The sequence below is a fragment of the Sinohyriopsis cumingii genome, chromosome 17 (genome assembly GCF_028554795.1).
Source record: "Sinohyriopsis cumingii isolate HCF-2022 chromosome 17, ASM2855479v2, whole genome shotgun sequence".
Taxonomy (NCBI): domain Eukaryota; kingdom Metazoa; phylum Mollusca; class Bivalvia; order Unionida; family Unionidae; genus Sinohyriopsis; species Sinohyriopsis cumingii.
The window spans coordinates 104,926,207-105,065,178 of record NC_142977.1 but is presented as its reverse complement, the minus strand read 5'-3'; the positions used below and the strand labels follow the sequence as shown (position 1 = coordinate 105,065,178).

Genomic DNA, 138,972 nt, shown 5'->3' with positions numbered 1-138,972 from the left:
TATGCTCACGTGTCCAACGAACAGTCCGCACATAACGTTTCGTTAACAACGCAGCATGGCTCCGAGATATTAGTTGCCTGGATACACCTGTAACAGCCGCTGGAATGTGAGCAGTCAACGTGCTTAGATACATTTAAACACGTCTGCGACAGCTGTTGAATATTTAGATGTCAATGGCTTGACTTCCGTGTGTTCATGCATCGTTTGATAATCGATCTGGCGATTCTTTTACATAGTATAGGATTAGTCGTATCCACGTCATCGATGAGATCTACATTGGCATGCTGACGCTCACGCATATACTTGATGCTTTGTTATCAAGATCATGTTGGTAACATACAGCATCGACGCGGTTTACATATTCTTCTCTGGGTGTTGGTTGATTATCATAAGTCGTATGTGTAACCGTTTTCCAGGCCCTTAGTAACTGCATCGAATGATATCTTTTTCACCGCGATACTTGATTCAAGGTACTCAAGATAGCTTTGTTAAAGCAGCATAATGTAACCGCCTGATTTGTTTGTTTTTTTACTTTATCCCTGAAGGTCCGGAACCGGGAGCTTCCCATAACAGTAAACGTTTATGTCCAACATCGGGGACAAGTTTCAGCGATTGCAGGTCGCTAATAACGCATTGGAACCCGAGTTGGATTGCCAGTATGAGTTTTGATGCCTCATCGCACACATTATCAAGGCATGATGATAAGTTACACTACGGTTGACATTCAACATGGCATCGCAAACGATAAAAGATTTGAAAACCTTCGCTCTCACAGTTATTGACTTCTTTGCCTCGCCAAAGCCACAACCACCCAAGCAGCATGGTTCTGATGGAAATAGAAGTTCGTTGTTTTCCATCTCGGTTCGCGCGCTGTTTTTGTCCCGACCGTATATCGGAAAACCCAGATGTTGCTGAACCTAATCGTACAATTGTTAACAAGGGATTGGTTGTACATGATTGCTCCATCCGTGGACGATCATCCATGTTATGAGGCAATTAGGGATTTCATGGAGGCGATTGCATCGTCTATGACGTCTTCATCGTCCACCACTGATTTCATTTCCGCGATTGATGAAGCCCTTACGATTGATGATATGGACCCGGATCACAATATCATGTAATGTAGTAAAATATACTCGGTGGCTACCGAAGATAAACGATCACCATGGCGGAGTTTGAGACGGTATTTGTTGAAGCAGAAAACCACCGACGACTCCGCGAACAGATATTTAACAGGAGCGCTAGTGACCCAACAAATAGAAAACTGATTTACATTCAGTCAGAATCGAGTAAACTTGTCGCTGAAACATAATTTGTCTCAGCAAGTAGTTACATAATGGGCATGTACTACGCTTATTTATAACGGCTCCTCAGTTCCTGAATCCCTAAGGTGGACTTAACAAACCCGTCACGCGGATGTACACGTGTGCAAAACATTTTCTCTCTCTTTGTATATATATATATATATATATATATATATATATATATATATATATATATATATATATATATATATATACATACATACTGGTAAAGTATATATAAACGCTAACATCTACATAGTGTTGTTAATATATACCTTGGTACTTATTAGCGAAATAGTTTTCATCTTTTTAAATTCCATATTTTTACCTTTGAAAAAAAAAACATGTTTTCACAGGTGAAAATAAAAGATTATCCACCATACCATACGACACATAAAATTATACACGCAGCAAGAAAAATAGCATTTTGTGAACTAGGACAAACGAATGTAACTGCATTATCTTTCAGACATGGAGATTATTTTATGTTGAAGAAATGTGACTAGACGTCGTTTGCGTCTCTTTGTATGTATGTATGTATGTATGCATGTGCCTGATTTAACATTTGAGTCTGCAGAATGGTTTACATTTGAGTCTACATAATGGTTTACATTTGAGTCTACAGAACGGTTTAAGTACTTACCACGCTTTTAATTATAGCAGACAGCGCAATGCTTAAATATTATCCAGTGGTAGGATAATCTAACATGTTTAGTAAAATGAGCCACTATTTCTAGTAACCATATTGGCTTCTATAATTTATTAGAATTCGGCGGGCTGACTGGTCCAAATATATCCAGGAAATATACAATCAATAGTATCAAAAGATTGTGTGTTGATTATGTAGTGTGCCACTTTGGTTTTAGACATGATCCAGGTGTTCATGTGAAGCATATCGATGTAAATGGAAATGACTCTGCATGATCGGGTACATCTTTCGGTTCATTCTTTGTATCTTCGTAAATGAAAAAAAAAAGTCATAAATTTTCTATAACTTATATGTGAATGCTATTTTTTTGTGCAGTGTAAGGAAAGTGAACAATTGTAACTCAGATATTTAAGTTTAGCAAGTGTACATAATGTTGATAAATTTGTTTTTTCACCTTTATAAAACTACCTTGATCGTCGCTCAAAGCTACACCTAATAACATATTAATGGCTATCTGCCAACTATTATACTAATGTAGCACACAGCGAACAGAGATCCTTTTTTAATTGCTGTCATTTCAATGCTGTTATGTATATCAATATTGTGTATTTGATTTTTGTCTATGATTGTAATGATCATTTATAAACAATATACTATATAAATAATTTTTTTGTCAATGAATGTAGATTCTATTTTAAGATAATAAGTTATAAATTAGCCTTTTCATTTGGGTTCGGGTTCAGTATAATAGACCTGTTTACAGTGTTGGGATATTTTCCATTGGATGATTAAGTCAGGTGGGTTGTATTGCAACATAAGTCACGTGGGAGGTATTGCAACGTAGAGTCGTAATTGAGTTTTGGGAATTAATATAAGAAGTGAACAATTATTCTCTCCTAGTTTTATTGCTGTTCGTGTACAACATTTTAATTTACCCTGATACAAAACGTATATTTCCGGTATCGTGCATGTTGGAACCAATATCATGTGAATGCAATGCGTTACGTATCATATTGAGAGCTACGAGGTAAATTCTTAAAATATTCTAAGACACTATAAAACCATTTAAAGTTTTTTTTTATACGTAATCCTGCTATAAAAGTACATCACAAATAAGGGAACACAATTTTTTATGCTTGAAACTAACAGTGTAAGATCAGAAATGTATTATTTTTAAATTATATTGCTTGTACTGTACTAATACTACATTACACGAACATTAGTAGGTAGGGTTGGTTCTTTGACAGAAGTAGTCTTTTGTAGATGAGCAATGTTTACTCTTTCCCTTCGTTTATTCCTCGAACTCCTCTCAGCCACTAAACAGATTAGATACATTCGGATCAAATCTGCCGGGTACATTCGAAAGGCATGCAATGTCATTCGCTCTGTCTGCGGATTTCTTAACCGTGATGGCTTATATTACCGCAAGTTTTTTTATTTATTGTTTTGATTGTTTGCAAAACATGTTCATAATGTCTCCTCTGACAAATACTTTCGAAATCTGAAGAGAGAAAAAAATAGCCTTTATGAATAACACGGTGTACGGAACGACATGGTTTCCTTGACATATAATACTGTTTCAAAATGTTCGTACAAGTTTTCAATGAAGATTGCAGATTTGGACTCGTGACCGGTACCCAGTGGGTTATACGGTACTCGTGCATTTGTTATCTTTCCGCCAAGCTCTCCGTGTTCACAGAAAAAGCGTATACTGACGTTCCTTCAAGTATAGTGATGGACTATTTCATATTCTATCCCCAAAATACCGCTTCTGTATTCTTCATTGGTTGAAATTCCGCACGGTAAAAAATGAATTGCTTCTTTCTTGAAATTTACAACAGCATCACGTAAAAGAAGACATCTTTATAATGCAAACATAATTTAACTTAACATCCAGATAAGATAATTGCATTCACCTTTCATTGTTTTAGTTTTAGTCGGCATTATATTTAGTTTCATTGCAGGGGACACGACTATTTTCTTACGGTTGTTTTTAACCGTCTAATGAAATAGTTCTGACTTATCACTCCGCCATTTGCTGTCCACAGGCCGGAACTTTATTGCACTGGGTGCACTTGTACTGCTATATATACTGTATGGTCTTGTTTAACCATATTTTCATGTTCTTGTTCAACCTTTCTTTTCTTCAAGGGCAGTTAGCTTTCTGGGATGCTCTCGGTCGATATGTTTTCCGTCTTAGAGGATATGTTCTGGTCACCATCACTCAGTGGCGTCGCTGGGGGGGGGGGGGGGTGCGGGGGGTACGGACCGCACCGGGTGACACCATCTCAGAGGGGTGACATCAAAATGAAAAATTGCAAATTTTACAGAGCACACACTGCTCGGTCTAGTCGGATTTCATAAGCGGATAACCGATCATTGTTAAATACATGACTAGCAGGCACAGCAGTGGCGTCGCTAGGGGGATGCGGGGGGTGCGGACTGCACCGGGTGACACCATCAAAGGGGGTGACACCAAAATGACATTACTAAGGATTCTGTATGGTCTGTTACGGAAGGAGGACCATGGGGGTGACACCATGAGCTACCGCACTGGGTGACGCCAACCCGAGTGACGCCACTGCCATCACTTCCTTGCTGTTTGTATAGTTTCAACCTATATCATGTATTAAGGTCTATATACATTGCAAAACTAATGTCCCCATGTTTCTTATCGAGGTTATTGTTAACAGCCCAGTCTAGTTAGTCGTCAACTTGCCCCCACCCTTCCGTGATGCTTTTCTTTAATTGTATTATAACCCTTTGTCGTCAACTATGAAGACCTCTCTTTTTGCATCGTGGTATTTTTTTAAATCTATGCAATATTTTGTGCCTAGTTTGATTAAAATATACACCTTTTATTTATATATATCACAATTATGGTTTGATGCTAATCAGAGTTAGATTTTTCAAAATAAGCATCTTCCAATGAGGTCATATTCTGATGAAACATAAGGAAGGTACGAGTGAGCGCTTCCAAAAGTAGATGACATCACTTCCATTTTCCAGTTGTTCGACTGAATAACTGTTCTCCTGGAGGACTTTGAAGAGCTTACAAAAATGAAACAGTTGCAGGTAGAAGAATTAAACTTGTCCGACTAAAAATGGCTTCGATCAACTCAAACCAGCAAAAATGTTTAACTACTGAGGGTGATTTAAAAGGAATATTGTTCAAATGCGTTAGTTTTATTTGTAAAGAATTTCAATCATTCTGAAAAAAAATAATTTAGAAATTATTTTCCTACATTTCTGGTAACAAAAATGCTGCTTTTGTGACTGTTATCTTCATTCAGCAGCACAATTTTGTTAACAGTTTGCGAGAAATACACTTGATAACTCAAAGGTCAGTATAATAAGGTATTATACTGGCCATAGTATCTCAAATAAAAATTACATTTGATTTTGTTTAAATAGAATTTTTGAATGGTATTGAAAAGTATCTATTCAAAACTCTATTGCACATAAACTCAGTTCGATTAGTAAGTAGGTTTCACGTGAACTTTTGCTTCTTGAGACGCTGGAGAGCACCCGCGTATTAAGTTGGGATAGGGGCACCTTTAAAATTATTGGAGCATGACGTGTTTAAAATTATTGGAGCATGACGTGTTTAAAATTATTGGAGCATGACGTGTTTGCGATACCTTTACCTCCCAAAAGTCGAATAAAACTGTACTGCCATTCATTCCTTTTGAAATAAGTGGAAACCCCATTTTGACAAAAGTAAGTGGAAAGGGAGCATAAGAGCAAAAACGACATAAACCCTCATCTTCGAATGTAAGGGCATAAAAAAAATTATAGTGCACACAATAAGCGTCTATGAATGGTACGTATTTGCTTTGTTCCGGTATCGTCTTTACATTTATGTATTATGACATCAGAACCGATCTAGTGTGCGTCAACGGAAGTACTATTTAACGTCACTGACATTCACATATCTGATGAAATTATAACCTGTCTGCATTACAAGAAGTCATCAGCCTTAAGTAACGCGCAGGTTGATAACTTTTCCTGTCAGTACTATTTGAAATTACAATTAAGATCGCATGATTATGCCGGTTCCATTATTTTCTCTTCATAACGCTTGAATAAACTTTAAAATGAAAGTGTATTTGTCTTTAACGTTCCTCCGACATAATAAAACATATCGAATTTGTAATTACCTTTTTCTGTCTCTTCTAAGGGTCCAACAATGTCCATTCCAATTCGACGAAATGTTATGGATTAAACTGGGAGCGGTTTAAGGGGTTTCTTGGATTTTTGAAGCGACGCCTTTCTCTGATATTGGTCACATCGAGTCGCACGTTCCTTAACGTCACTGAATCAGCCTCTCTAATAATATATGTTTAGAATGGTAGATAGACTGGCGTGCGATAACGCTACTGATGTGACCTAAGGAAACGCGTTTGTCAAATTATATATATATTAACATGGCATTTAAAGTTTTGGCATAAAGCATACTGATATACCAATTATATTGGTATATCAAATTGTGATCCGCCCATGGCGCAATAATACAAATATATAAACATTCTTTCAACTGCAGGCCTATAGATCAATGATGAATTTCTACTCATTCATTAATCATAAATACATATGAAAATAACGATAAAAAGTATTAACATTCCTTGTTTCCTAAATGAAATTAAAATGGTACACAATTTCAAAGGAATCCTTTCTTTTTTCCATTCCCCTCTCCCCTCTCGTGCGTAAGGGAAAAAATAAGCAAAAATCTGGAGTGAGAGAGTAAAACATATTGCGCTGGACGAAAACATTAAAACTGAACTAGTACCAAGTAACCTACAGCAATCTGTTTCGTCGTAACGGTATGATTACGCTTTCTTTAGGATCTATCTACAGTGTTCACAATATCAATGATAAATAGTTGCAATAGCCAGTCGACACTAGGTCTATATGTTAACTTTGTCGGTTACGATGCACACATACTGTAGCTTATTTAATGCTTTGTTATTGTTGTTTCTTATACCTATTATAATGTTCTAAAAATCGATTATTATTAAATATAAAAATTTCCAAATGACTGCCCCCCCCCCGGATTATCGTAGCTAGATGTTTCTGGACCTATAAATGATGATTAAGTTTAGTCAAACCGTCCAAAGGGGGAGGGGGAGAGAGAGAGAGAGAATTGTATAGTGTTTAGAAATGTTAATTAAAGCAGAATAATGACTTAGATGAACTGTCTTTATTTAAAATAGTTTCATTACCTCCTGTTGTTTCATCATTTCGCTTAGTTTCTATTCCACACTAATTTACATACACCAGTACGTGAATGCCTGACAGTTCAGGTTCAGTGTACAAGCAGTTAACCGTATTTGTAGTACACTACTTTCTTCATAAAAACCATATTTCATGTTTAAATCATGAATGTTTCTTTTATTGATGTAATAAATGTGAATAAAAATAGAAGCTCAAAAAGAAAACAATCAACTTATCAATTTGCATATGTGAACAACAACAAAAAAATAATCGTAGAACTACATTTTTTGCGGATACAATCGCATGGATGTGAGGGGTTTATTCACTCTGCCAATACACAGTAGCCCGGAGCATATCGTAACTCCATTCAAAGTGCAAATGTGTGTATCTGTGTTTGATATAAAATAAAATATATGTATTGTGTGTACGCTGTATCAATGATATACCACTTGTTGTATGAATTTGTCATTACAAAGAAACTCGGCAAGCCTCGTTTCCTATTAACGAAAACTTTATACGTCTCGTGGTATATCATTGATACAGCGTACACACACACACACGTGTGTGTGTGTGTGTGTGTGTGCATTTGATTCTGAACTAAGTACACAAACAAATTTAATAGCTATAGAATGACAAACTAGGTGTCACTGGATAATATTATCATATAAGGAGGGACATTTTCTAAGATCAAGGCAAATTACCAGTGTGAAAGATATCTTCGAAGAAAATGGATGTAAATGAAAAGATTTTTAAGAGACTGTATGTCTCATTAACTCTTAGTAATGCTGTTTCCCATGACCAGATAGAGAGAGAGATAGATGAAGAAGAAGTTCAAGCTCTCTTAAAAGAGGTGTCACTTATGACGGCGTAGATATGGCTACATCTGAGGAATATGGCAAGCGGAGGTGTGGGATTCTGTAACGATACAAGCTCCTGTGATATTCCGACGAACGGACTCATTTTATTGAAATACTCAACATATACAATTATATTGCAATATCAATCTACATAAACTTAAATTACGAATATAACAGATACATATAAAACTACGATAATTAAATATCGAATAAATGCGCGATAGCTAAAGTATCTAAAATTCAATATTTCAGACTAATACCGCAAGCATTTAATAGAAATATATTTTACTGAATTTAACCTAAAATGTCAATATATTAAACTCTATTATTTAAAGAGTATTGTATTTCTGAATTAACTATTATTGAGTATGAAGTTGGTAGCGAACGTCGTTTTTTTTATATACTATAATCAATAATATAATTACAAGTAAATATAAGTTCTTCAAACAATTAACTTTCCAATACATTATATTAAGGAAGAGTAAAGAATTAAAATAATACAATGTTGCAACGTACCGATGTTAGATTAACATCTTAACACTAAAACTCCCTTTAATAAATAAGAAAAAATCGTAAGCAGACGGTATCTTACCTGTAAACGATACAAGCCCCTTTGAGATTCCGACGAACGGACTAATTCGTCAACAGATCTCCTCGCTTTAATACACTTTTTCTTAGGACGCAGCCAAATATGGTCATACGTCTAGTTCTTGAGCCGCGCCAGAATCTCAAAGTGAGGCTTCATCGTTTCTTACAGACTATCGTCTGGGTCTATGCATGTCATTATACAGACATGATGCATGCATGCAATCTGTTGAATAAAGGCTGCTTTCTGCCCCGTTTTTATGAAAAAGTAAATATTGTTACAATTTTTGTCTTTTTGTCTGATTGTGTTATTCAAGATACAAATTAAACTCTTCTACATTCTTTATATTTATAGAGTTCTATTTTGTGCTGAAAAACGACCCTCATACATGGGGTGGTATTGGAAATGCAGAATAAATTCTGCACTTGGCGACTTCATAATACAAATTATAAATGAGCGAAGTCGACCTCCACGAAGAAATTTCAGCAGACTGTGCATTTTTGATGAACAAACTTTTTGTTAACATTATCGTCGTAGAGCAAGGTGGCGCTGATACCTAAAAATCAAATTTCACGAGTTTTACGGTCCAGGTAACGTTAGAAATTTCTGTTGCACTGTTGGTACTGCAGTTTCCACGGTATTTTATTTTATTCTCACCAGACATTTTTCATGAGAAACAGCAGAAAGGTATTTTAAACAATCTTATTAATTTCTTTTTTTCATTTTTATCCTTTAAAAGTTTTAGTTTATCGTACCTGGTTATTGCCAGTTTATCGCATAATGTGTGCAGTAAGTAACAGGAAATTAAATAGAATATTGTTGCTAACAAATGAAGTATAACAAAAGGATCTAATATTTTATATTCAGTTACGTTATCAGACAGCCCATCATCTGGGGAATTAAATAGCATATGGTTGACTGCTGCAGTGAATTTTTTCACACATATGCCACCCCACCCCCGAAAATTATAGGCTGCTATTATCAACAGAGTAAGGTGAAAGCCAAAATACATTGGTGGACTTGTGGTTAGAGCGTCAGCCTCGTATGCAGGAGATCGCGAGTTCGAACCCTGGCCGAGTCATACCAAAGACTTATAAAAAGGTACTAACAGCTACATCGCTAGGCGCTCAGCATTAAGAGGTTAGTGTTAGGACTGGTTGGTCTGGTGCCAGGATGTGACTGGGTGGGACTTCATGCTACATGTCTACCGCATGATGCTCCAGTGCTGGACATCACTATAAATTGCCACACTGCAGACATCGTAGCGATATGACAGAAAAAAATTGTTAAAGCAAGACAGCGTAAGACAAAATATCCGCTGAACCTAAACTTCGGTAAATTTTTCGACTGCCACATGGTAGAACAAGGTTCGAAGTTTGGAAGGCCATTTTTTTTCTTTCATATTTATTGTACTAACCTTTTGAATTAGACAAATGCTAGAGAATAGTAATACCGATGTTTTTAAAGGCACTTTTAGCATATTTTTGGCTATATTGAACCCGCGACACCCGCCCTAACTAGTCTCTGTGTGTCCATTTAGCTCCCTTTTTCCGTCATGATAAAGCCAATAATGTGTTACAGGTTCCGCTAAAAGCAACAACTGCAAAAGACTCACTTCATCTTCATTACAACGGCAATTCTTTACATGTCATGAAGACACTGTATCTAATAGAGGATTTTTATCATCAAGAAACGGTAAACTGAACCTGTCATGATATTTACGTGCATGTGCATGAATAAAATAAGTATAACTCATTTTCGATAATGTATCTTTAATAAATATCGCTATTTCAGCTTTCCAACAGTCATGGGAAAGATACGTTACAGTAAACGCAATCATAGAAGCAGTTATGTTTTTTAAGCTTCGTCTGGGGGGGGGGGGGGGCCCGAATGGCCGAGTGGTCTAAAGCTCTCACCATTACAGATCACAACAGTCTCACCTTTGTCTGCGTGGGTTCGAGTCTCGGGCTCGGCCAATGTGGGTACGTGAGAAAGCTTGCCTGTAGCTTCTCGTGGGTCAGTGGTTCTTTCTGATGTTTTCCCGGGTTCTTCCTCCACCATTTATACTGACCGCCATGAATAGCCTATCGTATGAAGAAAAATGGCGTTAAACCCGACAACAACAACAACAGCAACGGTTCGTCAAGACATTTAAGAATGCTTGAATAGTGTTGACAGCATGAAATGAGTGTGGGATTGGGTATATATAGGTAATGTTATGTGAGTGGGATTAGATATCGGTAGTGTTATACACCCTGCACATTAGAATGGAGGTTTGGACCTGTTTAGTTATGATCAGACCTCATAAGTACCTTCTTCCTGCAATCCAACACTACTCTCACGTGAAAGATTACAATTGGATCATTAGTGTACCGTATTGATCTGTCAAGTAATATAGATATCGTATTTCGGTTCTGAAATATAACATGTATAGATTTTTGAGCCCCATACATATAGGGGTATACAACCTTTTTCGGCGATTGGCAAGATTGCATTTTCTATGACCACTCGAGGGCCGCAAACACGACGCTACTTTTTCTATATAACAGCGCCTTGGTAAACGAAATTAGCGTTAATAAATATTGTAATAAACTACTGCTTGACATGAAGGTTTTATATATAAAAAATTTTAGTAGCCCAATGGATTTTTTAATTTCTTTAAAATAATGACTGTTCACGGACCAGATTTCTGTGTTGTTTTAATTTGACCTGAGGGCCGGAGAGAACACGTTCGCGGGCCGGATCCGGCCCGAGGGGTTCGGGTTGTGTACCCCTGCTATAGAGTGTCCTATTTCTCTTCAGGTTCTATCGATTAATATGTGCAATGCTTTACTGTTCCACTAAACCAAGCTTTTTGAGATAAGGGTATATAACATTATACAGTATGGTAAACCTATGTATTCAAAAGTTATATTTGCAAACGATATTGAAAGTAAACCCAGTGTATGTTTTTTTCTTTTCTTTTTGTGCGAATACTTTATAAGGCTAGAAAAGATTTGCGGTGCACAAGGATCTTCCGTACGAGATGACATTAATTCCTGAGCAAGTAAGGGCGATTTATGAAATCGATAAATATGTATTTTATCAATACCCGAATTAAAACTAGACAAGTATAGATAACGTTTGGACTAAGAATACAAAACCATCAACATGACTCAACCCGTTTTGGATTGTACAAAGGCTCTGGTCTTGTTTTAGTATGTGTGTATGGGGTGGGGGTGGGGTGGGGTGGCGTGCGTGTTGCCAAGAAATTAAGGAAAACTTGTGCAAAAGAACATCTTTCATTTTCAGGAAGAATATTTTCGGTGAATAACATATTTCAGATGCTTCTAGGCCTCGAAATCGATCATATCAGTCATCATTACTGAACAAAGTGTCACTGTTTTCGATGTTATCATCGATCATATCAGTCATCATTACTGAACAAAGTGTCACTGTTTTCGATGTTATCATCGATCATATCAGTCATCATTACTGAACAAAGTGTCACTGTTTTCGATGTTATCATCGATCATATCAGTCATCATTACTGAACAAAGTGTCACTGTTTTCGATGTTATCATCGATCATATCAGTCATCATTACTGAACAAAGTGTCACTGTTTTTGATGTTATCATCGATCATATCAGTCATCATTACTGAACAAAGTGTCACTGTTTTTGATGTTATCATCGATCATATCAGTCATCATTACTGAACAAAGTGTCACTGTTTTTGATGTTATCATCGGTCATATCAGTCATCATTACTGAACAAAGTGTCACTGTTTTTGATGTTATCATCGATCGTCTTATTTTACAACGGAACTTGAAACTGTTGTAAGTTAGATTTGTTCTACATACTTTACTCGGGTTTATTTCTTGTCATTTTTTTAAAAACAAGTTAAACTTTGTTTAATGCAACTTAATACCTGAAAAATAATTAAAATAAATAATGTCATTTAAAATTTTATGAATAGTTTACGGGTAGACAGTATCAATGAGAAATACATGGAAAAAAATGAAAAAATGTAAATCTGCATTGATATTTTCTTAATACGCAGTTTCAATAGCAACCAACACGTCAACATAAAACTAATGTCAGAAATTAAATTACACAACATCATGCTTATAATATGTATCATACATAGAAATTTGGCCCTTATTCAATATAGTCATCTATTTTGGAAATAATTCTGAATTGTAATGTTACATTGAAATAAAATCCCGAAAGTTAACAACAGCCCGGTTATCCCCAATGGTAGGGTGCCAGACTCGTGAGCCAGAGGTTGGAGTTCTTTTCACAGACAGACCAATTATTTCTTTTTCTTCAGATAGTAACATTATATAGAAAAGTGAAGTCAGCGGAATGAAGTGGGTCTTACATACAGATAAAACCACCCCATAGCACGCGATAGATAACTTGAAAACTGTAAAGGAAATCGCATTACCGTTACTACGTCGGTGACCGATACAATTAAAGCTTCCATGCCAGCTTTATGTCCCTTGTCCACACTAGTTTAAAAAGGTGCAGTATGATGATTTTTATCATGTATTGAAGTTTTTATGACTTGTGTCAGTTTTTAAATGAAAGTTTCGAAGTGACCTTCATCAGATTCTTCTGAAAACTATAATGTACATTTATTACCTCCATTTTGTTCATTAAAAAAAATATAGTAACATGGATAATTTAAACCGCTGATTTGCCTGTGTTCAAACCATAACATAACCTTGATTAGGTACTCTAGTTTAATTTCTCTAGATGTGAAAAACATAAAATATTGGGTGGCCAGTTTATAACTATCTTTTTTGTGTTGTATTTTATGTATTTAGACACATGATTGATATTCATTTGGAACATAAGTTAAAAATAAACTTTTAGCAGGTTATGAGAATGTATTATTATTAGAAGAAAAAAAAAAGGCAAAAACAAAATCCCCAACCCACCCACCCCAGCAGTACGAGTTAGATACAACGTTCCTGTAGAACTCAGCGCCGTAATAAACACGGCAATCCTTTTCATGTATACAAATAATTAAAATTTGCAACCGAGGGTATTTGTCTATAAAGTTTCGATGTGTTAACGTTTGAATATAATAATGTCTTGATTATTGTGTAAGACCAAGGTTAAAATAGTGCTCAACAATAATGCAAAGAATGTGAACTTAAAGGTGTCTGCTTCGCTTCGCGTTTACACGTGAGATTGTTTTGTTTTGACAATGGTGTAGTTAGAGTTTTTCTTGCATATACAGTATAAACAATTTTGCCACTAACATATATTATTTTTGTTACAACAGTCATTGAATGCTGTGTGTGTGTGTGTGTGTGTGTGTGTGTGTGATTTGGATATTTAAAGTCGCTTAATGAATTTTTCAGTCACATCATTACGATATCTGCAGTGTGGCAGTTTACAGTGATGTCTCGGGCATCATGCCGCAGACATGAAGCATGATGTCCCACCAGGTCACATTATCGTGACACCATGCCGACCAGTCGTAATATAAACCTGAGCGCCAAGCGAGGCAGCTGTTAGTACAATTTTTATAAGTCTTTGGTGTGACTCGGCCGGGGTTCAAACCCGCGACCTCCCGCATCCGAGGCGGACACTCAGCCACTAGGCCACCAGAGCGGTCCGTGTGTGAGGAAAGAGGGGGTGACAATATTCAACTTTACTATACTTTTTACAATGGATACTTGGGGAGGGGGCAATATTTAAGTGAGGTCGGGTTGAAAAAGTCCAGACATTACAAAGACTCTAATCTGATAGATAAAATAAAACTAAACAGCACTAGCATCCAAATACATGTAGTTTTATCAAGTCCAGGCCAGGTTGACATAGTTGCCAGGTGACAAAGTAACGATACAGTTAAAAAATATCAATAATTTACTTCAGAACCGAAATACGTAATCTATATTACTGGAGAGATCAATACCATACATCAAGGATCCAGTTGTAGTCTTTCACGTGCGGGTAGTGTCGGTTTACAGGAAGAAGGTGCCTTGAGGTCTGACCATAACTAAACATCGTAAAAACCGGGTAAGTTTCAGTCTTAACAATATTCAGTTCGATATTATGTATAAAAATCACAACAAATTAATCATGTTGATATATGAATTCCCTTCTTCAAACCAGTATTGCATGTATGATCGTGACGTCTCTAAACTTAGAAATCAGCGGTTGGTTTCATACAAATCTTAATCCTGGTGTAAAACAGTTATTTGGCCATAATGATATACCTAAAAATGCTTGTCTTTAAATATTTAAACAAAAAATTAACTGGAAAACCTTCAATGCATAAGAAAATAGCAATATTTATATCGAAGATTGTTTGAGAAATATGTTGGAAATATGACTTCAGATCAATATTGGTCCTAAGTTATTTTATGTAACGGTATTTTTATGTTCATAAATTTAAATCTTAAAACTCTACTTGACGTCTTATTGATACCAAGATATCCGCCGTGCTCGGGGAAGTGAATGCTTTCCAATACTGTTCTCTTCTGTTTTGTAGTACGTTACGTGTTTAGGCTCGAATAAACAGTAACACAAGAAAGAGTGAAAACAACAAGCTTTTAAAAATATAACAAATAATTTATTTCCCTGGAAAAATACTGTAAAAATGAATAAATGTGAGAACTTACCGTTTGCAGAATCAAATCCAAAAATAATACAAGAATAATCCACGAATAAAATGTTTAAGTCCTAATAGTGAAAATGATCTAATGATTCCAAGTTCGAGTCCAAGATGGAAGGCGATGACGTATGTTGTAGCCTGTACTGTGTTAACGTCTACAGTTCCTTGTACAAACAATAATTTATCCTTCGGTTTTGGAAATCCAAATACAATTTTCAAGAAATGTCCTTGTTCAAGAATTCTTTATGAATACAATAATATTTCCAGAGAAACGAATTAATCTTTTAGAGTCCAAGTAATTAGAAGAAGAATTAACATATAACTCAAAAAGTTAAAAATTTCAATGCTTTAATACTGGTCACAACAAAAGAAAACAACCTAACATCAAGTGTTTAAAAGCCTCTCTGGGATCTCTCTCTCTCTCTGTCTCTCTCTCCACATCACTATTAATACTAAGTATTTCGCAATTTCGGAAATGCCTAATTGCGAAATAGAGGATGACGTGATCATGTTTACATGTAAAAGTCGCCTAACTCCTGTATGTCCCTGATAAGAACCAATCATTTTACTCCAAGAAAACGTTGTTTACTTGACCCTCAATCAAGACCAAAAACTATGTAAAAAAAGAAAAGAAAAGGAAACAGTTGTTTCTATTATTAGGTATTTATAGAATGTGTGTGTGTGTGATTTGGATTTTTAACGTAGCTTTAACATTTTCAGTCATATCGCTACGATGTCTGCTGTGTGACAGTCTATAGTGATGTCTAGCACTAGGGCATCATGCTGCAGACATGTAGCATGATGTCCCACCCAGTCACATTATCCTGACACCAGGCCGACCAGTCTAACACTAACCTCTTGATGCTGAGCGCCAAGTGAGACAGCTGTTAGTACCATTTTTGTAAGTCTTTGGTATGACTCGGCTGGGGATCGAACCCACGACCTCCTGCATCCGAGGCGGGCGCTCTAACCACTAGTAAATAAAATTGCATTATAATTGACATGTAAAGATAATAAAAAGACTCTCAAACCCACAGACAATCAAATCAAATCAAACACAAATGAAATTAAATATATATTAAATAAAATATATGTAACAAGTAAGTACTCGTAGTCCTTGTGTCTTATGACAGAATGAAAACATCATTCTTTGTAACTGAACATTTCTTGCATTTTCTCCGGGAAGCCTAGAGTTTCATACGTACTTTGAATATTCCTTGTTTAAAACATAATACCTCATTTCACTAAACTCTAACTGGTCCATTGTTACGCTTTATTTCACCACGTGCACGAAAGAACGTCTCATGATTCGCGCACTTCGTCTGATGTTATACTTTATCTGGTCTTAGATGTCGCCGAAGGCCAGATTCCCGCCCAATGTCGCTAAGATCAAAGAATTTAACTGATAGTGATCAGTTTACTCCCAAAAAAGCTAACACGTGACCGTTTAGCGAAGTAAAATATGCCATCAACAAATCACTGTACCAGACTACATTTTCATAATTTTAAAGAAAGTTAAATATTTTATAAATAAAAAGTAAAGCTCATTAAGAAAGAAAATAAAAAAGCAAGCAATATTACGTATATATGTTTAACGCTTGAAAAGGGTAGTTTAAAAAAATTGTTTTAAATTCATGTATCAAAAGTGCGACAAAAGTGTTCTGATCAGCTTTGATCGGTATCGACTCTGTTAAGTCTTTAACGCACAAAACCCACAACATTGCATATGCATTTCAAAGCCGTTAGAGCGTTAAAAATATTATTTCATCAATGGTGATTAATAACCATGCTTGAACACCGAGAATGTGAATATATCTGTCCCTGTGTGTGTGTGTGTGTGTGTGTGTGTGTGTGTTCGTGTCTAAGATTCATTCAAATCTGAATTGTTCAAATTGATAAAGAAGAAAGTACCAGAACTAGAGCAAATTCTACATTGCCTTCTAAGTATCTAAGTAGGTCAAGGTCAGATAGTCCGGTCATTACAAAGTAGTCTATATGCACAGAATACACAATAATGTGAATCTTTAAATGGAACAAATGGAATAAGGCATTATAACCACAACCCGAAAAATATCAGGCAGGTCATCTTTTCAACGGGTATAAATTTCAACGTCTCTAACACGTTGAAAATGAAGCCCCACGAAAACGTATAAATGTCAGAACCCTATTCAAATTTAGTATATTTAGGGGCCATCCATTTAGTACGTAAGCAGAAATCTGGTAAAGCTTGCCCCCCCACCCCCGGTACACATGCGTACTTTTTTTTACACCCCCCACCTGCGTACGTACGCTTGACGCACCCCACCCCCCAATTCTTTAGAACGGCCTATATTTAATCCATGCAGAAAAGACGAAGGATTAATAATATCAACGTGTTTAATAACACATATAGTCCACCGACGTTGAATGTCTGGCTGCATCAAAGACACAAGCTGCGTCAATTTAAAAAGTTTGTTTAGTGTCCGCTAAAATTCAAACGCCGACTGAACCCAGTCGAACAGGTAACGCTTTAGACAAATTATTTCACCCTCTCCGTTTCCTATGCGTACGTATATTATCAGTTGACCCCCCCCCCCCGTACGCAAGCGTATGCATTTGGGTTAATCCCCCTCCCCCTCCATGCGAACGTACTAAATGGACGGCCCCTTATCATCCAATGTTAACAACAAATTATATTAATATGTTCACATATCACCATTTGACAGACCTTCGGTATACCAATGACCATACGACACCAAATCAAAAGTAAACTTACATAATGTATCATAAAAAATAAATATACATAATGTATAAAAAAAAAGTAAACTTACATAATGTATCAGTTCTGGATTGCATAAAAAGCTTATTCAAGGTAAACCTTTGTAAATGAATGTAAACACGAAGTACTATAAATTGCGTCAAAATATGTTTCATTAACAATGCTTATTCTGAGTAACATCATTATGTGAATATAATATGTTTGATTGCCAAAACTATTGTGTGAATATAACACGTTTGATTGCCAAAACTATTGTGTGAATATAACACGTTTGATTGCCAAAACTATTGTGTGAATATAACACGTTTGATTGCCAAAACTATATGAAAACAAAAGTTCTGGAATGTTCATAAGGAATTATAAAAAAAAAAAAACCTACAGCATTTATGGTCTGGTGGGTGCATGGGCATGGGCACACTTCAGACATTGGGTGCCAGTGATGTTATTCTCCATTACAGTCTGTCAAGATGGCATCACATCATGGTATTTGTGAATCGTTAAAGTCCATTAGACAATTTTCATATTTTAATGTTTCGGAATGTTGAAATGCTCCTGAGCTATGCCATTTACAAACAATATCCCATGATATAATATAATGTTGACTGACAAAGGCCAAAATGGTGTGCAACAAGTGACATTGAATCTTTTATGAAGTAGAAAATCATTTGATCAGACTTGGTGAATGATGGTTGCCCACGGCAAACTGCTGAGGCTGGGTGATGGTGAGGGTTATAATCTTCATATTTCGAGTTAGTATCATCAGACTTTAATCTACTCATTCCCAAAATGAGTTAAGGGTTACAGTATGTGAGTAGTTGATGGCATTTGCAGAGAAGACATACAGAACATGTCGGATTACACATTCTCGTATAGCACCGAATGTTCTGGCGCGTCTATGGATCTCAACGATAATAGTTCTTTTATTTACGAGTATAATGTAGTAGTTCATATTATCTTGTTAACAAAGACTATGCGGATGTGTCACTGAATTCGACACATGGGATATATGGGATTGGAGAGCAAGGTATGTGCTGATATGTCAGGGAATTACATCAATTAGACTTTTCAGGAAGTCTTGATGGTCTGGAAAGGAAAGTGGAACACTTGACTAGGTATCTTATTTGTTTTGTTTTTGATAGGTATTTCTCCTAAACAGTTCCTCGTATCAAATGGGATTTTCATTACAAGGCTTTTTATGATATCTAAATAAAAATAACCAGATATCCCAAAAGATCAAAATGGCCATCTTCCAAATCTTGTCATGATCAATCATTCTGAATGACTGGTTGAATCAAAGTGGGGTTTCATCAAAGGCTTTTCTTATAATGTCAGCATGGTCCTAAAAGAGTATGATGTGCCAATAAATTACATCCAATCCACTTGTTAGTCAAAAGTTCATGTAGGGAGCCTAGAATGTGATGGTATGCAAAAAAACAAATAAAGTGCCTTTTACATCTTCTGATAGTTGAAGTGTTAATATAGTCTAGAATGTGCTGATATATAAATGAATTCAATCCAATTCACATCAAATGGTAATATATATATATATATATATATATATATATATATATATATATATATATATATATATATATATATATATATATATATACTTTAAACAAATCTTATTTTATATCTTATTGTATAGTACACATTCAAATTTGTTTCTCTATGTGTTGCGGGAAAAACGCGACGACCTGTCAGTGCCATTTCCTGCATATCCACATCTGTATGGCTGACACAACACGTGCAAGCTTTACATTCACTGTAATCACAGTCCTCTCATGTATTCATCTGAAGAGTGGCTAAGGGGCCTAGGAAAAGGCATAACATACCCCAAGCCCTCTGACCCGTCCCAATCAGATCTTCTAAATTTCTTCCAGTAGGGCAGACCTGAATTTTTAACAACAACTACACCATCTACACCTCAATTCCTATTCCAAAGGCAGCCATAGTTAAATGAACACGGATGTAACCTTCTGATTGCACCAAATCTTCCAGAATTCTATCCACACGTGCCTTATTGGTCCTGCTATGGAACATATCAACAAAACGATTATCATAAGCTGACTGTTTATCCTTGTTTGCATTCTCTGTGAAGTCTTCCATGAGCCACATAAAAATGTTCTGGCAAACCCTCATACTTGGGCAATAGACCACTATATTTTAGGACTTCTCAATCCTGGCCATGACATGTTGTAACAATACACCACTATATTTTAGGACTTCTCAATCCTGGCCATGACATGTTGTAACAATAGATCACTATATTTTAGGACTTCTATATCTTGGCCATGACATGTTGTGGCTATAGGCCACCATCTTTAGGGACTTTTCATTCTTGGCCATGACATCTTTTGGCAATAGACCAACATCTTTCGGGACTTTTCAACCCTGGCCATGACATGCTTTGACAGCCATGCAAGTACTTCTTCATACTTCTCTATGCATCTCTCAATATGTAGGTAGACATTAGGTCAGAAAGTCGATGTAGGGTTTTAACACCATTTTTCAGCACAAGATAGGCTATACATGGCGGCCAGTATTAATGGTGGAGGAAGATCATGGAAAAATCCTGGAAAGAACACCGACCCACGAGAAGCTACTGGAAAGCTTTCTCACAAAACCACATTTGCCGAACCGGAGACTCGAACCCACGCAGACAGAGGGGAGATGGCAGTGGTCCGTAACGGTGAGCACTTTAGACCACTCGGCCACTCTGGGCCCCAGGTCAGAAAAAACAATTAATTCTAGTGTTACATTGTGTAAGAAAGAAATACAAGTCAGTATATTTTTTTTTCACCTTACATCTATCTTATTGCATAAATTTGCTGTTTAAATGTAACTTATTTATCTGACAATAAGCCTAAGCACAAAGACGAGCCTATTACTCGCCGTTTTTAAATTGTTGTGTTCTTCACAAGGAAACTGTACACTTTACTGCATACAGTCCAAACACTTTAAACAGACAGAAAAGGGAGGCGGCAATGAGGTAAGGTACATATATAAAATGAAGAGAGTGAAATTTGTACCTGGCTGAATTATAGATTGTCACTAGTAGGGAAGGGTGTTTGTGTCACCATTATAAGAGTATGCACTGAATATTGTAGAACTTGCACTAGAATGACGTAAGTTTTCCCGGTTTGTTCCAAACAAGATCAAACTTGAATCCAATTAAAGTGATACCCCTATGTGTTCTTCTCTTTATGTACCCTTTGATTCCTGCAATCTAACCACCACTAACAGTTGTAGTTTATATCATTATGTCAGTTCTTTACCAATATAAATAAAAACTGTGTTTGTGGGGTTGTTTATTTTCAACGTAACTTTAACTATTTTTCAGTCATATCGCTATGATGTCTGCAGTGTGTCAGTTTATAGTGATGTCTAGCACTGGGGCATTATGCCGCAGTCATGTACCATAATGTCCCAACCCAGTCACATTATCCTGACACCAGGCCAACCAGTCCTAACACTAACCTCTTAATGCTGAGCGCCTAGCGAGGCAGCTGTTAGTACCATACTTATAAGTCTTCGGCATGACTCGGCGTGGATTCGAACCCGCGACCTACCTCATCCGAAGCGGAGGCTGTGATCATTAGGCCACCGGAGCGGTCAATACATATTGTAATAGCATGTAAATAGGTCAATGAGATGAGTGAACTGTATATATATATATATATATATATATATATATATATATATATATATATATATATATATATATATATATATGCCTGTACTCTGTATTGACATTAATGTAATGAGAGATGTTAAATTTGAAGGAAAGGGAATGTATATAAACAGCAATTCCATCAGGTGCAGGATTCTTAGAACAGATTAAATATAATCAAATTAGAAAGAATGTGGTGCCGATCCCGAATTCTGGCGATGGTATATATACACACCCCCCCCCCCCCCCCCCACCTTGCAGGAAGTGTGAGCAAAGTGCTCAACTCGATTCTGCACCTTTTCTGTTTCTGTGGCCGTAAGGAGCGATGAAATGTGCTGGAAATGAGTAACCAACTCAGTCACTTTTCGGTATTCTTGTCTAAAGTCAAGTTAAGGAATAATTAATCTTGCTAGACATATTGCACTGGATTTGAAGGAAATGGCCCGAAGCATTATGCGTTACACGAGTAAACGCAATTTTTATATGATTCATAATCAGATTTTTGTTTCCAGCATTATTGTTTTCATACAAGTATGACGAAAGTTAAGAGAGGTGTGTTGTCTGGTTTGCAGTACAGAAGAGAAGATCTTAGTCGTTATGTAACAGAATTTTATTGCACGGAGACAGGGTCAATCTTGTATTTATTTCTTGTACAAAAAATACGGACTCGGTGCCAGTTGTTACACTACATACTAGAATGGTTGTACATTGCTTTCTTTTTACATGAAATTTGATATAAAGAATATAATAGTCAACATTGAGAAATGCAGTGAGACTCATCAAAAGCAGAGATAGGACCAGAAAGATTCTCGATGCATAGTCTGTAACTATTCATCCTGGCCGAGTTTCCTTTCAATGACAAACTTATACGAGTGGTATATCAAAGATACAGCTTACATACTAACATGTATTTTATTTTTATTATATGCTCATTTTTTTCTCTGTTAACTTTACATTGTCAGAATCGTTCAGTATTTTATGCTATTGCACACCTTCATATTGCATTCACGTGCATAAAGGAACTACATTCTATTGTAAACAAACAATGGACGCAGACGCCAGCACTTTTGATTTGTAAACAAATCATGTACACTCGCGTAGTAGGCGCTTTACGTTTTGGTTGATGAAATTTGTTTCTGAATGAACTAAAGCAGATGTTTCGTGGACTGCCACATACCGGCTGCTTTTGGCACATTCCGCGTTAACTTTTTTGATACAATGTTTCGGATTTAGGCTAGCTATACAGTAAACGCCAGACAGGGTCCTTACAAATAACATGCAAGTGACAAGGCATAAACTTGTCTTCTTTAGCTGGTAATAAGAATAGCAAAAATATACTTACAGTTTTACATCCGGAATTTCCTCAAAATGTACGTTCTTAGTTCTGCGAATCCGAATTACATGAGCCATGTTATGAGTTTTCAAGCTTGTTTACACATTTCGAAATTGTACTGTAATTTCGACTATATTCCAAGTGCAATTACATCCACCTTGCTGCACTCAAAATGAAATAAACATTAAATTCAATAGCGTCTTTTTGATAATTGCAATTGAAAGACTTCATATTTTTCCCACCTTATGATTTAAAATAGTGAATGTCAGAACAAACACACTTGCAGATGTCAACACGCTTATCCCGCGCTGCTTCAATCCGATGTATTTCATGTTCAATTTGCACAGATGAATCCAGTCCAAAAATCACGAAATTTTGTAGAATCGACAAAAATACCAAAATCTATTCATTCCAGATCAAATGGAAAAGTTGTTGCAATGCGCATTCATTCACAAAATGACTCCAAATTTCAATTTTAAGTAGACAAAAACGTCATTTTCTTTCGAAACTTATGTCTAGCGCGCGACAAGTTCAAATTTATTGGGCGGATTTATGTGCGCCAAAATAATGTTATTGTTGTGTAATGATGGGTCTGCGCTTGTGTATTTAGTTTGGAATGCGGCATACATTCAGTTACTTTGTTTCTTGTAGTGCATTTTGTTTATATAATTAAGCCTTAGGTAGAATAAGAAAAATGAGCATATAATAAAAAGGATACTGCATTTGTATGGGAAAATATGAACTCGTTTTGTCGGATGGATATACTGCACTCCCAAGGTCGTGCAGTATTCCATCCGAAAAACTTGTTCATATTTTCTCATACAAATGCAGTAACCTATAAATATCACATACAAATACACATGCTAGCATTTCCAACACAGATTGAATACAAGCAACTGCGTTATTGATGGAGTGATTAAACTGTCCAGTGCGTCCACTATAAAATCTAGTTCTTTTCCTTTTTACGAGTAATCGCAATCTTGCAGATTAATAAGTTGCTTCTTGTATTTTTTTTTACTTCTATTTTCATTCATGTTGATTAAACAGATATAATACACACTAATAATTTAAACAGGAAGGATGGTTTAAATGACGAAAGTATGAAGAAAGCAGAGCACTATTAACAAAGCATGGTTAACTCTTTGAACATTGAACACGTATTCATACACCGCCGAATATACTGAAGCGAGTCGGAAATACAAACTAAAATAAGCGAAACGAGGAACCAGCATGAGGTAATTCAAACATTTAAATGTATTTACAGTTCATCTGAATCATTATTATGATTTCATTAACATTGCTACCAACCGTTATAATTGTTTCTATCCTCCATTTCAAACTTTCCCCGTTCCGTTAATTCATGTTATTACATTTTGCCATCATTCATGGGTCCAGATATATCGTCGCATGATATGCGAAAATCCGCCACGCTAGTTTTTCACGGATTTTGCTGCTACGATAGTCCATAGTCCAGAGAGAGAGAGAGAGAGAGAGAGAGATGTGGTAGTGGGTTGGGGAGAGTTACCATAAAGGTATTCATTTACTGATCATCGCTTTGTTTCGTTATTGGTCGATCACTGCAACTTTAACAATCAACACAATGAGAGAGAAAGGCTGGGGAGTAGGGTAGAAAGACCTTTGGACATTTTAATATTAAATAATCTGTTTTTATATCCTTATTAATAGGTTTTATAAAATAGGAAGAAAGAAAGTATGAAATATATTACAGTATGTGTCTTTCTTCTAACTAATACCAAACAATATTGACAGGCTATTGCAACTTTGTATCATTGGTATTGTGAACAGTGTATTAAATCCAATGGAACGTGTACATCTAAACATTGCGAAGTTCCAGGTTCTTGTAGGTTGCTTGGTGCAAGTTCAGTTTTATTTTTCTCTCACTCTACAAACTTCCCCGTACTCTCGATAGCCTGCTGTTGAATTAACCTAATGTTGAAACAATATTTATATATTCATATTCATGCGCCAGGGGCGGATCACAATTTGATATACCAACAGTATTGGTATATAAAATGAAATTGCTTTATACTAACACTGTGTGTGTGTGTGTGTGTGTGTGTGTGTGTGTGTGTGTGTGTGTGTGTAAGAAAGTTCACTTTGATTGCTATCCCTTTCCTACATGAACAGTGTTTACGTTGTTATTGTTTTATGGCATTCTTCTAGATCTGGTGTTTGCAAAAGAATTATGAATAACAAAATTTAAGAGTATGTGATGTTTAAGATAAATAAAGATTTGATTGAAGAAAACTACTTCTTGCATGAATATAACGTAGGGTTTTTCAAGTAAAAAGGTTTTCTACTATTACTCTATCATCACAATATTCCATACTAAATATAACAGCTGATTTCTTTATTTCATGAAAATATTGTTCTTAAACCTTCATTTGTATGTAATATTGACAATAATAGAAATCAACATCACCACAAATTTCTTAGCATATTTGATTTTTGTGTGTGGGAATTTATTGATTTCTTTGCATACATTTATGTCATAAATTTTAATCAACTATTTTTTTTCTTCATATATTGTATTGTATAAGCATAACTGTCACTAGAAAAATTAAATGGATACATTCCTTTGTCATGTCTTTTATAATGCACTGGGCTTTGATGTTGTACATCATCGTTATGACCTGCTGGTCTAACATCAAGGCCAATAATGGTGATATAACCAGCACTCATTGGGGCTTACTGGTCAGCTGAAGATCGCAAGAACGGAAAAGAAAAAAAAAACATTCTTTCATGTAATTTGTTTAAAATGTATTTTCCAAAGTGCACTTGCAAATTTTAAATACTATGTCGAATTTAATATTTTTGGCTTCCATGTGCCAGTAGCAACCTAATCTTAGTGACAGTAATATAATAGCATTGTCATAGTGATAAAATGAATACACAGACAATTGTTGTTGTTGTTGTTGTTGTATGGTTTAACGCCATTTTTCAGCACACGATAGGCTATACATGGCGGCCAGTATTAATGGTGGAGGAAGAACCCAGAAAAGCCCGGAAAGAACCACCGACCCACAAGAAGCTACTGGCAAGCTTTCTCACATAGCCACATTAGCCGAATCCGAGACTCGAACCCACGCAGACAGAGGTGAGATGGCAGTGATCCGTAACGGAGAGCGCTTTAGACCACTCGGCCACTCGGGGCCCCCACAGACAATTGTATACGCTCATTGTTATTTATTGTTATGTGCGCTCACTGAATGTAGACATGTCTATAATATTTAATTTTTTCATTACAAAAACATATATTTGAATTATTTAGCATATTCTGATATTTATCGCATTAGAAAAAAGTAAACGGAATACTTTGAAGTAATTATGCAGACTGATGAAGAATTTTAATGAATACTGAACTAATTAAGTTTTAACAATTTAGACAGGCATTCACAATTTATATGCATCTAAACATCCCATATTAGGTCTTCATGAGATTTACATAAAGCCAGTTTTGATTCTTTCTTACATACCATAAGTCTGTGTCTTCATTAAACAATTTCCAATGATCATTGGCAAGATTATAATACCAAAAGTATAAAAAGAACTTAGAAAATTAATATAACTTAGAAAATTAATATAATAATAATAGTGTTTATTTTTAATACATTCCACTGGCCCATGATGCATATCCATACATCATGCGGTACCAAAAAGGTATTTAGCGCGTAACAAAAGAAACATCGCATCTATTTTAAGTGACATACTCACCATGTCGGCTAATCCTGCGCGTCGGGTAATTCTACGCAACGACACGGCATTCCTATAAATATTGGATCACGTGTTGTTTTTGGTCGAATATCCAATTTGTATCAATAAAGAACGATCGTCCTTTTTTATTCGTAAAGTGTACAAAAATATGCCACATTTTTACCCTAACTGCACATGAAAATGTGATTTCTAAATGTCAACATGAAGACCCACTCCATGACCTTCTTGAACTTGTAACCCAGAAAATCCTATTTACTATGTATCTTTTAGAATCATATAAATACATTATGTAAAAGATGCAAATGTATAACTTAAAACAATCCTGCATTTTAATCCAAGTCTCCAAGTTTGCAAGAAGCTGTCCCAAACGTACAAAATCGTCTGATATCCAAATGTCAACTTGCCGCTAGAACGGGATTCTCAAGAAATTACCTGGCGTATAGTTTATTTCTAAATTCTTCAGTAATTTTCTTTCCATAAACGATACGTTGTAAACACATTACATCACATTCATTGTTGGTTTTCTTCAACATATTAGCTTTTTCTGTTTTTTTAAATATGAACTTTACTAAATTTTTTACTAGATCAGTTTAGTTTGCTTAATATCTCTTGCCATTTATTGGCATTGTTACGTTGAATTTTGTAAAACCATCTATAAATCTGACCTAATTGCACGACGAAGTGCAGACAGAAACAGTCCAAAATAATGTATTTCATTTCCTGAGCCTGATCAATAAAACTACATCTTTTCAAAGCTCTGCACAGAATAGGCCGACATATCGTGAGTCAAGAAAACAGGGGTGGTATCATTTGTGTCCAAAATTAATATTATGTTGAACAGAATATTCTGGTGACAATTGCCTTTTTTCAAATGGTAAGCATTGCAGTGTTTTATTTTCGTCAATCGGTCGAATTCGGTATGCGTTTTGCTTCATTATTGATGAACGGAAACCTTAGGTGCGCAGAAATGCCCGACAGCATTGTACATGAAAGTAATCATTATTGCATTTTTCGAATTAAGTCAGATACAAGTGTATATTACACAGTAATCACACAAACGAATTTAAAGGAACCCTAAAACCTGCATGGAGCAGGTTTTGTGATATCGATCTCGAGTCTTATGTAGCAGGAGTCGTTGATAAAACGATTTCTCTAACCTTTAAGGCTTTTATACTAAACATTGCTAATAAACATCAGAGCTTTACTCGTATCATTTTGTATAAAAGACCTAATTTTTCTAAAGCTTGATTTTTTTATATACATAGGTGTATATAGATTTTTATATACATATTTTCTTTGTATTTCTCCATATAGCGGGCAAGCAGTAATAAAATGGAATTAATTTTCTATGTTAATGTTACAAATTTTACACAATATTTTCTTGTAGCAAACACTTTCATATCTTCCTGTGGCAAGTTCCCCACTCTAAGCACAGTGGTCATATAACAAAAATCGCCATCTCCCAACAATTCGAGATATTTTTGACAAGTAAATTCTCCTCCCAATGACCAATAGAAACGCAATCTTCCCATCGACTTAATCTCATCCTGCAGCTTTTGCCCAAAAATATCTTAATATCTCTGGCTGAACAACCTACGATTTGCGATTTGGATTTTTAACGTAGCTTTAGCAATTTTTCAGTCATATCGTTATGATGTCTGCAGTGTGGCAGTTTTATAGTGATGTCTAGCATTGGGGCATCATGCCGCAGACATGTAGCATGATGTCCCACCCAGTTACATTATCCTGACACCAGGCCGACCAGTCCTAACACTAACCTCTCAATGCTGAGCGCCTAGCGAGGCAGCTGTTAGTATCATTTTTATAAGTCTTTGGTATGACTCGGTTGGGGTTTCGAACCAGCGACCTCCCGCATCCGAGGCGGTCTCATTAACCACTAAGCCACCGGAGTGGTCCCAGAATAATATAAAAAATGTATTTATATCATTTACGCCCTGAGTACACCACACATTGCCAAATCCAAATGTAAATAGAAGCTTGTTAACAATGTTAGCCAAACAATCTCAGTACCCCTCCCCCATGTTAACTGATAAATGTAGCACTGTTTAGGATCTCTTCTGACATTTGTATAATTTTTTTTAACCAAGATTTCAAAATATGTTTATATCTTATACTTCCTAATTCGTTATATACGAATGCCTTTGGAGTAGACCTAGATGTACAAAGAATATATTTACAATATGCCAAATGAGCTTTTTCAATATAATTGGCATCGTAAAACCTCCAAACTGCAGCTCCATAGTTAAGGATGGACAGACGAAGGAATCCTGTTACGGGTAATCTGTCAAATTTTGAAAGACTTTGCTTCAATAGATGCATAACCTTCAGCGCCTGCAATGATATAGTTTTCTGGCACATAGACCAAGAGTTTTTTTTTATGAAACTGTGCACCCGTAATACTTACAATGTGATTTAATCTTTACCTCCGTGTGGCCATGATACGACTTTTCGTAAGTTCTGAGATAGCCACCTCTGCGAAATACAATCACTCTAATTTTTGTCCATATTCACTTTTAATTTCCACTTTAAGCGATATGTATGCGGCTTATTAAGCATAATTTGCAACTGTTGCACAGTGTCAGCAGAGACAATGAAATCGTCTGCATACAACAGTAAAAGTAGTTCTAAGGTTTCTACCGACACTCCCATGTTTCCTTCGGATAAAAAGGATGTAAAATCATTAAAAAGTAAAGAAAAGAGTAAAGGCGATAGAACACAACTTTGGCGTACGCCCAACTGGCAATTAAACACACCAGTGATACGATTGTTGGAATTAACACATGCCTTTATATCATTATAAATTGCCCTAATGATTATTAAAATCTTTCCACTATTTTCACTAACTAGCTTTTGGTACAGTAAAAATCACTCTATCCTATCAAAGGCTTTTTGATATTCAATAAATTCTGCATGGATCTACCCCTACGTTTTCTTAAATATTTACAAATTAATGTATATAATATAATTATATTGTCTGCTTCAGAATATCCCGCTATAAATACTGCTTGCTCCTTGCTCAGTAATTCGTTTTCCTCCACCCATTAATTTATCCTATTATTGAAAATCACTTTGCTTAATACAGGTAGTATGCCTCTGTAATTGGTGGGTTCATTTACATCCCTTTTCTTCAAGACTGGTATGATGATAATCGTTGACCAATAAATTGGATAATATCCAGCATAGAATAGTTTATTAAATAATATTGTTAATATGGGTGCTATTATGTCGTCTGTGCATATAAAGAAGTCGCTGGATAAAGTTGCCGCCTCTTCAGTGATTGTTCTATCTAAAGTCTCATGAATTAGTTGCATCTTTTCATTTTCCTGTATCTGGTCAACAGAACTGAAAAAAAAAATAATTCTGAAAAAATATTCATCCAGAATTGCAGACTTGATACTGCTTTGGATACCAGTACTTGGGTTCTTTACAAAGCGCCAGAAAAGTTGTGTATTTTTAGAGTATAATGCAGATAAAAGGCTATTTTTGTTTTAACTCATATTACCTTTGTTTGCTTCTTGTAAGAGATTTATACATATTTCTATAAAATTTATAACCTTCAAGTGATTGACTTGAGCCTTTTTGATCTCACTGTCTTACAGATCATAAAGCTTTACTTTTGATCGCTTCGGTGGCCTAGTGGTTAGAGCGTCCGCCTCAGATGCGGGAGATCGCGTGTTAGAGCCCCGGCCGAGTCATACCAAAGACTTATAAAAATGGTACTAACAGTTGCCTCGCTAGGCGCTCAGCATTAAGAGGTTAGTTTTAGGGCTGGTCGGCCTGGTGTCAGGATAATGTGACAACGTGGGATAAAATGTGATAGTGCTAGACATTACATTAAACTGCCACAATAAAGCGATGTGACTGATTTTTTTAAAAGCTACTTTAAAAATCCAAATCACACACACACACACACACACACACACACACACACAACAAACACACACACACACACGGCTTTGCTTTTGGCGGTTGTGCAATCTGTATCAAACCAAGACTGACATTTAACAGTTCTTCTTGGAAATGTCACAGCTAGGATTTGCTATGTATTGTCTTCATTATTGATTACTGCATCATGGTAACTATCAGTAATTGTTTCGACGCATTCAACAAGTATATTATTGTTTATATCATTTAAAATCTTATCCATATTTTGAGATAATAGATCATTGCAATTTTATATAAAAGACAGACCTTCTTCTTTGTTTCATATGTTTTAAGTTATTTCGTTACACCCGGGACACTTAAAGCCTTTTGCTCTAGTTATCTCATGTAGACAAGGAAAAATACAATGGGCATATGTATTCGAGCTATATAGCTCAGCGCTGATTACCTACCATGGGAAGATTGAGACCTGTCTCATAATTGAGTGTACAAGGACATAGAGACATTTAATTATCCTTGTATGAAGGGCAAATTAATTTACACTTTTCGATGATTTTGTGCAGTCTTTATCACAAGCAACCTTCGAGCTGATACGTTTCAAAATAACTATGAATTTAACTGAAATCAGTAAGAAAACAAAACAAAACAAAATACAATAAATAAGACGTCAATAAACAGGAATTTGTGTTTCAAACGCTGCAATGATGGTATTAGACTCATCTGAACACAATAATAGGTCCAAGTACAACAAATGTACACAGCTAAAAAGAAATATATGCAATGGCCCGAAATTCCTGTCGGGTCATCTGTTTATCAATAATAATTATAAAAAAAACGCAAAAACCTGTATTTAATATGTTTACCTCAGTTTCTCTTTGCTTAGTCGTGCTTACAAATGTTCCTTAATAAAAATTCCAAGTCGAGAGAAGTAAAAAATATAAGTAGTCATATCAAACGAGTTCTTCTGCTACTTAGACCAAGAAGTTATTCTTCGCCTTTCTTTCTGGTTTTACCCGACCCATAATGTCATAATAAAAGGCGGAGAACAACTTGTTGGTCTATCCCCGACTCAGGACTAAATAAGAATGCTGTTTTGCATTTATTATTTTGTATTTATTTTTTTGCACCTTCTAAATATTTTTCGATTTACTGTAAGAATGCAATTGCAAACGAACGTAGATTTATAAAGTTCGATTCATTACGTTTAAAAATATCTAGAAGCATTCTAAGTAGTTCGAATATGGGTGTGTGCTACGGGAATACAGAAAAGCTGTATTGAAAGCCACATGAATCATATAAGGTTGCGTAAGTGCATGTATGGGTGGTGTAATGAGATTCGGTCTACCTTTTTACATTACTCGGTTAGCGTAATTAGCCGACTCTTAAAGATTCCCCAGTAGCTGCCACACATGTTTCAAAATCTAGGCATTTCGATTCTGGATGTGTGATACTGGAATAAGAATTGAACAGCTTTATCGAACGCCAGATAAAGCATATATGATCAATTGGGTATGTATTAAATCCCTTTTCTCATATTGGGAAGGCGGTGTGTTGCTTATAATATGTCTTTTATGTGCATATGCACCTGTTAACCATTCATGTGCAGGTATGTAAATATCACTGATTGTTAATAAGTTGTGTGCATTCCTGACCACATTTCCCATATCTTATTCTACTTTAAATGTATATTTTCTACCTCTGTTTTATTCCGTGTCTTTTTATCTTTCATTTATCATAGTATGTAGATTAGTTTATTACCTTCTATTCCCCAAATATTGTCTTGGTTACTGTACTTAAATACGATTTGTTTGATATATTTGCATTTCCTGGTTGGTTCTACAACCTTTATATATTTATATATTTTCTTTATAAATATTGTGTGTTCTTTTAGTGTAGCAAAACCAATAAATGTCAATGGTTTCCCAAGAATGTATTCTTTTTTTTCCCCCCACAAAATCCGTAGTCGATGTAATGTATGTTTCTTGATGCGTAGGTTTTGGAGGTTTACTCCCCTTTCTTTTGTATACTTACTTGTACATTGTATTTTTCATGATATAGTGTATTCAGCCTCCCAATATAAAATAGATGTTTATTCGGTCAAAGCAATCAATTGTACATTGGACAAGTCCACAGTGTCCATTACATACCGTAAGTTACTATATAATTTTTTTTCAGTACTTGTATGTCAATATTAGACTTTATTTTATCCCTTAAATATCCATTATTATCATATGTTATATGTTGTTTACAAAAAAACAAGACATCCCTCAGGTGGGCCAAAACTCCTACCCTCAATTATGGATAAAGATCAACCACACAACACAAATTAAATATGCACAGCAACAAATATCACAAATTTAAAAACTAAAAATAAACACAGGTGAACTGATCCGCTTCAATGTGTGTTATCCATCCGGGAAGACAAAATAAATTTGATGTAATTACGGAAACCATGCATAGAGAGAAACAACGCCATGTAAAAAAATAAGAAATAATAATATCAATATCAAGGTAATATTTGTGCGTGTAGGAGTTAGTAAAGGGAGTACGTCATGAGACTGTTGTTGCATGATTCTGAAGAATAAAAACAACGAATAATAATAATAATAATAATAATAATAATGATAATAATAATATGCAAACAAAAATCAAGATAAATAATGGAGATGTTAATCGTTTATGATTTCAGAACTTTTGGGATCTGCAAGTTTTCAAAACTAAGCCTGAATGGTTTGATGTCAGTCATGGACAGTGGAAGACAGTGGGTGGGAAGAGACTCGGCCTTGGAGGTTCAGGTCATGAATCACCGGAATACACTGTGCTGTTTGGCTGCATTTCTTGTCGTATTACTGCTGCCTTATGTTCATATAGGTATTTTTTCTGTCATACGACAACGACTTGTACTGACATTAAACTTGTCATTGACGACGACGACGACGACGATGACGATGAAGATGATGATGAAAACGACGACAATGATGGTGGTGGTGTGGGGGTCCCACACCTATCTTTACTATATAATGTATAGTAGGGCAGATTGCGAACGTTAAAATAAATGTAATCCAAACCATATCAGGCCAGGTTGGCCACTATGGTGTGTCTCTGAGCAAGAAACATTACTCAGATTGCCTCAGTAGGATGTAATCTTTAACGTGTTGATATACTTTAAATACCAATTAATCAACCAATTAACAAAATAAAATTTGGTTTGGACAGTTGAAATGCATCTGGAATGACTCTTGATCTGATAAATAACCCCGTTATCATCTTTCAAAAAACCCCAGAACCATTCGTTCAATTGTCATATATATATATATATATATATATATATATATATATATATATATATATATATATATATATATAGAGAGAGAGAGAGAGAGAGAGAGAGAGAGAGAGATGGAGAGAGAGAGAGAGAGAGAGAGAGAGAGAGAGAGAGAGAGAGTTAGATGATCAACTTAAATATGCAGTTCCTCCAATTTAAATAATTAACTAAATTTAATTGATGCATGATGCTAGAGTAAGAATAATTTTCGTGCAGCTGGTGAAGTTGTCGTTATTAAATACTGTTTGCGAACTGGGATATATAATGTAGTGAGCAAATAAATAAATAAAGAAGTAAATAAACAATTAACTTTTTTCAATACTGCTGTGCCCATAGTATGTCAGTACCCATGTATCTTGCCTTTATATATATATATATATATATATATATATATATATATATATATATATATATATATATATATATATATATATACTTTCTTTTTCGTCATTTTCTTGATAGGTATAATTCACTTGAAATTCTGGGTCCCTGACAAGACACCTGTAGACAAAGAAAATTGTACGTGCAGCTGTTTCGACACGGTGTACAAAGGCAAGTATAAAATGATAATATCATTCTAAATCTTGATTTGAGTTCAGCAAGCTGGCAATAAATAGATAATTTTGCAAATTATCAAAACTATTTTAATAACATCTATATTTCCAGTAGCTGTATAGGATCTTTTGGGCCACTTTACAGCTTGACTTGCATCTTCCTTGACTTTCTTTCATAATACATACTTGTCCTTTCGCCAAGGTTTATTTGCAGCTCCCACATTTGCAAATTCATAACAGTCCGAACTGACCTGATTAATAAAACGCACCAGATGTTTTTATTGCTAATAATGTTGCTTCCAATCCTAATTGTTTTAGTATTCTCTACATTAATGCTTAGATCCAGAACTTTAGAGGAAAAATCGAGTAAATGTAGTGCAGATTGAAGTGATTGTTTTTCTACTTTTTTTTAATCTTAGCCGTCTATGGTCAGTAGCAGCAGAGAGGGCGAACAGACTTTAATTGACTCACCCGCCAAATCGCAAAATAAGCCTTCCCAAAAAATCGCAACAAAATCGCAAAAAGAAAATTGCGACCGGCGACTGGGTACCGAGTATGAGACAGCACTCTCTCTGCTGCTATAATTAAATCACTGTTATATCAATAATGGCACCGGCGTTGGAGTCTCATACAGCTAGATTAGCTCGAGAACGACTAGAAGCAATTAAAAAATATCTTCCCGTGAGAGATTCTGTCAGAAACAAAAACTACAAGAACGTCAAGAATCTCAAGCTGAATTTTCAGCGGGTACAGAACAATTATTTAAACCTGTCACAACGGTTACTGAAAGAGTTGCGACGGCTACTGAAGGTCTTCTTCCGCCAGTAAATCAAACCGCTGAACAAACTGAAAAAATAGCAGTAAGAACTAAACAAACAAAAAAGATTTTACGAGATCTTCCAACTGAGATAGCTGCTGCTCAACCTCAACCACTTCTTTAGCTTGAAGAAGAAACATTTAAAGGTGCTGTTGGAGAACAAAAAAAGAAAAAAAAGGGATTTAAAGGGATTCAGTTTTGCAGAGAAATTCACTGAAAGCGGTATAAACACAATGAAAAAATGTTTATTAAAAAACGATAACGATATAATCGAGTTTGGTGCTTTTGCTGCTTCAAGTTATCATTCGAGAAATAATTTTTTAAAACCTGAATAGGCTAAAAATATAAGTCGTGAAAATTGGCTCAATTGGGTATTTAAACTAAACCAGAATATTAATCAGATTAATAAACAAAATTTAATTTATAACAGGTATTTACACGGAGCAGACACTCATGATAAAATGATGCTAGAACAGCAACAAAAAGAAAAATTGCAGCTAAAACAAGAACGAGAACAGAAACAAAAAGAAAAATTGCAGCGAAAACAAGAACGAGAACAGAAACAAAAAGAAAAATTGCAGCGAAAACAAGAACGAGAACAGAAACAAAAAGAAAAAAAGCATGGACGAAAAAAAACCCAGCAAAAGCCTTTCTATCAACTTCCTCCACCTCTGCAACATAAAGAAGAAACGGACGATGCATTTTATAGACTATATGGAGACCATCTAGAAGAAAAGTTTTACGATGTACCTGATAATGTGCCTCGACGGATGTCAAGGGAAGCAGTTTTTCTACCTTGACTACGCGAAGAAGTGGTCTTAGTGCTTGTCCTAACAATGTTCTTTCTGATGTACAACGACTAGAAGTTCTCATAGGTGGGAAACGTGCTGCGAATAATTCCCCAGAAATTATTAATGAAGCAGCATATATTTATCAACGATTATTTACAGGTGGTATCATTGATATTTCTATTTGCCGAGAACTTATCAATGAACTCGTTGACGACTAGCACAGTGATTAGATAAATGAATAATAAATAAGATGATCATACACAATTCTCAACGTAGATCCGTTATGGTCAGAGTAGTAAACTCACGATTACCAACTTACAAAGCAATTTACGGAGACGGACTTGGTGAGGTTATTCAGGGATTATTCAGAAGGATGGCCCCAAAAGTAGCACCTGTTGTAAAACTATTGTCAATGAAAGCTATTGACGTTGTTCGTGAAAAAGCTCCTGGTGCAATCGGCGACGTTGATGGTAAAGCATTCTCGGCAATCAAGGATAGACTAGCACGATTAATACAACGAAAACAACAGCAACTGGTAAAATTACCAAGGACTGAAGTTATGCCTGCAAATGTCTGTAAAATAGTAAATCAAACCGCAAATCAAAAACTAGAAGAGTTGGCTGATGAAGCAGAAAAATATTGATTCAAGTTTGATGGCAGGAAGCGGAGTTTCCCGAAGTAATCTTTGTGTTAGACGACTATGATTTAGATCAACGCAGTTATATAAAGAACTGTTCAAACGCATATCCGACACGGCATTTGACATGTACTCACCAGTTCTCAAGGATGAATTGGTGCGTGATTATCAACTGTATTCTTATGACGCACGACTAGCAGATCAACGTGGAAAAGTTGATTTACAAGTCCATTATACAAGTAAATACTTTCTACCCGCTGAGGCTTTTATTGAGGTAGAAGGTGAAATTATAAAAACAGACGATACTGTATATGCAGATGATGTTAGAACTGGTTTTGTCAATAACGGCATAATGGCGTTGCTTGACAGCACTACATACTGATTGATGGAAAAAAATATTGAAACAATTCAGAAGGACGTCGAAGTTGCCACACCAATAATAGGTTTAGCAAGATACTCTGATGACTTTACAAGATCAGCCGGTCCCACAATGATGTTTGTGAAGGGCACTTCCGACCATCCCAGCGACATACAGTATAATTTAAGATGACCAAGAAACAATGCCGATAACGATGTGTGGCCGGTGGTTCATGGTGCTAATCCAGAATTCAACCTAGGATTTACAACGCGTAGATAAATGTTGGGACGAGGTCGTAGAGGTTTTTCATGTGCAATTCCACTGTCGAATATCTTTGGAATTTTGTAGAGATGTTAGAAAAGTTATTTTTGGAGCTAAACACACAGTTACTCTTGCGGGAAAGGCTACCGACAACGACGCTATCTGGAGACCTATTGGTGATGCTGGTAGAGTAATACTGAAAAAACTTTCGTTGTGGATGCCGGTAATGACTCCAAAGATCGCCGAAGAACAGCGACTACTGTCTTTTATGGATTCGGGTGGTAAATCATTGCTGTCATGGTTGACAGTAACCACTGATAGTATGCAAACTAATATTAACGGACAATTTACATGGCATGTAACATCACAGCAAAGCGTTTCTGCACCGCGATATGTATTTATTGCTTTTCAGAATCATGATCGATTAAGCCTACAAAATCGTAGCCATATGATATTTGACAGACTTGGAATTAGTGAAGTTTCTTTACGAATAAACGGACAACAAGAACCGACAGAAAAAATACTACTGAATTATGAACAAAATCGTATCGGTTAATGACATTTATGGGACGCGATCAAAACATAGACATTGGTTTACAAATATCACAATTAGATTTTATCGCTCGAGCATCTTGATTTATCCATACAATCTGTTGTTGATATTTACTTTCGAGCCAGCGTAAATACAGATAGTGGTGTTGATTACAGAGCAATCGCGGTCATACTCAGCGACAAAGCAGTGTTGCTTGAAGGTGCTGGTGGCCGAATGAGAATCGTTGATGCACCAGTAGAAAACATGTAATGCGTCTACGGTATTGTAGTTAACATCCACGTATTTTAACTACAATACCATAGACACCAAATATATAATCGCGCGGTATTATAGTTAACATCCACGTGTTAACTACAATACCGTAGACACCAAATATGTAATCGCGCGGTGATTAAAATATACGATTATTATCATCAATGTCATCATATCATCATGTTAGTGTCAGTCTGACTCCTGGTCAAATTTAAAAACTACAATCCGTATCAGTAAAAAAATCCGGAACCACAATAACGCTAAAAAACAGTCAGATTACAGATGGTTAAAATGAGTTGTCGTTGACAGAACGTCAGCTTAAACATCTTAATGAAGCCAAACAATCCAAAACTGGAATACGACTTGAACTTTCCGCCGGTGCCATTAAAGATACTGCTAAGACAGGCGGTTTATTTCCACTTTTCGCAGCGATACCAGCATTGATAGCTGCTGCAGCTCCAGCTGTTGCAAAAGTAGCTGCGTTAGGTGCTGTTGAAACAGCTGCTGCAATGGCATTAAAAAAAGCAACAGGAAAGGGTCTGATACTTCCAGGAACCCCCTATCGATGCGGAAAGGGTCTGCGAGTTTTGATTTACTTGATGCTGCTAAGCAGCTAAATATAAAAATGTTTTAGAGGTGTTTTTATGCGCGATCAGTTACCGCATAAACCAAACAGCACCGAGACAGGTATTATTAATCTCGGTAATAGTACCGGTGTACGAACTCATTGGGTAGCATACGCGATTGATCCCCGTGGAATTGTTTATTTCGATTCGTATGCGTTGGCTCCACCGCAGGAATTTATCAACTATGTCACGCCTCACAAAATCCCGGTTTGGTATTGAACATTACCCGCACAAACACTAACCGATCCACGAATATGCGGCCGTGAAGCAATTGCTGTACTCGTTGCTATTTCAAAATCACAATTAACACCTCACAAAGTCATACACAATTATACAAGTGGACGTTATAACGAATAATGGTAGATATTTACGGAAGATCCCGCGGCGATACTACGAAGAGTAAAAAAAAAATCGACGAAATAGATTTGTCAGATTACGCGACAAAGGATGAATTCGCTGGTAGTATGAACTTCTCTGGAGCTGATCAAGATGAAGTTGTTGTTTTTCAGGATAAATACGGCGTTTTAAAAACGAGTAACATCGAGTGGAATTACATAGTTCGTAGAGTCCTTGGTGCTACCACGGAAACTATTCCAGTGTTTACCAATGACGGTAAGATCAGAGACCCAAGTATATCAATCGCAACTATCAGAAATGAAATTGCAAGAAGCGTTGCTAATCGTTTGAAGAATACCGGCGACACAACAATATGTGACCTCAGCATGAACGGAAATAAAATAGTTGTTTTAAGAGATCCATTATCTGATGAAGATGCCGCAACAAAAAAATACGTGTATGTTAACTACCATACAGTAGAAACTAAATTATCCACGCTGCGGGCCGAGTATGACGTTCACGTAAATATATTCATGAACACCCCGCTGGCTGCTGACGTGAAACTCTCTGATATCAAGACGAATATTGAAACGATTGGAGGATGTCATAGGTGGAATTCCCGATATCGTTAACACAATTAATTTGATTAAAATTCCCCACAACCAGATCATCAACGTAGTATACACAGTGTCATCGGGATTCTCAACATGATCACAGAAAAATAATACTATAAAACATACCGCGAAAGTCACTGGTGTGTACAGGTTGTCTGTGTTCAGGCTGCAAAATTTAGTATATACAGTACATATCCCTGGCGTCATTCAACCGATAAGTTTTCTGGGGTTGTGTCTATTGTGTTAAATAGCGGAGGCGAAGAAACATTTAGAATCAGCTGATAAGAAATTAACTGCAGCATCTTACTGGTGGTGTTTGGAATTTGTTGCCGAAACACCTCAATTGGTTACTGTGTAAAATATAATAATGGCCTTAACAGAGTTAAGCGTTCAAAAATTTAGATATGATCAAGTACGTGAATGGCAAACAGCGCTAAAAACCATGGTTGACAATTATACAACAAAATAAAAAAATATCGAAGACGTGCGGTTCTCATTGATGTTGCTGTATACTCGATATCTGCTATCACCGCTGTTACTGGCGTAGTATTATCAGCGTTAACACCATTAATGGTAGCAGTAGCTGTGACAATATGTGTTTCATCATCAGCAACGATTATTGCTGAGGTTTTTAATATTATCGCGAAAAAGATATTCACGTGCACGAGCACAAAATTGCACAATTATTCTGTAAAATTACACACTGCAACACACGCGTATTTTAAATTATCGTCGCTGATATCATCAAGCCTTAACGATGAAACGATATCAGAGTCTGAATTTGACACAATGCTTAAGACATACAATGAAGTAATTGATTTAGAAAATGGAAGTTTGAATAATGACAGAACTACTTCAGCAGATAGTCGCAAATACAACCCCGCTGAGAACCACAATGATCAGTAAGCTCAACCAACCCTGAATTCAATATTAATTTTCCAACCGCTATTTCAGTAAAGGAAATAGCTCTTGCGCAGTTGCGAGTATAAAATCTTCTGTTTGTACTTCTGCGAAAAAGCCGATTTGTTTATATTATCTGCAACATATTGCACTGCGCGCGGGTTAATATCAAAATACTTGGCAGCTGCATTTATTGATTGAAATACTATTTCTTCACCAGCCTCTGTATTTACAGATTTAACTACCCTGTGAGGTTTTTATGCTTTCCAGTATTCCCACGAGAAGAATTCTCCCTCTGTGTGATAGCTTGCAAGTTATCCAAAGAGTTATTTTTGTGATCTGTGTCAATATGCTCAATCACAAGACCGTCTTTGATCACCCCGTGAAAAGTCTCGTATACAAACCTATGATTGTAATACCTTTTCTTCCCAGCAGTAGATCTAAGATAACTAGTATTATTAACAACACCAACTGATTGTTTTAGTCGACAGTTTCTGATTACACCATCACGAGATGCTTCATAATTCTTGATAGGATGCCTCACAAATTCTTTTTGCTCCATTTTATATATAATATTATTTGTCTAAATGATAATCTGTTCAAATTATTATTGTACAGAATCTTGCTATATAGTCTTCGGCGTTTCTTATAACCTTGTCCCGTTGATATTTTTTTTTATCAAAAACAGAGTCCTTGACGACGTCAGGGTTGTTATTTATTTTATCATAATATCTCTTCAGTTCAATATATATTTTACCACCACATTGCACACACAACTGCGTTTTCCCTCTAACTCCACCAACACCACACCGTAAGTACGGCTTTGGACCAAGACTTCCTCTCCGTACGCTTTGCAAATGTTGTCCGCAGAATTCATTTACACAAGATTTGTTACAAGGAGTTGCAGACCGTATCGTCAACCACCTGCATTGGTTCTTTGTTTGGATCATTATATATATATATATATATATATATATATATATATATATATATATATATATATATATATATATATATATATATATATATATATATATATATATATATATATAATATTTTAATTTAAATACTTGTCTTAAATATAATATGGAAGAGTTTGAGAGATTATCTACAATCGAGCTTTGGGAAGCGACGTTTCCTGAGGCCAGATTCGATCTTGACAGAAGAACCCTTGACTTTTGGAGGCGAACTCTGGCTGATTCGACGAATAATCTAATTAATAATATCGAGATGCTAAAAAAGAATTTCGCGACGATGGTGCATCTCACGTGTGGTCAACATTCAAAATTATACGCGATAACAGAGTCATTGATGCTACAATGAATGATGAGCGGGCGAAAACGATTATTGATTATCTCAACGTTCAAAGATATTTTTTCAGAATAAAGTTTGTTGTATTATTGGAAACGGACAATCTCAGCGATTCCGCTGAATGGATTATCCGTGACAAACGTGACCCTGTCTTTCATGATAGGAAAACTGCCGTATTAGGTACAAATTCCAAGCCAGGAATGCTGACTGGTATTGATAAAACATATTACGAACGTGCATATCCTATAACAGCGTTTATTTATGGTATTTATTCGCTAATTGATAAACCCAACATTAATGATCTTGCGCCGATGAAATTGTCAAGACTAAATTGTGTAGCCGAACAAGTAATCAAACATTTTACAAACGCGTTACGTGGAAATGGGTTAACAGATCTACGACGTTAAAAAATAGGTGAGTGGGCTGATTTAGTTAAGGATACCGGAGCTATGATAAATGAAGTCGCCAAGATAGGAAATAAATTAAAATTTCCAAAAAAGTAAAAACGATAACAGGAGAGATTTTATATGAATCAGAGAATAAGTCGAGGGGAACCCCAATTGAAATTTCTGATCATAATGCGCATGCGTGGACTAGCGCAGTAACAATATTTCCACGAAATCGAACCGTAAGATTTTACCCCCCACAGAAATACTCTGGGGGAAATATGTTTGATTTTATTCACGAAATAACTAAAAACGATCCTGTATCAGTATAATTATTTCTTAGTTCCGATAATGAAAAATATGATCAATTTATACGACCTAACGGCGAAATATATCATAAAGAATCTCTCCACGAAGAAAACAATTACTAATTGTTTCACCGTTCTGTCACTTGCTGCTCACTTTGCAAGAGAGAAAAAATCTTGGAAGCCAACACGATTTGAATTTCTTGAAGACGTGCAGCTAAGCTGCTGTGAATACGGACACGGTGGATTATGGAATACTAAGTATGACCACAACGACGTTATCTCGGTTGATATAGTCGCGTGTTATCCGGGAAGTTTTCTTGGTATGGGAGAGTGTTATGGGTATTTTAAAAGATTTGGACACCCCACACACGAAATAACTAGAGTATCGCTAAACGGACCACTACCTGATTTTGATCTAACTGGATTCGCCCGTATCGAGTTTGCTAAAGGTCTTTATCCGATCTGTTATGTTTAGTTTGGTAGGCTCTTTTCAGAAACAATTTGGGCACCAATAGTGCTGTTACGATATATGCTCGATGTAAAATTACTGATATCGTTTATTGTAAGTGAAGCAATTATATCATACCGTCCTCAGAAAGAAGTTTGGTTACCACCACAGAAGAAGTATTCTGATGATGAAAATAAAACCGCAAAAGATCTTGGTTAAAGAATAATTGGCAAATTTACTCAAGGCGGAGCATATGATCATAAACGACATTATACACAATTAATTATACACGATGTTGAACTCGATTTTATAATTGCTGATGCAACGAAGAGAAATATATTTGTAAGTCGAGAAAACACTTACTTATCTAACGGAACACGATTAGGTACAATTGTTGGTTATATCAGTTTACCCATTTAAGATCATCAATGCTCGCGTATGTTTCGATAAATTTATTATCGATGATATTTCCTGACACCGCGGTCAGAGTTGCTACGGATTCATTCTATATTGAAAGAAAATATTCAGAATTACTGACTCAATTTACAGGTACTACTTACGATATATCATGGGGCGAATGGAGAATAAAACAAGAAATGTTACATAATTATTGTAAGTCCGCAGACGTTGAAATCAAAGATATTTATTACAAAAATAATCAAATATCAAAATTATCGTCGGCGGCATCTGTATATGATCACGTGACTAGACACAAGACTGTTTATCTAAACGGACCAGGACGTTCTGGTAAAACAACTCGAGTTATTGAATTATTTAGACAGAATTCGGATGATATGGTTGTTTTAACACCTACACACAGACTCGCAAGAGAAATGAGAGAACGAGGAGTAAAATCATGTACTTATCACAGCTTCTTCCGATGGAAGGGAGACACATGGACTCCTGAACCAGTGGGTGAGAAATATATTCCAAGGATCATCATTTGGGATGAAGTATGCACAGTATCTAAAGATACATTAAAAATGTTTCTTTCAATTGGATGTTATTGAAAAATACGGCTGTGATAATGTACGTCGATCATGGTCAACCACCGCCATTTGTTGGGTTATCTCCGCACAAATGGCTAAAGATTTTTGTAAATTATTATGAAGTAGTAACTGATGATCATGTATCTCTTGATCCAGAATTAAGGGAGTTTAAGAAATTAATCAGACTATAACCGAATAAAATTCAGTGTGAAATAATGCGTAAAATAATTTCAGAAACTTCTATGAACGATTTTCTGCAAGTGTGGAGACCAAATGATTTAATAGTGGCAAGTAGAAAGATAGTTCGTGATACACTTCAACAGCGGTTATTTCAGTTGCATAAAGAAAAAATTTGAGATCTACGTGTACCATTGTGTTATACACCAGCACACGACGACAGTTGTTTGAATTATCGATGATCTTATCGAGTGGTCAAACTTAATTTATCTCGCAGTGTCTCGAGTCAGAAAAATATCTCAACTGTGGAGAATTGTCATAGACGCTACAAAAACTTCTAGCACCAATAACGAAGTAAGAAAAAAATTAGCTGGTCATAAACAATGTGACAAAAAAAAAACACGCGACTTTGACCTCGATGTTGAATTTATCATGGCTCTGAAACAAACAACAAAATAATCGCTGTACGAGCTGTAATACAGTAATGTTGTGGCGGTATTTAAATAATGATCCAAGACAATTTACCGTGGATAGAAAAGATAGTAGTCTTGGTCATACACGCAAAAATGTGATGCTGACCTTTCTTGAGCGTAATCGGCGTAGAGGTGCATGCACGTTACAAAAGTGATCTCGGTGGTAATTGTGTGTCTTCAGGAATTACTTGTAATTGTTCACGTGTAAATTCACGTTGAGGAGCAGTTGAATCTGATCTGTAGATTGCAGGTCTACCCGAGGATCTTACCACGCTAGATATTTTATGTGTCGTAATACTCCAAATAGGATCAGTCGCTCTTTCTTTTACCACCTTCAAGTTCACCGGGTTCATATAAATATCTGACAGTCACATTACCCAATACTGGTTGTTTTGAAAAATCACGTCGTTGTACGGGTATATGTTGTTTTGTGATCGCGCTAATAGGTTTCAACGCAGTTGTTTGAGTAATTTCATTATCTAATGCAGCTATCACGCTTGGTACTCTTTCAACCCATTCGCAGGATCTCGTATCTTGAATTATTTCCTTTGCGTATTGATATCCAAATAACCGCTCAGCAAGTGTTGGATTAAATTGTTTAACAATTGCTTGATCACAACGAATTGCACTATGTCCTCGTCTGATTTTGACGTTATCTTTTTTCATCAACGGTGATACTGAACCCTGAAATTCTTTACCTGGATCAACTTGTAGCAGCTGTGGCCATCATAGACCACCACGTTGATAAATTTGTTCAAATGCAGAAGCTACTTCAGTTGCTGTTTTATTTGATAATGGTTCCACTTCTTTGTATCTATTTAAAACGTCAACGACAGTTAGCACGTATTTGTATGTTACTCGACTCTTCCAATTTTAATAGTATCATGTGGTAAGAATAATATATCCACCTGATGAACTTCATTTGGCACGTTGACATCAAATTGTGCATACTCGATTCATTTTGGTGGTGGTAGTTAATTTGCCATATTGCCTGTCGGGCTAACCATTTTCAGCAGCAACACGTGTAACATTTGCTGCTTCAGCAAGTTTACTAATCACTGCTCTACCCCTCCAGTATCCTTTTGGGCTATAATAAATTGATTCCATTATTTCAATAATTGGATGATTAATTACTGGCTCCTAATACTAGCTTACCTTTCATCACAGATCTCACCAACCAATTAGCTAATGATTCTTTGAAAGATTTATCTTTAATGGAATTTAACGCATCAATTAATTTCACATCTGCAAGATGTCGCTGCTGAAGATCCTTACTTTTATAAGCTACATCATGAGCGTGACACGCTTTATCAATAGCATTTATTGGATATGCACCAGGTCTTGTTTGATCTTGGTTGTCAAGCCTGATATCAAGTCTGGTACATACCAGGACCACAGTAGTTATATCCTGGAAGATGTTTTTCTCCTGGGTATTTAGCCCATGGAGTTCCTGGTAATTTTCCTAATGAAGCGGCAATATCACCTCCTTCTTTTTTAACTCTGCCTGTTAATTTGTCAGTGGAGATATACTTAAATTTTTTTGTACCATATCATTCACACTTGCCCGTAAGTGCTTGTTGTTTGTTTTTTGTTATTATAGTCGTTTGTCCACTTGTGGGGGTATGCGCCCTGCATTTTACACAGTATAAATCCATATTATAAGTATATGGATGTAATTGATTTTTCGGCAACAAAAAAGTGAGAACAGGTTAAATATCATCCAACATTGCCAAATTCTGTCCAAATGATAATAATTGGGCCGTCCGGGTCTGGTAAGACACAACTATTACTTAATGTGAAAATGAGGTGGTTGAAATGGTATAAATTGTATTTAGTTGCTCCGTCAGTTGATGATCAATGATGTTACGAAGTACTTAAGGATTTTGATGAAAGTGCAAAGTTGTTAAATGAGGACATTATTGATTTTATTACCGACATACATGAAGCACCATCCATAGATGACCTTGATGGATCTATCTTTAATCTAGTAGTATACGATGATGTGATACTGGACAAACAATCAAATCCCACCAGAATATTTTCACGCAGCAGACATAAGCACACAGACATGATTTATGTTACTCAGCGGTATACAAAAATACCATTAGTGATCAGAGACAACTGTAATATTTTAGTTGTATTTAACTGAGTTGATACACATGCAATACGAAATATTCACCAGACTTGGTGTAGCAGTGATATGGACATAATTAAATTAAAAAATTTCTTTTCACTGGCACAGTCAACCCCGCATAGATTTATAACAATAAACTTACATGAGCCCCGATCACGATATCGTATAGGCCTTGATAAAATTTTTGGATAGCAGCAGAGAGGGTGCTGTCTCATACTCAGTACCCAGTCACCGGTTGCAAATTTCTTTTTGAGATTTGGCGGGTGAGTCAATTAGAGTCTGTTCACCCTCTCTGCTGCTTCAGTGTGTCTTCTTCAGCACAGGGGATTAAGTATTCTTTGTCATTCACTGATGTATCTTTAATTGATGGATATTACATGGTCATATGAAGACTTCTCTTTGTACTAATTATAAACAGGCATGGCGATAGACTATCTCCTTGTACATTGTCCCATTCAATTTGAAACCAATAAGCTATATGGCCATTGCAATAAATTAAACAAAATATCATGCCTTTAGAAGAAAAAAGAAACAGATCCACGTAATAATTGGTTCGCCAAAGTCTGTAAATCGTAATACAGTTAAAAAAAAACAAGCTACAGGGTCGAAAGAATGATTTCAAAGCTTTAAATAGTAACAAATCTTATTTTTTTTCAATGTAAAAAGAAGTAACGTTAAATCATATAAATGTTTATTATGAGATTTTCTTACCTTTTCACCTATGAATGACACAGGGAGCAAGTAAAGAAAATATTACGGCGCCAAAGAACTCCCAACTCTTTTCCTCCCTCCGGCTGGTCGGTGAAGTACCAATTTTCAAAGGTGGATGAATATTTGCAAACTACATTTCAATGTACAGTCACCGGAAACTGCTTTTAATGATGTAGACATTTTCTTTTTGAAACCATGTATGCTCTACATAGATCGGTTTATCATACACTTCTTACAAGCTATAGCCCCATCATTGTTTAACGTTTCATACAATTTACCATACTCCTCCTCTTTATATGTATGATGGCCCAGCTGGAAATTCCAGATTGCTGTTGGATAGGATTATACTTTCAAGAAAGACCAAATTTGTTTATCTATTTGTTGGTGGTCGATAACCCAAACCTCGATTGATACCATACGTTACAAATTTGCTATAGGAACTATTTGTGTGGAAAGGATATCCATAACAAAACTTGTAACATATGTCATCTATTCATCGATAAAGAATAGTCTAGTTTTTACAAGTGGAGAGAGAAAAGTTATTTAGTCATTTATTCCGTCTATCTGCCTGCTCGAAATGAAGGGCAATTGATTTGACTGATTATTTGTTTTCAATTTCCAGGAACATATGAGGATCCAGGGAAGATCACGTACAAACACATGTATTTCAATGCAACACCTCAAACCTTCAAGATCTGGCTTCTGACGCTTGTCTTCATCCTGGTTTTTTTTGAATGTCTGAAACACCTACTGTCGCTATGGTTACAGTCAAGGCTACGCTGGAAAATGTTTGCCGTTTTTGTTAGCGACATCTATCCCAATTATTATTCTTGGTGGGTTGTTTTCAATTACTATAATGATGATTATTATGAACAATTGTATCATCAGTTGTTCTTTTCGGCCACTGAACTTTTAGCTACAGCTATTGTTGTCAAACTCTGTGATTCAAATGAGAAAACCACTTCAGCTGAGGTCGTAATAACATGTTCTGTAGGTTGCATACATTTGCTTGTAGGTGGTATTGATCAGTTTGTGAGTCACTTACTTTTTGGTCAAGGAAAATTTTATCAGAATTTTAGGAATATAGAACTACTTATTCCAGACTTTTTATTTATACTGGTACCTTTGTATGAATTTTATCGACACAATTATGTCAAAATGTTCTCCAGATTTCATTGTGCATCTTTAATCATTCTGATATCTGTAGGAGTGTGCGTGAGTCACTTTCTGATAATATAACCTTTTCAGGGCTTGCAAGTTAACCTTGAGCAGGGTTACAACACCAGTTTTTATTGTTGATTATTTGAACACGAGGCCAAAATACCAACCATATAGCATTCATACACAAGCATGCATATGTGTCTTATTCTGAATCAACAGAAAGAATGGGTTTGCGGACCGATACGTCCTTGCCCTGCCTTAATGAAAAAACAGGACTGTTTTCTGTATTATCCGTATCTTATCCTTGTCTCTGTATCACACGCCCACTTATCCTTGTCTCTATCACACACCCACTTATCCTTGTCTCTATCACACACCCACTTTTCCTTGTCTCTATCACACACCCATACTGGAACTGTTTAAGTTGAAAGGTTTCCTAATCTACAATTTGTTTTGAATTCTGTTGATACAGTAGAGCTAAACAATATCTGAAAAACATAAAAAGGATGGATTTATTTTATACATTAGCTCTACTGTGACAAGTTCACACTTAAATAGTTCGTGTATGGGCGTGTGGTAAAGATACACAGATTCAATATTGATTAAACAACTTTATTAACCATATAGCTTGAATGTAATAAAATAGATCAAGGCATTCCAGTGAAGAGTGGATGATGTAAATTGCTCCAAGTTTATTCCAATTTTTAAACAAAGGGTTACATTTGATTTTCATACTGAAATAATCAGTTACAAAGTTCTACCAAACTGTCTATATATAAAAACCAACTTTGGATTCGAAGATTACTTCAAATATATGTGTAATTATAAATCAGCTTTGGTAAAACTGAGTGTCTTACCACATTCTGAGAACTGAAACTGGAAGATATGGAAGCAATAGAATCGATAGAAGTGAAAGATATTGAATGCTCCGTCTAATCACGATATTGAAGATGAATATCATTTTATTATAGTATTTATACTACCTGGCATATAAACCTAATATAGTATAATATAAACCTTGCATATAAACCTAATATAATATTCCCTATTTATACTACCTTGCATATAAACCTAATTCAAAAGTACTTCTGAAATAAACCATACATGCACGAGTACACTGAATTCTTAACTTGTAGAAATAAGATAATATATTCACTAGTGAAATTTGTTTATGAAGAATTTAAAACAACTGATTCTTTTTAGAGTAATTAACTACATAGATTGTTTACATTTGTCAGTCCTCCATTTTTAAGCTTTTGACAATTACCGTGTTGAGCTTATATTTAAGTTGCACATTTAGCACTTGATAACCATGTCATATTTGCAATGCGTATCCTATAAGCATGTAAATGCAATGATAATAAACTATTGAAATGAATTGATAAAATATATATAGTCAGGTCGACTTCTGACATGCTAAATGTTCTCAAAAACTATAATCATTCATTGATACCAAGCACAAGCCTAACCAGTAGATATAAAAGTCATACTCCTCATCGTTAGAAATGTACACCACTCATAATCAGCTATTAAAAAACAAACACGGCCAACCCAAACATGAAACTGATTTATTTCGGAAGTGTGGTTGTTTTTGTTTTTGTCACATGAAACTAGCAGTCGCATCCATAGAAATGATTGATATTCTCAACTTAGACAAGATGTGATACATTTGTTTTCTTTATCTTTGTTGAAAGAATGCATCATTCGGAAAGTGAAAACCCAAGACTCTTTCATAATGCTCCATGCACTGTGGATCGCAAATTCTGGGCATATTAGTTACAAAAATATTCAACTTGAAATAAAAATTTGAATATTATTTGTTTTCTTGATGAATAACACTAATTTATGCTAATAAAGACTCCACAGCAGATTGAATGGTTTCCAATCTGAGAGTGCAGTAAGGATGAAACATCAGCTTTCAGCTTTCTTGACTGATCCATCATGTGTAGTATTTTTATCAATCAGTCTACATCGTCCGTTCATAAAAGGTATATATATATATATATATATATATATATATATATATATATATATATATATATATATATATATATATATCTGTGTGTGTGTGTGCATGTGTTTGTTTAATAGTATCTTTCTTTTGCACAGTATGCAAAAATGTTTATTATTTCTTGTTTTATTCATGAAGTGGATAGAAACACCATGCAGAGTTGGTTTTAAGTCTCTACTCCAATAATGAATAACATCTGTTTATGTTTGCTCTGTCCTCTTTTTTATATATTAAATTGTATATCTCCAAATGAATCCTGTTTACATAAATAGATCATTTTAACCTTTAGATATTCACACATTTTCCAATCTTTCCTTTCTCTCCTAAAGATCCGTCACTAGTATTTCAAGTTAGAACACTAACAGCAAATCAGAAGCCTGCCCCATTTTTAACAGTTCTTTATGAAGACACTAATCGGTCATGGTTGACTGGTGATTATTAAACAATCATCCTCGAGGACACAGACCCCTTTGGTTAATTTGTACTTTCTTAAGCTATATATATATATATATATATATATATATATATATATATATATAATCTTAGAATTACAATTACCATTACTGTGACTTTTAGATCCCATAATCTAAACATTTCTTTATTATTGAAAGTGCAAGCCATCCACAAAATTTGTTGAAAGAACTTTTCTAGAACATTCTACAAAGCTCTATTTTCTTTGAGGCACATTGACCTTGGTCTTTTGATCCCAAAATCAATAAATATTTTCTATACCATAAGTGCAAGCCATACACACACTTTGGTCAAGGTATGTTACCTAAAACTCAAATTACTATGTTAGAACAGATGGCTTCGTTCAGTCGGTGACATTTCTTTTGGTAAATATTACTGAGCAGAAACCATTTTTCTTTCGGTCAAAGTGACTTTAACTTTTCACCTTTCAACTACAAAAGTTATACACTTACAGAAGGTGCAAGCAATCCATAATGTTGTCCAGGTGTGTGCTGTAGAACTAATGTTATTTTGCAGAAATGGTTTTCTTCTTTCAGTCACAATAACCTTGACCTTTTGACCCCAAGGGAAATAGACTTTATCCTTACCCCAAGTTTAAACAATCCAAAGAGTTTGCTCCAGGTGTGTGGTATACATCTAATGTGCGGAAAACATCTTTATTCTTCAAGTCAGTGGCTTTGACCCATAACCTTTTGATAGAAAACTTTCAGACCAAAGACATGAGCTAAACGTAAATGTTGGCCAAAATCATATAAAGACATTGAATTATAGCACTGTGATCTAACTGTTTTCACTCCACATGACACATAAAAATACCAACCCACACTGAATCCTCAAGCCAATGTATGATAAAATGACTTAAAATAAAACCCTGACATCATCAATCCATGCACCAGAATAGCTTTGCAATCCTGAAAAAAAATATCACAGTCATCTGGCATTTACTGTTGACAATTTATTAAAGCATATCCCTCAATAATTTATCCAACCTTACCATAAAGGTCACATGTATCAAGCAACTGGCCATCTTAAGCAGCTAGTTTTTCAACATTACGTAAAACAAAGGAATGCAATAAAGGGCTGTCATGATTAACCGAAATGAAATAATGAAACCCCAGTGGCTCCCAAACGATATAAAAACTGCAATGTGTACCTATAAATTAAACTCAATAATTAAAACAAATATTTCTAAACATTTTTTTATCATGCTGTCAAACAAGAATCTTTTAGCACCATTTTAATCCATTAAGGGATCAGACAATTTTATTGGTTTTCATAAATTTAGGCAATAATAATTCTTTTCCAAATTGGATCTCTGTAACCCTGCCACCTGGGTTCAGATCCCAATAACAAGCCGCATGACCATGTTATTTATGTACGAGGTTTAAAGGCACATCAGCACAACAATGGCTATATGGTGCTGATCAAAACTTGTTCAAAAATGTAACTATAACTGTTTTAAAAAAATTTGAGAAAGATAAACCTTTCCAAGTAGATGCAAACATGAAGAACATCAAAAGATAAAAGGTTCAGATCTTAAAATTCTGTAAAGGTACATAAAATAAAAATAAGGTAAAAAGTCCCAAAACATAGGAACAAACTTTCTTATATAAACCGCAGATTTTCAAAAATTCCATATTTTTTTCTGGTGGTAGATCATCATCAAGTTTCTTACTTAACTCGGATCAGAAAACTTTTGACTCACTAGGTGAAAGTCAAAATACAGTTGATGAGAATATCTTCCACAGTCAGGACACACTGGTAGAGTATGCACTCGGGTTGATGTCCACCATTAGAAGGTATCCAATTGACACACGAGTGTGTCCAATAGGCAATCAGCACAATACCACCTGAACTTCATGATTTGTCTTGTACAAGGGATGCCACTCTCATTATTCGTTTTGACATTACAAAGCTTGTTAAAGGATTTTTCACTCCACATAGTTTGCCAAATATAGAGAACATGCCGATTTATATAATATCTGAAGTCAGTATACGGAATCTCACTTAAGACGGCTGATTGCAGGGCAGCTTAATCTGCGCTTTCATTGTCCTTAATACTAATGTGACAAGTCATCCAAGAGTACAGAATACTTTTTTCCAGATTGCTTTAACAAATGTTTCTTTAAGATTTGGTTGATGTATGTATATATATATATACACACACACACACACACACAGTATCTACATGCATACAAATATGGTGTTTGTGTAATCTTGCTAACAAACTTTTTGGGTCTGATGAAACGACCAATGGAGGGCTGAATCTAGCTGCCCCATTGCAAGGAGCTGAAGCATAATAAATGCGCAAAATCTGAATGGGATTAATTAATTCTATCATAAGCCAAGGTTTCCAAGGAGATTGTTTTATTTTATTTTGTCAAATTCCAGAAGAAACTCAGACATCACAAATCAAAGCAAAAGTCACTTACCACCAATCCTACCCAGTACAAGATCTGATTTCAACATTAAGTTTATAAACAAAGTTAGATCCATTGACAAAGATTTCCACCGTACTAAAACTAATCAATGAAGCAAGAACAAAGTAAAAACGGACATTATATTGTTGAAAAGGGTCTTTATGAGATTTATGAAACAATGTGAGTCTTGCAGCAAGAACAAATAAAGGCACCATCGACATATATTGTTAAAGTGGGCCTGAAATGGAATTTAAGAAAGATAACGCAAGTCAAACTTTATGTAGTTTATTGCTAGAATTACTTCTCTGTATTATGATGTATAACAATCAAACTTTCTCATCAAATTTCAATACTAAAATGTCTTTTAAAACAATAAAATTGAAGACCTCTAAGATAACAGGATCAGAAATATGTGGACTGTAGCATGTTTTGTCCACAGGATTAAACGTATTTGCCTTAGTTAAAGGCTTCAATACGCTAAACCCACTAAATAAAATTCACACACACCAATCCCTCGATAACTTGCGCCCTGATAACTTGCGAACCCGCTTATAACGCGGTGTCAGGAGTGGATCCCATTTTTTAAACCCAAAAATACCCACCCACCCCAAATTTCCCTATTTGTTGAACTTGATGAAAATCTCTATCAAAATTGGTAACGGAAACTTTGATGTATCGCTCGTTTTATCGTTGAAAATGGTAGATAGGACCTGGAAATTGTAATCAACACTATGAAATATCAAAATTAAAAATACCTCGTACAATTTTTTACATTTTCTTTCCAAACGACATTCCTAATACACCACAATCAACGATATGTAAGGAAATTTCGATCAATGAAAATGTCACGCCGAGTGGAGGCAGTACTTTAATAAATAAATACAAATTAAATAATTTTTTTTATCAATTGAAATTTGGGTTCTAGTTCCATCTTTTAGTTCCTTTTAAGTGTAATCGTCATAAGTGCAATGTGTCCTCTTGTAATTAAATGTAAAATGCGTCAATCTACCGTAACAGCTATGTCCGTGAGCGTTTCTCTGAGAACCTAATTAAGTGCCGACCATGTTTTGATAACTGACCTGTGGAAGTATTTGTTGTATTGTTGCACTGAATTAAAAGCTGGCCTCCTTTATATTATCACGTTAATTATGTCTTTTGAATAAAAAATAGGAGGTGGAATAAAAGAAAAGTTAAAAGGCACAAAAATTGAACTAACTTAAAATCTAGCGGCCTTGGTCGTATGTCGGGTGAACTCACTTTATTTGATCAATCGAACATTGTAATAAACGTTATTGTGTATGAAACAGAAACTACCTTAAATTAACCGACTCTTTCATAACTGTGATCAAAGATAACAAGGCAGCAAAGCGAAAAGAATACTTCGTAAAATAAAGAGCTTGATTTCACAGATACGTACCACTGTGGGCAAGCGAGTTTCAGAGAATTCTTGAACTGGCATTTAGAGATATCCTCAGGTATGATAAGAAATGTCATTATTATTTCCAATGAAATCACGACATTATTAATGTATTAATTGAAAAAAAAAAAAATGAGTTTCGACGTAGACGTGTCACGAAATAAATGTCGCATGTTTTTGAAAAAACAGGAATCTTGTTTGGTCGTGTATCAACAGTTAGTCTAGTTCCCAAATTGTGGACTACCGATTTTGCAAAATACTATTAAATACCAGTACGGGAACCAGACTCATCAAGAAAGCAAAAAGCAGTGACGTCATACACAGATTTTTCGCGTACACATGATGGATATTCAAACCAGTTGGAATGATCTTTCATATGTTGGATATTTTGAGAGAAAAAAATGTTATTTATACAGAATAACAAACAACTTCATTAGAAAAAGTGCATTATTAAAAATTATTATTGACGTGATTGTAAAATGAGGATTCAGTCATTCAACAGCCCAGTTCCCTAACGTCGCCCCCTCCCCGTACGGTTTTCTCGACGTCAAAGTGATTTTTTCAATTTTTGGAGGTCCCTCGGTAACTCGCGCCTCGCTTATAGTGCAGTCTATGTTTGTGGACCACGCTGTGCGCGAGTTATCGAGGTAGAGGTGTATAGTGAATTTGTTTTGACCCATTATCGAAATTGGTAGTTTTGATATCTGTCTGGGGTCAACCATGGATTATTTTCTCCTAGGTGCCATAGCTGTAAATAAATAATATCCTAATTATTAGCAGATAATCGGCTCTCTGGTAGACCATGTATGGGAATAAAAACACAGCAGATGATGGGTAGGTATAAAACTAAGATTAAATGACAGCAAGATATAAAACTAGTTATACAGAGCAAACTATTTATAGCATTGTTGTTTTGCTCACTTTTTAATTATATGAGGTAATATTTCACACCCAAGTATTTCTTTTAGCGGCTTTCTTTCCCCCTGATGTCTCTACTTTCCCTCATTGACCCTCTACTTTTTCTTACCAACTCTTTGAAAAGAATGACCCTCTGGAAAATATCTAATTAGATGCATAAGAGTCTGTATCTGTGCATATATAGTACAGTGAGTGTAATGAAACCTGTAGCAATCATAGCACCAGCTGATCACATGACTTCTAGATCAACCACCATCATCAAGAGAAGTTGACTGCCATTTCATTTGTTTAAGGACCTTTGGTAGCTAAGGAATACCAAAATCAGTTGAACCAGGAGTGCATTTTTTTTATATAAAGCAAAACTATATTAGTGATATTGATTTAATTAAAAATACTCAACATGTAAGTTAACCAAATTCATAATTCTTTGGCTACCATCATTTTCAACCAACTGAAATGGTAATCCACAATAGCAACATTTTACTAGAATCTACACTCAATCCTGATTTTCTGCATGATTATGCCTGCACATATTAAAATATTTAGCATGCAGTTAAAAATTTTAATTAGATTTTCACAACTGCACATCACAGATGAAACCTTGCAGTTTCAAAAGGGTAAAGTAACCAAAAAAAAGCACAAGGAGTACCTTACGAATTCAAAAATAAGCCCACATTCAAGCTCCAAGCAAAAAAATAGCAATTACTTTAACAAAAATCAAGGTGCATTGGGATTTGGATGAAAGGTGCATCATCAAATACAACATTTACAAAGTTTCAAAGTAATTCATGAAAAACTGCAGGACTAGCTTGGACACAAGAATCTATCATACACTGCATTCACCTGTAAGACATAAAGGGCAATAACTCCAACAAAAATTATGGGAGTAAGTGATGTCAAAATGCACATCTTCCAATGATTATAAACAAACTTTCATGGTGATTCAACGAAAACTGAGAGACTAGTTGCATTCACAAGATTTCATTATCATTACACCAGATTCTCAGTTAAAAAGGGTTATAACTCTAAAAAAAATGCAATGGCAGTTCTTTTCTGATATGTGCTTCTTCAGATGACAATAATATTTCCCAGTGATCCACTCAAATCTGTGACTAGTTGTCTTCACAAGATTGTCATACACTACATTCAGATGCAAGTCAAAAGGGCAATAACTCTTAACAGAAACTAAAAAACACTGATACGTGCATTTTCAGATGATAACCCTAATATGGACCAAGTTCACAGCGATCCATCAAAACTTTCGGACTAATTGCATTCACAAGAGTCTATCATACACTGCATTTAGGTAAAAGACAAGTGCGGAATGCGGTAATTATTCTAACAAAACTGTTGGGACCATAGTGATTTGTCCACAAATGACCATATCATTTACCAAGTTTCATGGCAATCTAGTGAAAACTTAAACTTACTGCACATGCAACATTTTGTCTTGCGTCTACTAATATCTCTTATAACAGTTGATTTGTCTATGTGTAAATATGTAGACGATGGCATAATATTTGCCTGGCAAGCCATTGAAAAAAATAACAACTGAGGGGATTGTTGTACTAACAAGATTCTGTGCTGGATGCAAAGATGGATGGATGGATGGATGAATGTAATGATTCCAAAATAATCCAACCTCTAAATGGGGCATACAAGAGAACTTATGTTGTTTTGATATGTGTACTCAGAGGCATGCCAATTGTTTATATTCGTAGATGTAAAATTGCAGTGAGATTATCAACAGCAATTGTAAGAACATGGTGTCTGAAATGCATATTTTGGGAAAGTTGCTCATGCATAAGGGTACACTGGCTTGCATGAAATGTGCACTCACATCAAAATAAGGTGTACACTGGCTTGCATGAAATGTGCACTCACATCAAAATAAAGGAGGAATCATCGTTTACTATACCTACAGCATCATTTGGTAAGTAAATATTACCGATGAGGTTCACATATCGGAAATCTGTCACACACTACAATTATTACAGAAATTTCCATAGCATTAAGTACCAAAAAGATGCTATCTTTCCTAAAACATTCAGATTTCTTTGGTACTATCCAAAAAACCATCAGAATAAATATGTCCACCAGCAATGTGAAAACAATCTTTAATAGCACACCTGTAACAAAACATTACACTCTTAAAACTCTTATTAGTTACTTTTGCCATGTGCAATCTATTTACTGGAAAGGTGTATTTCTTCTGCTGACCTTTCTAACTAAGGGGATGACAAATGTGTGAATTACTTTCAGTTATGAGTCTGAAGAAGAGTCATCATAAAAGAGCACATATCTGCATATATAAGTTTATTTCATACATTTAAAAAGTTTTAAAATTTACATTTTTTTGTACACCTTGGAAACAACTGGTTAACATTTTCAATGTAAAATAAAATTGAAATGCAAACAGAAAGATTTTGTTTATAACTAGGTAAAATATAGCTGATTGTAGTGAAATGATTTTGAAATACAATCAAATGCTGCCCCTTTGTCTTGTACAAGAAAATGAAGCTTCACTAAAATCATGAGATGTTAGATACATCTTATAACAGAATGAACTCAGTTTAGTTACAGCATTAAATTAAAAAGAGATTATTTTAAGATTTAACTTTCACTGCTTTTGCAAAAGTCATATATCTAGAAAATATTACCACACAATAAAATGCGACTATGACTTAGGTTTTATCTTTAAACTTAAAAACTGTAAAATGGAAACATTAATCTTCAGCTATGAATTTAGAAAGAAAAACCTGATAACAGATAAATTTCCTTTTTGAAATTCACATCTCTTCGTCTTCTGTTAGAAGATGTAAACTCCGCTTCTATCATGCAACCATCCTAAGATTAGAATATGTTCTCTCATGCATCCATACTGAGGATTCGTGTAAAGAATTAACAGGCTGTCTAGTGCAATCTGAAGCTCAACTGTCGGCTGATGCAGCAATATTGTCATAGATATTTGTAACATCTGGATGCGAGTTAATCTTGTCTACAAGTTTCGATACAGTCTCCAGTTCAACTGGATTCAGGGAAACCATCATGGTGGGAATGTACTGGTATTCACACGACTCTACCAGCAGCTGGCGACCCTCTAGCTTGCCCTTTACGCTATGAAGTTCCTTCACATCAGTTAAGAACTACAAGTGAAAAAAATGATTACTGACACATAGCTGCTTTAACTGTAATGAAAATGGATGCTCTTTCCATTTTCATCAAAGGCTTTGACTTATATCTGTAGAATGTGACACGTTTGAAAACAATTGAAATTTTTTTAAAGGTGCCAATCAGACATCACATTTTCATCATCATATGCTTGAGTCATCCATCCCCTGCAGCCGCATGAAGGAACAAAAAGTGCTTACTCATTCTAGCAAAAATGATATACAAAATATGATACATTCCTCTCATGTGGTTAAGACAAAGTTCATTTTACAAATCAACTGACATGTATTGACAGACACGATTGATCATAAAATATATCTGAAAGGGAAAAGCAGATTACAAAACTGCTATCAAAGCTGACACTTATTAGACACTGGTTGAGATTTCACCATAACAACTCACAGCCACCCATTTCAACGTGGTTTAAGCAGGTTGCCTTTACCGATAACTTACGCATCTCACTTAGATGCGACTTTGAGTCTAGGCTAAATCAATGTGGGTATGCGAGGAAGCTTGCCAGTAGCTTCCTGTGGATCAGTGTGATCTTCCTCCTCTAAATACACTGGCTGCCAGGTATAGCCTATCATAAAAAGTCTTCTGGTGAAACTCCTGTTGATTTGATTTTCCATTTCTTTTTAGAAAAGTGATAAAATTTACATATGGCTGCCATGCTGGATGTCTGATTGACACCATTTTCACTTAAGACCAACCAGACTATAGGATAAACTTGTGTGTACAGTTTCAAGGCAATCCTCCACGCAGTGTAGGAGGAGTAGCAATAACAAAACTTGTGCTAATCGACTGATGAACAACAGACAATAGATCATCCCACAAGCTCTTCTGGTCTATGACCAGTAGAGCTAATATAAACCTGATGCAAACAAAAACTAAAAGAAATAAGAAAAAAAGAAATGATATATGACCCTGATAAGAATTGATAGCTTTGTAAATATCCCCATGTTCTTCATTTTGTTTGAGCCTTTCACCCCCTAGAATTGAAAGAAGAGGGGCAATATAGAGAGGAAACTGCACTAGCTGTATGTATTATTTAAATGCTATACTTAAGTACCATGGTAAGAAGTTATTGATTTTCCAGTTTTTTCAAAGAAAAGTGATGAAAGCCGAAGTGGGGGTTGGTGATCAAAGTAAAAAACAGAGACATAATACAGAAGATTCATGATTATCATTATGTTGTTGATGAACAAACACAAACATTATTTATTTTATCCTCTTCCATAATCTCAGCAATACACACTAAATTTCATCTAATGGTTCACACATACACAACTGATTTCAGAATCCAATCTGCGGTCATGAGAAAAGAATCTTATTGTTACATAAACTTATTGCCATGATTTGATGCTAAAGCAAAACCAACATCACAAATTTAACTCTAAAGAAACAGTTTGCTACTTTCAATTCTGGTGCCCTAGATGCATTTAAGTGTTGCCCACCAGAAGAACTCCATGGGAGTTCAATATATTCAACTGTATCATCCAATCTGATAAACTGAGTCCAGGACAAAAACCTTGAGGTTCTGAATGTGTGTGTTTGGATTTTTAATGTAGCTTTAACAATTTTTCAGTCATATCGCTACGATGTCTGCAGTGTGTAAGTTTATAGTGATGTCCAGCACTGGGGCATCATGCCACAGACATGTTGCATCATATTCGCCCAGTTACATTATCCCGACACCAGGCTGACCAGTCCTAACACTAACCTCTTAATGCTGAGCACCTAGTAAGGCAGGTGTAAGTAACATTTTTATAAGTCTTTGGTATGACTTGGCCAGGGTTCAAACCCGCAACCTCTCACATCCAAGGCCTATGCTCTAACCACTAGGCAACCAGAGTGGACTGGTTCTGAATGTAACAGGGACTCTAAATTTGAGAAGCTCTGTGCAAGTCTTCTCAGTTACTTTATAAAGTTATTCTAATATGTATATGGAAGCAAAAATATAAAGTTTAAAATAAAAATCCCTGAATGGGACCAATGCCCTAATGGCAGACAACAATTTTCTAGGTGCCTAAATTAAGATCCTTTCTTTTTTTTAAACTGATGAGTGTTGAAACCATTTTTTATAGTCTTGAGTGATAACTTGATTTTAAAAACGGCTGCCACAGCAGTAATACAGGATTAAGATCAGCATCATTTTCATTGAGGATGAACAAAACTTTAGAAGTCTTCCAGTGAAAACCCTATATTGATTCATAACAAGATTAGCGATAACAAGATTTTCAAGATGGCCACTATGGTAGCCATAGTGGTGTTCAATTTTTATATAGGCCAACCAGATGAATGTGTGTGTATGGCAGTCCTCTAGATAGTTAAGGATGGAGTAGCAAATAACTTGAGCTAATGGACTGACGGAATATAGACAACTGACCATCTCATAAGCTCTTCTAGTGTATGATTAGCAGAGCTAAAAATACCTGAAGGGCCAGTCTACTGTCCTCTTTCCCAAGAGCAACATCCTCTGCCCCCGCCTCAATAGCAACTTCCAGGAACTTGTCCATATCCACCTTGTCATCAGTCATGTCCTCAGGCAGTAGCACAGTGATCATACCCTTACGTTCAAAACAATGCATTGCTCCACCTACCCTCCCACTGGAAAAAAAAGGAACAAGTTATCTACTGTGAATTCAGAATTTCTGGAAAGGTACAATTTTCATAGAATTTATGTTTGCTACAAAGCAAGAATTGAATTATCCAACAAATAATGATCCTTCTGTGAAAACAAAGTATTCCTTCCCCAATCCATAAATTTAAGTACAAACAAAAATATTCCTTTTTCCAAATGCATGGAAACTGATGTCCATCAAAATAAATGAATTCACGGTTTCATTCTCTTTTTCAAATTTCAAATATATCACATGATACATCAATGTAGAAGAAAAGCGAAAAACCATGCCTCTGAGTGGGATTCTCATTCCACACAAAACACATCTAATTCTATTTATTACCATCCTGCTTAAATGCATGAAGTAAACTATCAATTTGCATGATACAGTCAAACCCGTCTACAGCAGCTACCCATGGGAAAGGGCAAAATGTGGCCTTTGTAGACAAGTGATGCCTGAAGGCAAGTTCAGCTCTCAAACTTGATGAATTTATGTACTATGAATCTAACAGCATTAGCATTATTACTAGTGATATTATAATTATTATTTCACCCACCCACTCTCACATCAAATGAAGAAAACTAAAATGTGTAAGTGCACTCATTTATATCTCTCTATTCTTCTCTCTATTACACATGCAAACACTTTTATCTCATTATCAGGAGAAATATCTCCTAATTAAAATTGCCAATTGACAGCTACCAGTTGGTAAAACACATGAATGACTTTTTGCCAACTGACAGCTAACAGTTGGTAAAACACATGAATGACTTTTTGCCAACTGACAGCTAACAGTTGGTAAAACACATGAATAACTTTGGCCAATTGACAGCTAACAGTTGGTAAAACACATGAATAACTTTTTGCTAGAGCTTTTGGTACAATTAGGCATGAAACCAGGTGTTCAGAGTTAAAAAAATTGAGAGATTAAGCTGTCGCTCAAACTCAATGAGGTATAAAAAAAGCAGCTTTTCTTTTCGACCTTTGATGATTAGGGAATGAAAAGAAGCTTCCTATGGCTATTTTTAGCAGAAGTACCTAAACCGCATGGGATATCAATAGTGCAGTGTACCTCTACTTAGAGATTACATGTACCTTTATATATACCATGCCTTGCTCAACAACACAAAAGAAATTTAAACTGCATACTTGTGGTGGTCACTACTGATATGCTCCAATGACCATGGCAGGCAGTGTGAAACCACTGCTTGGTTAAGAAACACATGGCCGATGACTGCAGAAGACAGGTGACCTCTGATTACACAATATTTATATAAGAAATCTGCCAGGGGAAATTAGAACGGCTGTTGTGACCAGGTGACTGCTGAACTTGGGTAACCATCAAGACAGGTTTGACTGTATTTAAACAAATGACATCTACAAAAGACAAAATAGTAAAGTACTGTTTTTAAATATAAAAAATGGGGGAGGGGGGAGAGAAATTAATAGTTTATACTATAGCACTGGTTTCTAAATGAAACTATTCTTAATGTGATAATACATTTTGTCTCAATATTCTGAATTCAATACTTTTCAAGGGGTACCAATTTTCATAAATGTCCTGGTCACTACTAAACCCACAAATTTAAAAACTCAATGAAAAAATATTTGTCTGAGGAATCAAAAGTAATCCCAATTACGAAATTTAACTACCATCCATTGAAAATAACATCTACAACAGATACCCAAGAAATAATAAAAAATTTTAAGTAATGTACAGTATTTTGAAATTCACAGCAAAGGTTGATACAGTCATGGGACTGATGCAGAGTTAGAGTCATGGGACAGGTACAATCACGGGACAGATGATGTTATCAAGTGCACTGATGAGGACTATACCTTATATGCCACTAAAACAAAGATAAAATATCTAAATATTAAATAAGATATAAAAAAAATTCCAAATATACATGCTTATAAGTCCAGAACAACTGCAAACAACACGGACTCTGATCTGCCATCACACAATGCACCTGCAGATCAAGGTCTATGTAGAATCGTGATGCAATTTACTTCAAACAAATTGCACAGACCCAGATCTGCCAGCATACTATAGAGATCTGGGTCTATGCAGTTTGCAGTTAGACTCAACTTATAGGTGAGTATATACAGTAACTGCTTCATTTCTAACATTTAAATATCAAACATCCTTTGCATGTACTATAAGTAAACATACAAACTTATCTTGCAGTACAATAAAAACTTTCAGTAGTAATTTTTTTCTTTCTGTCAAATGTGGTGATTTTTATAAATTTTTTCAATTGCCTAAAACTTTAGTAATGATTTCTAGGAATAATTTCATGTTTCTTTATTGTTACTTTTAATTTGGGAATAAAAGACATGCAACAAATCATACTCATTTATATGTTTCAAGTAACTTTTTCACTCAGAATTAAATTGGTAAAACCTTGTTGTTACATAGAAGATTGAGGGTATATAAACCTCCCCCCACAAGCTCCTCCAACTTTCAAATAGTAACTTAGTTGTAAATTAAAATAAATACAATTGGCCTAAATAAAAAAGTGTAATGGTAGTCATATTAGGTACAGATAGCATTCTTTTGAAATCTTATATTTACTTCAAAGGTCGCACCTTGTGAAATCTGGTAATAACTGGTCAAGTCCTATCTGGACAAAGCAACAATAGTAAGTATTGCAGACAAAAGAAAACTTACAACACACATCAAACAATTAATACAAAACTAGACCCAAATCACACAGAGCTAAATAAGTTTAAATTTTACAAATTACACTATCCTGTTCAATAGTGTGTAATTTTGGATGTTTTTACCCTGATTTCCTGATAAACGACTCTATTTCCTGCAAAGTTTTCTTTGGTTTCTCAGCCAATGCCTCAATAACCAATGCAGAACCTCCTGGACCAGTGGCTTCTAATATTAATGATGATGCAGAATCACTTGAACTGGACTATAACAATAAAAAACAGACATACTTTATTACAAGACAACATTGCTGTACTTAATGTAAAGTGAAACAAATATCAAACAAACTTGCAGTTGCAATGCACTGCTGTACTACTTGATCTAAAGTGAAACAATTAGAAAACAAACTTGCAGCTGCAATAATGTGTCCGTTTTGTAAATGATTTACCTAGGAATAACCAAGTATAATAAATTAATTTTATGGCTTGAAAGTAAAAGCTCTTCCTCATTCTAACATGGTAGCTGGGATCTATAACTGCCAAGTGGGTATGTACTGAACCGTGTTATAGTGAGAATCACAACATATACAGAACCGTGTTATAGTGAGAATCACAACATAAACAGAACCGTGTTATAGTGAGAATCACAACATATACAGAACCTTGTTATAGTGAGAATCACAACATGTACAGAATCTCAATATAATGAGAATAGCCTTATATTCTGAAAAACATTATAGCAGGAATGATCAATTTAAAAAATAATAATGGTGCTTTGAGAAGAAAATAAGGACATAATAGGAAACTTTATACTGTATTCTTTCAACCCATTTTGTTTTTGCTGTTGTTATAGGTTTAAATGCCATTTTTCAGCACAAGATAGGCTATACATGGTGGCCAGTATAAATGGTGGAGGAAGAAACAGGGAAAATCCCAGAAAGAACCACAGACCCACAAGAAGCTATTGGCAAGCTTTCTCACATACCCACATTGGCAATGATCCATAACAGTGAGTGCTTTAGACCACTAGGCCACTCAGGGCCCAACCTATTCCGTATTACACTGGTATGTGTTCAGTCATGGGTACATATCCAGAACAATGTTATAATGAAGGACAGCTGTATATTCTATGGATAACTATACAAACAAGATTCTCTTATCTTTGTGGCAAGTTCATGGACTTAAAGGTAAATTCAAACATTTTAGAAATATGGACATTAATTTAACTTCACGACTTCCCAAACATACTTCTAACTGGGTCTGCTATATATTTCATTTCCTGTGGAGTTTTATATTAATTATTCCATTGAGATCAATGCTCTTTCTGAATTCATATTATCTTACAATAACCTTAAACGTCTGAAGTTCAGAGGTTACTATCTTTCACATCATAGGTACTTGGGAGATACAGTCCTGTACTTGAAGATGCGACAATATTAGTAATAATATTTTTGCCAATGCAAATTATTTTACCAGCAAAATTTACTTTAAGTTAATAATAGGGACTGCAAACAGCGACGTCACCATTACGATTCTAAATCTTCAATTTTAACATCGAACCATTTTGTCTCCTAACTAAAGCACAAAGAAAAAGAGGTATGTATCTTGCATGATAGGTACTTCTTTTGGAGGAAATCATCACCAACACAGGAGCTGAAAATTCCATAAGATTGATGGTAGACCTGAAAACTATGCCCTACAATTTGGAATCTTTATTTCTTTAACATTTCATGTGCAATACTTGATGCATGTTCATTCACTGAGTTAGAAGATATATCCATTTAACTGCCAGCAAAATGTGACCCCCACAGAAATAGTCCGATAGCCTGATGCACACAAATGAGGAACCCAAGATGGCTGGAATAAGTTTTTGGTGTGACAGTCAATGACATATAGATTTATTTTTAATTAAATAAGTATAAATGATTCAATATTGATTTCAAGCTCTCAGCTTCATAAATGATGAATCAATAATAATGAATTTACCAGTTAATGAAGCTGACAAATAACCATAGAGATATAACCTTGTAGATATGTCTAACTGTATCCAGACAATGAAATCTGATATATTTCATTTCAGTCATTCCAGTTCAGAACTGTCCAATAATGCTTTTCTTTGTACAACTGTACAAACATTAAACAATTTTTTTAAGACTGTAACATTTTATATAAATCATTAAAACAATCATATTTTTAAATTAATTTTTATCAACATGATAAAAAATTGTTGAAAAGAAAAGACCTGAGAAAGCTATATATTTTTCAATTCACAATGCTTATGCATTGTTATAATTGTGTTCTCTGCAAACAATAAATGAAACTATAAAAGCCTAGTTCTAGTGTTTGAATTAGACAATTTTCATTATATAAAGCAGTAGGGAAATAGAAATGACCAAATATTATGATTTTATCATTTAATGAGGTCTATATATCATCTTAAAATTAGAGAGTACCAAGACAAAGAATCCATGTTTCTTTCAACAGACATTCAATTTCTTAATTACCTATATCAATTAGCATACATCCAAAAGCTTGTAACTTGTGGAAGTAATCATTAATGTGTGTTGTGACACGAGATGAAAAAGATGAATTGATAAAAGTTATTTATTTCAAATCTCCGTTCATGTATTTAATACTTGTTGACAGGAATCTACAACATACTGTATGAAATGCATCCTTTTACAAGCTGTCAAATAAATGACATTTGAAGTTGCTCAGTTAGCATTGGAATGCTGCTTTAATATTTCTTTGGTATTACTGTTACTGAAAAATGGATTTTCAATATGGAAAGAATAGTGCAAACATCTGCATCTCTTACATTTATTTAATGTACCACTCATAAATGGTTACTCTACTGACTAAGAACACACATGGAAATCTTTTAGTTTCTTAGTTCTTTATAAGCAAGTGTAGGCCTACTTTTGTGAGGTGATTTAACATTTAAATGACAAGAAAACTGCAAAAAAGATCTAAACATTCGTAGATAATCTGACATTCATTAGGTACAACAGGATTACACTTAATAACAAAAGGAATGATAATGTCATCTTTGTCCGTGACTTTACAGTTCACTGAATAAGAATGTGTACGGGAAGAATTCAAGATACCTTTTTTCAAAGGCATCAACAATAACATCAATTGGATAATCTCCTTGCTTTAAAAAACTGAGACTTAACTTTGTCAAGAATTTCTTAAAACATTATTATTAGAAAAAAAAGATTCTAATTTTTCATTTAACTGTACAGTATTGTGTCTTTGCATGATTCTGGAATACATGCAAAATAGTAGTAGTTATATGGTTACCTTCATTTTAATGACATCAAAGTCCAAAAATGACATTGAATTTTCGACCTGTTGAACACACATTAACTGCAGACTGAAATTTACTGAAACAGTGAAGAGCTCCTAAAGAATTACTTCCTGATCATAAAAATGGCATCATGAAATCTTAGCCATGAATGGCATCATGAAATCTTAGCCATGAATGGCATCATGAAATCTTAGCCATGAATGGCATCATGAAATCTTAGCTATGAATGGCATCATGAAATCTTAGCCACACATCTGGCTTACTGGATTAGTCATATTCAAATTTTCCCATCACTAGTGATGCATAAGCTGTCATAGGACTACCATTTAATATAGTGCATATCACCAATGAAAATAGTTATTTTCAAGCACACATTTTATTAACTTGCAAAGGTTTCCTCTGGATAATCTACATGTACTTTCATTGTTATTAAGGTAGCATGTACAAGGTGTTTTATCTGGAGAAACATTCTTGGATCATTGGGTCTAAAATTTATAACATTTCTTTGCAGCATGAAGGACTATAAGATTAAAAAATTTACTAGTCGTGATGAATATTTACTAGTCCTTCCCACAAAACAATCTCAGACAGGTATCTAGATTTACAACACTTTCAGTTCTTAAATATCACCATCATTCATAATTCAGAAATATACATCTTGTTTAGAAAACCAACAAAAGTTACTTAAAAGTATTCACAAGACACACAGTGACTGATTCTCCAGATATTAGCTGTAAAAAAACAGATTATTTAGTAAACATCATTTCAGAGCCTTATCATCTAGAGAGAATAAAATAACAAAACAAAAGGATAAAGACCCTTATTCACTCTCCTAATTACAGACCTGCCAACCCAAACAAGACCATCTCAACAAGGCAGTTGTTTTTTTAAATCAGTCTGACCAGTTTTCAGTAAGGTGTAACAAAATATCAAGTACTGCTACTGAAAGGTTGGAAAACATACATTTCAAATGTTTGGGATTCAAAGCTTAGTGAAGCAGCAATAATAAATTTTAAATTTTATATCGAGTACAGTTGCACAAAGTTCAGTTTCAAACCCTATTCTGCTCAAAGGGTTCTTACTATCTCTCAAACTGATGGATCTGTTTCCATTTTACGTGATGACTACAATCACATGATGACTACAATCATATCTCATGAGACACATTCAAATGTACACATGATATCCAATAAACATAATAGTGTCCCTTCCTGCTTTTATTCACAAGAATCGGAATATTCCTTTTTTTATTCTGTACTGATTATTAATACTTTTTAAGAGGCTTATTTTCCCTTTGATCTTCAACATGTATTGCTTTCTGGATGCCATTTTTTATTTTATTTTTATAATCTACAGTTTCATCATGTAAATGCATTGCATGAAAAACTATGTGCAGCATCAGAGGTACTACTGTAAAATTAATCTGGTTCCTTGACTAACTCCACTAAATCTCTAATGAGTCCTGGATCCAAATCAAACATGGATGAGCCAATTATCTGGATTTTACCACAACAATATTTCCGTAGTTTTTACTTTTAATCCACAAGTCCGTATTTTAAGTGTCATTTTCGTAAGACTTAAAAACAAAATCATACGTACTTTAACTCCACAAATGATTTAAGGTATTACCCAGTGTGATTAAGTGAAGTTGACTCATTATACAGTGCAGGATTTTAACAACAGATAGGACCCTTTGAACAAAATGTCTCCTTGATGGTAATACTTTAAAGATGGTGTGTATGTGTGTGTGATCTGGATTTTTAATGTAGTTTTAACAATTTTTCAGTCATATCACTACAATGTCTGCAGTGTGACAGCTTTAAAGATGGAATAGTTAAATGTAATAGGGATTCTGATAACCATGGCAGTACTATGGCGGTCTTACAAGGTTAAAAATCTGGTTTACAGTCGTTTAGTCTGAGTTTCCTCTGATCTTTCCTTGCCCATTTTAGATATTCCAACTTTTATATTAGGGTTGAGGTTCACTGCTCATCAAAATCTGCTGATTCCATGCAATGTTGTGAGTAAAATATATGTTGTGTTTGTAATTTGCTGTGTCAATGAAAACTGACTAAAACTGACCATTTGCATCACTAGTCGCAGTACACATATCCATGATACCGCTCCAGTGGCCTAGTGGTTAGAGCATCCGCCTCGGATGCAGGAGGTCTCGGGTGCAAACCCCGGCCGAGTCATACCAAAGACTCACAAAAATGGTACTAACAGCTGCCTCGTTAGGCGCCAGCATTAAAAGATTAGTGTTAGGACTGGTTGGCCTGGTGTCAGGATAATGTGACTGGGTGGGACATCATGCTACATATCTGCGACACGATGCCCCAGTGCTAGACATCACTATAAACTGTCACACTGCAGACATCGTAGCGATATGATTGAAAAATTGTTAAAGCTACATTAAAAATCTAAATCACAAACACACACACACACATATCCATGACATCGGAGGTCCAAAAGTCATGTGATACCAAAAAAAACCCATTTCCAACACTGTATAAAATACTCTAAAATGCTAAAAGTTGCTTAATGTTTTTAAAAGAAATGAAAAGACACATAATTTTCAATGTACGTATTCCGAGAACCACTGGAAACCGGCAGGAAAAGTCAGATTCATCAATGTGGTAACAAAACCAGCATTTACGTGTTCTTTTACTTAAAAAAAACCACCCGCAAATTAAAGATATAGCTAATATAATATTCAAACTTTCTGAGATGACAAATCATCTTCATGTCAATTTTAGGGCCCAAAGTATGGTCATGTAAGGTTACTCTGCCCTATGGTAAGTTGCTACCCTATGATGACTCTGTGTGGTTTCATTGATTTATAATTTTTCAACAGGCAATGTGCTCTGACCTCACACCCAAACATAAATGTGAAATGTATCTAACATGATGTAGGAAAGGTCATGAAAAACTAAACATTTACCATACAAAATCTAGCTATGAAGAACTTGGACATCAATTTAATCAATTAGATTTTAAAAAATTATGTATGACAGCATAAATAAATGGTAACTGGTGGCTGCTGAAACTGTACTATAAAATGGACTATTACAATTATGAAAACTATGACAAGTCAAACAGGAAACTGACCGTCCTTGGGAGAGCCAACTACCACTAATTTCAAGCACTGCATAGATGTCACTAACACAAATATAATTATAGAACTACACTTTAAACACAAATGTTCATCATCTTATATGTAAACACCCACATTTGTATTTGTGTCTCAGCTGCCAAAAAAGAGGTTGTGAGTTCGAAACCTGCAGCAGCATCCCAATAAAAAAATATACTTTTATTGTATTTTATGTTTAAACTTAATTTTGAACTCACTCATCCCATTTTTTATTTTTGCTTTCACTTTTTTGTTATTCCCCTCCTAGGATGGGTAACTAGTGTTGAATATTCTTCATATCATCCAAAGATGGCATACCTTACAGTCAAGCAAAGCAATAAGGAAGAATTATTTCTGATGATCCTTTTTTAAAGTCTTAGAATTAAGTCAACATTTTTTGGAAAGAAATTATCCAACTAATGTTACTGATACTGCTTTTGAAAAGGTATCTTCTCTTACACACCTTGAATCACTGGAATGTAATCAGGGACCAAGATGACATTTTCATTCCTTTCATTGTTGAGCACCCAATATAGGCAAGATTATCAGCAAATATTGTGAACCTTTTTTTTGCAATTGTTCTGCAAGTATTAAATCAATTCACAAAAGCAGGCTTACGCTTAACCTTGTAACCAGCATGGTTTAAATGTATTTTGGACTGAATGAAAGTAACAAGACTGTGATCTGAATTCTAGCAAGACATTTCGACTCTCTCACACATTAGGTACACAAGCATGCCATACAAGTTTCTTTAGGAGTTCCTCTATTCTCTTGTTTGGTATATCATTCTGTCTGGCTTGTTCAATTATCTTGGAAAGCTGTTTGTTTTTTGCTGGATCAGCACCGCCTCCCTCTGGAATAGATGTCACAAGACTAGGTTTTCATCATAAACATAAAAAACTGAAGTTAACATTTTGATTTTCAACTTCTTGTTATATTGTCTGTAGAGGAAATTTATGATTGTTGAGATTAAGTACTCTTGTTGGTTGAGATTATTATGTAATATATTGACTGAGATTATTATATACCGATTGAAAATACTGAATGAAATAATTAGTCTACTCACTGATATCAAGTACTCTCTTTGAGATTATGTAATTTACTGAGTGATAGGAGTATTCTTTTCACTGTGACTAAGTACTCTCTTTGAGATTATTAAGTAATCTATTCGTTGAAATAAGCACTTTTCATTGAGATTAGGTACTCTCTTTGAGATTATTAATCTATCTGTTGAAATAAGCACTTTTCATTGAGCTTAGGTACTCTCTGAGATTATTAAGTAATCTATTTGTTGAAATAAGCACTTTTCATTTAGATTAGGTACTCTTTGAGATTATTAAGTAATCTATTTGTTGAAATAAGCACTTTTCATTTAGATTAGGTACTCTCTTTGAGATTATTAAGTAATCTATTTGTTGAAATAAGCACTTTTCATTTAGATTAGGTACTCTCTTTGAGATTATTAAGTAATCTATTTGTTGAAATAAGCACTTTTCATTTAGATTAGGTACTCTCTTTGAGATTATTAAGTAATCTGTTTGTTGAAATAAGTACTCTTTTCACTGAGATTAGGTACTGTGTTTGAGATTATTAAGTAATCTATTTGTTGAAATAAGCACTTTTCATTTAGATTAGGTACTCTCTTTGAGATTATTAAGTAATCTGTTTGTTGAAATAAGTACTCTTTTCACTGAGATTAGGTACTGTCTTTGAGATTATTAAGTAATCTATTTGTTGAAATAAGCACTTTTCATTGAGATTAGGTACTACCTTTGAGATTATTAAGTAATCTGTTTGTTGAAATAAGTACTCTTTTCACTGAGATTAGGTACTGTCTTTGAGATTATTAAGTAATCTATTTGTTGAAATAAGCACTTTTCATTGAGATTAGGTACTCTCTTTGAGATTATTAAGTAATCTGTTTGTTGAAATAAGTACTCTTTTCATTGAGATTAACTACTCTGGCTCATTATAGTTAAATACCATGCTTTTCAGGTTACATTTGCAGGGGACACTCGAGTTCTCAGGATGGAGGCATTTGGACCCCCTTCATCTTATCCCTGAAATGCCATTTAGAGGACAAGCTGAAAGTTGTCATTACAGAGTCCATTCTAGTGCAATCAAAGGACTTCTATTAACTCCTAAAATATTTACCAACAAACCTTAATCAAAAACACATGAATAGAGCATAATGTTCGCATTCCATGTGTTTGTTTACTTTCCTATCTCCCTCCTTTGCCCTATATTTAGAAAATCTACTTTTTCCAAAAAGAGGAGAGATGTCCACTCCTACATGTGTGGTTCTAGAAGAGACCCTTCTGCATAATTTAACACAGATCTCCTTCCTTATAGGAACAATGATAGTAGCATGATCCCTGATACAGTGAAGATAAACCAATGGAACTCCATTAAAATATTTCAAATTAACATTTAAATGTCTTTTTAATATTAGTCAGCCTGAAAAGTTATGAAAAGATTAGTTTACGCTGAGATTGGGGAACGTATCTGAAGGAGATACATCACTTTGTGGGCTAATTAAATTATATTTACAGTAACCTACCTCAGCCTAACTGCCTGTAATCACTCAAGACAGCTGTCATACAGTCGGGTCAGCAAACTTCGTATCCTCTATGATACAAGGTTGCAATACATCAATGGAATTTTCCTTTTATATCAATGAATCTTTCAAAAGATGTAAATGTGATACTTCCTTATGTCCAATAGTTCAACACAGATTTCTGGGTTATGAAGTAAATGGCCCCTTGATAGTTTCTAAAGAGGCCAGGTCAAGGTTTTGGGAGCCAAACTTTTATGTGGTTTCCAAGCTTTTAATAAAGAAACAATTTCCTCATTTGAGACAATTTTTTTCAATTTGCATTCTTCCCTAATTCAATTAAAGGGACTATCCACCATTAGATTCACATAATTCTTTTACATGTTTATAATAACCACCTTGTGAAAAGATTGTCAAATTTTAATGCTGACACCAAGTTTCTCAAACTTTAAAACTTGAAGTTTTATTCTGGGAATTTTACTCTTTTACCAACATGTATGTCTTTCCTGAAGTGTTTTGTGTACTTTGACAAACTGTTCTGAACAGTAAAGTCGAATCACTTCATATGTATCTATCTACAGTGTGAAACTTCTAAGTCAGTTCTGCAGAGAATCTGGATTTAAGAAAATGACTTTTTCAATATTTTTATTTTCATTTGAAACATTTATCTGTTTAAGTGCAAAATTACCTAAATGAAGCAGCTTCATGTTTTATACAAAAACACAAATTATGTTCATTATGCGTCTTCTTTATCCACACCCAACCACCCCATCATCACAAATACATGTACATGCTCAAGAGTTTTTTCTTCTTCCATCTTTTGCCTTATATTGCACCTGGCAATTATGGACCTTATAGTGTCATAGTGAAGGAAATCTGTATATAATATAATATACTTGCATACCAATTTATGTATAAATGTGACTTATTGTACCTGTCTTCTTTCATGTGCTTGTTATTATAAAGGTGGTCACTAGAGCTGGGTTGAATGTATATTTTCTACTGCAATACAAGCTTGACTTTCCAGTCTATATACGCTTTGGTTTAAACAATCCTAGGTTTTTATGTTTACCTCTAACAGCATTCATCGCCCTGTGAGCAAGTTTTGTCATGAAGGAGGCCCGCTGATTATCTCTTGCCTCTTTGGTATGCTTAATATTTGCCCAGTGGCTATGGCCTGCCATGGTACGCACACTGCTCAATAACAACGAACTTCTTTTCGAGCTTGAGATATGATGTGTCATGCACCAAGGCCCTAATACCATAGTAATGGACTGTCCATTATTAATGTCCTTGCAAAACTGGGTGATGTGGATTCTTCTTGCTACATGTTGAAATTTACTGGCAGAACTCTGACACAGCTGAATAATTGTTGCTGGAAACATGGCTAACTGATTTTCTCTTTCCTCCGACCAGCGCTACTCATGGAAGTATATTACAATTTAAGAAGGTCTCTCTTCCTGAAAAGGTTAGAAGTATTTGTATTTGGCATTATTAAATAAATTAAATTGTGCAGATGAAAAAGAAAATACATGGACCATCCTGGGTTGTGGTGAAAAGTTGCTATGGGGTATTAAATTTTACTTTGAATAATATGAGAAGTTACATTTTGCCCTAAAATCTAAAAAATCTAAACTACTTAATGATTATGAATGCACCCGAAAGCTACTGATTTTAAGATGAAAGAGGGTTTTCTAAGCAGTAAGATTTTGTCACTATAGAAATGTTGGCTAATATGAACCATGGCTGATTCTAATCAAATTATAGACTGATGCAGACCAAATTATGGGAATATTGTGACCAAATGTCAGGCTGATATGAAAAAATATGAAATATTATAAGTGTGATGTGTGTGTGATATTGATTTTTAACATAGCTTTAACAATTTTTCAGTCATGTCACAGCTGCTAGTACCATTTTATGTCTTTGGTATCACTCAGCTCATTAATAACAAAATATATATTTTATATTACGATCTCTTTAATTAATATTTTCTTCTTCAATTTTTACAATAAAGAAAACATACAATTATTCTCTGAATTATCATCTCTGAAAAACATTTTGAAACTATTCATAAATCAGACCAGTATGGGCCACTTTTAACACAAGCAGTAATGCATATAAATTGACTGACGACTTTTATTGACTTCTCATGCAAATCGTGTTTTCTTCCCATTATTTTTACAGAATAAATATTGTGCAAAGAGTTATTGATGAGTAACACAATCTTAAAATATACTTTGCTGTTATAATTGAATTTTTATTGTGTAAGTAAAATAGTGAACCAGTAAATCAACTTATGTTAATTTCATTCTATCCTTTGAAAATTTAGCAAATATTAATGAATGTAAATATTTCATTTCAAGCACATACTAAATCATTTCAATGTTGATTTCTGAACAGATATTTTATTATATTAACACATATTATATAATATTTCCTTGTAAGGAAAGATTACACAGTTATTTAATTACACCATTAAATTTTGTGCTCTAAAATGGTAAATTCGATTGTAGCACTAGCAGCATTAATCAAACAGGCATTGTAAATTGATGTTCCAATGATCTTGCTATTATTGCATTAGTTATTATTATTAATTAAGGGTATAGTGACCAGAATATTAAACAGCTGGTGATAATGGTTTTAATTACATTAGCATCAATTAGTTCAATGTTAGCAATTTGTATAAATTTGAATTCTGTTGAAAAAATTGACACAAATTTTTTAAACAAATATTAGTAAAATATATTCTTATTTCAAAAGAGAAAACACCATTTTCATTATATTATCATTTTCTCTTTTGTCATAATTAATAAGAGGTCACAAGATTATCAGAATATTGATGTATTATAGAGAATTAAATCATAAATTTGACAGGAACTCTCACTTTTTAAGCATGTATTATTTAGTATATAGTACAATATACAGGATAAATATAACATGCTCAAAAATCTATTAAAAGTATTATCATACTCCGACCAACATTAATGGACAAAATAATTTTACTGTTTTCACGAATTATGTCAGCATTAGCAACTGTATTATTTCATGATAAAATTAAGTAAACTATTTAAATTTTGCACAAAGGTGAATGAGCTGCCTCGAAAATATCTCACTATTAAATAGGCAACACCTGATAAACATTCTCACATTGTTTCATCTGATCTGTATAGAAAACAACTATGTGTGTGTGAGTGTGTGATTTGGATTTTTTATGTAGCTTTAAAAAATATTCAGTCATATCACTACGATGTCTGCAGTGTGACAGTTTTATAGTGAAGTCTAGCACTGGGGCATCATGCAGCAGACATGTAGCATGATGTCTCACCTAGTCACATTATCCTGACATGTGGCTGACCAGTCCTAACACTAATCTCTTAATGCTGAGCGCCAAGCGAGGCAGCTGTTAGTACCATTTTTGTAAGTCTTAGGTATGACTCTGCAGGGGATCGAACCAACAACCTCCCACATCTGAGGCAGACACTCTAACCACTAGGCCACCAGAACGGTATCAAAACAACTATATTATCTCATGTAAAATCAGGATTTTGTTTCCTTCAAAGCAGTTCTGAACTGCTAAACATACATTGGAAATAATGAGAAATAACAAATTTTAAACAACTGCAAATGTTGCATTTCAATCTAAGACAAAACTGAATGTTACACATGGTCTGAACCAGCTAAGAATTTGGTTCAAATTAGCTCAGAAATTTTTCACAATACATTTAAGCTTGGTCCAGATCAGCCTGCACCCGATCATAAAGGTGTACTTATTACATTAAAAGTTATTATCAGATTCTGGGACTACTTGGACCATAGCACAATCAGTCCACCAACATTCTCTGCCGATAGCCCAAGATCACTCCATGATTTTTATAATAGTAATATCAAATTTTGTTTTCATTTTTTTTTAGGTTTCTTCATATTGAAAACATGTTCATGATTTTCAGTATCCAGTTAAAGTGCAAGTCATACAGAGGTCATGAATGCATTCAATACAATTTCATTAATTTCAGTAATGGGTATAATTTTCATGAATTTGATTCCACACACCTTTAAATGGTAATTATTCACTTTACTGTCATCCTCATATACCCCTACTCCTTGGAAGGTTGTTATATATATATATATATATATATATGTGCCTCAAGAAATACATATGGAATAAATGAATGTGGCTAAATGAATGCTAAAGTATGTGGACATTTGCAGTGAACTTAAGGTGTGAAACAGTATAACATCATGCGCTGTGATGTCACAATGTGAGCAAAAAATTTATATTACCGTTATTTGTTATAAAAGACCCAACCCAATGTCATCTTTACTTGACCCAGTTTAATACCTGGTTACCATTGTGAACGTTCACAGTGATAAATAATTTTCACCTGTATTGTTTGTTTACTTAATAAAGTGAATCAAATCCATAAAGTTGGCATAATAATTCATAATTAACTAATAAGTAAATAACAGGTTATAGTAAGAATTACAAAGCCAAACAAGATCACGCAAAAATCATACACACACACACACACACACACAAAAAACTTTGGACTGAACCCTCACTGTTTGATAGTATAGGATGACCATGACAGAAATGATTTCTTATTTAAATTATTGTTTTGGGTTTAATGCCATTTTTCAGCACAGGATAGGCTAAATATGGCAGCTAGTATATCTGATGGAGGAAGAACCTGCAAAAATCCTGGGAAGAACCACCAACCCAAAAGAAGTTACTGGCAAGCTTTTTCACATCTCTATGCTGGCCTAGTCTGAGGCATGAACCCACATGGACATATATGAAATGTCAGTGATCTGTAAAGGCAAGCGCCATAGCCCACTTGGCCACCCAGGGCCCCAAAATAAATCTGCATGGACCGAATCTGTAATGTCCATGTCCATGTTATGGACTGGATCTGGACTGTGTTGCAGTAACTGCTATAATGGACCAATAACAAATCTAGCACACCATATTGGCTGCCCCCCCCCCAAAAAAAACCATAACAAAAATCAAAAACAAAAAAAACCCATCAGAATTAAGGTACATGCATAATGTAAATCAAAGCAGAGGCCTGTAGCCAATGAACTGATGTCTGCTTAGCAATTATATTACATCCAAGATGATGTTGTTGTTGTTGTTGTTGTTGTTGTGGGGTTTAACGCCATTTTTCACCACGATAGGCTATACATGGCCGCCAGTATTAATGGTGGAGGAAGAACCTGGAAAACCCCGGAAAGAACCACCGACCCACGAGAATCCAAGATGATGGTAAAAATTAAACGATATAACGTAAAGCTCCTGTTGACAGTAGCCATGCAAGTTGTTGTTATGGGTTTAACATCATTTTTCAGCATGATAGACTAGCCACCAAATACTTAAGCTGTTGTTGTTCTTGTAGGGTTTAATGCCATTTTTCAGCATAAGATAGGCTATACATGGTGGCCAGTATAGCTGGTGGAGGAAGAACCCTGGAAAACCCCAGGAAGAACCACCGACCCACAAGAAGCTACTGGCAGGTATAACGGTACCAACTGTACAAGCCCAGGTGGGCAGAGCATAAGGTGTAGGGAACATTGAATTCAGTAATAAACATAAAAAATAGCTGTGATAGGTACATTAAGTAAGAGTTGTACTTTCTGTTAGGCTTAAAAAAAGTTTAGAGTCTGGCAACATATGAGATTATGTTAATTCATATCTAGATCATATTTTTATTTTTTATGATTTTTTTTTTAAATGTGGTACACAAGGCTGAAAATGTCTGTGACTAGATAACTCTTACCCTTGACTAGTTCCCGCAGAGTTATCTCTCTTAAATGCACTGGAGTACCTGATTTTGCCCTTGTCAAATTGACAATCAAACGTTGTTCTCTATGACAGTGTGTGACAATCATGCTGAGGAAGGATAGAAAGTATATTTATTTCACAAAACATTAGCACTGAGGTCTGTGGAAAAACAATTGGTACCGTGATACCGGCAGGCTTTCTCACGTCCCCACGTTAAAAGACTTCAGTCACAAGCTCTCACTTTCATCAATCTTACATAGCAATACATAATCAGTAATTTGCTTTTAAAGAAAAATGACAAAGCATGTCCATTTATAAATGTTTTCCTGCCTGAACCTTGTACAACGTTTACCTACCGCCAGTTCCTATCATCTAGTGCCGACCCATCTTCGAAGGGCGAAAGCTATCCCTCATCGTAGAGAAGGGTGTGACTAACAATGCAATGGATTTATTTTACGAAATGGAGCGAAATGAAATCGTCTTATATGAAATGAAATTAAAACATCTTTCAAATAATCCTTTAATTCTAAATTACCTAACATAATTTGCTTGAATTTATTATTATTATTATTATTGAAATAAATATTTAAAATATTGTCACCTTTATCACATTAAATACTGAGATTTTAATGACTTTTGTGCCAAATAAGAAAGAGACCCAAACTTCAATTGTTATTATAATTCCTCTCGTCATTAAATTTAAGAAAAGAAAAACTTTTAAATAAAAGAAATACATTACAAAACTATTTCAAAAGTAACAAAGAATAGCTATTGGGGGAGAACATTTTGTTTTCATTTAAGTTTTTGCATAAAATTGGAATCGTCATGCTAAAATGGAATTGGAAAATATGTATAGAGGGTTTTTATATTTAAAAAAATTAATACTATTTAATGCTATTTTATCTTACACTTAATGAAAACAATAGTTAATTGTTTGATGTATAAACAACCCGGATGTAATTAATTTTTTTGTATTAGTCACATAACAGACTTACTTTCAAATAATAAATGAAAACATTTGTTTTGTGATTTCAGTTTGCAAACAGATAATCTCTTTCACATACATGATTCCATTCTGTATGCAGAAATTGCATTTCTAATGGAGATTTTGCAGTTTTAAACAATAAGGAAAAACTTGACAGTAACTATTTAAGTGATTTTACTGAATGAGTAACTTAAGAGTCAGCAACTGTTCATCATCAGTGCTTCATTTCTCATGCCAATTTTCCAGTTCACTACTCATATTAATACGCAACAGCAATAAAAGTGATGACTGCTTTTTACCTTTAACAATGAAATGAAACTAATGTTTGTATGAAATTTTGCAGTAAAATATCATTATTACTGGAACCAATTATGAAAAAGTTGTTTTCGACTAACACATATCCTATTCGTAAAAGAATAATCCTTATTCTCATTTGAGGCAGTATGATCAAAACATGTAAATTATTACAACATCTTGATTATCATTATAGCAATTTTAGCAAACTATATATATATATATATATATATATATATATATATATATATATATATATATATATATATATATATATATATATATACATCAAAGCTACACATTCAAAAGAATATTTTGATGATTATACTTTGCATGCCCATAATCAATATCGCTCATCTTGTAAAAACAAATCTGAATGCATGCAAGATAGGTAACCTTGTAAATTATGTTTTGTCTTGATTAATGATACATTATTTCTTGCCATTATAAACTAAAATGCTAACCACTATGCAATTTCATTAACTTAATGAGTCTATCCTTCATGATTCATAAAATGCGTCTTTGTTCCCACTTGAGACATTATAATATATATAATAATAATATATATAATATATCCATTATAACTATAGCCAACTATATATATATATATATATATATATATATATATATATATATATATATATATATATATATAGTTTCAGATGTAAAAATACTATATTTATGACTTCATTTTGGAAGCCGATATTTCATTTCGCTCCATTTCAATAATTTCTTCTATTGAGTATTTTAATGCCTACCGTTAAACAAGGTCTCATCGGTTCTGCTCTAGTCAGAAAGCTACTTATTATTAAATCAAGGTATTTGTCTGCGTTCCAATAAGTCAGAACATTCATGACGTCACATAGGGACGTTTACATGTTGCCAGTGGTGGAGGGCAAGATTGTGATTCAAAAGTTTTGATCATTGTAAAAAGCCGAAAATATTTCGATTAATTAAACTTTTTCCAGCATGGGTGACAGACGGATCCACATGAAATTTGGTGGCAATGCAGCAGCTTCCGTCGACGCTTATTTGGAATATAAAAGGTTTTATTTTCATTCGTAGTTGGCTATACAATGATGTCGTTCTAGAGTCTATAGACAATGTATGAACTTACTTTGCTTAATTGTTTGTTTGAATTTCTTCACTAAACCATGCATCTCTCATCAATATTTGTGTCCTCTTTCATGCCTCCACTCAGTTCCCATTTTGTACGAAACCATATACATGTAATGTCTATCCTTCCATTTACTCAGTTGGAATTGTTTGTTGTATGCGGTATGAGTTAAATCAGTTGTTTCCTTTGAAAGTAGTCTCTATCAATTTTGGACTTGTAAACCTTATAATTCAATCATAACGTTACTTTTGAAATATGATCAAAACCAACTATATTAATGAGGGAGTAGAGACTGTATAGTGTAACAATCAATAGACGATCAAGATCAGTGGTTCCATACTTTATTGTAACCCCTTTTTGAGGACCCCTTCTTCATTTATCTAGATCTGTAATTCCCAATCTGTGGGTCGCGGACCCCATGGGGGGGGGGGGGGGCGCTGGGTTATTCCAAACAAGCCTAAAAGCAAAACTATTAACATTTGTGGGGCTGTGTGTAATCTTTTGAAGTTTAGAATATATATATAAAACCGACTTAATGCTATATATATTTACTTGTAATGAAGAGCACCCAAAAATCAAGTGAACTCAATCCATTTCTGTCATCATTGCTACTTGAGTGCTTAGATTCAATATTGCCTTCATTAACCAATGATATTGATACTTCTCTATCATCTGGGGAATTCCCATCATTTTTCAAAACTGCCATTGTAAAGCCTCTGTTGAAAAAACTGATGCTTGACTTGACCCTAATGATTTAAAGAACTACTGCCCTGATTCTAGCATCTCATTCAATTAAAAAAAAATCTAAGAAAAAGTTGTTCTATTCCAACCAGTATCTCATCTGAAATCAGAAGCCTTTTTTAGTGATGTACAGCATTAGTCCTGAAACTACCATTCTGAGACCTTCACAGCTTTGGATAGTGGAAAGATTTGTTCTCACCCTCCATGACTTGTCTGTGACATTTGACGGGATAGACCATCTATTCTGTATCCATGATGCAGCCTTACTATGGTTCAAATCCTTCTTAGTCGTTATGTTAGATTGTTTTGTTACTACTCATTGTTCACATCGTGTAAAGCATAAAAAATACATAAATGGTTTCCTTTCCGCATCAGAGATATTCTGATAGATTCAATAATAAATTTGCAGATAGACAGGTCTAGATTGGAAAACCATATATATATATATAATTTGACCAAATAAATAAGAAAAAGGTGTTATATGAGGCTGCACCATTGACTTTCTTCTATTTCTTATAGATTTGAGATAAAAATAATAAATGCCTAAAACATTTTTTAAAAAGAATTTAATAGGAAAACCATGGGTATCAGATAAGAGCAAGTCCAGCAGTGGTTGGAAAATAAATACTGTCAAAATCGTAATTGTAATAAAACTAATTACATTTGAATATTATTATATGCTAATTTCATTTGAAATTTGCTCTATCTTCTAATATTGTTTAGGATATTTTGATGTGTTTTGTTTATTCCCGTTCACTTGAGAACCTTTCTTACAACACATGCCTTATTTCAGTGAGCTTTTGAAAATTGTACATCTATAAGATTTGAAGTTTGACAAAATTGAGGGTTGTTTGTTGTTGAGGGTCCATAAGATTCACGGTCTTGGGGGTCCAAGACACACATTTAAACTTCCATACCATGCAGGAAACATTAAGAATGAACTCTGAATGATGATGTATTATGCAACAAGTTTTGGTAAAGTGACTGATTTTTAAAAATATTTTTATAGAATTGTTGGCGATGATGATGGAGGAGTTCTTTTTACCCCTGAGCAGTATGAGGAGTATAAGAAGAAAGTTCTGCCCATGGTAATTGAAAGTTGGAATGCTTATTGATTTTCAAATTTGTTTTCATCAAGTTCTTTTGCTGTTTTGACTTTTATTTAAAACTTTCTTAAGCATTTGATTTTTGTGGAGGTTGAAACTAAATCTTTCTATGGTTGCAAAAAGTACAGCCAAACATGCCATAGTGTCCACATCTTTATAAAGAACAGGTAATTAAAGACAACAATGTGTACAAGGCACTTTATTTTATAGTTTTTATATCATTTTACCTCTGTATAACTGATACCTGTTCACAAAGAACAAACATCTGTGGCATTTGTTCACAGGTGTTACTATATGTAATTGTAAATGATATTTTTGTTAAAAATTATTTTTCCAAACTAATCCATAATATCTGAGAATAAGAAACAATTTTTTTCAATTTCACATGTTGGGATTTTGCAGATTTCCTTTAAAATCACCAGATACAGTGTTTTGGGTGTTATATGTAATTGTTGAAAAGTCCTGACTCTAAATGTACAAAGTGTAAATTAATGGATATAAATAGAAACCCTCTCTCTGTCTCTCTGTCTTTTACATACACAAACACACACACAGTCAGACATGAAGAAAAATATTGTGTGCTAATTCTCAGCAACACAAATATTGTGTTACTTAAGACTTGAAAATGTTACGTAAAAATACAGACCTCAGTAACAGATACATTGTTTAGCAGCAGTATTCTACAAGCTGTTGAGTTCATCAGAAAAGTATGATTTTTCTCAAATGTGTATGCTTTGTCACACAGCTTTACTAAATATTTTTCTGGTGTTTTTGTGGTCTAAAACTATACTTTTGTAACTTTAAAAATTTGGTTTCTTTTAAACTTACATATTAGTTAATTAGCAGTCAAAACGAAGAAATTAATTAGATGAAAACTTTTTGAAATCATAATGTCTGGTAAATAATCCTTAATCCACGCAGTAGAGGATCTCCAAAACTTGTCAACCCTTGGACAGTCATGAGATAGGTGTTCAATATCTTCATCTTCTTGCTTACAAAATGTACATGTGTAATTTTGAATGAAAATTGTTTTTTCCTATTTTTTTTTTTTTGTTACAGTAATTATTTGTATGAATTTGAATTGAAAGGCAATTAAGTTTGTTCAAATACAAAATTTGGTCTTCAGTGGCTATCAACATCAACTTAAATGCCATATATACTTAAACTCATATAATGACTTTTGTAAAACATCTTATCCAAATTAATCAGTGGCTGTCAGTATTGAAATAATAAACAAAGAAATTGACCAAAAACTTGTAATACCTGTACTTGGTGCTATGTTGTACTTTCTCCTCAGCCCATATTGATTAAATACATTTTCAGCGTCTGAAGAACCGCCTATTTGTATCCTGGATGAACTCAACAGGAATGGACTGCAAACTTGTTGGGCCACAAACTCCTTGCTTCTGTACTCACAGGTAATGATTATTCAAAGCAAGAGGGAAATGGGTATTCAATAATAGTGTCATTTGAGATTTTTATAGCTTTTACAACAACATTAATAAACAAGATCTTCCTATAGACACTTCCTTAATAAGGTCACTGTCCATTTTACCTGGATGATGGGCAACCTGGCAGTTTCTTCTATATGTGACCACCAAAATTGACCATTTTGAACAAGGCAAACTGAAGTAAAATCAGCTTATAAATTACAAATGTAGATACTAGCAGAAACCCTGATTTGCATTGTGTTTTTGTATGCAAGTTTTGCTACATTATCTTGAAATTCAATGAACGTATTTCAACTTCCAAGCACCATATAAACTCAATGGTAAATGCCAGTATACAACGAATATGGTTACTGATGATGTCATTTGGGAACTATCGATACTGAATTCAGACTTGTGATTTTAGCATCATCGACAGTTGGTTTTATACTGAAATACCAAGAAGGACAGAAAAATACTACAAATGGGCCTTATTGAAATATATGCACTCCAATTTATTCTCTCACTGCATTTAATATTCACTTTGTGCTTTATGTTTAATGTATTTAAGCATGCAATACATTATTATTTTTGTTATTCTTGTATTTACAATTGTTTGTTCATCTTGAGGGGATGAATATTATACTATACTGAGTTACCCTCAACAAATGAAGTATTTAGTATTATTTATTATTAATAAATCTATCAATAAATCAATAAATAATTAAGCAAGTAAGTAAATACTTTATACAAATGTTTATTTGTATACAGTTATAAAGAGATGACAATACAAAATAGTACATACAGATAGAATACTCAAATGTGATCCATTGAGGTATTGGGATTGTAAAAATAATTGTGTTGACCAATTCTTGGCGATTTCAAGGTAGAAAAAGTGAGATAAATTGTTAGTATACATGCAGAATAAATTTTGAATGAAAATAAAAAACCTCCAGATCATTTTTCCAAATCTTTCTTCTTTCTATACTTTTGTTAATACACTGTAGAAAGGAAAAAAAGGAAGTTATGCTCTCCTGAAGTCTGTATATGGTCCCTTATGCTGACAGTGATAAGGGATTCTAGAATTTTTATGCAATTGAAATTACAATTTTAGGTTTATGATTTGATGAAATTTTATTATCTCCTCTCTATTCAAAATTTTTCATGCATATGCTATCCTCAGCTTACCTGGAACAATGCTGTGTTGAGGAAACTTGTTAAAAATAATCACTGTTGGATAGCTTTTATAATTTTCCACGTTTTGCTATATAATGTGCCAGTAGATCTGGGTATTTTCAGTTTGCTAAGAATAATCAGTTGAACAAACAATGTAGACCCTGATCTGTGGGTGCATTATGTGAGGGCAGACCAAGGTTTAATTTTTTTTCAATTGGACTGGACTTATAAACTAGTATATATGGTAACCATTTTCTTTTCAAACCATATCTGGAATAATCAGTAAGTGTGAAAAAGTGTCTTCACATTCTGTTTCAGGTAATTATGGTAAAATAGAAATATTTTGGTAAAAACACTAGAAATATCTGCTTGTTTTCAAGTTTTCTATTATATTCACTAGCTATAGTACCTCTTTCCATTGTACATAACTCCAGATTTTTGTTTTGCAATTGCTTTTTATGTGACAAGTTAAACCGTTTTTATATTTACATCTTAGCCTATATAGAGACACTGGTATAAGAAATCCTTGTGCCAGTCCATCCTTCTGTCAACCAAACTAGTATATAGGAATCCTTTTGCTTGCTCAACACACCAGTATATAGGAATTCTTGTGTCTGTTCATTCTTTTGTCCACCACACCAGTATATAGGAAGCCTTTTGTCTGTCCATCCTTTTGTCCGCCACACTAGTATATAGGAATCCTTGTGCCTGTCCATCCTTTTGTCTGCCACACTAGTATATAGGAATCCTTGTGTCTGTCTATCATTTTGTCCACCACGCTAGTATATTGGAATCCTTGTGTCCATCTTTTTGTCCACCACACTAGTACATGTATATAGGAATCCTTGTGCATGTCCATCATTTTGTCTGCCACACTAATATAGAGGAATCCTTGTACCTGTCCATCCATTTGTCCACCACACAAGTACAGTGTATATAGGAATCCTTGTGTCTGTCTATCCTTTTGTCTGCTACACTAGTATATAGGAATCCTTGTGTCTGTCTATCATTTTGTCCACCACACTAGTATATTGGAATCCTTGTGTCCATCTTTTTGTCCACCACACTAGTACATGTATATAGGAATCCTTGTGCATGTCCATCATTTTGTCCACCACACTAGTATATAGGAATCCTTGTACCTGTCCATCCATTTGTCCACCACACAAGTATATAGGAATCCTTGTGTCTGTCTATCCTTTTGTCCACCACACAAGTATATAGGAATCCTTGTGTCTGTCCATCCATTTGTCCACCACACAAGTATATAGGAATCCTTGTGCCAGTCCATCCTTCTGTCAACCAAACTAGTATATAGGAATCCTTTTGCTTGCTCAACACACCAGTATATAGGAATTCTTGTGTCTGTTCATTCTTTTGTCCACCACACCAGTATATAGGAAGCCTTTTGTCTGTCCATCCTTTTGTCCGCCACACTAGTATATAGGAATCCTTGTGCCTGTCCATCCTTTTGTCTGCCACACTAGTATATAGGAATCCTTGTGTCTGTCTATCATTTTGTCCACCACGCTAGTATATTGGAATCCTTGTGTCCATCTTTTTGTCCACCACACTAGTACATGTATATAGGAATCCTTGTGCATGTCCATCATTTTGTCTGCCACACTAATATAGAGGAATCCTTGTACCTGTCCATCCATTTGTCCACCACACAAGTACAGTGTATATAGGAATCCTTGTGTCTGTCTATCCTTTTGTCTGCTACACTAGTATATAGGAATCCTTGTGTCTGTCTATCATTTTGTCCACCACACTAGTATATTGGAATCCTTGTGTCCATCTTTTTGTCCACCACACTAGTACATGTATATAGGAATCCTTGTGCATGTCCATCATTTTGTCCACCACACTAGTATATAGGAATCCTTGTACCTGTCCATCCATTTGTCCACCACACAAGTATATAGGAATCCTTGTGTCTGTCTATCCTTTTGTCCACCACACAAGTATATAGGAATCCTTGTGTCTGTCCATCCATTTGTCCACCACACAAGTATATAGGAATCCTTGTGCCTGTCCATCCATTTGTCCACCACACAAGTATATAGGAATCCTTGTACCTGTCCATCCATTTGTCCACCACACAAGTATATAGGAATCCTTGTGCCTGTCCATCCATTTGTCCACCACACAAGTATAAAGGAATCCTTGTGTCTGTCTATCCTTTTGTCCACCACACAAGTATATAGTAATCTTTGTGTCTGTCCATCTTTTGTCTGCCACAGTAGTATAGATGAATCCCTGTGCTTGTCCATCCTTTTGTCCACCACACCGGTATATAAGAATCCTTGTGCCTGTCCATCCATTTGTACACCACACTGATATAGAGGAATCCTTGTTTCTGTTCATCCTTTTGTCCACCACACCAGTATATAGGAATCCTTGTGCCTGTCCATCCTTCTGTCCACCACACTAGTATATAGGAATCCTTGTGCCTGTCGATCCTTCTGTCCACCACACCAGTATATAGGAATCCTTGTGCCTGTCTATCCTTCTTTCCTCCACACTGGTATGTAGGAACTCTTGTGTGCCTGTCCATCCATTTGTCCACCACACCAGTATGTAGGAATTCTTGTGTCTGTCCACCACATAATCACAGGAATGCAGCTAGTCCCACAATTTTAAATGGATCACCAGTTAACTGTTATAGTCATCATCTGTTATGTAGATAACTCACTTTGCTCCTGCAATATTTATTAGAGTTAATGCCCTTTTTTGTTGTACAACCGAATGCAGTATATGACAAAACCTTGTGAACACAAGTAGTTTCCAAGTTCTTGATGAATAGATGTGAAATGTGGTATGTATTGACATTGTCTGAAGTTGTACATAGTGACAATTCTCTTTGCTTCTGCAATTTGTTGTATGTATGTATGTATGCATGTATGTATGTATGTATGTATGTATGAATTGACAACTTACATTGCTTCTGCACTTTGTTTTAGTACATGTGTGTATGTTGTTGTTCTTGTGGGGTTTAATGCCATTTTTCAGCACACGATAGACTATGCATGGCGGCCAGTATTAATGGTGGAGGAAGAACCCAGGAAAACCCCAGGAAGAACCACTGACCCACGAGAAGCTACTGGCAAGCTTTCACACATACACACATTAGCCGAATCCTAGACTCGAACCCACGCAGACAGAGGTGAGATGGCAGTGATCTGTAATGGAGAGTGCTTTAGATCACTTGGCCACTCGGGGCCCCACGTGTGTGTGTGTGTGTGTGTGTGTGTGTGTGTGTGTGTGTGTGTGTGTGTGTGTGTGTGTGTGTGTGTGTGTGTGTGTGTGTGTGTGTGTGTGTGTGCACGCGCACTTAGCAACATCTCAGCACAGTCAAGGCAATATGGTGCAAATAAAAAGTAGTTCTTAAATGAAAAATGACGAATTGCACAAAAAACATTAGAAGATAAACCCTTCCAAATAAATATAATCATAAAGATAAAGATACAAGTTAAAATGTAAAGATTTTAAAATGAAAAAATATGAATAAAATATAAAGATGAAATATATAAAATCCATGAAAATATAGGGTCACACTTTTTAAAATAAATGAGCCATTCCCTTAAAAAACTAAGAGTTTCTTGGATGTTTCATCATCATAAATTTCCTTAATTGATTTGCACAAATCTTCTGTTAGAGTTATTACCCTTTTGACCTGGAGCTGGATATAGTGTATGACAGAATTTTGTGAATGCAACGAGTATCAATGATTTCACTTGATCACCATGAAAATTGGGAATTGTTATGGTCATGATCTGAACTTGTACATATTAACAAATCTCTGTGCTCCTGGACTTATTTAGAGTTATTCCTCATGTTGCCTTGAAATCTTAAGTATCGTATGATAAAATCTTATAAATGCATCTACTCCTGAAGTTTTTGTTAAATTATTGTGAAACTTGATGCGTACTATGGCCATCATCTGAAGATGTTTATTTTGAAGAAACACTGTGTTCCTATGAGGTTTTTTGAGTTATTGTTCGTTTTTACTTGAAGCTGGATGTAGTGAATGGCAGATTATCTTGAATGCTATTCATTTTTGATGGATTGCAATGAAATTTTACACATGTTATGGTTATCATTTGAAGATGTGGATATAAATAAAACAGTTTGCTCTTGCAAATTGTATTAGATTTATTAGCCTTTCAGTCGCTGAAGCTAAGTTATGTAAGCCAGGTGAGTAATATCTGACCCTCTTGTGGCTCATGTTGTTAGAGTTATTGCCCTTCTTGTCTTCTTGACAACTTGTCTTGCCCTACTTGATATCCATATATCTATCATCATCTCAAGATGTGGATCTCCCTTGATTTGATAGGAGTTATTTGCAGTTCCCTTGATTTGATATTATTTTTTAGTTACAGCTGCATGCAATGTATGAAAATTTTTATAAATGCATGACTCACTGTTTTCATTGTTTCAGTGGATTACTATTCAGCTGAGTACCTATTATGGTCATCATAATCAGATATGCACAATGACCATTCATTGTAATCAAGCTATTTTCAGTTGAATTATGCACTTTTTTGATGAAAGACAGGTCTCCATCCTTGGGGGTATGCGTGGGCTGCAGGAAAGGCAATGGTATGCTTACATCAACAAGTGCTAACTATTTCTCTTGTTCTTTTGCAGTTCTAATTGTTCATGTAGCAGTATTTCTTTCAGTTATGCAGTTTTGGAAATTTGTTTTGATTACACAGTGTCCGTACTTTAGTCAGGCAATATGTTTATGTTTTTGGTTTGCTGTTGGAACAGTTCCATTCGTCCATAATGGTTTCCTTGTCATTGGTTTGTTTTACAAATAAATATCAACACATACAGTGATAGATAACCAATATCAGGCCTACTTTGGTCTCATGTTTATATTATTGTATGTATTTTGTATTGATCAGTTTGCAGATGTAATCTGTATTTTTCAGGTATCAACAGCACAACTCAGATTTTGAGAAAATTCCAGATAAAGGTCCAATCCTTCTGTCCTGCAAGATAAAAGGTTGTGGCTGTAAATCGTATCATTATGTGCCCCTAAACGGAAGCACACCCATACGATGTGGATGTAAACATTTCTCAGATGAACACTCTACCTCTGTCCCACATAAGTGCAAGAAAGGTATGACAAACAGATGGATTGTTAGAGAAGAAAGCTGCATAAAATCATCCAATCTCTGCACCTTTCTTAGTTATCTCCCGATGAGAATGTTGCCATTACTCTGTCACAAACTGCATTGATGAAACCTTTCAAACCATTTGACATTATCCACTAATAGCACGTGTCAGCAACATTCCAAAGACTAATGCATCACTTGTTTATACTGTAAATCACAAAGCTTAGTTAATTTGACAAGGGAATTACATGCATTAAATATATAATTTAATATTGATGAACAGTTATTCAGCTGAATTGCAACTATTGCAAATACTTAATATGCCAGAACATAATGATTTACATTCAAGAATGAAGTGTTGTATTCTGTTTGGCATGTGCCACCTTTTTGATAACCATTCAGCTTCCATTATCATCTTAACACTAACATGGCTGCCCTTCTTGCACTTAAAGACTGGATTAAAATTTAAAAATTATTATGCCAATTAAAGAGCTTTTTTCCATCTCATAATACATTAAAGTGGAAACAAATAAACAAAGAACTGTTTTACTGATGCTGATAAATGAATTACCAGATAAATAAAATTACCAGGTATTAAAAAGTTTTAAAAAAAAAAAAACTTTTGAAAACTTCTTTCTATAATACCTTGAAACTTTTCCACACAAAACATTCAAGGAACCACAAAAGTTTGTCCTTTACAAGTATGTTTTGTTTAGGAGTTGAGAACAGTAACAAAGTTGAGAAAGTGTCCTTATTGATAGGTTTTCTTTATAATGAAGTGTCTGCTAAGACAGGTTTCAATTTGCAGTGGAACTATTTTCATCCATTTTACATGTAAAGAAACTTTAATTTCTTTTTCCAGACAAGTGCAAATGTGACAGCTTCAAGAGTTCATACACATGTGGATGTGGGGAATCATACAGCACACACACAATGATTGTGGAAACCAAAGAGCAGCGGCAGGCTCGTGGGCATCCCGTAGGTCTGGATGTACCATATCAGGCAATGGGAGGTTTAACAGGGTTCTCATCCCTTATGGATGGCTACATGAGACTTGACCCAAGTGGGATAGGTGAGTGAAAGTTAATGCTAGGCTTACACAGTTATATGGTTACAAGTTGGAAAAGTTAAATATATAATATCAAAATATTCACAACCAGAATGTGAGGGTGCTGTAACCCCCTTCCCCCAATAATGGTATTGCCAGTATGCTTCCCCCACCCCCTCTATCCCCAAGAATGGCATTACCAGTGCATAGTATGTAGAGGTATTTGAACATGGTCTAGTTCTAATATGCGTACCTACATCCCTGTTTGGCAAACATGCATTTAGACTTGGGGAACTTATATTGAAGTCCAGTTATTGCTGTAAAGAATGCTAAAGTTGAAGGCCATGTTCCAAAACAAAATGATTGGGATAGAAAGTGTAGGCACTGTATGCTATGTGGGAGCTCCAATAGTCAAACATATGAAGCTATCTTAACTAAACAGACAAGGTGTGGAAGAATTAACTAGATGATCTCATAGTGCATACAATTGTAGGATAATGGCTTCCATAAACATCCAGACATAATTGACTGGTAATCAATCTGGTATCAAACTTCATCTAGTGACCACTTTGTTTAATGTAATCTTAGACCAAACAGACAATCACAATCTAGCAACGAGAAACTTTTCTGAATAACAGTCAATTTTGGACGAATCCATCATGAATGTTTGTCTTCATTTATCGTGTCTTCTTAGCCTGTAAAGCAATCACTTATTTAACATAGTAATACATTTAACTTTTAGTACAGTTGTACCCACTGCATTTGTATTTAAAGATCTATCCATAATTTTAATTTCATTCAGTGGAAGATGCCAGATTTCTATTCATTTTTTCTCACCAGTGTATCTCGGGGAGGCAGATGTGCAACACAGTACATATATGTATCAATACCATGGCTACCACAGTATACCTGTCAATATTGTGGTTAATACAGTACACCTACATATATCAATACCATGGTTAATATTATACACCTACATATATCAATACCATGGTTAATACAGTACACCTATATATATATATCTATATATTAATACCATGGCTACCACAGTATACCTACATATATCAATACTATGGTTAATTCAGTACACCTATATATATATATCTATATATTAATACCATGGTTAACACAGTACACCTACATATATCAATACTATGGTTAATTCAGTACACCTATATATATATATCTATATATTAATACCATGGTTAACACATTACACCTACATATATCAATACTATGGTTAATTCAGTACACCTATATATATATCTATATATCAATACCATGGTTAACACAGTACACCTACATATATCAATACTATGGTTAATTCAGTACACACACACACACACACACACACACATATATATATATATATATATATATATATATATATATATATATATATATATATATATATATATATCAATACCATGGTTAACACAATACACCTACATATATCAATACCATGATTAATATTATACATCTACATATATCAGTACCATGGTTAATACAGTACACCTACGTATATCAATACCATGGTTAATTCAGTACACCTATATATATATATATATATATATATATATATATATATATATATATATATATATATATATATATATATATAAATGCCATGGTTAATATTATACACCTACATATATCAATACCATGGTTAATACAGCACACCTACATATATCAATACAATTTTTAATACAGTAACCTACATATATCAATACCATGGTTAACACAGCACACCTACATATATCAATACAATTTTTAATACAGTAACCTACATATATCAATACCATGGTTAATATTATACACCTACATATATCAGTACCATGGTTAATACAGTACACCTACATATATGAATACCACAGCTAGCACAGTTGTTGTTGTTGTAGGGTTTAATGCCATTTTTCAGCACGCGATAGGCTATACATGGCGGCCAGTATCAATGGTGGAGGAAGAAACCGGGAAACCCCGGAAAGAACCACCGACCCTCGAGAAGCTACTGGCAAGCTTTCTCACATACCCACATAGGCTGAATCCGAGACTCGAACCCATGCAGACAGAGGTGAGATGGCAGTGATCCGTAACGGACAGCGCTTTAGACCACTCGGCCACTCGGGACCCCCCGGCTAGCACAGTACACCTACATATCAATACCATGGTTAACACAGCACACCTACATATATCAATATAATGGTTAATATTATACACCTACATATATCAATGCCATGGTTAATACAGTACTTATAGGTTACTGCATTTGTATGGGAAAATGTGAACGAGTTTTGGGATGGAATACTGCACGACATTGGGAGTGCAGTATATCCTTCCGATAAAACTCGTTCATATTTTCCCATACAAATGCAGTAACCTTTTATTATATGCTCATTTTTTTTTTCTACCTAAGGTTTAATTATATAAACACAATACACTACAAGAAACAATGTAAATGAATGTATGCCACATTCCAAACTAAATACACAAGCACATATTCCTCATTACACAAATCAACATTATTACTGCGCACATAACTCTGCCCAGATAAATTTGGACTTAGTCGCGCGCTCGACATAACTTTCGAAAGAAAATGGTGTGTCTAGTTAAAATTGAAATTTGGAGTCATATTGTGAATGAATTTGCATTGCAACAACTTTTCCATTTGATCTGGAATGAATAGATTTTGGTATTTTTCTTGATTCTAGGAAATTTCGTGATTATGCACTGGATTTGTATGTGACAATTCCACATGAAATACATGAGATTTAATAAGCTAGGGAGAAGCGTGTTGACATCTGCAAATGTGTTTGTGGTTCTGTCATTGAATGTTTGAAATCATAATTTGGGAAAAATATGAAGTCTTTCAATTGCAATTATCAAAAAGACGCTATGGAATTTAATGCTTATTTCATTTTAAGTGCAGTAAGGAGGATGCAATTGCACTTATTATCGAAATTACAGCACAATTTCGAAATGTGTAATCCAGATTGAAAACCTATGACATGGCTCATGTAATTTGGATTTGCAGAATTAAGAAAATACATTTTGAGGAAATTCAGGATGTAAAACTGTAAGTATATTTTATTTTGCCATTCTTATCAGCAGCTAAAGAAGAGAGTATATGACTTGTCACTTGTATGTTATTTGTAAGGACCTTATCTTGTGTCTGTTATATCCAGTAGCTAGCCTAAATCCGTAACATTGTATCAACGTGGAATGTGCCAAAGCAGCTGGTATGTGGCAATCCACAAAACATGTTTTAGTTCATTCAGAAACAAATTTAAACAACCACAACGTAAAGAGCCTCTTACGCAAGTGTACATGATTTGTGTACAAATCAAAAGTGCTGGCATCTGCGTCCATTGTTTGTTTATAATAGAAAGTAGTTCCTTTATGCATGTGAATGCTATATGTGTATTATCGCGCAAGTTCAGTATCGGGTAATACTGAACGATTCAGACAATGTAAAGTTAACGGGGAAAAAATGAGCATATAATAAATCATCATATATCAATGCCATGGTCAATACAGTACACCTACATATATCAATACTGTGGTTAACACAATACACTTCATAAATCAATACCATGGATAACACAATACACCTACATATATCAGTACCATGGTTAATGTTATCCTTGGCATCCGTCCGTCTACGAGAGACGATGGCATAGCTCCAAAGTACGCTTTTGCTTATCCTTCTTTTTAGCTCTCTTTTCAGCTTGCTTTATTCTTCTCTTTTCCTCTGCGTTTTGAACTCCCTGCCTGACAGCTAGACACCAGCTGGAACGGTTGTTTGCACAGCTCTCCCAGTCATTGACATTGATGTTTGCTGTCTTCATATCCTTCTTGCAAACATCTTTGTAGCGCAGATGTGGTCGTCCAGTTGGTCGTGCACCTTCTGCTAACTCCCCATATAACTGGTCCTTGGGAATGCGACCTGGGTCCATTCTCTTGACATGGCCGAGCCAGCGAAGGCGCCTCTCGCTGAGTATGGAGAACATGCTGTTCATGTTGGCGCGTTCTAGAACCTCTGTGTTGGGTACTTTGTCCTGCCACTGGATGTGCAGAATGCGCCGCAGACATCTCAGGTGGAAGCTGTTGAGTTTCCTCTCGTGTCTTGCATAGGTGGTCCATGTTTCGCTGCTGTAGAGAAGTGAGCTGAGCACGCATGCTTGGTAGACACGCAGTTTGGTCTTCTCTGTGAGGTTGGGGTTGTTCCAGACCCTCTAGTTAAGTCTGGCCATCACTGCTGCTGCCTTGGCAATCCTGCCGCCCACCACAGAATCAATGGAGAGTGAGCTGGAGATATTAGACCCGAGGTATATGAAGTTCTCGACAACTTCCAAATTGTACCCATCGATGGAGACAGAGGGACGGGAGTCTGTGTCCTGTGCCATGACATTCGTTTTCTTCAAACTGATGGTCAGTCCAAATTCCTTACATGCATGGGAGAGGCAGCATACCAGCTGCTGAAGTCCATCTTCCGTGTGTGATGTCAAGGCTGCATCGTCGGCAAAGAGCAATTCACGGATGAGTACCTCTGTGACTTTAGTCTTAGCACGGAGACGGGCGATGTTGAACAGCTTGCCATCAGCCCTGGTATGGATGTACACTCCCTCGCTGCAGTCCTTGAATGCGTACTGGAGAAGCATGGAGAAGAAGATGGCAAAGAGCGTCGGTGCAAGGACACAGCCTTGTTTGACTCCGCTAATGACTGGGAATGCTTCAGATGTTGCGCTATTGAAGCACACTGTGCTGTGCATGTTCTCGTGGAACGACATAATGACAGCAAGCAGATGTGGGGGGCAGCCGATCTTCTGCAGGAGTCTGAAGAGTCCACTCCGACTAACCATGTCAAATGCCTTCGTCAGGTCTATGAAGGCAATGTAGAGGGGCATCCGCTGCTCACGACACTTCTCCTGCAGCTGACGTAGTGAGAAGATCATGTCTACAGTTGACCTGCCGGCTTGAAATCCACACTGGGATTCTGGGTAGACGCGGGAGGCTAGGATCTGCAAGCGCGCCAAGGCAACACGGGCGAAGGCCTTTCCGACGATGCTGAGGAGGGAGATGCTCCGATAGTTGTTGCAGTCACTACGGTCTCCTTTGTTTTTGTGCAAAGTGATGATGTTGGCATCACGCATGTCCTGTGGGATGTATCCCTGTTCCCAGCAAAGGCAGAGGAGTGTGTGTAGGGGCTGGAGCAGTGCTGGTTTTCCACTCTTGAGGACTTCAGGCGGAATGCCGTCGCTTCCAGGAGCCTTCCCACAGGCAAGGCAATCGATGGCTTTTTCGAGCTCTTCCAGGGTGGGCTGTGTGTCTAGCTCCTCCATGACAGGCAGGTCTGGAATGGCATCCAGGGCAGTTCCAGTGACATTGTTTTGGGTTGCATATAGCTCGAGATAGTGCTCAACCCATCGCTGCAGTTGTTTCCCCTGGTCTGTGATGACTTCGCCCGTCTTGGACTTGAGGGGGGCGGTCTTATAGCTGGGGGGGCCTGTCACCTTTTTGATACCCTCATACATTCCTCTTGTATCCCCGGTGTCAGCAGCTGTCTGTATACTGTTGCAAAGGTTCAGCCAGTAGGTGTTGGCACAGCGGCGGGCTGTCTTCTGGGCGTTATTCCTTGCAATCCTGAGGGCTTGTAGTGTTCTGGGGCTAGATGCAGCCTTGTATGCCAGGAGGGCTTTCCTCTCTGCCTCAGTCACGGGCTCCATCTCCTCCCAGTTTGCCTCGCACCAGTCAACATTCTTTTGCTCCCTCTTCCCATAAGCTGTGATGGCTGAATTGTACACAGAGTCACAGATATGGGACCACTTGGAATCAATGGTGTCATCAGGCGTCACTTTGGTGGGGGCTTCCTTCAGTTTGCTGATGAACTGCTGTGTTTTCTCTGGGTTGCTTGCACAGCAGGTGTTGATACGTGGGTGACCCTTCTTCTTGGCGTGGTGCAGCTTCTTGGGTAATATTCGCACCTTGCTGGCCACGATGGAATGGTCCGTGTCACAATCGGCACTGTGGTAGCTGCGGGTAAGGAGGACACTGGCCAGTTCTGCACGTCTGGTGATGACGAGGTCTAGCTGGTGCCAGTGGCATGAACGTGGGTGTCTCCACGACACCTGGTGGATCTCCTTGCATTTGAAGAAAGTGTTGGTCACACATAGGCTGTGGGAGCAGCACATCTCCAGCAGTCGCTGACCATTCTCGTTGATCTTGCCCCTTCCGTAAAAGCCAAGACAGGTGGACCAGGCCTCATGGTCAGCTCCCACTCTAGCATTGAAGTCTCCTAGTAAGTAAAGGCTTTCATTGTTGGGGATACTGGATATTGCCTGATCCAGAGCCTCATAAAACTTGTCAATCCCTTATAGTAAATGAATTTGCTATTTGTATGTTAACATTAATTTTTGTAAATGTTGTAGTCTAAAACCTTCAACTAAAGTTAGATGATTAAGCTTACACTGTAGCTGACACTGTTTTGTAACACAAATAATAATAATTGTTTTAATTATTTTTTATTTTGTCATGAAACATGAAAAGATGCCATTATTATCATTAAATTCATAACAAGAATACTCACACATTCCTTACGGACCAAAACTGCTGAAGTACCATTGCATTGAATGAGTACAGTCGTATTTAACACAGAAATAAAATACAGTGGTATACTGGTAATACTGTGCACCGCTAATATATTATATATATATATATATATATATATATATATATATATATATATATATATATATATATATATATACTAGCACATATATAAATGTTGTGGAATAAATTTGAAAAATAATTATTCAGGAAACAGTATACAATTCAATATTAATAATTCGTGATAAATAATTTTCAAAAACCTGTTGTTGTGAATGCCATATATACTCGCTTATAGATTAAGTCCATCTGTAAACAATATGCACCATGATTTGTCATCGCATAATGCACCAGCAGATCAGGATCTATGTTGTTTGTTCCACTGAATATTCGTAAGAAATTGCAAAGACCCAGATCTGTGAGTACATTATGCCATGGCAGATGTAGGTATGTACAGTTTGCAGTTGGACTCGATTTATAAGTGAGTACATATGGGATGTTGTATTTAGTGTATTAATGAATGATGCTTTGGGTTTCTCTTGGTCCCTCCGCAACTTATACTACTGCAGATCTGATGGGATAAAATCACAGTATTGCTAAAAATTTAATGAATATTTTTTTTTAAATATTTAAAAATTTTAAAAAACTAACCTTCCTTTCCTCATTCCAAGATTACTGTATCCATTTCCCCTGAAAGTGATGACATTTTTGTGTTAATCCATTGTTATTCCATAGGAATCTGACATACCTGTCAGTGTACATAGTAGCTTTATCCAGATGCATGCTGGATGAGTATTTGAGATAGGGTGAATGCTACGGATAGGACCCAATTTGCTGAAAAGTTCACTTAGGGATGTATCCAGAGCTGTCTGAATAGTACAAAAGAACTCACTCCTGCATGCACAAACTGACTCACTCATCCAAATCAAAAAGTATGTGAAGGATTTATGCCATCAGAAAACATCAAAGTTACCATGATTTAGATGTCATGGGATTGACGTTGCAAAAAGCTGATCAATCCAGATGAAATCAATACGATAATCTTGGCATTAAGATATAGAAGGTTTGTTTGAAAATTTAAAACATTACAAAGAAAAGAAAATTTTTTCATCAGATCATTAGTATTCTTGTGCTTTTAGTTTGTTTGATCTGTACATGTGTACAATCAACATAGCATTCAGTAAAAACAATATTGTTGTAAAAAAAATTGTATTTGGACACATTGATAGATATTTGTGGAAAGATCCTAAAATCATCAGCTGGCAGAGAATTAAAATTCATATCAAAGTACACAAAGATTAAAAATTTCTGTACATATTGGCAAAAAATCTAGGCCTGTGACAAAAGTACTCAGCTCAGTTCGTTGTCCTCACTTGCAAAGATCAAGGATTTTTCTAACCATCTCTTCCTACATTGCATTACAATCTGCATCAGGATGGACCTAACATGAGTACTGCTTTTTTTCAGGCGCTCCACCTGAAGAATATCTCAGTCAGCCCATCACATCTTCTGATCATCCATTCCTCCGGGCCAATGTACAATCCATCAAGGCCCATAAGTTGAAACAGAGAGCACTGGAAGGTCAGGATTAGATCAAGCTAGTCTTAAGGATGAGAGAGAGCACTGGAAGGTCAGGATTAGATCAAGCTAGTCTTAAGGATGAGAGAGAGTACTGGAAGGTCAGGATTAGGTCAAGCTAGTCTTAAGGATGAGAGAGAGCACTGGAAGGTCGGGATTAGATCAAGCTAGTCTTAAGGATGAGAGAGAGCACTGGAAGGTCAGGATTAGATCAAGCTAGTCTTAAGAATGAGAGAGAGCACTGGAAGGTCAGGATTAGATCAAGCTAGTCTTAAGGATAAGAGAGAGCACTGGAAGGTCAGGATTAGATCAAGCTAGTCTTAAGGATGAGAGAGAGCACTGGAAGGTCAGGATTAGATCAAGCTAGTCTTAAGGATGAATGCTTTGTGAATATTGGAGTATTTCCTTTTTTAAAACAATAACAATCTACTGAAAATCCACTGATATTGCTACATATATAAGGGTCCAAGAAATCCAGAATCACAAAGAAATTAATTGTAAGTTGATGTGCATCCTCTTGTAAAGTTGTGTTGCTGAGTGGACTTTTTCAATGTGACATAATTATTGAGATCACATTTTAGTTTTCTCCAACAGAAAGTCTTCATGACACCAGACTGAATGGATTCTGGAATCCTATGAAAGAAATCAAGGTATATAGAATTAATTATAGAGAATTATAAATATACACCATTCTATCTGGTGTATATTTATAATTCTCTATAATTAATTATATATACCTTGATTTCTTTCATAGGAATCCAGAATGACTGTGTAAATACATGAGAATTGATTACTAGGCAATCATGCGAGTGTGTCTGCTACACACGAGTGCATATAACACCAATTGAGTAACATCATTTTTTGGTGATGTGTGCTTAGTCGTGAGGGAATTTGGGCTCATGTGTGCAGGCAAAGCAATGGGTGCTGTTTACCCTCAGACCTGGGTTCAGATCTCTGTATAGTATGAATTAAAAATTCTCTAACCTGTATGATAGTGTTATTTGTATTAAAATACTAATTCTGCCTACTATTATCAAGCATTCTTCTATAGAATCCAGGGATAGCACTTTCCGTTCTGTCTGGTGTATATTTATAATTCTATCTCTCTCTCTCTCTCTATATATATATATATTAATTACCCTATAATGGCTTCTTATATAACTTTGATTATTCTTGACTCATATGCCTTATATGTATGACCTGTGTATGATATTTTACAATAAGTACTTGTTCTATTCTGTTCTGTTTAGTAGGTCTACAATTGTTTCAAATAATTTTATCTGATTAGTGCTTAGGGACAAGTGAAATAAAGAAATATGATAAGACACCTGCAAAAATCCACTGAAATCCAATTTAACTTGTAGTGCTTTCTGTTTTCAGTCTTTAAAGGAACTTTTGATTATGACCAGGTAAATGTCACAACATTTGAGTTACATATACATGATACTGTCAGCATCATAGCTTTTTTGCATGCATTGCTTTGAATTTTGTTAACGCTTATTGTCATAACAAAGTGTGCTGACAGACAATTATTTAAAAGGGTCTTAGTATGAAAGGAAATTTCAGCAGACAAGATATTTGCACATCATTCAATCCATCTATTGTAAGCATATGGAAGAAAATAAATCTAAAACCAGTCATACCAATTCACATCTTATGGAGAAATCTACTGATATACAGAAATAAAACAGTAAATGTCTGAACCTCAGCATGTTGGGCTTGCTTTAATTTTGGTATCTCGGGGTTTTACAACTGTTTACTATAACAGTGTGCAGGGATGGTCCTGGCTTTTAAAAAGCTGTCGCCAAAAAATCACCAACCTCAATATTTTGTCAACAATTTTCAAAAAGTGTCGCCAGAACAAGTAGTGTACATTTTTCCAAGTGTTAATTGTAACAGGCAATGAAAATTACAAAAGATGGGTTAGTTAATACTTTAATTACAACAAGCATTAACAAAATGTTACAAAGTGTTACATAAAGATCTGTCGCGAGTTTAGGGCTGCCCACTTGTTGAATGCAGTTTCAAAGTCTAATTTTTCACATCTGTACATGCCGATTCTCATGAAATTCTCGAGAGATGAGATGCAGAGTTTATTTCTGATGTCAGTTTTTAAGAGGTTCATCTTACTGAATCCACGTTCACAGTCCACAGTGCTGACAGGTGACACCAGTAGTCTATCAGCAAGCCCCCCCTCCCCGGCTAGGTTTACAAAGCTTGTAGTGAATTGCTTCCTAAATCCCAAGAATGATCACTGAATGCTGTATAAATTTTCTCGACAAGCAAAATAGGATCTCCATTCCCATGAATGAAATTTACACGACTCAACACCTGGCAATATTGGACCGTATATATAAGCATAAATTCACACCCAGTTTAGAGATTCTTTCACTCCTGTATTTTGAGAAATAAATAATTATTATTAATTATGCAAAACTGGGTTTTTTTGTGCTATTTCTTGTTGCGGAGTTTAAATCTCAGCAGCCGTAACACGGATTGATGGCAAAAGGAAAAGATCAATGAGTAAAATGCTGCACTGGCAACAGACATAATTGTGATTGAGATTTTTTCCATTTGCTTTGTATTTATACACAGTAGTAGGTACCTCAAATGTTATCAGTCTTCTATGAAGGTTCAGCAAAACTATTGTATTGGTATATGTAAAAAAAAGGATTAGCCATTCAATTAATTGTATCTGTTCTATTGGCGTCTTCAAAAGTCGGCCAGTTGTAGGTATAGTTCAGTAGCATGATTGACTGTATCACAGCGTACAGTACTCAGCCAAGATGTCAGCATAAGCAGATTATGATGTAACAATGCACTGTAAAGATGGGGTTGTCAATACGAACAAAGGATCGTTTGTGATTCCAATGCATTGCTTAGTCAAGTTTGTGGCTTCCTTTCATTCTCCCTTTTAATTTATCCAGTCCAAATCCATGATTGTATGTACAAATTAAATAACCAAAAAGTCTGTCACCAAAAAAATTGCCAGATGGGATATTTTTGTTGCCAATAAGGAAAAAAAATCGCAATTTGCGACATTGGCGAAGCCCAGGACGATCCCTGAGTGTGACAGATTGCAGGTGTTTGGATAAATAGTCCTTGTAATTTTAGATGCCAAGCAAGTCATATGCACATAGTGAACAGAAGAGTTCCAATTCAAAGGGAGTAACCTAGATTCTGAAATGGCCTATAAGGCAATATACTCTGTGGCTTTTATGGACAATGTTGTAATGAAGGAGTACTGTTTTTGGTGAGCAGTCATAGAAAAAAAAAAAATTAAATGCAATTCTCTGGTGACTATATCATCTGCATTTACAACAAGATTTATTACTAGTTTTGATCTGTCACATTATTTTAATACTAATTCAAACACTAGATGGATTTTAATTATTTTGTGTTAATAAAAGGTGGTCCCCAGGGCAGTGCCACAGACCAGGATGATGCAGATCTGGCAGAGATGATGTCAGCCATGAAGAGGCCAGGGGAATCTGACATGGATTACTATGAGAGGAGATATCAGGAGAGGGTAATATATCTCCTAATTTATTCCACACCCATTTGATATTACACACTTGATCAGGCATTCGATACAGCTGTTCTACCCATGCTTCTGTAGAACACACCAGGGTTCAAACTATTTAGTTGCCTTCCTGTACCTCAATGCATAGATGTTCCTTTGATGCTTTGAATCAAACTTGTATAAATCCCACTTCAGTTTGAATTTCATTCATACAGTAAAGCTAAAACTATTTTGCATTAAAAAGTATGTACATAGATTAAGTGTTTACATAGATTAAGTATGTACATAGATTAAGTGTTATTAGCCCTTTTGTTACAGTACAAAAAAGGTAGGGGTCAGTATTGTTTATGTGTGTGGGGGGTTGGTTAGGTGGCGCTCACCAGATAATATGTACTTTTGAGAGAGTGACGTATGTAAGGTGAAGTAGTTCGCATTTAAAACATGCACAGTGGAGAGAATGTTTGCATACCTCTATGCTACATTAATGTAATGTGGATGATATTTCTTTTGGATATTGTACTTTTGGAAATTTTACATGATTTAAGCACACTGCTAACTAAAATGACTGCTCCCTTGTGTTAAAAAATCAGTCTGAATTAGTCTAAAGTACAGTATACATAGCAGCTATTAAAATAGGGAAAATGAATTTTGCCAGACTAGACAATACCAGCTTCTGAAAGTGCAATGAATGAATTACCAAATATATAAAATGTAAAAAAAGTTATCGTCTCTTTTTTATACAATTTACCTCTGAAGTTCAGGAAGTGAAAATGACCAAGTAGAGCTAGCACTTTTTTGAAAGGTGCACATTTGAAGTAAGGCCAAGCTGTATACTCTATAACCCATAGTACACCCATCAATCATACACCAAAATAAAGGGAATTAAAGGTTCTTTGCATTATACCTAAGATATACAAGGTCTTTTTTAAATAGCCAGTATAACCAGTGAGGAAAGCCGGGGACATTCTTTTTCTTTAAAATCCTAACCCTATGCAAAATGCAAAACTGTATAGCGCCACCTTATGTAATAATAAAAGTAATCATTGGGATTTGCCATGGTAGGCCATGGAAGTAGGTCTAGTTCTGTCTGTTTACACACACTTACATGTGAAATGACTGTGTATGTGTATTTGTAAGATCAAACTAAAGTAGTGTTGTGGTTCATAAAAGTAGTGTCACGAAACTGAAAATTAAAAGTATTTTTCCTGACGTTTGATTTAATACTCCAGTTATTATTATTATGTCTTATTCTGTGTATATATATCTTAGCTGAAGGCAGAGAAAACAAGAGCTAGAGCAGCCAAACCACTTCCTGCTCCAAACAAATTCCACGTGGCAAAAAGGACAACTCCAACTGGCAAGGGGAAGTAAATCTCAAGCTAAGGAGTTGGAGTTGCAAGATAAACTGCATCAAAGTACTGCTTTGAGGATTTTATGTGTTTTTTTATTTCCTATATTTGTAGGGCTGTTTGATGAAAATTGAACAAAGAGGTGGATGGTTTATGGTTAATTTTTTAAAAATCTTTTTGTTGACTCAAAGATGGGGCATCCCAGTTACACCTGTTCTGAAACCTATGTACATTCATGAAACTGATAACGGTGGGAAAGTCATTTTCAACCAAAACAGACTGCATCTCCTTCAAAATATTTTGTAAGTAATAATTGAAAAATATGATGCCATAGATTTTTTAATACACTTTGATAATGATATGACTTAATTCTTATATTTGTTGAAGTGTATGGGAGCTAATTATGTTATGTTACTGTAATTTATGTTCATTTTTATTGTTCATTGTTGTTCTTGAAAATCAATGTCAGTTTTATAAAAATGTTTATTTCTTGGTTGTGATGTTGTACAAAAATATAAAAAAATGCCTAACATTAACAAGGAATTCAACACATTTTTATGATTGTCAATATTAAATTCGTCAGTTTTTACATGTGCATAAAGCATTATACACTAGTATAACTACATAATCTTCAATATTAAATCCATGTGCATTGGATGTAACTGTCTAAAGCATTGTACATGACTTTAATGTGTTTTCAGAGTTTACTTATACATGTACATATTGCATTGGATAACACTAATGTGTAAAGAATACTAAATATGTTTATTGTAATTCATTGCTTTTGAAGTAACTGAGTTTGAAAATGGATATTTAGGTCATGGATACTGTAAATCCAATATCACACTTTTATTCTGACACTTTATAATTCTGATAATTCCAAAGGAGTGAATGAAGTTTGTTTGCTGTTGTATTAGAAAGAGATATTTCAGCCTGTTTTCATGCTATTGTGTGCAGCATACCTTACCTTTAAATATCCTGATTTAGTTAAAACTTTAAAAACATATACACCATATTCCTTCTGTTTCTGAGGTTGATATTTTAAATTTTAATATTTACATCATTTATATCCATGTATACTCCATTCAGTAAAAATCTTAAGGATCCTAACAGTACTCACCTTTGCATTTCAAGCTGTTGTTACTTTGTAAAGAAAATGCAGTATCTGAGTTGGTAGAGAGTCTGAGCCATCTAGGGGTCATGTATTCAATACCGATACATTTATCCTGGGTCACCAACCTCTGTGTGTCCTTTTGAAAAGCACTTGGCCACCATTTCCTCAGCATGTATTCAATACCCATCCATTTATCCTGGGTCACCAACCTTTGTGTGTCCTTGAGAAAAGCACTTGGCCCCCATTTCCTCAGCATGTCTCAATAGTACCATCAAAAACTACTTTGTATTCCAAGATTTCACACCTTTGGCAATTGCAAAGGTGTCACTGGTGTATTATGAAACTTGTGACAGTAGCACGTGTCATATGCAGGCCTATCATATATACTAACATAGCCAAACAGTATTGAAATAAAACAAAGAGGAATCCAAAAATACACCAAATAGCACATATCCAATGAGAAATTCAAAATAAATATGTTGATTGGTAAAACAAGGGTCATCATCGTAAGATTGAATCCAGGAAATAGGGTAGGGGCTCCCTATAGACAGATAATTTAAATTTTAGTGCACACTTGGTATTTAAAGTTGGAATCAAGAATCACATGTTAGCTGACATCACAGTAAATTCATGTAAACTTTACATATTTGCACTCAAAATCATCAAACAGAATATAGCAGAGAATTAATCAGACCTGATGATTAAGTCACAGTTATTTCTCCAATTATTTTTACTTTTAGACATCTTTGATTTCTATAACACCAAGCTTACTTGTACAGAATTATCATGTATAATTTCATATGTATTGACCATCAGGTGTCTATAACAATGCTATGAAAAGAGAAACAGCTAATAGAGACTATTTCATTAGGATTTGCTAAATAGAATACATGTGTCGCTGTAAATGTTGTCAACACTTCATCTAGGTTCAGCTTGGTATGAGAGGCACTTGAATGTTTTATTTTGATATCTAGTGAATTTTGTCAAGCCTCTCCTGGTGAAAATTCAGCATAGTGATCATTTTTGGCATCTGTATGCCTATCCATCTGTCCATGCATCTGTCTGTGTCTGTCAATGCCCTAGATTGAGGTGTCTGTTTAAGTGTTTCAGGTTGAGTTCAATGTTAAAGTTTTTTTTCTACCATTTTTAAATGGCATTCATGTTACATGGAATTTGGAAATTTTGCATATACAAAGGTCTTATTGGAAAAAGTTTATATTTATTTTTAAATGATGTTAAATCATAATTTGTTTTACAAAGAACTGATTCATGTACAATTAAATAATTCGATAGCCCAGTGTCCAAAAAGCAAAGTTAACTTCACCTTGCATTAAATCCATGTAATTTCCCCTTTTGTTTCAATTCATTGCATTAGTAATCAAATTAAACATTGACTTTTGTGTCAATTTTCCCTGGGAAAAGAAAGATGATAAGTTAGAGGTTAGGCTTTTGAGTCAATTTTCAGTTCAGAGAGAGAAAGGTGAAAAGTTAGAAGATAGACTTTTGTGTCAATTTTCACTTCAAAGAGAAAGGTGAAAAGTTAGAGTATAGACTTTTATGTCAATTTTCACTTCAAAGAGAAAGGTGAAAAGTTAGAGGATAGACTTTTGTGTCAATTTTCACTTCAAAGAGAAAGGTGAAAAGTTAGAGTATAGACTTTTGTGTCAATTTTCACTTCAAAGAGAAAGGTGAAAAGTTAGAGGATAGACTTTTGTGTCAATTTTCACTTCAAAGAGAAAGGTGAAAAGTTAGATGATAGACTTCTGTGTCAATTTTCACTTCAAAGAGAAGGTGAAAAGTTAGAAGATAGACTTTTGTGTCAATTTTCACTTCAAAGAGAAAGGTGAAATGTTAGAGGAATATGTTTTATGTTTTGTAGTTGTTAATGTAATGACTATAAATGCCATTAATGCTATTGCTCTCTACCAAATTCACACTAAAAATTCACCCATGATTCTTGAAAAAAGTGAGTGAAAAGAGGACTTCGACTTTAAAAACTGTTGCTGATTTTCAACTGCAATCTATTTTTGAGGTTGCCATTTTATGCAACTATTGTTATGAAAAATAAGAAATGATGTACTATATTTATAAAGTTTTACTAGTATTTCATTAGTATTTTAATCACTTGACATACAATTTCTAGAAACGTCAGTTTAAGTGACTATTTTAATTATTATACATTTTTCACTTTCTGCACTAATTTCTTCCTATTTTCATCAACTTTATCCTACTGCAACTCAAGACAGAATCTTAAGAGTCCAGCATGGACCCTGAAATTTTAGTCTAGGTTACTTTGATTCCTTAGATTCCATGCTGCACTCATGACTTTCCCAAAGTCAGTATACTATAGGACATGGAACTTTTAAAAGTTCTCATTGCAGATCTTTTATGCTTAGATTGGGCAAAATTGGCATTGGGAATGGGACTGAATGTTTGGTCCCAAAACAGACCTAGTAAAATCCCTCATAGCTCCATAGGTAGGCTCTTGTAATGTACAGAAAGACCAAGGTTCTTGTATTAGTTTCACTTAATATACAAATGTCAGACAATGCAAATGTGTCATAAAAAGAAATTTAGTTAACATTATCTATGTACAGCATTTGCACATAATTTTTGTTTCTCAAACATGCTATTAGACTTCAGTCTGGGCAAAAATTAAGTTTTAAGTACTAAAACAAATGTCTCTAAATTAGATTATTTGTGCACAAAATAATTAGATTATGACTTTGTCTAGATCACCTGCTTAAAAATAATTAAAGAGTACAAAAAAGAAAATTTATGAATTACAGCATTCGGTTTTGAATGTCACGTAGATTATAACAAGATTGTAGACTAGTGCAATACTATGTTCACATTTAGAATGAGAAATTAGTCAAGACACAATATTCATTAAATTGTGTGATGTGTGTTGTGTTACCATATTAAGTAAACATAAGATACTGGGATTCTCTTATTGTTTTGAGGTACACAGGTTTTCAGATTGAGCTTGATGTGTTCATTCCATAGATAATTTATATGGGTATTAGCTGGTAAAAGTAGACATGAGTAAATATTGATGTGAATTATTATTGGTTTTTTTTTGTTTTTGATAAATGCTATATAATTGAAGTCTTTCAAAATAATTTTTTTCAAATTCCAAACATGCATTATGATATTGTATCAATGGAATATATTAGCTGTATGTTCATCAGTATGTATTTTCATTTATGATTGCTTTAATTTTAACTCCCACAATTACAGTGGAGAATACATTGTATTTTAAGGTTAATATTTTCATCAAGTGTGATTCTCTGAAAATTTTTATGAAAGACATATGTTCTTTGTTATTGACTGATGGAAAGGACAATACTTTTATGGATTTACAAATTCACTTACCTGATACCCTGGACAAGATCAGATTTGCAAGGTTCTTGCCTGCAGGCAAGGTCAACATATTGAGAGAGAGAGAGAGTTCATAATGCATTATGTTACGAAGTTGTACACACTGGAATCTCACCACAGTAAATATATCACCACCTTTATTAACATTTATATGTAACATATATTTTTTTTGCATAACTGTCCAGTTTATTTTATCTGTTGACCTCTTATTTCAAATGACATCTTGTCCAAGTCTGTCATTTCTATTTTGTAGTCAGCATCAAAGACAGCCTCACCTTTTGTTGCACAGAAATCATAATGTGTATATTTACTATCGGAAGCAAGTTTTGGCAAATAGGAAATAACTATTTATCTTTGAACTTATCAGTTACATTTTTAATCAAAATGTCTGTATCTATTCAGGATTTCTAGGCTTTCAAGTTCTAACCTAGTCGCCAGCTTATTGCGAGCTTCAATATGTGCTGAGTTTGTAGACTCTCACAAATCAGTGTGTCTGACATTGTTTGGATGCAAGTTACATATTTCAAAGTGACTTGGTAAATAGGTGATAATTGTTAATAATTTAACTCATGCGATTTCTTTGACAGGTTGTTTGGAAATAAGAGGTTCTTGTAATTAATTAGTTATCTTGATTTTTTTAAAAAGCGCAATTGATTTACCAAACATTTAGCACTCACAAGCAGTTTCTATTTTCTGTTATTTATGTGATAATTACAGGAGATTGATAAATACTTTTGTTTTGGTAAATAATTTAATTGAAAAAAATAACTGTACTCAGATCTGTCTCAAAAGTCAGTTTGTCAAAGATTGTTTTAATGCATGGCTTAGACCTTAAGGTGACTATGTGATAATTGAGATGATTATTATTAAAACAAATTATCTTACAGTTATGAGTATAAATAAATTATCAAAATATCTGAACTTTCATTATTGTTGCTGTAATGGAAGTGATGAGTTTAGCATAGTAGCATATCCAGGCATAGAAAATGAAACTTGACAAAGTTTATACAAACAAATCTAATCAACCGGTTACAAAGAAACAGTTTTAATTTTTCAGTTCACAGTCTTTTACCTAAACAGCTCTCTCTCTTTTAAAAATTTAGTTATTTCCAAAACCCTTATCTAGCTATCCATTTATCTGTCTACGTACATATATATGTTTTTCTTTGTTTTTTTAAAACTATATATGGATTTGAACCCTTCCTTCTCATCTACATGTCTATCTATCTGCCTATGGTTTTCAAGTACAAATTAAGAAAAGAAGTTCTCTATTTGTAAAATTATATAACATGATTTCCTTTAAACATATTTTATTTTACCTGATGTTTTAATTTAAGCTGTGATACTGTGTTCTCATATTATTTGGCAAGCTGAAATCTTCCAAAGGCAAGATGAATTTTTCAATCAGCTTGCATTGGGTACCTGACTTGATAAAATTTTTAAAACCCTAATAACGCCGTGATATTAGGGCATTAGGACTGCAGTTATCACCCAGTGTGCATGGCTGGCAGTCTTTATGTATGTGTATAGCTGTGCTTTAATGTACTTGACAATTTTGCAGTTTGCAAGATTATAAGTGAGTATATATAGTAGTTGACTGAAAATATTCAGTGCCGCATTCCAGGAGGAGCTTTTCATTTACCGAATCAATCAAGGGCAGTAAAAATTGCAGTGTGTGCAATCCTTCTATATAAAAGTAAATTATAAAACATATACATGTATATTCAATCAAACTTGCCACTGTACTAACTTTTCTTCCATGGTTCTCAGTATGTATTTTAAATTCACATGTATTATCAGTCAGGCTTGCCAGTTTGCTAACTTTTATTCAAAGTTTGTCAGCATTTGTATCAAACCCACATGTATAATCAGTCAAGCTTGTCACTTTCCTAACTTTTATGTTGTTTTCAATATCTGTGCAACATGTGAAATTATGTATACTTTCAATGTTTTTTTATATGAGAGAGAGATCGAGATCAGATTAGATGTGTTAGTATGTCTGAATACTCTGGTTTTTATTACTACACATACACTGGTATCTGGAGTTCAAAAGAGAAAGTTGATGTAGATGTTTTTGTAAATACTTTCAAAAGTTTTAAAGTTTTTATTTTTCTGCTGCTCATGACATTTCAAAACTGTTTGCATTAATACACACTTTCAAAAAATTATGAAAAATCTTGTTTTTAAAAATATTTTATCCTTAAGGAAATTCTGCTTAAGATATTCTATTTGTGACTAGGAATCCACATAAAATGTAATATTTTTAGTTCCACATCATCTTTTTTTCCATTTGTAAGCATGTTAATTTTATTGTTGACATTTTAATTTTTATATTTTATTTTTTTACTTGTTTCTGCAGTGAATAAATGTTTACTGATAAAAATAGTTGTTCTAATTATTTACTTCAAGATTGCAAATACTATTAAGCACTTTTATATTCATTATTGTGATTATTTTGCTGTTTTTTTTTTATTATTGTTGTATTGCATGAGATTACAACTTGAAATAATAATCAGACCTTTTTAGGTTCTTGTTGTTTTGGATTTAATGCCATTTTTAGCAATTGATAACATATACATGGTAGTCAGTATATCTGGTGGAGGAAGAAACCAGAAAATCCATGGAAGAACCACTGAACCATGTGAAGCTACTGGCAAGCTTTCTCACATACCCAGAGCCTGAGACTTGAACACACACACACACAGAGGTGAGATGTCAGTGATCTGTAAAGGAGAACACATCAGACCAAATGGCCACCCAGACTTTTGTTTAGGTACCAATATGTTTATCATTCATCCAATTTATAAATTCTTCAATGTGTCTATACATCTATCTATTTATCAATTCATCTGTATATCTATCTACAGGGCCTTGTAAATTTATAATCTTTGGCTATGATTGAAATATAGTATAGCATTTGTCTTTTTTATCATTAGTCAGCTCTTTTTTTCCACATAATTATTGACTTGTAAAATCAAGAACTTTTCTAAGCAGAAATGAAGATCAGACAAAAATATATAGTACACGTTCTCCATCCCTCTCAAGAAACAAGAGTTCATTATGACATAAGATTAATTCTTACCATTTTCAAAGTCTTACCAGAACTATGCAAAGAAAGTGAGATTCACCATAAATATTTGGCATGAACCTGAAACTTGGATGAATAGCAGAATGGAATAGCTGAAGTAATGCATTCAGTAAATTCTTCATTACTAAATATAAAAACTGAATAATTTAGAAATGTGACATTGTTCATTGTATGTACATGCTTCTGTAGATAATTTGCTGAAATTGTATGGAAATTGAAAAGAAATTGTCCGTTAGAAAATATGAGAACATAGTTTTACAAGTACATCATTCAATTGATAATATATTTTTTAATCAAATTCATACAGTACATATACACATGCTTAATATTTAAAACTCTAGTTCACACATTTAGATTTGAAGTTTTACACCTTTAAGTTAATTTTAAGATATTAAATATCTTTGGTTATCAAATAGCTAGAATATTTTTTAATTAAAGTTATTCATTGATAAATTTTGTTATGAGATAGTGTTTACACACACACACACACACACACACAATTGTATTAAAGTACCCAGCTTCTATAATAAACAACTTACAAATAGTATTTGTTATGAAACACAGAATGGGATTTGGATTTAAATTTTTTTTTTCATGACTATGTAGCAAGTAGTAATTAAAGGGGGCCTCTATATTGTTGCTTTTGCAGTCAAAAAGCAATTTAATTTTAACAAATGTTTGATCACATTATCAATTATTTAGCTCACAGAATTAAATATGTACTGTCTGCCCCCAAATGAATTACTTAGGTACAATGCCAATTGTAGAATTGTTACTTACCATGTTTGTGTCATTCATTCTCTGTCAGATTAGACAATTCACTGGCAAACTGCATTTCTGCAGGGAAAAATAGTGATTTGTTTCTCAGTTTATAAAAAAAACATTACCTGTACTAGTTTGTATTTACATAATTAATTCTTTACTATGCATATATTTTTATTACAGGACTTTAGTAACATCAAAATCTGACTAAGACTCGATTATGTATACATAAGCTTGTAAATCTTACCTGCCAATGCTCAGTCTGATACACAGTCAGAGACTAGGACTTTTGTAAATCCTACCTACCGATACTCAATCAGAAACAGTCCGAGACTAGGACTTTTCTAAAACGTACCTATCGATACTCAATCTGATACAGTCAGAGACTAGGACTTTTGTAAATCCTATATACCGATACTCAATCAGATACAGTCAGAGACTAGGACTTTTCTAAAACGTACCTACCGATACTCAATCTGATACAGTCAGAGACTAGGACTTTTGTAAAACTTACAGGCAATACACAATCTGATGGACAGTCAGTGACATGAATTTTGTTTGGGAGCAATTAGTTGTTGTTGTTGTGGGGTTTAACGCCATTTTTCAGCACACGATAGGCTATGCATGGCGGCCAGTATTAATTGTGGAGGAAGAACGCGGGGAAAACCCCAGGAAGAACCACCGACCCACGAGAAGCTACTGGCAAGCTTTCTCACATACCCACATTGACCGAATCCTAGACTCGAACCCACGCAGACAGAGGTGAGATGGCAATGATCCGTAACGGAGAGCGCTTTAGACCACTCGGCCACTCGGGGCCCCCAGGAGCAATTAGAACCTCTAATTCAGAAAGCCTATATGCTGAGGCACTTTATCTCATATTTCAAAAAATTGGTTCTTCAACATATTGTCTGCTATCCTCTTATTCACCTAATCCCACATTAGATGTCTTTGGGACCAAATACCAACCATTATCCTCTCATAAACCACATTTCACTCTATTTTGTGGCAATGAATTCATCCTCACCTGGAAGCAGGAACCATTATCCTCTCATAAACCACATTTCACTCTATTTTGTGGCAAATGAATTCATCCTCACCTAGAAGTAGTAACCATTATCCTCTCATAAACCACATTTCGCTCTATTTTGTGGCAAATGAATTCATCCTCACCTAGAAGCAGCAAAGAAAATTTGCAGATACTGCAGAATGTTTTATTTCCAAATCACCATCTTGGTTTTCAAAACCTCGAAAATAATATTTAATCTTTGCCAGTTCAGAAATGTCCTCACAAGCTCCTCTCATTTTTCAGAGTAAATTTAATGAAAACAGTCATAAAAGATGGAGACACGCTTGCAGTTGTCATTACAACAGTTTCTGTCACTATTTCATATTTCAAACCAGCTATCAGATAAAACATCCAGTTTTAAAACAGAAATTACAGACATAGTAAAATGTCTGTATATAATGAAGCCTTTCTAAAAATAAAATATCATCTCCTTATTTGATTCATTTTATGCACTGAAAACCTCACCAAACATTCAATCTTGACAACTTGTTAATATCCCAGATCTAACAGAAACATGATTTTGCTCATATAACGTGAAAACGGTATTTTGTGCTTTTGATTTCCTTGTCACATTCATTCTGAGGAGTAAAAGAATGGCTCATGAAGCAGCTATAATTTCCATGCAGTCAACAGTTTTGACTGGAAGATTTCAAATGCATGTACTGCTTCAAATATGATACAAATCAGCATGTTAAAACAACAAAAAAAGGGTGGAATGAAAATTAAACAAACAAGCAGCAGAGAGGGTGAACAGACCACTTAGGGGAATGGTCACCCTTGTGTTTTACCAAAAAAAATAGTGACCACTCATAGAGGTCAATTACCACGTCTACAATTATTGTTTGTCCCAAACAGAATTGTAGACGCCCCTCTCTGCTGCTATCAATATTGGGAATCATCATCTGAATCATGGGAATCTTCATCTGAATCATCTTCATCTGAATCTTCGGAATTTGTTCTATGTTTCAAGTAATATTCAAGTTCTGATGGTGGTTTTTCTATTTTTGGATTTATGTTTTTTCTTTTTCTGTAATAGTTCATCAAACTTCGATATTGATCTCCACTGCAATTTTTACAAATCTGATATAATCCTCTAACGCCGTTGTTACATCCAACACATCTTCGTGGACCAGCATGAGGGTTTTTCTTTATAAGATAATTATGTTTCTTGCAATATTCTCCACGGCACCTTTTGTTGCATTTATCTGTTGTTCCTTGACGCAGCCACGCACAGTTGTTCATTATATTAATGATATCTGTTTAATTAAATTTAATTTTATCATCACCCCTGTTACCCAAATATTTTATCAATACCCACACGATATCTTGTTCTTGGATCATGTAAATTTATTGTTATAAATCCATGCGGGGTAGCTAGCGCCCGTGAGAAGAAATTTTTGAATTTAATTATATCCATGTCACCACCACACCAAGTTTGATGAATATTTCGCAACGTGTGTGTGTCTACGCCATTAAACACAACTAAAATGTTGCAGTTGGCTCTGATCACCTTCAGAATTTGTGTATATCGTTGAGTAACATAGATCACGTCTGTATTTTTGTGTCTCCCTCGGGAAAATATTCTGGCTGGATTTGATTGTTTATCTAGCATCACATCGTCGTATACAACTAAATTATTAATAAATCCGTCTATGGAATCTACGGATGGTGCTTCATCAATATCGGTTATAAACTCTATAACATCATTATCCTCATCCAGTAATCGCGCGTTTTCATTGAAATCTTTAAGTACATCATAACATCGCTGATCATCAACGGATGGTGCTACTAAATATAATTTATCCCATTTCAACCATCTCATTATCAGATTAAGTAATAATTGCGTCTTACCCGATCCAGATGGTCCTATGATAATCATTCTGATGGAATTCGGTAGCGCAGGATGATGCTTAACTGGCTCTCGCTGCCGAGTTGCTGAGAAATCAATTATATCCATATATGTTATAACATGAATTTATATTGTTTTCGCTGTAGAGTTAAAACTCCAACTATTGATTTAGCTACAGTTACAACAAAAAACAAAAAAATAGCGTACGGTGGAAAATGTTCTATGTGCTGTAGAAAGAAATTTTCGTTTTTACCTAATAAGCGCGGTGGTGATATTGCTAATTTGATGTCAAAGTTTCCAGGTGCTCCATGGGCTAAATATAGTGGAGAAAAACATCTACCAGGATATAATTATTGCGGTCCTGGTACCAGACTTGATATCAGGCTCGATAATCAAGATCAACCAAAACCAGGCGAGGAACCAATAAACGCTATTGATCGAGCTTGTCATGCTCATGATGTAGCTTATAAAAGTCAAAATCTACAAGATAGGCATATTGCAGATGTAAAATTAATTCATTCATTAAATTCTATAAAAAATAAAAATATTAGAGAATCATTAGCTAATTGGTTAGTAAGATCCTCGATGAAAGGTAAATTAGCGATTGGGGCTGGTAATTAATAATGGAATCAATTTATTATTCACCGAGAGGATACTGGAGAGGCAAAGCAGCAATTGGTAAACTCGCTGATGCAGCATCGGTTAAACATTCTACTACTAGCGCGTGGTTGTCCAGGCAGGCAATATGGCAAATTTATCTACCACGTCCTAAACAAATTCAGTACTCGTATTTCGATGTCAGTGTTCCTAATGAAGTTCATCAAGCTGATATTCTGTTTTTACCGCATGATACTGTGCGTGGAAAAACGTACAAGTACGCGCTAACCGTAGTTGATGTTGCAAGTAGATATAAAGAAGCAGAGCCGCTATCAGCGAAAACATCATCTGAAGTAGCCGATGCGTTTGAACGAATTTATCAACGAGGTGGTGGACCACGAGGTGGTCTGCGATGGCCACAGCTACTACAGGTTGATCCTGGCAAGGAATTTCTTGGTCCAGTATCATCGCTGATGAAACAACATAATACCAAAATACGACGAGGTCATACTGCAATTCACCGTGATCAAGCAATTGTTGAGCGATTTAATCGAACACTTGCTGAGCGGTTATTTGGATATCAATACGCGAGGGAATTTATTCAGGATAAAAGATCTCGCGAATGGGTTGCAAGATTACCAGGCGTGATAGCTGCATTAAATAATGAGATTACACGAACAACCAACATGAAACCCATTAGCGCGGTCACAAAAAAAAATATACCAACACAACGGAAAGATGCTGGAAAACAAAAAATATTAGGTGATGTCACAGTCAGTTATTTATATGAGCCTGGTGAACTTGAAGGTGGTAAAGCGAGAGCAACTGATCCTATTTGGAGTGTTACCACACACAAAATATCTACCGTGACAAGATCCACTGGAAGAAATGTAGGCGTTTCCAGACCTGCAATCTACAGATTAGATTCCGCCGCTCCTCAACGTGGATTTACACGTGAACAACTACAAATAATTCCCGCGGATACACAACTACCACCGCGATCACTCCGGTGATTTCGATCACTTAATTAGCACTAGTGCCAGCACCCAAGGCGCTAGCGCCTCTACGTCGATTACACTCAAGACAGGTTAACATGGTATTTTCTCGTGTATGACCGCGACTATTATCTTTTCTATCTACGGTAAATTGTCTTGAATCATTACTCGAATATCGCCATAACATTATACAATTACAACTGGTGCAATGATTGTTCTGCTGCTGTTTTAACTCAATAATAAATTCAACATCAAGATCAAAGTCGCGTTTATTTTTTTTGTCAGATTGTTTGTATCCGATTAATTTTTTTCTTATTATATCATCATCGATGATGTTAAATTTATCAACGATTTCAGGAATTATAATTCTACGTAATTGAGATATATTTCTGACCCTCGATACCGCTAAATAAACTAAATTTGACCACTCGATGCGATCGTCTACAATCCAGACTCGTGTATCAGAAATAGTTAATCCCTGAGACGAGTGGATTGTCATGGCGTATCCCAACACCCATGGAGATTTGTCAGCGTGTATTGCATCTTCGACCACACTGATATCAACGGCGACAATATCATTTAATACGAGATTCTGTTTCCTTGACTCTGTCAAGGGTCCTGGAATATCAACATTAATATTCTGTTTTCGTGTATCTGATGGTCTATAACACAACGGTACGGGTAGTTCTGAATATTGTTCTTTATGTAGTTGAAATAACTGTTGTTGTAAAGCGTCTCTGATTATTTTTCTACTTGCTACGATCAAATCGGTGGGTCTCCATGAGTTCAAAAAATCGTTCATTGATGTCTCTGAGATCACTCCACGTATTATTTCACACTGAATTTTGTTTGATTGTAATCTGATTAATTTTTTAAACTCCTTCAAATTTGCATCAATAGCTCTATGATCATCATCTATTTCTTCGTAATAATCAACGAAATTTTTTAACCAATCATGTGGAGATGGTCCAACAAAGGGCGGCGGTTGACCATGATCGCCACACATTATTATGGCGGTATTTTTCGTCAACAACCAATCAAGAAACATTTTTAATGTATCCAATGACACCGTGCATATCTCATCCCAAATAATTATTTTAGGTATATATTTTTCTCCCATCCGTTCAGGAGTCCATGTATCTCCGCGCCACCGAAAGAAACTATGATACGTACACGATTGTACTTGCCGCTGTTTCATCTCACGTGCAAGTCTATGTGTGGGTGTCAGCACGATTATATCTGAATTTCTAAAAACATTAATCGTTCGAGTTGTTTTGCCGCATCCACCAGGTCCATTGAGATATACTGTCTTATATCTAGTTATTGGATCACTCAACGATGGTGCCTTTGACATTTCTGATATTTTATTACCCTCACGATAAAAATCTCTCACTGGAACATCTGCTGATTCTGTATAATTGTGTAATAGTTCCTTTTTTATTCTCCACGAACCCCATCGTTCATCATTACTTGTAAATTTCATAACAGGTTCTAAATATTTACTTGAAATATAAAACGAGTCCGTTGCGACTCTGACTGCGGTCTCAGGAAATCTATTAATCATCGATAATAAATTTATAGAAACATAAGCCAACATGGAAGATCTTAGATGAGTATATTGCGGGGATACGTCATTTATGTAACTAACGATCGTACCTAATTTTGTTCCGTCGGATAAATAAACACTCTCTCGATTTACAAATGTATTTTTCGCCGTTGTATCAGCGATTATAAAATCGTACTCGGCATCATCTAAAATTAATCGTGCGTGATGTCTTTTATAATCATATGCACCACCTTGAGTAAATTTACCTATAATTTTTCTACCGAGATCTTTTGCGGTTTTGAGTCTATTAGGAATATCATCTTCGGAAATATCCTTAAACTCGCTGATAACTTCAGAATCTGACATGGGCAACCAAACTTTGGTCTGTGCATGATATGATATAATTGCCTCACTGACCACCAACGATGTCAGTATCATACAATCTAGCATATATCGTAACAAAACTATAGGTGCCCAACGTTTTTCACAAAAATGTCTACCAAACCAAACATAACAAATCTTGTGAAGATTTTCGTTAAGCTCGAATGATTCAATACAGGCGAATCCAGTCAGATCAAAATCAGGTAATGGTCCATTAATTGCCACTCGCGTCATCTCGTTTGTAGGGTGACCAAATCTTTCAAAGTACGTAGAACAATCTCCGTATCCCAGAAAACTTCCTGGATAATATGCAACCATATCAACCGAAATAACATCATTGTAATTGTATTTGGTATTCCATAATCCGCCATGTCCATATTCGACGCAACTTGCGCGTACGTCCTCGAGTAAATCAAATCGTGTTGGTTTCCATGAATTTCGTTCTCTGGCGAAATGAGCCGCAACAGATGGAACGGTAAAACAATTAGTTAGTAATTTGTCAGTATTTTCCGCGTGCTTGCACTGTAAAAACGTCGCAAGATTTGTCATCTCGTCATGGAGGGATTCTGTGCGATATATTTCACCGTTCGGTTTGACAAACTGATCAAATTCACCCTCCTCATTACTTTTAAATAACCATACCGATACAGGATCGGTTTTACTTATTTCGTTGATAAAATCAAACATACTATCTGCCACAGAATTATCTGCCCCCATATCTGGGGAGTAAAATCTAACAGTTCGATCACGTGGAAATATTGTTACCGCGTTAGTCCATGCGTGCGCGTTATGATCGATAATATTTATTGGAGCTCCCTTCGATTTATATTTCGACTGGTACAGTACTTCTCCCGTTATTGTCGCTACGGCTATTGGAAATTTTAATATTTTTCCTAACTCAGCAACATCTTTTATTGTAGCACCGGTATCCTTAACTGAATCAGCCCACGAGTTTATTTTTTCACGCCTTAAATCAGTTAATCCATTTCCACGCATCGCGTTTGTAAAGTGTTCTATTACTCGTTCAGCTACACAATTTAACCTTGAAAATTTCATCGGCGCTAGTTTATCAACGTTAGGTTTTTTATTTATCTCATAGATTCCATAAATAACCGCCGTTACAGGATATGCTCGTTCATAATACGGTTTATCAATACCTGTCAGTAGACCCGGTCTGGAATTTTTACTTAATATGATAGTTTTATTATTACCAAGGACAGGATCATATTTGTCACGGATAATCCAACTACCTGTTTCTGTTAATACAATAAATTTTACTCTGAAGAAATATTTTTGATTGCCCTCGTATTCAGCGATGTAGTTAATGATAGTTGCCGCTCGCTTGTCGTTCATTGTGGCGTCCGTGACAGCTTCCGTGACAAAGTCAGTGTTGCGCATAATCTTGAACGTTGACCATGTATGAGATGCACCATCCGTGTAAAATTCTTTCTTGGCGTCGTGAATTTTCGAGATCAAACTTTTATTTTTCGGATCAACCAGATCTCGTACTGGCAAGTCAGAAGATAATCTGTCAAGGTTGAATTTATACTTAACAGGCCTAGTTTGGGATAATCTCTCAAACTCGTTCATATAATTAAAACAAATATTTAAATAAAGAAAATTATATATATATATATATATATATATATATATATATATATATATATATATATATATATATATATATATATATATATATATATATATATATACAATGTCCCAATGTAGATGGTTGATGATCGGCTCAGTAAATCGATGCAACAAATCCTGTAGAAAGGAATTTTGTTGGATGCACTCACAAAACATACGACGAGGAAGTCTAGGACCAATACCATGTCTACGGTGTGGTATTGGAGTGCGAGGAAAGACAGAATTATGTGGGAAGTGCGGCGGGAAACGGTTCAGAGAACTTAAAAGATATTATGACAAAAAAAATAATAGTGGTGAAAACGCTATAAAATCCGTGGAGGATTATATATCAAGATTTCAGACAAACAATGATTTAAACATATAATATTATTATAATGGAGCAAAATATATTTGTCCCACATCCTGTCATAACAAACTATGAATCAAATATTAATGGTATCATCAGACACTGCAAGTTGAAGAGACCAGTTGGCGTTGTTTCTAATACTGGCTATCTAAGGTTCGCATGCGAGGGGGGGGAAGAAACATTATTTGTGTCATAGATTTACATACGAGTGTCACAAGGGTTTGATCAATGACGGTCTTGTTATTGATCATATTGACGGGGATACTCAAAACAATAATTTATCCAACCTTCGTGTTGTCACATACAGCGAGAATAATACATGTGGAAATACAGGAAGATATAAGACAATCGGAAAGAGGGCGGTAATTTCCACAAACATAGAAACCGGCAAAGAAATTATGTTTCAGTCTATGAACGCGGCTGCGACATATTTTGATATTAACTCGCGTGTGGTAAAATACGTCGCAGATAATATAACCAGATCTACTTTCTCGAAAAAATATAAACAGAAAATTATCTTTAAGTATCAATAACTATCATCACCACATTATTAACTATCATCACCACATTATTAACTATCATCACCACATTGAATTAATTTTTTAATTTATGTCACAGTAGGTCCTCCATACACTACTGAATTTTTGATTACATAAGGGGAGATTACTTTGTAATATATAGTTTTCTTCGTAGATGGTTGGTTTTTTATGATCGTAATTAGTCAGTTTAACTAATTACATCGTAACTAATTACATCGTAACTAATTACTCGTAGAAGTATTATTTATGTTTTTTAAATATTTCCCCATCATACAACACATGATAATGTTATTGATCCGTAGGAAGCTGTGTGTGAAACAGAAACCGTTGCTCATTGTAATCGACCTGCAGTTGTGTGTTCACTGAACTTACATTCTGGAAAGTTCTTTGACTGGTGCATTAATGCCACTTTTATTATTGATTCTCAGTCTACTTAGGAAAACCGCTACAAATACAGAAACTGTTGTTTATTGATTCTCAGTCTACTTAGGAAAACCGCCACAAATACAGAAACTATTATTCAGAAACTGTTATAAATACAGAAACTGTTATTATTCAGAAACCGCTACAAATACAGAAACTGTTATAAATACAGAAACTGTTATTATTCAGAAACCGCTACAAATACAGAAACTGTTATTATTCAGAAACTGTTATTATTCAGAAACCGCTACAAATACAGAAACTGTTATAAATACAGAAACTGTTATTATTCAGAAACCGCTGTTTACTGTAAATATTGGTTCCTTAGCTATATATTAACTTCCGAAACATATGTTCGTAACAATGTTTGATAGCTCGATCAGTATGGTATTGGACTGTGACGCTCGCGGTCCAGGATCGAATCCCCATGGCTGACAATTTGTCGGTGGTGCGCATAATTGCGATTTTTATAATAGTGGGGGGAACCGCAAGAAACCCCCCCCCCCGCTCAGCAAATTCCCAACCACAATATTGACTTGTGGTTGATACATATTTTCGTATCACCCACTGGATTAATTATTGTGGGTGGGATTTTGCTGAGCGTACATGTTTGTACTGTCCTTAGTTAGTGCCGTTTCATTCATAATCTGAGCTCGCTATTACACTCGATAGGGGCTCTTCATTCATTGTATATATCCATTTCATTGTATATATGTATATCCTCTAAACTTGGTAGATTGCGGTGGCAAGCTACGAGTTTAATGAGGACTGTGCTGTCCTTGTGCTGTCCTTAGTTAGTGCCGTTTCATTCATAATCTGAGCTCGCTAATACACTCGATAGGGGCTCTTCATTCATTGTATATAACCATTTCATTGTATATATGTTATATGTATATCCTGTAAACTTGGTAGATTGCGGTGGCAAGCTACGAGTTTAACGAGGACTGTGCTGTCCTTGTGCTGTCCTTAGTTAGTTATATGTATATCCTCTAAACTTGGTAGATTGCGGTGGCAAGCTACGAGTTTAATGAGGACTGTGCTGTCCTTAGTTAGTTATATGTTATGTGTATATCCTCTAAACTTGGTAGATTGCGGTGGCAAGCTACGAGTTTAATGAGGACTGTGCTGTCCTTGTGCTGTCCTTAGTTAGTTATATGTTATATGTATATCCTATAAACTTGGTAGATTGCGGTGGCAAGCTACGAGTTTAATGAGGACTGTGCTGTCCTCCCTCTTGGGCCTCTAGACCGTTGTTTGGCGGGTTAGGGGCTCTCGTAGAGGGAATATTTGCCTAATGAACTTGGTAGATTGCGGTGGCAAGCTACGAGTTCTTGGTTGTGCTGTCCCTGAAACATCCCGACGAACTCGCTAATACACTCGATAGGTGTTCTAGGGATATTTTTTTATTTTAAAGATTTATATATTATATAATGAACCATGAAAATATCAATGATGTAATTGTCGCTATTAAAAAATTAAAAAAAGATGGAATTAATATATCTGATGAACTTAATCCTGAAAAAATAGTTTCTGACTTTGAGATTTTACAAGAACGTAAAACCATGGGGACACACACACTATCATCTGAATACAGGCTCATGAAACGGATTCAATCGGCAATGTTTCAGTCGCTAGCTACCGTAGAAGATGATCATGTGAAGGAGTTCGTTCCTCTTTCTACCGCCGTAGAAAGAATTAAGTCGTTATTATCCCACGAGTATGAGGCAAAGAAAACGATTAGTACCCGTATAAGACTATTAAGAAAAATTATGTTAGATCGTGAAACGATCCAAGGTAACTTCGTTACTGGTGAAACGATCCAGAGTAACCTCGTTACTGGTGAAACGATCCAGAGTAACCTCATTACTGGTGATAATGAAAATGAAAGTTTTGGTAACTGGGGTCCATGTCAACGCTGACCACGTGTATTGGTAGTCAAAATCAAGAAAGTTCTAACCTTGTCAAATTTGTTCCTAATAAATTTTATTTATTATAAATTTTATTTATTATAAATTTTATTTATTAATAATATTATTTTTACTGAGGATTTATTTTTTTTTACTAAAATCAAGAAAAATGCACAAATTACTTGATTCTGACGGGGTAGTTGGTAGTCAAAATCAAAGAAAAATGCACGAACTACTTGATTTCTGACGGGGTAGTTGGTAGTCAAAATCAGGAAAATTGAGCAATTTCGTTGTATTTTAGTAAAAAAAAAATAAAAATCTCAGTAAAAATAATATTATTAATAAATAAAATTAATTTATAATAAATAAAATTTGTTAGGAACAATTTGACAAGGTTAGAACTTTCTTGATTTTGACGGGGTAGTTGGTAGTCAAAATCAAGTAGTTCGTGCATTTTTATGTTTCTGAGGGGGTAGTTGGTAGTCAAAATTAAGTAGTTCGTGCATTTTTATGTTTCTGAGGGGGTAGTTGGTAGTCAAAATCAAGTAATTTGTACAATTTCAGTAAAAATCAGGAAAATTAATAAATGTTATTTTTTTTGTGATAGAAATTTTAATTTTACTTTCATCGACTAGCTTTTTTAGTTGCCTAGGCCGATTAATTTGTACCAAACACAAATTTGTGCCAGTAATAATAAAATATTTTTTTAAGTTGATCGAATTTGATTCTGAAGATCTACGACAAAAGTCCTTAGACAGAAATCCTTACGAGGGAAGTCCTTAGACAGAAATCCTTACGACGGAAGTCCTTACGACGGAAGTCTTACGACTTTACATACAGATTTATTACAAGCTCTTCTTCACGTATGTCAATCAAGCGATTAAGGTGGTCTGTGAGCTTAAAATTGATTCGCGTTAACATATTATTGTGACACCGCAAATACACGGGATTAGTTGGTTCTTGCACGATTAAACTTCCAGGGGGAACTTGTGGTGTGAACGTGTACAGGATGTATCCTTGTTGAGCTTGATTTGATCTTCCGAGATCTATTTGATAGCTGCCATCGATTACGTCACAAACCAGATTGACCGCGACCGTCGGTGTTATATTAACGATCCCCGGGGATACGTGTCTTCCGCCGCCATGTGGATCATTATCATATCTGAGAACAACTGCTAATGGTGCTAGTTTTTTCCACGCATCGAGTATTTTAGGGAAGTTTTCGTTGATAATTCTGTCTATTTCATCCTTTTTATATTTTGATAATATAAATACGAGATTAACCCCCCCTGTGTACTCTTTTTCTGATATTGTATAATGATCAAGAAATGGTCTTCTAGGACGGGGGGAGGGGAGAGCATGTTTATATGCTGCTTCAGAAAAAACATCATTAATATAATTAAGATCTGATCCTACTTGATTTAGATGTTGTATTGACTCAATAATTTGTTGTTTTATATCCTCAGAATAATTTTGCGATAACGATGAAAACAGATTTTGTATTTTGCCGATTGATTGCTGGATCTCAAAATCAATGGGATTAGTATACAGTCTAAAAACATTCATGTAGATTATATCATCACTGAAATTATAAACCCGGTACGCATCACCGGCTCTATTCCATGGAAATTTTTCTCTATATTCTGGAGTTGTTATAAATTTTGCTTCGTTTGTGAGAAAATCATTTAATTTTGGTTCTGGTGGTCCTTCATGCACCGGGGGAATTTCAGGCCAACCTAGCACGGATCTGATTGAAGATTGATAAATATCAACGGGTTAATCAGGCGAGTTTATTTCAATCGTCGAGGACAACGTCGGCTCATGAACATTAATTGATATTTTTGATTCTTTTCCTGTTATTGATTTTATTCTACGCGCAAATTCCTCACTGATTTGTTCGATCTCATAACTGCCAGTTGGTATTCCAACAACAACCCAGTCAGGTGTTCCATCGGGTTTGTTCTTGTTAGTAAATACGAGCGAATTATTTGCTGGTGTACCGTTAAATGATTTTGATCTGATATTTGGCCAGCTGTAATATACTCGTAATTGTGCTAGTGCTATTTCTTTTACTGGAATTGCAGTAGGAAAATTAACACTAAATTCAGGATTAATTGAACTTACCGAGATCATCGTTATCTTTGGCGGAGTTGTGTTGGTCACGATCTGCTGGAGCAATTCTGTCATTATTAATACTTGTATCTTTAATACCGATACCTTCGTCGTATATTTTGGTCATCATTGAAAATTCGAAATCAGATATAATTCCATCACTGAGACTCGCTGATAACAACGAGGATAATTTCGAGTATGCTACCGTCGCTGTATGTAATTTTATTTTGTAATCGGATAATTTTTCGTTCGTACAAGTACATATTTTTTTTGTGATGATACCAAGCACACCTGCAATAGTTGTTGCTGCTGAAATACAGATAGTTACAGCTACTGGTGCCATCGTTGTCAACGCTGATAATATTACACCGGTTCCAGCAACAACAGCGGATACTGAATAAACAATCACATCAACGATAACCAATCGTCGTCGATATTTTTTTACTTTTACTGTATATTGATCGACTTGATCTTTTAGCGCCGCCTGCCATTCACGCGCTTGATTGTATCTGTATTGTGCACCGTCCATATATATTTTTATACAGTAACCAATTGATGTGCTTCAGCTACAAATTCCAAACACCACCAGTAAGATGTTGCGGTTAATGTCCTATCAGCTGCTTCCAGAATAAATATTTCCTCGGCTCCGATATTTAATATAACAGATACAACCCCGGAAAACCTGTCGGTGGAATGACGCCATGGAAACGTTGTAAATATTTCAAATTTTGCAGCACTAAACACAGATAGCCTGTACACGCCAGTGCTTGTTGCGGTATATTTGATGGTATTATTTTGTTTTGACCATGTTGCAAATCCCGATGATACCGTGCATACGATGTTTGTGATATGCCCGGGAGTTATTTCAGCTGGAATTTTAATCAGATTGGTTTTATTGATAATCTCAGGAATTCCCGCTACGATGTCTAGCTGTGTTCGTTTGATCGTGTCTAGGTTACTTTTGATATCAACGAGTTTTATATCGATGACGGAAGGAGTTCCAAAGAACTTATTTATGGCATCATCGGTTTTTTGAAAATTTCTTCGAAGCCTTGTAAAACCGGTTACGTGAACGTCATACTCGGCCCGCAGCGTGGATAGTTTTCCATCCACGTCGTCGACGTATAGTTTGTTTGCGACGTCGTTGTCAGATTTTGGAGCTGTTACAGCTACTATTTTGTTCCCGTTCATGCTAAGTTCACCTGTCATCGTGTCACCGGTGTTTCTCACGCGATTAGCAACACTTTTTGCAATTTCATCTCTGATGGTTTTAAGTGACATACTTGAATCTCTGATTCTACCACCGTCAGTAAACACAGGAATATTATCCGTAACTGCACCAAGTACTCGCCGGACTATATCATTCCATTTGATATTGCTGGTTTTTAGTTTACCATATCGATCTTGAAAAATAACAACCTCATCTGGGTCAACTCCAGCCAGGTTCATAATATCAGCGAGGTCATCTTTAGTCGCATACTTTGACAGATCAACGTCGGATTTTATTTTCTTACTAGTAGAAGATCTTCCGTAAATGTCAACCATTATAATAAGATCCGTTGTTTAAAATGCTTTACGCGCAACAAATCGGTTGCTTGTATAATCGTGCACGACTTTATGTGGCGGCCTGGATGATTTTGATATAGCGTCGAGTACATTAATTACTTCACGGCCGCATATTGGCGGATCTGTCATTGTTTGTGTGGGTAGCGTTGAATACCAAACTTTGTAACCAGAGGTTGTTGCGTGGAGTGGTGCGACATACTTGATAAATTCAACAGGTGGAGCTAACCCGTACGAATCAAAATAAACAATTCCAACCGCGTATGATACCCAATGAGTACCAGGTCCGGAACGTTTGTCAAGATTAATAATACCTGTTTCTAGTTTGTTTGGTTGTTTCGGTAATTGATCTCGCATAAAAACACCTCTAAAGGCAGATATTTTTAATTTTTTAGCAGCATCAAGTAAATCAAAATTTGATGCTGGAACGTCTAACGAAATGACCCTGGAAGCCTTAGGCCTCTCCCCCAACGAGATCCCGGCAATCTTAGACCGCGTCCCTTTTTTTTGTTATATCGTCCACCAGTAACTTTTTCGAAAATTTTTTTACCCGCCGCTCCAGCAACACCTCCAGCAGCACCTAACGCAACTGCTTTTGCTACGGCTGGAGCAGCCGCAGCTAGTAATGCCGGAATGGCCGCAAGAAATGGGAATATACCACCCGTTTTAACCATGTCTTTGATGGCGCTCGGGGAGAGATGGAATTGAACTCCAGTTTTTGATTCTAGGGCTTTATTGAAATGTTTAATCTGATTATTTGTCAACGATAATTTGTTTGGACCACCACCAATCTGATCTCGTTTTAGTGATATTTTAGTTCCGCATTTGTTGGCGGTTTTTGATTGAAGCTTTTTTACCTGACCAGGAGTCAGAGTAACATTAACATGACCATACGACATTTTTATATAAAATATATTTTTCTAAATAACACGATTAAAGATTTTCCACCGGTGCATCAACGACCCTCATTCGACCACTACCACCTTCAAGTAACATGGCCTTGTCGCTAAGTATGACCGCGATCGCTCTGTAATCAACACCACCGGTATTTAATGTTGCTTTGAGATGTATATCAACGACAGATTGTTTTGATAGATCAAGATGTTCTAATGAAAAATAATAAATCGGGTACAATTTTTTAAAATCTAGTTGTGATATTTGCAACCCGATATCAACATTTTGATCACGTCCCATAAATGACATCAAACGATGATATGCACGTCCTATGTGATTTAATGCATAATTTAGTTGTACATTTTCTGTTGGTTCCTGTTGTCCGTTTATCCGTAAGGAAATATCTGTGAGACCTAGTTGGTCAAATATCATATGAGAGTGAACTTGTGAGTTTAAACGATTAGTTCCTTGAAAAGCAATAAAAATATGTCGTGGTGCAGAAACACCCTGTTGTGATGCTATATGCCATGTAAACTGACCGTTAACGTTAGTTTGCATACTGTCTGTGCTTGTTGTTAACCATGACAACAAGGATTTACCACCTGCATCCATGAAAGAAATTAATCGCTGTTCTTCTGCGATCGTTGGAGTCATTACCGGCATCCACAATGAAAGTTTCGATAATATTACTTTACCAGCATCACCAGCGGGTCTCCACAGAGCATCATTATCATCGTTCTTTCTTACAAGAACAACCGTGTGTCTAGCTCCAAAAATAACCTTTTTAACATTCCTGCAAAATCCAAAAATATGCGATAGTGGAATTGTACATGAAAAACCTCTATTGCCTCCTAGCAACATATTTCTACGTGATGCAAATCCCAAGTTGAAATTGTCATTAGAACCATGAACTACTGGCCACACGTCAGCATCATTGTTATCGGCAAAATTTCTTGGTCGTCTTATATTATACGGATCACTTTCAGGGTTATTGGAGTTATCTTTCACAAACATCATTGTGGGACCTGCTGATCTTGTATAATCATCAGAATATCTCGCCAGACCAATTATTGTTGTAGCAACGTCGACATCATTCTGAATTGATTCAATATTTTTTCCATCAATCATATATGTGGCGCCACTAAATAATGCTATGATCCCGTTGTTGACAAAACCAATTTTTACTGGATCTAAGTAATTAGTATCATCCGTTTTTATAATTGTACCTTCTACCTCAAGAAAGGCATCAGCGGGTAAAAAGTATCTACTTGTGTCATGAACTTGTAGTTCAATTCTTCCACGTTGATCTGGTTGTTTTGCGTCATAGGAATAAAATTGATAATCACGTACAGATTCATCCTTAAGGACGGGTGCTTCCATGTCAAATGCTGTGTCGGATACGCGCTTGAACATTTTATTATAATTATTTTTCGTCTAACACGTTGATCACCGCCGCCGGAAAGTTCCACCTCGGAAAGTTCCACTTCCTGATATCAAACTTGAGATATTATTTCCAGATTCACCGAGTCCTTGATCTGCTAACGCCGCTAGTTTTTGATTTGCAGCCTGATTTATTATTTTACTTACGTCTGCGGGCATCACCTCAGTACTTGCCAGTTTCACCGGTGGTTGTTGTTTTCGTCGCAATAATCGTGCTAGTCTTTCCTTGATCGCCGAGAACGCCTTACCAGCAACATTGACAATTGCACCAGGAGCTTTATCACGAACAATATCAATAGCCTTCATCGATAATTGTTTTGCAACAGGTGCTACTTTTGGAGCTATCCTCGTGAATAATCCCCGAATGACATCACCAAGTCCATCTCCGTAAATAACACTATAGATTGGTAATCGTGAGTTTACCGCTCTAACCTGTGTGGGTTTACGATGATTATCATGCACAATCATCTTATTTTATTTACCATTTATCTAACAACTAGTCATCAACGAGCTCATCAATAAGTTCTCGGTAAACGCCGATATCCATGATGCCACCTTGAAATAGTCGCCGACAAATATCAGCTGCTTCATTGGTTATTTCTGGTGAATTATTTCCAGCTCGTTTTCCTCCTATGAGAACTTCTAACCGTGATACGTCATTGATGATATTATCAGGACATAAACCAGATCCTGTTTTAGGTTCATCTTGAGGTGTTTTAAATACTGGTGGTTGCATTACCGGAGTAAGTACTTCAGTGGTGGCCGGGGGTGAGTCACCTTCTCGAAATCCATGTGGTGAATCTGTCGGTGTAAATGTTACAACCGGTGCAGAAATTTTCTTCGAGGGGAGTAATTTAATTAGCTCTTTGGTCCTTTTAATTTCCGACTTCAACCTTTGCTGCGGCGAAGAAGATTGTTGTTGTTCTATTTGTTGCAGAGGTGGAGGAAGCTGATACTGGGAGGACTCTCCTTGTTCTAGTTGTTCCCATCTCTCTCTATAAAGTCTTTTTACTTCTTCTTTAAGTCTTTCGTATTCTAGACCTCTAGCTTGTTTTTTGTTGTAATATACGCGATATATCCATTTAATGAAATTATCATCATTTGTTTTTTCATGACGGGGTTTTAAAATACTAGATTTATTAGATATATTATCTAATATCATCTCAGGTAATCTCTCTCTTTCAGTTTTTCTAATTTCCTCAACAACTCCTTCGTTACATTTTGCAATTAATTCTACGTTTTCTCCTGCTGGTTTGGATTTAGATGCAAGTTTTTTTCTCACATCGGCGACTTCAGTACGAAGTTCTCCAATACCTTCAAGTATTTCCTCACCAACAGGTGGAGGTTGAGCCGCAGCTATGCCAGTTGGAAGATCTCGTAAAATCTTTTTTGTTTGTTTGGTTCTTCTTGCTATTTTTTCAGCCTGCGCGGCAGTTTGTTCTAATACCGGAAAAATACCCTTTTTCCTCTTCTCATCTTCCTCTTTAATATCTCCCCATATAGTTTTTTCAACAGCCGCTGCAGCTTTCTTAGTAGCTGCAGTGACGGGTTTAAATAGTTTTTTAGTGTCTTCTTCGTACTCAACTTTTGATTCTTGCTGCGCTTGCAGATTTTTTCTAAATGAGTCTCTGACAGGAAGAAATTTTTTAATTGTTTCTAATCGTTCTCGTGCTGTTCTTGCAGTATGAGATTCTGGATGTATCATTTTATTATAACATAATAATTTAATTAATATCAGCAGAAGAGGAATACAGAAGTTTGATGATATATTATAAACACAGAAAGAACATAAATCCAAAAATAGAAAAACCACCATCAGAACTTGAATATTACTTGAAACATAGAACAAATTCCGAAGATTCAGATGAAGATGATTCAGATGAAGATTCCCATGATTCAGATGATGATTCCCAATATTGATAGCAGCAGAGAGGGGCGTCTACAATTCTGTTTGGGACAAACAATAATCGTAGACGTGGTAATTGACCTCTATGAGTGGTCACTATTTTTTTTGGTAAAACACAAGGGTGACCATTCCCCTAAGTGGTCTGTTCACCCTCTCTGCTGCTAAACAAGCTTTATAACATCAAACCAAACATTGGAAAGCCATTGTTCATATAGAGCAAATAATAAAATGCAGTCTGCCAATAATATCTTAAAGATTGGAACCAAGTGGAAGTAAAAAACAGCAGGGAGGCTGAGCAGACCAAATATTCTGTCAAAATAATGCTTACAACAAAGTCACCGCTAATGACCATTTTTGTGATTCGTTTTCGTTGACGTTAGGTATCTGTTTACGTTTCATTAAATTGTCCTCCAGGGAAATCTCTCAATATGTTCCATAACTGAGACAGATGTAGGCAGTATCATAGGGTCTGGCGTATTTCCTATCAGTGTTACAAGTTTCTTTTGCTGTAGATGTGTCTAAAACCTTTATTTCTTTTAATTATTATTTTACCCTAACTCTGATATAGCATGAATTAAAATTCATTGTGATGTACTTGAAGTGCTTGGCGACTAATTCCCTACTTTCAGTTGTTCAAATATTGCTCTATATTGTCTGTTTTTCGGCTTATCGTTTTGTATAATCGATAGCTCTCCTTGCACTGCACAGCTTTTGATTTTTTTTGTTGTTGAGTTTTTTACTGAGTTAGAAAAAAAACAACTGGAAAAAATAACCCCAGAATCATTGATACATTAACATAAGAGAATCCATCTGAGCAAGAGGGGAAAATGAGACGAGTGATGTTTTTAATATTATCTTCAACTTAAAATAACAGAGAAGTAACTTTATTTAAGCAGAAGTCTCGAACCGGTAACACATTTGAAGCTTTGTCAAAGGTTATTTATGGACATTAAAATGCTAATTTTGTTATTATGTTTTGAAAATGGGTCTGTCTAAACAAACAAGAGAAAACAACATCTTGAAACAGAATTTTCACATGAACGGAATAATGTTTAATCTGGAATTGACACGAGACATGTAACATAACTTGCCCGACTTTGACAATGAGTGGGAAGTTTGTACGTGGATACAATTAAATTTATAGCTGATAAGAAACATCAGCTAGTTGATTTTATTTACGTCTTTTGTTTGGAAATAAAATGATACGAACAGTATCAAAGCGAACCAACCCCCAACCCCCGTGTCTTTAAAAGTTGAGGTGGTTGAATATGGCTAAAAAAAAGAAGTACCAAGGCAAAAATAATTGGTGAATTCTCCATGAGGAAAATACTAGAGGGGATTGGTGGCTCCTACGCTAAAAGTGACAATTGCAAAAGCAGGAGCAAAGAAAACTGAATTGCATTCTGGAGAAAAAGAACTGACAACTCTGGTTCTTTACCAGATGTTCTTAGAATGAAGGAAAGCCACATGCCGCATGAAACATGTACAAGGATGGCGAAAGATAGTGAGAGGAGATTGAGCCAAACCATATCCAGTCGCAAAACACGAACTGGAAAGACATACTAAACTCCAGTCGTCATGCGAAACACAGAGGGTTTGAAGAGCTCACGCTATATACACTTTAAAGTCTGCATTTCTGACGGTCTGTTCAACATCGGATGAGTCAGCAGAGGAAGGTGATGGAAAGGCCGGGTCTTATGAAAATTGCATAAAGGCCAGTCCTTATGAAAATTGCATAAGTTCCACTGCATTATAGCGTTTATTGTGGTCCGACCATGCCTTGTCAGCTGCAGTGTCGCTTCCTGCACCAGTCGTTAACTGCGCGCTATGAAGGTTGCATATATTTCGGAAAGATATAACAACGCCCGCGCGGTTCAGAAAATTCGTTGTCCTGTTGAAGTATGTAAATCTGGCGCTGTATTTCAATAGTTGAAGTATGAAAACAGATTTCTACAAAATATAATGATAAAACATTCAGTTGCCACATTCTTTTTAATAATATAATTCGGAGAAATACACTTTCGAAATGATATAGCGTACAGTCCCAAATATTTGAAAATCTTAAAGACTGGTCGAACACCTACTTCATTTACTGTTGCTCTTTCGTTGTTGTCGTCATTCTTTTTATGCAACATATATTGTTACTCAAAGTTGTTGATTAATATGTTTGTTATTTAATATTTGCAAGCTTTGCAGTGGTATTTCACCAACCTTGAGTATATAAGGAATTAACTCCACAAGCTGTCCAAATTTTTCTATTCATACATGCTGTGAAAAATCGTTTTGTTTATGGCGACTAACAGTGACAAAAACATGGAGAGAACCGTTCATTCAATTATTCTTGTGGTATTCATGATTTAGCTTGCATATTGTCTTGTATGAATAAACCGAATACATCTACGAACTAGTTTCTTGTTGTAGTAATGATGTGTCTTGCATATTGTATTGTATGAATACACCGAATACATCTACGAACTAGTTTCTTGTGGTATGAATTATGAAGCTTGCATATTGTCTTGTATGAATACACCGAATACATCTACGAACTAGTTTCTTGTTGTAGTCATGATGTAGCTTGCATATTGCTACTTGCATATTGCATCTTCTGACAATCGTGTACTCATTATTCCCACTCTGAAAACAAAGTCATATGGACAGCGTTCTTTTGCATACCAGGGCCCAGCAACGTGGAATGAATTGCCCACTGAACTTAGACACAAAGACACAGTGATCCCATTCAAGAGTGCTCTCAAAACTCACTTATTTCGACTGCAAGAACTTACTTAAAGACCTAATAATGTTTCCACTTTAAATATTCTCAGCATGCTTTTTATGTTTTCTAATTTCATGGTTTATGTTTTTGTAATCATATCATTATATGCTTTTTTATCTTATATGTGTTGTCTAATGTAAAGCGCTTAGAGCTTCTAAAGATTAGGCGCTATACAAAGTCCTCATTATTATTATTATTATTATTATTATTGTCTTGTATGAATACACCGAATACATCTACGAACTAGTTTCTTGTTGTAGTAATGATGTAGCTTGCATATAATATTGTATGAATACACCGAATACATCTACGAACTAGTTTCATACGGTATTAATGATGTACTGTGCATCCCCGCTATAACGCGCCCCGGTATAACGCGAATTCGGATATAACGCTGTCGTGGCGAGGCTCCCGAAATTTCGTATATTCATTCGCACATGAAAAAATATTTTCTTTTCTTCAAACTACATGAAATAGTGTATAAAAAATTAATATCATAATGGGGAAGAGATCGCGTATGAATTCGAATTTAATATGATCGTGGCGTGGTTCCTGAAATTTTAAATACATGTATGTGTATTTTTCTCGTACAGGGAAAAATATTTTTTAAATACGAGAAATAGTGTGTAAAACGTTTATTATCATTTTGGGGAAGAGTTCGCGTATGAATTTTAATATAATACGATGGTGGCGTAGCTTCTGAAATTTAACAATATTACCAGGTTCTTGAAGTGTTATGCCAAAATAAACATTATCGGAAATGTTACTTATTTGGTCCACGAGTAAAGCCAGTAAATCGTCCTTGTGATTGTCATCAATAAATTCTGTATACAATAGTTGCTCAAGCAATAGCCAACATGTGTATCTTCTTTAACTGCATACACAACCAAGCATCAGACAATGCGGTGATTGATAAAAGATTCTCACAATTTAATAAACATCAAAAAACAAAAGCCGCCAACATGTTTGCTGGGCTTGGCGGTGTTATTAGACGCCTGGTCAACCAGTAAATAATGTCCGCTTTATTAGCTGGAAATTGAAACGGTATGAAATTGTACATGCGTTCAGCTTTAAATTTTTTAAATTTTTATAAAAGTGACAAGTGACCATTGCAGGCCTACTGCACTTAGTTATCGTGTTTTACATGTGTATGGGGTTTACTTATGAACTCGTTATTATTTTCCTATTTTTAAAAAAAATATTTTATCGTTATGGAAACACAAGTTCACAAACGCAATTCGTTCTCTGCACTTTGCGCAACAAAAAAATGTTATTATCATTTTGGGAAAGAGATCGTGTATTAATTCGAGTATAAGACGATATAGAATACGATCGTGGCGTGGTTCCTAACTTTTTTAAATACATGTACGTGTATTTTTCTCGTTCCCGGGAAAATAATTTTTTTTAAAGTAGGAGAAATAGTGTGTAAAACGTTTATTATCATTTTGGGAAGAGTTCGAGTATGAATTCGAATATAATATAATACGATGGTGGCATGGCTTCTGAAATTTAACAATATCACCAGGTTTTTAAAGTGTTATGCTAAAATAAACATTATCGGAAACGTAACTTGTAAATGATCCATGAGTAAAGCCAGTAATTCGTCTTTGTGATTGTCTTCAATTAATTCTGTACACCGAATACATCTACGAACTAGTTTCTTGTGGTATTCATGATGTAACTTGCACATTGCATTGTATGAATACACCGAATACATCTACGAATTAGTTTCTTGTGGTATTCGTGATGTAGCTTGCATATTGTCTTGTATGAATACACCGAATACATCTAACAACTAATTTCTTGTTGTAGTAATGATGTGTCTTGCATATTGTATTGTATGAATACACCGAGTACATCTACGAATTGGTTTCTTGTGGTAGTAATGATGTAGCTTGCATATTGTATTGTATGAATACACCGAATACATCTAACAACTAATTTCTTGTTGTAGTAATGATGTGTCTTGCATATTGTATTGTATGAATACACCGAGTACATCTACGAATTGGTTTCTTGTGGTACTAATGATGTAGCTTGCATATTGTATTGTATGAATACATTGAATACATCTACGAACTAGTTTCTTGTGGTATTATTGATGTAGATTGCGTATTGTCTTGTATCAATACATCCTATACATATATGAATTAGTATTACTATTATTCATTGTCGTCCTTAATAATAATAATAATAATAATGAACCGAGCAACTATTGACATTGTCGTTGCTATCGTTATAGCTATATAAACGATCTATACACCATTGTCTTTGAATAATCTATTCAGTCGTTTATCAAATGGCATTTTCATTTATCTTCTGGGAAAACTCTCCAGCTGTATTGCGGCATTCTACTTGCAGCGCTTTCCACCCGTTCTTGTATAACAGTTGTTTTTTTTTTTTTAAAAAAAAAATCTTATTCTATATCTTCTTTATTTAATAAAAAAAACACAACTCCTTTCTCATACATTTTCATCAATTCTATTTTTGATTTGACAACTTAAACATTGAATTCCTTTTCCTACTGTATGGTGAATAATCTCTTCACTTTGTATTTTCCGTACTAATCACTTGATAAAGTCCCTGCTTGCCTTATCTGTTGATCAAACCTCCCTTTTATTTTAAAATAGTCTAATCCAGCCTAACGTGATGAAAAATCATTTTGCTCGGTATTTATCTGTTATAGGGATTGGTGCTTGCTTTGTTTTAATGTATCCTTTCCCATAAATTAGAACTAAATTACTTGTTGCTTTTATTAACTAATCTAAGTTCTTTCAAGAGAGTGGGTTGTCTGTGATTTTAAAGTTATTTGTTATTAGCTGGTATTATGTTTGATTGATGTAAAACGCGTTTCTTTTTCTGCTCTTTTGTATCGTCTATGTAGTTTAATGAAGTGGCGTGTCTTTGATTTTGAAGTAGTTTTGAATCAACTGGTATTGTGTTTGATTGATGTAAAATGCATTTCTTTATGTATTCTTTGAACTCTTCTATAAAGTTTAATGAAAAGTTCCTCCAGCTAACACCTTCTCCACCTTTGGATTCAGCAAACTTCGATGTGGTTTTACTAATTCTATTTGCGAGATTTACGGTGTCAATGATCACAGGTTTAGAATGAATCTTGTGATTAATGTAAACGCTTTTCATTATTTTCCTATCAAAACCCACATCATCAACCATATTTTTCGCAATAATATGTAATGTTTTGGTTAAAATGACACAGCACGACGACAGAGCTTCCCCACAGCCAACGCACAGAGCACGGCCGGCACAAAGCAGAGCTGGATAAAAGCCATTTGTAATGATCGAATAGCAATTGAAGAAAACAAACCAGAATTAAATATCTCTGTTGT

The 138,972-nt window shown here is 35.2% G+C and overlaps 3 protein-coding genes across 4 annotated transcripts; 2 read left to right on the top strand and 1 right to left on the bottom strand.

Moving 5' to 3' along the window:
- Positions 1–24,116: 24,116 nt before the first annotated feature.
- LOC149779605 (uncharacterized) lies at positions 24,117–50,564 on the top strand. Of its 2 annotated transcripts, none has more exons than XM_089940375.1 (4): positions 24,117–24,223; positions 33,316–33,497; positions 34,414–34,503; positions 48,210–50,564. In XM_089940375.1, the coding sequence occupies exons 1-4, from the start codon at positions 24,219–24,221 to the stop codon at positions 48,824–48,826; spliced, it is 894 nt and encodes a 297-aa protein (XP_089796501.1). In that variant the 5' UTR covers positions 24,117–24,218; the 3' UTR covers positions 48,827–50,564. The 2 variants fall into 2 exon arrangements, 1 of the variants encoding a protein (XP_089796501.1); XR_016415679.1 differs by lacking the exon at positions 24,117–24,223 and adding an exon at positions 31,968–32,135.
- Positions 50,565–53,919: 3,355 nt separating this feature from the next.
- Positions 53,920–79,642, bottom strand: LOC149779604 (uncharacterized). Its single transcript, XM_089940374.1, has 6 exons — positions 79,571–79,642; positions 74,505–74,892; positions 71,622–71,731; positions 64,568–64,704; positions 61,589–61,763; positions 53,920–59,131 (listed from the first exon to the last, which is right to left on the bottom strand). The coding sequence occupies exons 2-6, from the start codon at positions 74,815–74,817 to the stop codon at positions 58,916–58,918; spliced, it is 951 nt and encodes a 316-aa protein (XP_089796500.1). The 5' UTR covers positions 74,818–74,892; positions 79,571–79,642; the 3' UTR covers positions 53,920–58,915.
- A 1,728-nt stretch (positions 79,643–81,370) lies between these two features.
- LOC149779603 (protein FAM221A-like) lies at positions 81,371–112,150 on the top strand. The gene is made up of 8 exons (XM_089940373.1): positions 81,371–81,539; positions 83,361–83,439; positions 84,781–84,875; positions 91,001–91,191; positions 92,049–92,258; positions 100,305–100,418; positions 103,826–103,944; positions 105,208–112,150. The coding sequence occupies exons 1-8, from the start codon at positions 81,463–81,465 to the stop codon at positions 105,307–105,309; spliced, it is 987 nt and encodes a 328-aa protein (XP_089796499.1). The 5' UTR covers positions 81,371–81,462; the 3' UTR covers positions 105,310–112,150.
- The last annotated feature ends 26,822 nt before the right edge of the window (positions 112,151–138,972 follow it).

Excerpts from the sequence above, each read along its gene's own strand:
- LOC149779605 (XM_089940375.1), top strand. Across the intron at positions 33,498-34,413 it reads GCTGCCTTATGTTCATATAG|GTATAATTCACTTGAAATTC; the intron begins GTATTTTTTCTG and ends TTTTCTTGATAG. Across the intron at positions 34,504-48,209 it reads TTTCGACACGGTGTACAAAG|GAACATATGAGGATCCAGGG; the intron begins GCAAGTATAAAA and ends TTCAATTTCCAG.
- LOC149779604 (XM_089940374.1), bottom strand. The coding sequence starts at position 74,817 with ATGTTTCCAGCAACAATTATTCAGCTGTGTCAGAGTTCTGCCAGTAAA. Across the intron at positions 71,732-74,504 it reads GGCGATGAATGCTGTTAGAG|AGGGAGGCGGTGCTGATCCA; the intron begins GTAAACATAAAA and ends CATCTATTCCAG. Across the intron at positions 64,705-71,621 it reads AGGAACTCCTAAAGAAACTT|TCCAGTTCAAGTGATTCTGC; the intron begins GTATGGCATGCT and ends TTATTGTTATAG.
- LOC149779603 (XM_089940373.1), top strand. The coding sequence starts at position 81,463 with ATGGGTGACAGACGGATCCACATGAAATTTGGTGGCAATGCAGCAGCT. Across the intron at positions 84,876-91,000 it reads CCTTGCTTCTGTACTCACAG|GTATCAACAGCACAACTCAG; the intron begins GTAATGATTATT and ends TGTATTTTTCAG. Across the intron at positions 91,192-92,048 it reads CCCACATAAGTGCAAGAAAG|ACAAGTGCAAATGTGACAGC; the intron begins GTATGACAAACA and ends TTCTTTTTCCAG.